Raw genomic sequence first — 144,179 nt, forward strand, 5'->3', positions numbered from 1 at the left:
TTAACTAAAAGATAATACTAATAGTACCTTCTTCAGAGAAGGAATGTTGAGCGGGGGAGGGGCAGAGAGAGTGGGAGACACAGAATCCGAATTAGGCGTCCTGGCTCTGAGCTGTTAACACAGAGCCTGTCGCAGGGACGGAACTCGCGATCTGCGAGATCATGACCTGAGCTGAAATCGGACGCTCAACCCACTGAGCCACCCAGGCACCCATCAGAGACCATTTTAGTAAAGAATGGTCATGTCTAAGACAGGTGTTGGCAAAGTATTTTCTGTAAAGGATAAGATAGTAAATATTTGGGCCCTTGCAGGCCACCTGGTCTCTTTCCCAACTACTCAGCTCTGCCATTGCAGTGAGAAAGTAGCCACCGACAATTCATAAACAGATAGGTGTGGCTGTGCTCCCATAAAACTTCACTTACCAAAAGAGGCAGCTGGCCAGACTTGTCCCACAGGTCATAATTTGCCAAACCCTGCTCTAACAGTTTTTGTGCTATTTAGTTACATATTAATAACCTATTAAATTTAGCTTTCCGAAGCGAGACTTTTAAATCCTGAATAATTTCTACGTTTCCAATACTGTTAGCAATTTTCCATTACTGTCTTTCAAAGCCTCTTTGTTTAACAAAAGTAAAGATCAGCTAAATTTGGCCCGAATACAATGTTGTTGGTAATGAACAAGAGAGTAGAGAACAATAGATAAGTTTAAAAGCATTTACCAGGGTGTAAGAATCTCAGCATGCATTCCCTTTCCCATTTCCAAGATTATTAGGAATTAATAAATCAACGTGACGGATGTGTTAGGTTTTATAGTCAGGCACTCCAGAGTGTAGTCAGGGTTCATCTTATCCCTGGAAAAATTGAATGCTTGTTTACAAGTTATAGAAATCGCTGGACCCTCGCCAGCCTCCTGGATCTTATGAGGTCCAGCCCCCCCCCCCATATCTGTCCTGTGCAGAAGATTCTCAGTACTGTTGGCAAGATTATAAATGACTTTTAAATTATGTCTTAGGTAATGGGACATAGACAATAATAAAGGCGAAAAGATATACAAAAATATTTTATGTATTATCTTAACTCTGATGCATAGCAACTACCAGCCTGATCATGTGTAAAATTTCTTACAGAAGGTTATTTTTCTAACACTTTTTTTAGGAGCCTTGATAAAAAGGGTTCCCACTAAAGATAACAAGGAGTCACTCATCAGATACTATATTCGAAGTTCAATAAATTCCAACATTATTTAACTTGGCATGTGCAAGCCAGCCTTACATCAATTAGTAAAATTCAGGATGGTTTACCAAAGGAGGGAAGATTGAGAAGGAAGAGGAAGAAGAGGAAAGTAGCCCGCCTTTTGTCAATGCTTTTGTAAAACACATCCAAATAGAATCCTTTGATTTGGTTTCATTGTTTCAATCTGCTCTGCCTCTTATGCCAAAAACACTTGACTCCTACCAGCTTGCTGACTGACAATTCAGCCATCTTGACTGTGTTGTTATTTTCTGTGGCTGTATAAATCTAGAATACTCATAGGCGAGAAACACTTTGAAGAGTTACGGAAAGGTCGATTTATAGAAGCAGAATTTTGGCTTCTTCCTCATTTAGTCTGTTGGAAGAGACCCGCGAGTGTCATGAAAGGAAAGGCTTTGTCATTTTGCTCTTAAGATCGTATTGCTGACATCTCTCCCGAACTCAGGTGCAGATTTCATCGACCTATCTGTTCAGAATAGAGCCACGTTGGCATGGCTGAGATGTCAACTCCTAGATGGAGATGATTCAAAATCCAGTAAAGCCTTGGATTGCAAGTAACTCGTTCCGCGAGTGTTGCGCAAGACGCGCAAACATTTCTAATAAATTTTAACTTGATAACCGAGTGAGGTCTTGCAATACGAGTAGTACATGACACCGGATGTCACATGATCACAACCGAGCCAATGGTCCCTGAAATTCGCTTTGATATACAAGTGCTTTGGATAACAAGCGTGTTTCCAGAACGAATTATGCTCACAAACCCATGCGGGATATTGGTATGCAGGGTAGCTTTGCCATATGATTTCGTAACTACCTGCTGAGGACCATCTGCTTTCTCCTGCACCTCTAAGGCTCTTCCCCTTCCATGTCTTTGAGAAATGTTCTGTTGCTTCTCCTTACTCATGATAACTTGAATTCCTTAGCCTCACTGCAAAATATTCGTTTTCAATAATACAATACCAGTTGTAGAGAAAGAATGGCTTAGAAAATGAAACATATATGACAGGAGCAATTTCTGGCAAGGCTATTCATCCATTGTATTTATATCCACATATCGTTGCTTCCCCCAACCCAGCGGATATTAAGGACATTGCATTTAGCAGACTCTGTACTGAAGTCCAAGAGGAGTCCAGTAAATTAGTTCCCAGCTCCAAAGTGCCAGCACGATCCAGCTGCACTGATAATCTGGTAAGTGGGACACATAAGAAATCTTATCATTACATGCGCATTGTAAATACTTGTGGCATGTAAATGGTTTGGCAAATTTGCTCATAGATTATTTTATTTAAATGGTTACATTTGTTTGGCATTGTTAATATATACCAAAGAAATATAAATGTTCAAAGGAATTGGACTGTTTGCCTCTCACTTCCAGCTCAAAGGCAGAAATACAACTTGGGTCAGTGGACATTTACAGGAAGGTGTCTCCACCCCAACTGGGCTGAGAGGGACGTGCTAGTATTGTTGCAAATGTTCAGCAATGTGGGTGGCAACTAATACAGGCCTAAAACTGAAAGAAATTTGACTGCGCCCAATGGAAATTAGACCCCAAGCCACTAAAAATCCTGCCAATTAGTACTGACGCTATACTTATTTGAAGCCATTACATTTAGTTGCTCTTACTAGGGTATTCATATAAGTAAGAAGCATCATTGCAAGTCAGTGTAATTATACAATGTGCCTAAGCCAATAAGGTCGTGTTGTTTTTATTATGAGCATACCAAAGCATGGTGATTGACATTCATATTGTTTTCTTTTCAAAACCCACCTTCTGTTCAATATCTTAGTTTGTCCAAACCTTGGCAGCCTGGTAGGTTGAATATTGGTATTTCTACTTCATCCATAAAAAAAAAAAAATTGCCCAAGATGGTTCATACCAACTTTGTTCAGAGAAGTGGATAATAGCAGAATTCATACTTGAAACACTAGATCTGCTAAATTTAATTTGGTATTTTCAATAGAAGAAAAAAACTGGCTTACCTTTTTTTAACAGAACCTAAAAGAGAGTGAGTCCTAGTATTTTCCTGCCTAGTCTCATCCCTCAAGTAATCTTTAATATTCAACTAATATTATCACCACACAGGCAAAGACAATATGCACAACCACACATTCCTTTTCAAAATTCAATCTTCAACGTGAGCAAAGTTATTTGTTCATATTTTGAATTTTTCTTTGTCACTTTTAAACTCTATGGCCACCATGAATTCTATGGAAACATACAAACAAGGGAAACCAAACAGGAAACCCTCTATTTTTTTTTTTATTATCAGCAGGAAATTTAGTTCAGGAAGTACAATAAAACCTTGGCCATTCAGAACCCTTGGGGATTGAATCTTTCCAGAAAGCCAAGCTTTGGAAATCCCTGAGGGCAAATTCCCTTAAGTTCTGGAACTAGGTTATTTAATTTCTCTGAATTGAAACATTCTGAAAATGTACTAGGCGTCCCCTGCATGTTACACTGAGTTGGTTATTTCTTAATTAGTCAAAAGCATTTTAACACAAATCATTTACTTTAATACTACTGAAATGTCCTTAGATTCAACCAAAGAGGGTAGAACACTTCAGCAATTAATTAAATCACTACACTGTGTGTGTGTGTGTGTGTGTGTGTGTGTGTGTTTTAAATTGTGTTTGCCTTGGGAAGATTTTCTGTCACCTTCTTTGCAATCGTCTCTTTTGAATTCTTTCATAAACTGTCTCTACCCTTTTAATTTGCAAAGTTGAGCATAGATAACCAAGCTTGTTAAAACTATAGTAAAGTAAGTATAAATAAGCAGAAGGTGGAAACCTGAGGAGTTCTTCTGTGGGTATCTAGAACATGGCTTTGCCTCGTGATATCTCAACAAAACAAAACAAAAGTCAAGTGAATGCACTTTTACAGTCTGGGTCTAATGAGTGTTCTTCACCATACAGACACAGTTTAAGAGAGAATGGTTTGGACAAATTTAAGTGCAAAAGTACCATGGGCATCCATCTGAATTCAATAATTTAGATCCTTGGAGTTTTGAAGGATATATGCCCATATACAAATTTCTCTGCATTTCATCAATTAAATCACTGATTCGAGAAATATCTACTACACGGTAGCCTGTGCAGGCACTGTCTCATGTTCAGTGTAAAACAAACTAGGCCACACGGACGTGCTTTCTTCTTATCAAATTTTAATTACTTCGCTGTTATTTATTTAGCTATTTATTCATGTCAGTATTTATTAGGTAAGTGCCGTTTATTTCCAGAGACTATGTTAGGTCTTGAGGAACTAATAGTGAACCAAAACAAACAAAATAGTGAACCCCAGATCTTATGCTGCCAGTGAACTCTTGGGGAGTCAGACAATCAGACAATCCACAATCCACAAATATGTAAATTCACATTGCGGTCAAAACAATGTGCAGAGAGTACAGGGCCCTGGGAGAGCTGGGAGGCCAGCAGAGCTTCTGCAAGGAAGTGAGGTCTGAAGTGAAAGTGAATGAGTTAACCAGGTAACGGAGAAGAGGTGCCAGCTTGGTTGCAGAGCACGCCAGGCTGATGGAACGGTCCATGCAAACAAAGGCCAGAGGTGGGGGCACATGGGAGGCACCTGCAGAAAGCCATATTGCTGAATCTATGGGACCTAACAAGAGACTGGAGCAATATGACCCACGAAGCTGGCCAGATGAAAGAGGGTCTTTAGAAACTTAGCAGAGACACTTGGAGATTCTGTTGTTAACCTAAGAGAATGGGGAGCCTATTGAGTAATAGCTTGTTTCCAAAGAGCAATGTCAATGTGCAATAGAATAGTTTCATGTAGAAATCTAAATGGATTTCACATTTTACATGAAATATGAAAGGATAGCAAAACTTCTTTAAATGCTTTCCATGGCCCCTGTAGCCATCCCTCTATGCTGCATGGATGTGCCCTGACATGAACTCTTAATGGCTATTTCAGCCCAAACCATGCAACTCCATTGCTGTTTTCATGTTTTCTGTGTTGTTTCCTATCTGGGACAGCCACACGTGATTTCCAAACAGCAGTCAGTTCCAGATCAAAAGAGGACCCCTCCAGATCAAAGCAGGAAGATAACAAAGATGTTCCAGTCCAGCTAGAGGAGAAAGATGCCAAAAGAGCATTTCACATTGGAGAAAGAAATGAAGGTCTCCACAAAGGAGGATCCCAGAAGAAAGCTGGACTGATGGATTATCAGGTGAATTAAATACTTGGAAAATATTAGAGACAAGCATGATAGATTTAATAGATTTGTTTTCAATAGACATGTCAGAGCCCTCGGGGAAAAATTGCAGTAGGTACACAGAGAACTAAACAAAAGTTGAAAAATGAGGTGTTTATTAGCTTTGGGAGAATTAAAGAATTGTATGAAAGGGGAAACATCTTCATAAGATGCTTCTTGGTTCAGCGGAGGCCACTTCATATAAATATGTATAATCAGATAAAAGGAGAGCAGGAAAGTAGGGAGATTGTGAGTATAAGATCATTAAATCTTGGCTTTTATCTTCATAAATAGCTTACGTGTACTCAAAAGCTTATATATAATGCTGATAAAATTCATTACAAGAATATTATTTAAGAAGAGGGATTTAAGGGGCAGCTGTGTGGCTCAGTCAGTTAAGCATCTGACTTCGGTTCAGGTCATGATCTCATGGCTGTGAGTTCAAGCCCCACATCGGGCTCTGTGCTGACATATCAGAGCCTGGAGCCTGCTTTGGACTCTGTGTCTCCCTCTCTTTCTGTCCCTTCCCTACCCATGCTCTGTCTGTCTGTCTCTCTCTCTCAAAAATAAACATTGGAAAACATTTTTAAGAAAAGACTAGGGATTTAATTTCCAGAAGAGACTAAAAGAGCTCAAAATGATCTCAAAAAAATGGGGCAATTATATTTAGAAGAGAGAACAAGGGAACTACTGTTTTTGTTTATAAACTTTATGGGAAACTCAGACATCTACACTAAAATTAACTCTAAAACAAGTATATACATATATTTCTCATATTATCTGAATTTATCTGATCAGTGTAAACCAAAATTTGGGCTACCATTCAGACAAAATTTAGAACAAGTTAATAGAAGTCAATATGGGAAGACTTTTCTAACATTTACTGATATTTTCACAGATCTTTTCCTTCCAAATCAAAAAGCAAATCTCTCTTTTTCTCTTTCCTTTTCTTTCTTTCTTTCTTTCTTTCTTTCTTTCTTTCTTCTTTCTTTCTGTCTTCTTTCTTCTTTCCTTCTTTCTCTTTCTTTCTTCTTTCTTTCTTTCTTTCTTTCTTTCTTTCTTTTTCCTAGAGCAGCTCAGGAATTGCCAATGCCACTCTCGTGGAGATTTTTTGAAGTGTGAACTTAAATGCAAAATATTTATCTTGAAATTCTGCCAAGAGATAACGAGTATGGAAAGAAATAACATGGGCCCCACTATTCTGAACCCAATACACAAAGGTACAATGTGGCTAGCTGCGTTCAGTTTTATGATTCAACCTAAAATAGTCACAAACTACCAACTCCTTTTTTGCTTAGGAAACATATTATTTTCAGCACCTGAATGATCTGACCTCCCTCACACTTCAGAGACTGTTAACAGGGGCGCCTGAGTGGCTTTGTCGGTTAAGCATCCAACTTCAGCTCAGGTCATGATCTCGTGGTTCGTGAGCTTGAGCCCCGCATCGGGCTCTGTGCTGACGGCTCAGAGCCTGGAGCCTGCTTCAGCTTCCGTGCTTCTGTCTCTCTCTGCCCCTCCCCTGCTCATTCTCTGTCTCTCTCTCTCTGTCAAAAATAGTAATAAATAAATAAATAAATAAATAAATAAAACCTTTAAAAAAAAAGAAGCTATTAGTGGCTCTGAGGAACCACGAACCCACGAAACTGGCTTTCAGGAGAAGCAGAGTGCAACAAAATACACGATAAGCAGTCACTTGTTTAATATATATATTTTTAAAAGTTTATTCATTTTTGGGGGGTGGAGGGAAGGGCAGAGAGAGGGGGAGAGAGAATCCGAAGCAGGCCCCACGCTGTCATCCCATAATGCTAAAATCATGACCTGAGCCACTATCAAAGTCCGACGCTTAACCAACTGAGGCACCCAGGTGCCCCAATAAGCAGTCACTTTAAATCCTTTTTTCCTAATCATTTTTTTTAGAAAACTCCATTCTCTTAACCAGGATAATTGGGAAATGCTGATAATAAAAATCAGGAAATTCCAAACATAAATTGTACTAAATACCATCAGCAACAAATTATGTACCTAATTTTTTTGTTGTTGTTCCCTATGTAAGGCCATGCATTGGCACTACTCAAAAATATTGTATGGGGCGGGGGGCGGGGCGCCTGGGTGTCTCAGTCGGTTAAGTGTCCGACTCTGGCTCAGGTCGTGATCTCACGGTTCGTGAGTTCGAGCTTTGCGTCCAGCTCTGTGCTGACAGCTCAGAGCCTGGAGCCTGCTTCGGATTCTGTGCCTCCCTTTCTCTCTCTCTCTCTGCCCCCTCCCCCCTCCCCCACCCTGCTCATGCTCTGCCTCTCTCTCTCTCTCTCTCTCATAATTAAATAAATATTAAATTTAAAAAAATACATATTGTAAAAGAAAAATATTCATCCTGGCATGACCACCTTCTCAGAGCTGGCTTAGTAAGGATGAGTGACATACTGGTAGGAACTCATTGTGTGAGTCAGCAATCTATAGATGCAGACAACAATATCCATTCTGCCTGGTTCAACCAAAAAACAAAAAACAAAAAAAAACAAAAAAACAGAATTCTTGCAATTTGTTATGTGCTTACAAAGTCTACTAGAAGCCAGGGAACCAGGTGTGGATAGTGTGCAGGAAAAAGTCGGCTGGAAGTTTGGGCGACATGAGCCAATACAGATTATGACTAGAAAAACCTCATCGCATTCTGGAGCTTTTCCAGAGAAAGCATTGTCATTTCCTCCTTCAAGCCCCTACCACAGTTTACACACAGACGCTGCGAAAGGGCTGGACGCCAGAAACTTGGCCAGTGCAGCCACCTAAAACTCAGACAACTCGACCACTCAACTCGTCAGAAGACAGAGTTCAGTTAACAAGCATTTCACATCACTGTGCTCATTTCTGAATTGAAGTCCCGTGTGGATCATTGGATGGGTGGAGCCCCAGCCTTGAAGGAGGCTAGGAAGTGAAACTCACTAGCACGGGGGGGGGGGGGGGGGATGGGCTTTATGACACAGGAAAATCTCCAGATTGGAGAAGAGAGAGAAACAGGTGACGGGCAGCCAGAAAACATGACAGGTGTCCACTATTCAAATGTCAGAATGAATATAATTAGTCCAATACCCCCCCCCCATTAGCGGCAATCAATGCCTAAGGAGTTACAAATAATTTGTACTACAAAAACTGGGGCTCCTGGGTGGCTCAGTCGGTTAAGCGTCGGACTTCTGCTCAGGTCATGATCTCGGGGTTTGTGGGTTCGAGCCCCACGTCGGGTTCTGTGCTAACAGGTCAGAGCTTGGAGACTGCTTCCGATTCTGTGTCTCCTCCTCTCTCCGCCCCTCCCATGCTCATGTCCTGTCTCTCTCTGTCTCTCGATAATAAATAAACGTTAAAAAAAATTTAAATTGTATTCCAAACAACTCTACAGCATGAAGTTCAGTCCTCTATTTACGTAAGACATGGTAATGATAGTGAGATGGCCCAGGGCAATAGCATGTCACAAGATACAGTACAGATTCTACAGTGAATGTTTTTCCAAAGAGTTACCATGGTATAATGATGGTGATGATAACAGGTGGCGTTTACCGAATGTTTTCTGTCTCTTGGGCACAGTGTTATGTGGTTTAAATAAATCAACAGCTCATTTATTGCATACAACAAACACACGAGGGTGGTATTAGAATTTTCCCATTTTACTGATGAGGAAACCAGGGCTTAAAGAAGTCAAAACATTTACCCAGAGGTGGGTGGATCCAAAATCTGGACACAGGCAATCCAAATAGTCCTGGAATTCTGGACTTAGAGCACCTGAGATCTCAGTCCCAGGTCTGTCACTAACATATAATTTCATCCTCTGGGACTTAGTTTCTTTGTCAGTAAAATGGGAATTAGAACTCCTGCCTTAACTTTCCTACATGGGTATTTTGGCAGTCAAAGATGCTGAAGTACTTCATGAACTGCAAGGTGCCATTAACATGTAAGGTGTTATTACAGCCACTAATTGATAAATACTTCTCAAGGTGTTGGGTACTGTTACTGATGTAATATTGAGTCATAAGCATTTATCACGTTTGTCCTCAAACTTCCATGTCCCCTCCGTCAGATAATGATTTCCCCCTGGAGACCATCATCCTATCCCATCCGCACCGTATAGTTTGGCTGGAAAGGTCCTCCCCCTCAGCTCCAGGAACAAGTTCTGATTGGCTTCAGTTAAAATTCATATCTGATTCCATTGAGCTCAGGGATTGGCTCAGAGAGGAGAGTGTTACCCAATCAGAGCTCACATGATGACAGATGTTTTCAGCTACTGGGTAGGAGAAGGGCCCTTTCCCTTTACAAAAGCTCCCAGAAGAAATCTCTTTTTCTAGATAGCATAGAATGAATCTCCGGGGCCTGAAATTTTCAGTTTCTATGAGAAGGGAGCTGGAGCTGGCAGGGAGCCATCTTGTAGAGCCCGAGGAAAGGGCCAATCCAAGGACAGCAGAGCAGGGATAGAGGAGGCCAGAACCCCAGTGACGTTGTCCAGGTCATGAACCCAGCCCAGCTGGAAGGCAGACCTTCCACTGAGCGTTTCAGTCACACGGACCAGTACATCTCTTTGTTGTTTTAACTAGCTTTAATTGGGTTCTATGTGGCTTACCACATCGTACTGCATGGCTTTTTAAAATGATTTTTGTCCTATAAAAAAAACTAATAACAATTATCCTTGAACTCGTTTTTACTTTCTCCCATTTAAAGGATCCCAAACACATCTCTAAACTACACAAGAGTAACAATAACAAGAAATGTTCAAGGTTCTCACCAATTTGAGTGATTCCACGTGCATAAACAATGCATTTCCCACATTTTTCTACTGGATTCAAATCAAAAGAGTAGAGCTGGAAGGAATCAGCTAGCCCAAATCCCTCATTATATGAATGGAGAAGTTAAGATTCATAGTAAAAGTGACTTGCCTCAGCCCAGCTAATTATTTGCAAAGCTAGGGCTAGAATCCAGGTATCCTGATTTTTTTTTCTTATTAATTCATAACAAAGAGAATGCCGGATCCTCTTTCTACTGCCTACAGATCAGAGCCCATGCATAATCTTTTGAATCCCTTCAATGTTAAGAAATCTCTATCCTTTGAAGATGGATTTGATTTTTGGAAATAATCAAAAGTCATTTAGAGCCAAGTGCAGTAAACAAGGTGGGTAATCAAACCAAGTAATTCATGTTTTGGTCCAAGAAGGGTGTAACACTGAAGTAATGAGGCTGATTCTTTTTTCATGCAATTCATAAGCCAGCTTTGATGTCATTATATGAAAATTGAAATTCCTTTGACATTCATTTTGGAATTATATTACTCACAATTTGATTCTGTCGTGTTCCCTGGATTTTAAAGGAGGCCCTGCTAGGATTTCTGTATAATTAAAGTAACAGGAATGATATAAAAATTTTTCACTTCAGTAGATAGAACCGAAAGAGAAAGTAAATAATGCAATTTAATTTAACATTAATTTGTTGAGTGCTTACTATATACCAAGCGCTACCGCAGGCCTTGATAAAAAAGAAAGGAATATATTGACTCTTAACTCCCTACTTTAATGATGGGAAATTGAGGCTCACAGAGATTAAGGGCATTTAGTAAAGATTCCTGATTCCCAGACTGGTGACCTTGGTAAAGAACCAACATGTATTAACATTCCACCCCTGATATAATTAAATGCAAAATAAAAGCAGTCTCTAGCCAAAATAGAGAGTGAATTGGCAGCAAGAAGTAACCATGCACACTTAGGAGCATGACCCAGAATGTGTAAAGTTATAGTTATTTGATTTCAGCGAATTAAATAGGAATGTTCATGCTGAACCTGAAAGATTGGGAATGTGACATAATCTAAAAATCAAGAAGCACAATGGAAATCGGAAAGGAATTGGCATCGTGGAAAGTTGAGTGGGAGGTCAGTATTAGAACAATATGGCACCGAAGGGGAAGATTGTTCATGAAGAGTACCAGCGTTTCTTTTCCTGGAGAACAGTGTACTCCAAAAAGTGAGAAAAGGTTTCTCAATAGCTCATGATTCTGAGCCCTTGTTTACGATTCCACGTTCACTATGCAATTCGGTCCTTCATTTGGTTTCGCGGATAGGTTTCCACTATAAATTTCTCCGAGGGTGGTCTCTGAAGCAAGGGCAACTCTGCTTCTTGTGCAATCTCTCTGGATCCCGTGAGAGCTCTGCTGCCTTAGGCACTGAAGACTGGTTTCCTAGGGAGAAGCCTTGCTGTCGATGGAAGAATTGGCATTCCGTCTCAGCTTAATCAAATCTGTTCATGTTGGGTTGTGGAGTACAATTGGACGTGTTCGGACCCAGGGACAGAAGGAAGTGCTCTGAAGCAGTAGATATGTTGAAGTTTCCTCAGTCATTGTAGACAAAATTATCATCAACCAAAATTATGATCTTTGTGTAGAGTGAGAACACAGTTTGTTTCCCCTAGCTTTGGAGATCTTGCAAGAAAGGTAGGAATGAGTAGCTCCAGTGAAGAGGAAGAGATGACTACTGTGTGTATGTACCATAGAAATGTGCATGGTTACTGATATTAACAAGTGCACATCTGGGGGATGACAGGTGTTTGATGGTCAGATGTCTGTGTCTCCCCCCTAACTTGCCTTTCTTCCTTCCTCTCGATATATGTCAGAATACTCTCAAATGTACCATGACCGGAAAAATCTCATGGACTATTAAATTAAATGATCTAGACTCTTAATACATACCGCACAAGAGAAAGGGATGAGTTTGAACACAAGATTGATATTCACTAGTTATACACTCTTTAACTATGGGTGTAGGGTAGTGAGGCAAAGAGGTATTTTCATACCACCCCTGGCCATCAGTATACTCTGAAAAATTCCCTCCTGTGACTCTGATGTGCTCCTTTACCTATGAGAGAATCCTAGAATACAGGCTTTCTATGCAAACAGCAAACTATGGTCAATAGGTAGTGTGGACCCTACTGGGTGGTACTCGATTGAAGTCAGGCAAGTTGGTTTTAAAATATGAACTGGACACTTACTGACTCTATGAATTTGGGGGCAACTTAATCATCATGAGCCTCAGTTTCCTCATCTGTTTAATAATGCATATCACGGGATTCTTTGAGTACTAGATGAGAAAGTATGTAGAAGAACTAAAATCGTGCTATACCTAATAAATATTAAGGCAAAACATCATCCTCAACCTCCCCAGTGATTAAAAAAATACATATAGGATCAACAGAAATGTTTGAAAGTCAAGATGGCAGAGAGTGGGAATAACATACAAATAATCCTTTACCTACTTACACATTGAACTATCAGTATCCAATTATTCCATCAGCAGGTTTTATTTCTCTTGTGTGGCACGCTTAGAATGACAAAGCTTAAAATGTCTCAGTGACTTCCTTTTCTGCAGTGTGGGAAGGGGGTGTTGGAATCCTGGGTGGAGTTATATAAAATCATCATCCACTGACTAAAAGAAAATTATTCTTCTAAAATAACAACAACAAAAATAATGACACCTTGCAGGTACTTGAGCATCTTTTATGTCAGAGTTCTACCTTTCAGGTACATGTAGCACAAAAGTCTTCTCCCTGACTTTAGCAGCAGTTTAGAAACAGGACTGAAATCAAATAAGATTGCCAGTCAAATTCAAATAAAGAATTTGCTGATGAGACTACGTGCTTCATGTGGAGAAACCCCCTCTTTAAGGACAATGGTTATAGGATTTTTAGAGACACATGGGAGTAAATCCAACCTCGGTTGTCTTTTAGAACATAATCTGAAAAAGCAAAATAATAAAATTTTTATTTGTCCTTAAGGCAGCTTAGTTTACCTGCCATCATAAAAGATTTTCAGTGGCAGTTTCTATCTTCTACAAAGTGCGCCCAAGAAAAGAAAGTGAGAATTCTGGTTTCGTTTTATGAGGATGTGCTGTGATATAAAATGGGAAGAGAAGGGTCCATAAACATAACTTTGTAGGATGTCCCCATCAGGATCTCATTAGGAAAATCCAAACAACTCCAGATGCTTTAAGCACAGAGAATTCAATACAGATCAGTGGTAACATAGGTGATGAAAACAAACAAACAAACAAACAAACACGTTTTGAAAAGACCAAAGAGGAGATGGTGAAGTCACTGAGAGACTGGCCATAGTGGGATGCCAATATCAGCTCTAGGGCACCCAAATTTCAAAGACAAAGGGGAGCCCAGAATTAAGGGCCACCCAGCAGAGGCAAGGAATGGGAAGAGAAGGTACCAGACAAGAGAAGCAGGCACCACCGGACCCTCTGGCCCGAAGTTGGAGTGCTAAGAGTCTTGCTGTCTCCCTTTGCCCAACCAGAACTTCTCATTCGCCAAATATGCTCAGTAGCCCGAGGTCATTGGAGAATGGGAAGTGTTTTCTCCAATACACAGAGCAGAAGCAGAAGGGACAGATCAAACAGCAAACACGTGCCAAACTGAAGTTCACTTATGAACACGGACACAAAAATCCCCCAAATAAAAAAGTATAATTAATCCAGCCGTATATTTTAAAACGTACTCAAGTGACTTGATTCAGGAATGCTACAGCTGTTTAATATCACAAAACCGATTTAAAACAAAATAAAAGTGAAAAACCACAAATGACAAAACTCATCTGATAAAAGCTAACAAACTAATAGGAAAGAATGTTCTTAATCTGAAAAAGAACACCAGCTAAACACCCACAACAAGCATAATAAATAATTAATGTTGTAATTTTCCAAAGAATTCCCATTAAGTCAGGAGTACAATGAAGATGTCCTCCGCCTGTCATTAACTCAGCATTATAACGGAGACTCTAAGAACTTTTTAAAAAATAAGGAAGTATGGGATTAGAAAGGAAGACAAAAGGCATTATTATTTACAGATAACTTGATTACTTCTACAGAAAAACCTGATCTACAAATAAACTATTAGAACTAGCAAGAAAGGTTAGCACATTTGCAAAATACAAGATAAATACCAAAATTCAATAGCAATCTTATGCATGAGAAATAACTAATTCACAAACAGAATTGCATAAGGAAATATTCATGATAACCATTAAAACTAATGAAATACTTAGGAATAAGTTAACAAAACGATACAAGAATTCAATATAGGAAATTTTAAAAGTTGTCATAAAATTAAGTCTTAATAAATGTCTGTGTACATCATTTTTAAGGAAGGAAAAACTCAAAGTGTTAACTTCCACCAAACTCAGTGTGATTTCAAAAAAAAATTCCAATATGATTCTTCATGGGATTAACAAAGTTTCTTTGAAGACATAAATGAACAAGAACACCCAAGACAATTTGAAAGAAGGTGGGAGGAATTTTCCCTATAAAATACCAAAGCTAACTATGTTGTACTAGTTAAGACTGCATGGCATTGGCATCAGTGGGACAGAATAGAAGGTTCTCAAATAAACACACATTATCATACATAATTGGGAAGAAATTACTAAATTAGGGGGAAAAAGGAATGGCCTCGTCAATAAATGTTGTTGGGACAACTGTCTTTCCATATGGAAGGAAATATAATTATATCCCTACTTCACACCATGCATGAAATTAAACTCCAGATGGATTTAGAAGCAAACAATGGAAAAGTAAACTTTAAATTGTTAAAAGAAACTACAGAATAATATCTTAAGTTTATTACATCTTGAACATAAAGGACTTCCCCGGTTCATTTCATTTAGATCCCCGTTCAAATGTTACCACCTCCTTGGTCAAGTTTTTCATGAGGAGTCCATAACATGCTGCTGTGCCCTCTCTATTGTCTGGTCTTCGTTCATTGTATTTTGTTTTATTTACCAAACACTTATATAGTGTTTAGTATATGCTAAGCACTTTATATACCATGTAGATAGGCTTATTCTTCAAAACAACCCTGTCTATTTGGGGTTACTATCGTTGCCATTATCTAAGTGGAGAATGCGAGGCACACAGAGGTTAGCAAGTGGCAGAACCCAAGATGCAAACCTGGTCAGTCTAGCTCCAAAGACCGTGCCCTTAACTAAGTCGCGATGATGTCTTTTGTACTGTTTTAGGTTTCTCTGTAGCAGCTATCATTACCTGGTATTTCATTTGCTATTAATCAGGTTATAAGCTTATTGCCTATCTTTCCTACTGCTTTTGTGACTACCGTCTTCTCCAGGGCTAGGAAGAGTACCTGGAATATAATAGGTGTTCAAAAAATACTTTTGAATGTATAATGTATAAAAAGAGATTTCTCAAAAAAGTCGTCAAAGCTAGAACTTATAAAATATGATAAACACCATCAAAATAAAAAACTTTTGTACAGAAAATACACCATGAATAAAGGTAAACAGCAGGCAGGAGACTGAGAGAAGATATGCAATACAAAAAATTAGAGATCAGGAAGTATATGAAGCATTCCTATAAATCAGTGAGAAGAAGACAAACACCTAATAGAAAAACAGTGGGAAAAATATGAACAGGCAATTCGCAAGAGAGGTAAAACAAATAGTCAATAAGTATGAAAACTTGCTCAAACTCACTAGGAATGAGGGAATTGCAAACAAAAAACAACAATCAGACAACACTGCCTATATGAGAATTCTAAAAATTAAAATGACTGAGGAGGTCAGATATCGGTTAGGATGTGGGAAAATGAGAAGCTGCAAAACTGCTGATAGAGATATATTTGCTGCAAGCATATTGATAAATAACTGCTTAATATCTAGTAAAGTTAAAGATGTGCATGCCAATAACCCCAAATTTCTACTTCTAGGTATACACTTTCCACTGCAAATGTATGAGGACACATATGTAATTAAAATTTACTGAATGTTATTTGTATAGTTAAAAACTGAAGAAAGAAAAAAAACCAAAGATGGGTCAATAGATGAGGAAGGAAGGAAGGAAGGAAGGAAGGAAGGAAGGAAGGAAGGAAGAAGGAAGGAGGCAGGAAGGAAATGAGAATGAAAGAAAGAAAGAAGAAAGAAAGAATAAAAGAAAGAAAGAAAGAAAGAAAGAAAGAAAGAAAGAAAGAATAAAAGAAAGAAAGAAAGAAAGAAAGAAAGAAAGAAAGAAAGAAAGAAACAGAGAAGGGAAGGGAAGGGAAAGGAAGAGAAAGGAAGGAAGGAAGGAAGGAAGGAAGGAAGGAAGGAAGGAAGGAAGGAAGGAAGAAGGAAGGAGGCAGGAAGGAAATGAGAAAGAAAGAAAGAAAGAAAGAAAGAAAGAAAGAAAAGAAAGAAAGAAAAAAAGAATAAAAGAAAGAAAGGAAGAAAGAAGGAAAGAAACAGAGAAGGGAAGGGAAAGGAAGAGGAAGGAAGGAAGGAAGGAAGGAAGGAAGGGAGGGAGGAAAACATGGTCAGTCAATAAAATACTGTACAGAAATCAAAATGAATGGGTGAGCCTATGAATGAGTAAGCAAACTGGTTTTCCCATAGATGACAGCTATAATTTCTGAAAGAAAAGAAAAAAAACACAAGAACAACTCCCTGAGCACTCTGGAGATTTAGCTAAAGCAGGAGAATCTGGAGGTGAGTCAGAACTTGGAGAAAATGACTACCACAGAATGAGTTCTTCTTTGTCTTTTGGGGGCTCTATCCTGAAATCGGCTGGTCGTGGTGGCAACCGCAGTGGTATGGGAAGCTAAAATTCTGGACGGAGCACGCATGAAAGGATCTCGTTAAAACCAGGGTTTCCAGAGACCAAGAAGAACCCCCAGAAATGAAAGTGCTCGGAAGGGGGGTCCCCTGACTGGATATAAGCTCAAGCCAATTTCTGGCTGACCCCTGGACTACACAGGCACAGGCAAAATGAAGGCACTAGAAATCAACCAAGTGCATTGCCTCCCCAAACAGAAGCATCAACGCTTCTTTTGGAGCAATATAACAGAACCCAGAGTTTGTAATAATTGTGAACAACGTAACATTTTCAATATCCCAGAAGTAGTCCAAAATATGCACATACCAAAAGCCAAGAAAATGTGAATTATTCTCCAGGGAAAAGACAATCGCCAGATGCAATACCATGATGACCCAGATACTGGAGTTACCAGACTTCAGTGCAGTGACTATAATGATGATAGGTAAAGGAAAGAAAACCTAAAATGGGTAAACACGTAGGAATTCTCAGCGGAGGAATAGAATATTTGGAAAAGTATCAAAACATAAAATATCAAAAGTTAAAAAAGATATTGAATGGGCATAATAAGAAAATGGAGACGACAGAAGAATGTGTCAGCCAATTTGAAACAGAGCAATAGAAAACACGCAGTCTGAAGAAGATAAAGAAAAATCGTTGAAAAGATGAACAGTCTTGGGGACCTGTGGGGCAACTTCAAGAAGTTTAATACATAAGTAAATAGAGTCACAGTAGGGAAGGAGAGAGAAGGGAGCAGAAAAAAAAAATAATTTGGCATTTTTATTTCAAGTTAAATGTACAGGGGCGCCTGGGTGGCTCAGACAGTTAAGCGTCTGGCTCTTGATTTTGGCACAGGTCATGATCTCACAGTTCATGAGTTCAAGCCCCACGTCAGGCTCCGTGCTGGTGGCATGGAGCCTGCTTAAAATTGCCTTTCTCTTCCCCTCTCTGCCCCTCCCCTGCTCATGTTATCTCTCTTAAAAAAAAAAAAACTTTAAAAAGCTAAACCTATATCTACCATATGACCATTGGCATTTCCTTAAGTGAAAATTTTTTAAAAATGTCCACACAATGGCATGTACATTCAGAGCAGCTTAGTTCACGATAACCAAAAAACTGGGGAAAAAACCTAGATGTCCATTAACAGGTGAATGGATAAATAAAACATGGTATGTCCATGTGATGCAATGCTACTCATCAATAAAAAGCGGGGAGAAAGCTACTCAAAAACACAATACGAAGGAGTCTCAATCAATTTGCTGAGGGGAAAAAAGCCAGACACTGAGAAATGCAAACTAATCTATAGTGACAAAAAGCAACTCAGTGGTTACCTTGGTCCAGGATCAAAGGAAAAGTAGAGGTGCCTGGGTGGCTCAGTCGGTAGGGCTTCCAACTTTGGCTCAGGTCATGATCTCAGTTTGTGAGTTCAAGCCCCGTGTCGGGCTCTGTGCCAACAGCTCGGAGCCTGCTTCGGATTCTGTGTCTCTCTTTCTCTGCCTCCCCACCCCACCCCCTCTCTCTCAAAAATAAATAAACATTAAAAATTTTTTTAAAAATTTTTTAAATAATAATTCTCAACCTGAAGCATTTTACAAAAGGTAAATATTTGTGCATTTTGAGTGGTAAATAGATGGGTGTTATAGTTGGTCCTTTGCTGTGTTCTATATTTTTAACATACAATCAAATGTGATGGAAATGCATTAAATCTAAGCAGCTGAGAAATTAAATTATGGATCTAGACTTAGCACTGGTTGATGGGTAAACAAAATTAAATACACACCTCCATTAAAGCTTCATTATTTCTTTGACTTTTTAGAGATAGAGATGGAAAGGCCAAATAATCAGAGAAATATTAGGAAAAATGCGTCTCTCGTTATTTGAAAAGGACATAAGCATCTGGGGAAAATCCAGAACAGATACCAAAATATTAAGAGGATATTTCTGTGTATTGGAATTTGTAGAATTCTTACTTTCCTTTTTACTAATTTGTTTATTTGGATTTTCTTAATTTTTAAAATCATGTAAATATCTATTATTTAAAAAATAAAACATTTAATGGGGCACCTGGGTGGCTCAGTTGGTTAAGCGTCTGACCTGATTTTGGCTCAGGTCATGATCTCAGGGTTCCTGAGTTCGAGCCCCATGTTGGGTTCCATGCTGACAGTGCAGAGCCTGCTCGGGGTTCTCTCTCTTTCTCAAAATAAAGAAGTTTAAAAAAGAAAAGGTTTTAAAAATACTGCCAGTGATATTGGTTAAGAATACTGTGATTAATTGCTACCTGAAGAGGCACAATATATTTACATATTGTGTATAAACAATCTTGCTTCTACTTAGATATAAAACTATAAAACAGTCATCAAACAATACAAGATAAATAATTATTGTCGATCTGAAAGTGTATACCAATGTGAGGAGTTATTTATTGTGTGTATCTATGCGTGTTTATGCCTACTGTTGCACCTATATTATTCAGATACGTAAATAACTAGCCAGAGAATTTTTAGCTCAAAGAGCTGTCAGGTCTTTACTATTCCATTGTTTGGTTTTGTGTGTATTATTTAGTTTAGATCACTTAAGGAAAATCACTGGGTCAAAAGACAGGATGTTTTCCCTATCTATCTATCTATCTATCTATCATCTATCTATCTATCATCTATCCGTCTATCATTTTCTTGATCCTATTGCCAAATTGTCTCTCATGAGTAGTATATGAAAGTGCCCATCTCATGAGGGCTTGGATAAATGAGAATGTTTTCAATCTTTTTAAATTTGATAAGACAAAAAAAACGTATCTTTTTTACTGAATGGTTGGGGTGAAGTCTATACCAGAGTCATGGAGAAGCTCACACACAATCACCCCCTAGAGCTGGCTCAGAGCTCTGAGCTCTGGCTCAGAGCTAACCCCCCTGCATACTCCCATCTTATTCATATTATCCATCTGAAGTCAGATGGCCCTAAAGGGGAGCTTCAAGGCCACCAGAGTTCAGGATTTGGAGAGCGGTCAATGCAGGGAGGGGCATTCTCGATACAGGTCCTTGGTGCCTTAGATTGCCTGGAGGCCTGTCACCCTGTGAAGTTCAGGGAAGCTTAGGAACAGGTGACCAGCACCCTCCTATTTATTCCTTCCAACGCCTACCTGGGTCATTGCTCAATGTTAGGTATAGGGTCTTCCAGACCAGGGAGTCCAAATTATCTATTTTACCCCAGTAATGGCTAAAACTATAGTGCCTTTATAACTTAATTCCTTTTCGCCCTTTGTAAAAAATGTTGTATTCTCTTTCCGTTGGTCTTTCTTACTTCTAGCCTCTTTTACTACTAAGACATACTGACCCATCTTTCTCTAAGTCATGTTCATTTAGACTCAGGAATGTGTTCCTCCTAGAATTGGGAAAAATCTACTGATCAATGTGAGAAAGAGGTCTTCACAGAAGAGTACCTATGGAATTGCATTTTCAACATTTAGTACTTATTACTGACATGCAATTAATATAGAATAAAAGGTTTATTAGATCGTGTCTTCTATCTCTTACATTTTTTAAAACTGTTCTAATAGTGGCTTTTGATTGATACAAGGCAGTGGTTCTTCATGGTTTTTATTACCCCCAGAGAGCAATTTAGACATTTGGAAGGGCAGCTTGGGGCTGACATAATAATTGGGGGACACTTCTGACGTTTATTGAGGCAAGTACCAATGTTACTTTGGGCAGCAATGAACAGGATAGTCTCAAATAAGTAATAATCTGTTTGCAGTTAATTAGGCCAAAATTCTCACGTTGACATACAGACACAGTATTACTTGTTCCAAACACACACTGAATTTTCCAATAATGAAATTTATTAGATAGAAGGAAGATTGGACCTCAGTGTATTCAGAATATTAGTATGTTGTTCACCATTTTGGAAAACCCCAACACTCGTGTTCACATCAAAAGAACCCATAGAGGGCCCCCCGGGTGGCTTAGTCGGTTAAGCGTCTGACTTCAGCTCAGGTCATGATCTCGCGGTTTGTGAGTTCGAGCCCCGTGTGGGGCTCTGTGCTGACAGTTCAGAGCCTGGAGCCTGCTTCGGATTCTGTGTCTCCCTCTCTCTCTGCCCCTCCCCTGCTCGTGCTCTGTCTCTCTCTGTCTCAAAGATAAATAAAAACATCAAAAGAACCCATAGATCTATGTGTAGACATCATCTCTTTTTTCTCTTCTATTGTGGCTATGCCCTACTAGGTACATACTGAAATATGTGTGGGATTTTGTTATAAAATACCTATCTCTCATTTCTTCATTTTATTGCAGTTAGACTCTTGTAGCGATTTTTTTAAATTTTTTTTAATGTTTATTTTTTGAGAGAGAGATAGAGTGCGAGTGGGGGAGGGGCAGAGAGAGAGGGAGACACAGAATCCGAAGCAGGCTCCAGGCTCCGAGCTGTCAGCACAGAGCCCGACACGGGGCTCGACCTCACAAGCCGTGAGATCGTGACCTGAGCCGAAGTCGGACGCTTAACCGACTGAGTCACCCAGGTGCCCTGATGATTTTTTTAATTGTATGTGTGGAGGGCAGTTTATAGAATCTATTTTATTTCAGGATAGCAAGACAGGGAACTCCAAACTATGTTATAACAGAGCACCTTTGGGTGAGACAAGGTTGAGAACCACTCGTCCACAGGATGGTGCTCAGCCAACTGACCAGCTCCCGTGACTAAGGTGAAGGCAAGTGTGCACCTTAACCCGCAACCCGGCTCTTCAGCCAGTAAACTAAGCTTAACATTTGTTCATCCTTTGGAAAGCAAACCAACGATTTGCCCAGCATCATAAAACCATCCCCGGCAAAGGGTGCTAAGAACATTGTCTCTGTTTCTCTGTGTCTCTGTCTCTGATAGGGAAACAAAAGACACCGATGAATAAAAACTGCCTGGTCTGAGAAAAGAGACCGGTGCTCCCAGGCCACGGTTCTCTCCCTGGTTTCCCTCTGCCTCGGATGCTGCTATTGTCTTCCTTGTTGTCAGGATTCCTACTTACTGTGCGTGATTGTGTTGAAGACCTGCTCACCACAAAGCCCTTCTTGGGAAGCCGGGGCCACTGCAAAATCCCTGGTTCCTTTGAACTCCGCTCCCCCTCTCCCTTCAAAGCTTCTCAGCTCACTCCTAAGTTGTTCCAAAGCAAGAAATGTGCCTCCTGTCCCCTTGTAGTTTTAAATATGTCTACCAAATGGTGGCCTTTAAGAATTATCTGCCGAGGAGGAAATGGCAGCTCTAATATTTCCCCCATCAATTCCTTCCTTATAAACAGATTCCTAATTCCTATTCCCAAATGCACCTGGCAGTGTTTCAGGTATCCTAACTCCTAGGAGCACAGAGCAGCTTCAGAGAAGGCAGCCGGCCCTCCTGAGGCCTGGGAGGAGCAGGGAAGGAGAGTAATTGCTAGAGGTGAGCTGTGTGGGAGCTGAGACAGAGCAGGAACACACAGGGGACCCCGTTGTGAAACGGCGTTCCCGTACTCAGATGTCTGTAGCATGAAAAGTAAGTTCCAGTTTGTCTGGAGCAGTCCTGGGTTTTGTCTCTCAGGTCAGCATGATAATTATTTGCAAAGACTTTCACCCCCAAAAGTCTCCAGGTGTGGGTGTGGCTGGCATGTCGTTCTCAGAGGAGGGCATCTAGGCAGGTGTCCTGCATGAGTGAGGCCAGCAGGTGAAGGCCAAGATGCTCGGGAGAGGACAGGACAGATCTAAAGGAATTCCACACGTGACCGTTGGTCCTCCCGTGGGGAGATCTCCGCATCTTCCAGGACAAGTCAAAAATTGCATTTTCAAACGCAGGGAACAAACTGTGTTTAAGGACTCTGGCTTAATTTTTGAAAAACACTGTGTGGGTCAGATTTGGTCTGAAGCTGCTGGTTTACAAGCTCTTATCTAAAAGGGACTAGCTAGATCAAATCTCCTAGCCCTGAAGGTGTCCCTCTTTGAAGTGCCCGCTTTATTGGGGAAAAAATAGAAGGAATTGGGGGAAGAGTGAGGGGAGGGTCTAATCTTGGCTTTCTCGTGTATTAGCCCTGCAAACTTGGGAAAATTCTCCCCAAGCTTATGTTGCCTCTTCTATAAAATAAGAACCATGGTTTAGGTGCCTCCTAGATGGCCCCTGAGATCTAAGCTTCTGCAATTCTCTAAATCTGTTGCTGGCCAGTGCTTTTGTTATTTCTAATGCCTTTGCTATCCATTTTGAGTATCCCAAAAGAGGGTCAGTTATTTACATTTTCCATTTCTTAAACATGAAATTCATTCGCCTATCTCTTTCTTAGATCTCTGGTGCCTAGTTAGATGTACTACTAAAATCACCAAGCGGTGCTTATCACTTCAAAACAGAATACACAGTCATATTAATTTTTGACCCAAGCATTGAATACCTCTCCCTTTTTAAAAAAAATTAATGTTTATTTATTTTTCAGAGAGAGAGAGAATGAGCGGGAGAGGGCAGAGAGTGAGGGAGACACAGAATCCCAAGCAGGCTCCAGACTCTGAGCTGTCAGCACAGAGCTGGATGCGAAGCTTGCACCTACAAACCGCGAGATCATGACCTGAGCTGAAGTCGGACGCTTAACCGAGTTTCCCAGGCTCCCCGATACCTCTCCTTTTCTATGTATTATTGTTTTTTTTAAATTATGCATAGACAAAAATTTGAAGACAAGTATAGCAAATTGTCTGCTGAATTTGCGTTGGGTCCTGAGATTATGGGTATATCTTTACTTCTGTGCATTGCTTCAATAGTAGAACATATAAAAATAATCGTATAGATAAGTGAATAGGAAAAGATCCAAAAAAGATACACAGGAAACCATGAGTGATGGCTACTTTTATTCAGGGAAATGAGATGTGGAGGAAGATGCATTTGATATTTTCCTTCTCTACACACTTTTGTGTTATTTGAAATTTTTATAGCGAACGTTTAGTCATGCATTATGTATGTACTTAAAATGAATTAATTAAATTTTAAAATGAATTATTTACTTTGTATTTAGGAAGACTCAGTCTTCCTTGATTGTAGAATGTTTTGTCAATTTCATGCCAAACAGAAGCCTTATGTACCTGCCCTAGTTTCTGCAATTTATTAAAGACAGGTCAGATAGAATCTGGGACTTGTCCACAGTAGCAACCAATGTTGGAGGCAAGGTTTGGGCGAAAGCTCAGTTCTGCCTAAGCCGAGCCTGGAACGTTTCTATTTGGCTTTTCAAGTTTTCTTGTGTGAATGACTATGCATTTGCACTTAAAAATCTTTGATTTCTTTCTGTCATGAAGCCCGCAAATATTCTTCTTCAGGTAGGAGTTTGAGGGTAGAGAGAAACGTCCATTTTATAACATCTTGGCTGAGAACATGTCTGGTTAAACAGATTTGGATTTTCTCCTTTTTGTGGGGAGGTGGCCTAGAGACGCCAGTTGGATTGTTCTTTGAATAGTTTTCTTAATTTTTCTCCTTTCAGGTAAACAGATTCACGTGAAGCCAAGACAAGAGGTTGATAGCTTGCCATTTGTGGCCCTTTGCATCCAAAAGGAGCATAGCAGGAACTGGGAGCCCAAGAGCCAACAGCATTGGTACTTTCTTGCATAGATCACCTCCCCAAAGGGTCTATTCTTTCTCCTTTTAAAAGTTACCCAAGCATCCTGTTTAATCTCCATATGTCTTATCATCAGTGTGAAGCCAAAGACATTGTCCTTGGGCTACTTTTTCTTGAAGAACATCCACTGGCCCTTTACTTTGGGTCATTTGGCAGTATCATAAGTGAAAAGATTAGGAGAGTAGCAGAGATCTCTACATCTGTTCCAGGAAGAAAGAAGGAAAGAAAGAAAGAAAGAAAGAAAGAAAGAAAGAAAGAAAGAAGGAAGGAAGGAAGGAAGGAAGGAAGGAAGGAAGGAAGGAAGGAAGGAAAGAAAGAAAGAAAGAAAGAAAGAAAGAAAGAAAGAAAGAAAACCAGGAAGGAAGGAAGGAAGGAAGGAAGGAAGGAAGGAAAGAAAGAAGGAAAGAAAGAAAGAAAGAAAGAAAGAAAGAAAGAAAGAAAGAAAGAAAAAACCAGGAAGGAAGGAAGGAAGGAAGGAAGGAAGGAAGGAAGGAAGGAAAGAAGGAAGGAAGGAAGGAAAGAAAGAAAGAAAGAAAGAAAGAAAGAAAGAAAGAAAGAAAAAACCAGGAAGGAAGGAAGGAAGGAAGGAAGGAAGGAAGGAAGGAAAGAAGGAAGGAAAGAAAGAAAGAAAGAAAGAAAGAAAGAAAGAAAGAAAGAAAGAAAACCAGGAAGGAAGGAAGGAAGGAAGGAAGGAAGGAAGGAAGGAAAGAAAGAAAGAAAGAAAGAAAGAAAGAAAGAAAGAAAGAACAAACCAGGAAGGAAGGAAGGAAGGAAGGAAGGAAAGAAAGAAAGAAAGAAAGAAAGAAAGAAAGAAAGAAAGAAAGAAAGAAATCAACTTTGCATTTCACTAACTTCCATCTCAGACATTGGGATTTTTGTATCCATTCTTTATGGTACTGGTTACTCTTCTGTGTATAAATACAGTTTGGGCTTTGGCTCTTGCTTGAGTCAAATGATTAATATTAAATTATATATGCATCATATGTAAATGTATTATTATACAAAAATAAATTACATATATACACACATTCATACCTGCTTATAGGACGTTCACAGTGTGTCTCCATTAATCTCCCTTAGAACACATCCCTCATCCTTCCCTTTTTTGCAATCGGCCTCTCCTAGCCCAATCCCACCTGCACCCACCCACGCGTCTGCCTGCTGAAGGGCTCCCCTGCCAACTTCCTGTGGCTACCTCTCTCCTTCCTCTCTTCGTTCCTTTCTTCTCTTCCTGGTTTCTCCTGCAGCTGCCACTTCTCCACCCTTCCCTTCTTTCCCCGGTCCTTTCATGAGCTGCTTCATTATCTGGTTCTCGTAGATTCTCTACCTGCTCTGTTTAAACTCGTTTTGGGTCTGGGACAGGTGAGTGCTCGCCTCCCCCTCCTTAGCCCTTTGTTGCTGTTTCCTGCTGCAGGGCAAATGCTTCTCTCCTTTGCAAAGGTCGCCATCCCCTTTCCCCACAATGGCGACCTTTGTGTTGGGAATCCCAGTACCAGAAACAGCCCAGCAAGCTGCATACCACACGAATTTTGCCTGCCTGCATTATAGTATTAGAATGAGCCCCCAGCCTTGCCCTGAGACCTCCACACTCAAGGCTCTGCTCTGAAGCCTAACATGCCCAGTATCAGGAAAGCTTTGCTCGGGAACAGGACACCAGAGGAATCTGTACCCTTTCTTTCGGGAGCTCTGCAATGTCTGATTCGCATCTGAACCCTTAGGGAGGACCACATAGCTACCCCTTAGGTGCCTACATAACCCAGAGTTTCTACTCCCTAATTCCAATGCAGGCTGGAGTCGGCTTATGCCAGAACCAGTGGGTCAATTTTCGGGAATTTTATGAATCAGTTGACATCAGATCGGTCGCTTGAAGTTGGTCACGGAGGTATTTACACCACCGAGAAACAGCCATCACCTCTGATCAGGGCTTCCCCGCCCCGCCGCCCCCCCCCCCCCCCCCCGGAGATCCAGTTGTTAAACCTGCAGCGTTGCCAAGGGCAGAGTCCTGAGAAAAACTTAAGTGGGGGAAAAATGGTATGAAATGCCACAGTTCAGTGGCATGAGAATTCTTTGAATCTTACCTCCAAAAATCCTCAAGTCCCCTTTTTTGGAAAGGTTTTTCCTTGGCTTCTCTTCAATATCTGGTCTCGTTTGCTTTTGACACTTTAGCAACGACAAGCATTCCCAGCAAAAATGCAATTACTAGTAACCGACACGGCATGCCTCTTTTTTTGTTTCCAGAGTTTATTTCCTGTTCTGCTTTTTCATTCCAGGCCTTCCACGACAGCCAGTGGCTGAGGTTAGCCGAGCTACTCTCTGGTATCATGGAAAATGATTCCATTGTCTGTAACTTGCTTATAACGCTCAGTCTGCAGTTTCTTTCTGCCCCATCACATCTCCTTTCTGCCATTCCAATATCAGTGGACTCTTTTCTCTCCTGGCCATCTTCCAAAATTTCCCCAGAAACCTCTTCACTGCTATTTCATTGATAATGGAAGGCATTTTGTGAGGCTGGGGGTGGATGAGAAAGAATTCAAGGCGTCATGACACCAAGAGATAATGTCCCCAGAGAACCTTAATCTGGGATACAATCAGGACTGGAATCCAGATCCCTGGACCCAGTATTCTCCCCTATAGACAGCCTTGTTTATTTTGATGCTGAAGCGCTTATAATGTATTCCACTTTAACTTTCTAGAACTTGGGACTGAGGAGGAGTACAATTAGAGTCCGAAAGTTCAAGCAAAAAGAGGAAGCACGAATTTGCTGGTTCACATCTGGAATTCAGGTTATCAAGGAACATCCTCGGGAAATCTTTCTCTCCATCTCCAGAATCTGTTTTCTTTCGTGTGTCCTGTCCTTCAGAGGCCAGCTCTTCCCTGTGTGATGGGAAAGCCAGTAGCACTCGTCTTACCTCCTACCAAGTGAGAAAGCCCAGTGGAAAGAAACAAAAGCCTCCGAAAAGTCCTACATGGTCCGGCACAGCCCAACCACCTCACTCTTAGAGCTGCAGTTTAGGGCTAACTCCTTCCCTGCCACCAAGGAAAATCTCGGTGCTCTTATGGAAGACTGGAGAAGGAATGGTGGAAAGGCCAACTGAACGGATTCCCAGTAGAACCCCTAACTGGAAAAGGCGACACCTGCCGATTGCACAGCTGCACCTGTGCCTAGAGACGATGCCAATACGAGAAGAGCTACCACGTCGTCCAGCTTCCGGCAGCTGGAGAAGCCAGAAGAGACGTTTCAGAGATAGGTCAACGAGCACGACGAGGGTGTGAGTATTGCCGGCAGACAGAAAACATACTCTCCCGCTTTCTCAGTGGCCAAGAAATCGACAAACAGTAGCTTTCTTAACTCTTGACAATTTGGCTGAAAAAATACCCTCTTCCAAGTATTCTCTTTCTCTGACTTTCTTGCTTCCTCATTTTTCACAATAAAGTAATTTCTGTGGAGAGGAACGAACCAGCAGAGAACACCTCTAGCCTGACAGGATAACGAAATGGAGGACAGTATGGGTTTTGCCCATTCCTAATTTCCATGGCTTTTTTTTTTTTAACGTTTATTTATTTTTGAGACAGAGAGAGACAGAGCATGAACAGGGGAGGGGCAGAGAGAGAGGGAGACACAGAATCGGAAGCGGGCTCCAGGCTCCGAGCCGTCAGCCCAGAGCCCGACGCGGGGCTCGAACTCACGGTCAGTGAGATCGTGACCTGAGCCGAACTCGGCTGCTCAACCGTCTGAGCCACCCAGGCGCCCCAATCCATGACTTTTAAGAGCAAAGACTGCAGGCACAAAATGAGACAAGTAGGGAAATTGTTTGGAATCCAGAAGCGACATGTGTCCAAATGCTGACAGCCTTCCCCCTCCCCCCCCCCCAGCCACCGCCACCATCAACCTGCCCCAATGGGGCACATTTTCTACAATCCGATCTTTCGTTGGGCCTCCCTTCCCGGGAAAGGGCTGCCCGACTCCTATGTAATTTACGCATCAAGTATGTGTCGTGACCCGCCCTGAAGCCCAGCGTTTTCACAGGGCAAAATAATATTTAAAAAAAAAAGTATTTTAAGGAAAATACGTTGTTAAATAATAGGATACCAAGGTGTGGCGTATATATGTGGAGAGGTAATGTCTTCCTCCAGGGTCAAACAGCAGCAGTATTTTCCCTAAAGTGCCTCAAAAATATACTGAAGCAGAAACTCTGGGGGTGGAGCCCAGCCCTGTGTTTTAACAAGCCCTCCAGGTGCTGCAAGCTAAACTTACGGAATTACTGGGCTTATCTTTTAATTTCACTAAGCCTCATCTCGTCCTCTGAAATGGGTGCATAGTGCCTACCTAGCCCTGCCTTCATGGGGACTAAATTTAACCACAATCATTATTGTTATTACTAATATTAATAATAAAAATAAGAATGTATGTGAAAGTTCATATATGAATACCTATAAATATACATTCGTGAACATGCATATATATATATATATATACACACACACACATATCTGGTGGTATAAAATAAAATGTCCTATTTTCATCAAACGGGCAGGTAGAGGGAATCAACATGGAATGACAGCATAAAATAATCTAATTCCCAATGAAATATGGCAATCGAGTGATTAGCTCAGTGCCTAACCCCTGGGCAATTGCTTAATAAATACTACCTACAACTCCTATTACTAAATTACTTAATCAAATTTACCTTTTAACAGAGTTAGATAAAATAAAATCCTATATTTCAGTCCCAGAGACCTTTTTGTCAGAATAAGACCGAGCTTGATTTAAGTATTATTGTGCTCAGAGGAATACAAATATTTCACGAATACCTTTTCCCAAGTAGACATAATCATAGTTCCTTTCAATCTTAGGATTCTTTTTCTGACTCTATGAATTAGTTTCCAATCCTCTGTTATCTCCCAATATAATCCTATAAAATAGATGGAAATCTTTTTGCCATGATTAACTTTCATTTCATCCCACAACCTAGTAAGGAAACTTCTTTCCTTCTAAATTCTGGCTAAATTTATTTTGAGTTTTATAGCTCCAGATAAAAGGATGTGAGAAGGAAGGCTCCAGATTGGGGACAAGATCCACATTAGGTTCCTATTAACTACCTGGAGATTTATCTTCCAGAGATTCAGCCTCCTTCCCACGCCAATCACTCACAAGGGAATCCCTCTCTCTCTCTTTTTTTTTTTTTTCTTTTTGTCCTCAGGGAAGAGAGAGAATTTTTACTTGCTCAGTGATTTGTAGACTCCTGGAAAATTGTAGTGAAAACTGAAGAGAATTCAGCTCAAGTGACCCCAGCTCAAGGAGCAATGAATTGGGGTTTATTTTTTCTATTCCTTTCATCTCAGACAACTGTGTTTACTTGAAGCACAAAATCTCTAAGTCACTGAAACAGATGATGTGGAGTGGAGGGCAATATACAAAAGAGGTTCAGAAAACCTGGGGACCTCGTGACCAACCCCCACCCCCAGTCATTCTCCTTCAGCTTTGCAAATCTCATTTTGAGACTCGATCGTAGAGGGAGAAAAGATAACAGTGTTTCGAAGGCAAAAAGTGCGGATTCAAAGTTCAGCTCTCCCATTTGCTAGCGGGTGCAACCTGGATAATTTGTTTACTTCTCTGAGGTTTAATTTCCGGGTCTATAAAACGGCATTGATAATGACACCTACTTCAGTCATTGTTCTGACAACTATAGGAGGCAATTAATATATGCCACATGCTTAGCCACATAACATGAGTTCAATCAACATGTGTCCCTTTTCAAGTGGTCACAGGAATACAACTTTAAGCTATCTTCACAGATGCAAGAATGCACCTACACACACACACACACACACACACACACACACACGCACACACATCACAAATCACCTTTCGGTGATTTTGTCAAGTCACAATGAAAATTGATATTCACAAATACACCACTCCTTACATTTACTTTGTGCCCTACTGTCTTGTACTGTTGTTTAAGGTTAACATGTGGATTCCTATATCTGTGAGCACAAGTGGTTCTTTTCTGGACAACCAGCTTACAATCTTTAGTGAGGCAAGGACTCTTCACTCCTGTACCAGAAATACCCAACACAGTTTCCATGACCGTGTTGTGCACATCAAAGTTGTTCAATCAATCAATATATGTATATTAATGTGTTTGTTGCAATAAACAGTTCCAAATCACCAAATCCGGCACCTCTCCTCCACTCTGACTAAAGAAAAACAAAGGGATCAAATAATCCTGCCCTGAGCCTTAGTGTCATATGAATTTAAACAACGTTACTGTGCTTTATATTTTTGAGAACATTCATAATAATAAAAAAGAATTAATCATACCTTGGGTTTCATATAGTTCTTAACAGTTTTCAGTTGCCTTTCACAAAACATATATTATGTTCACCATCTGAAGGGCTAGTTACCTGAGAAGTTGAGGAAATTCTAACATTAAAGTTGGGAGGTTATCAGTTCAGAACATTCTTTGGATAGCACAGGCACCTCCCAGTAATAGGGAAACACACCTTGTCATATTCCAAGCAAACTAAGCAAAAGGAAATGCATTTTTAAAACTGTAATTGTGCTACCTTTTTTTTTCTTGGCAGGTTATAATAAAGTGAACAAATATTACAAATTATCTATGGTAGCAACTTCATTCTCATTCTTTGCAACGTAGGCTCTTTATACATCTCCTGATAGTTCTGCTCTATCCTTAGCAAACAAATATCCAAAAGCTCATTCACCATCTCTATTCAGACCTCTGCGATTGTTCCGCCTGCCTGGGTCAGAAGTTGATATATATAAACAGTCTTTCTGCGCTTGAACTTGAAAGAAAAATCAGTCATCTGTACATGATCTGTGTTAGAGCAAAATGTAATTTTTCCCTCTGACAATGTGTTTATGGTTGTTAAGTTATCTTGATTGCCAAGAGAAATCTGTTTTGTGTGGCAGGCTTTTCTGACTTAAAATGTCAGATACCTCACCCCCGCCCCCACCCCCACCCCCCCCATCCAGCCATCCTTTCAACTAATTCACAAATTGACTTGACTCTCAGCTAGGTTAAAAAAATAATTTCCTGAAAATTAAAAGTCTGGCACGACACTGCACTAAAAGTCCATTTATCTTGTCTATTTTTATAAAGCTTCACTGCAGCATCTGGCAAAACGCCCACCTCCAGTAACAAAGGTCCCCAAGGACACTGGGCAAGAGAGACTTTTCTCCCAAGACGCTAAAAATGATCCTGAGCTTCCTAACGCATGATTTAAAGCTCACAATTAGGATTTGTAACACTATCTTATATGTTATTTTTTTGTAAGTTTGAAGCAAGTGAAAATACTGTAGAGGTGGGGTGACAGCCACCACGGTCTGTCTTTGAGCTCTACGTCTTTATTGGCTCGATCAGTCAGGGCTAACTGAAAGCTTGGGGTTTCTCTGTTATTATGAAAGATAATGGCCAAAGATTATCTAGATGGGGCAGCGCAATGATTCACTCTTGTTTAATCAACTACAACCTGAGTTAAGCTCTATTCTCATCTCAATATAAACCAGACTAATCTTCCCACTTTCCTGCAGGAAACTGCAATGGCACTTGTTTATTCGGCTCCCCTGGTCTTGAGTAAATCCTTCCCTTCTCTTCCCTCCTCCCCCCCACGAATCACTTGGGGAGAAAGTTTCCAGCACTTCCAATCTAGGACTGATTGGGCTTTCCTGTTGATGTCAAGTTGAAGCATTCCATTGAGAAAGCAACCTCATGATTGTTGACTTTTCTTGAGGCTCGGAGCTAACCAAATGATTATACCAAGCGTACCCCCTCTTTCATTCTAGGAAAGAGAAATAGTCTGGGTAGAATGTTGGCTTGGCATACTTTTTGAAGAACTGAACACTTGTGTCAAAGAAACTGCAGACAGGCTTCCCCAATAGGACGTGAGGTTTCCCCTTTTTCTGACCACAGTTCTGCTTCCCAGATCCTTCCTTTAGCGGGGGATATGCTAATGCAAAGCCATTTTGTCAGTTCAGTGACATTGAAATCAATAGCCATTTTGCCTCAGTGATTTACCCTCAATGTGCTCCTCGTAAACCCGAATGTGATTTCATCAGTGAATTCCTGACATTAAAACTATTGATACCAAATTCCAATGTGATTATAGAATTAGGCAGGGTTTTTTTTTTCCTTTATTGCATTTGGACTATTGAAAGTTTTTTTTTTCTTTATTAAATTAAGTGGTTTAGAAGAGTTTGAAAGTCTTCTGAGGCATGACTAAAGACACCATTCCATCTGTTTTGTTTTTCTTATTCATGACATAGATGATTTTATTTTAAACAGTGCGTGTATTTTACCTCACTTCTTCTCCATGTCTGTCAGAGCACATCATCTGTGATGTGTGGATAGTTAACCGTAGCACTTTGCAAGAAGATTTAGGCAGAAAGTGAAAACAGCTTTGCAAAAAATGTCAGCTAAAAGTGGAAGCTGAATGCTCGTGGGGCTGCTGTATGTTCCTTCTGTACTGAGCAAAAATTTAAGGACAACCTGTGGGTACCTGAAACTTTGTTGGACATCGTTCTCATCCACTGAGTGAAGGTTGGACCCCCTTCTCCTGGACAGGTGTCGAATGTCCCCATGGCTGCATTCCCTGTCTCCTGTGTTTTGTGGCTGATGGAAGCCAGCGAGCGAGTAGCCATATAAATGGAGTCCTTCTCTGGGCATGTTCGTTGGCCTCCCCTCATTAGAATTGAGTTGTACCAGTGCAGAAGTTTCTATCTCTGATTACCTTGGTCTGCCCTATTCACCACGCTTCTCAAACTGGGTATTCACACACCTTCCTCACCTCTGTTTCCACAAAGAGTGAGTGCTGGCTTCCATGGGATCAATGAGTTGTTTCTTCCTAGAACATCAATTCTGTTCAATGGTAAGAAATTTAGACTACATCTCATACAAAAACTAGCACAAAAATACCATAGAATGAAATATAAAATTCCCCAATTTTCAATAACAGGTTTCTGGGGTTTTTTTTTAAGTTTCTTTTGAGAGAGACAGACACAGAGTGAGCAGGGGAGGGGCAGAGAGAGTAGGAGAGAGAATCCCAAGCGGGCTCTGCTCTGCCAGCTCAGAGCCCGATGCGGGGCTCAAACTCACAAACTTGAGATCGTGACCTGAGCTGAAACCAAGAGTCAGATGCCCAACCGACTGAGCTACCCAGGCTCCCCACTAACAGAAGTTTTAAGAAAATCTCTCTGGTTGTCTGCTCCTTAGATGAACTATGCCGTTGGAGCAGGTATGGACTTCTCCCTACTCTATCTACTACAATAGAAAGATTCATGAAGTTCTGCTGAGTGCTCTAAATCATCTTTCAGAATAGCATCTGCTATTATGTTTGCAGACTCCCAGGTACTAACAAGAGTATGATCAGCATCACCAAGATGCTGCCTAGCTGAAACGCATATTCGGTTATTTTAGTTGAAACCTCCAGAACCTTCTAGCCCTTAAATCTCTTTCATGCATTCCTTAAACCTCCATCCCAATAAAAAGTGATCTTGTGGAACAGTTTCAAACCATTATGGGTTCAAGTTCACATGAGATGTGTCTACAGGTTATAATACTTACTCAATACTCAGAGAACACAATACTCAGAGAACTCAATACTCAAGAACACCTTAGAAATTTATGATTTATGATAGTTTTATGATGCTGTGACTAGTAAGATTCACTAACTTCAAATATTTTGAAAAATATGATTATGGAATTAGGGTTTGGGTTTTTTTTTTTTTTTGTCTTTTTGTTTTGTTTTGTTTTTTCTTTTCTGCATTCGGAATATTGAAGATTTTTTTTCTTTATTAGATTAAGCACCTTAGAAGAGTTTCAAACTCTTTTGAGGCATGACCAAAGCCATGACTCCACCTGTTTTGTTCATGTGAGGTATAGAGACAGGTTACGAAATGTATTCCGTACTCATAAAACACAAATTATGCATCCTGGAAATAGCCTGGGGTCAGTTTTATGATGTGGTACCCAGGAAGGGTTACTAACTCTCAAACATTTTGCAAAAACTTCCCAGTTGCTGATTATGTCACGATTAAACACTGCCATAAATGCTTTAAGATTGTTCCTATCCATACTCTCGCAACGTAATTGTGCTTTTTTTCCATTTCTGCTTCCAGAGGGCAATGCTCATGGGATTCAAAGGCTCCACTGCTCTTAGGGGCCTGGCAAAATGCACAAATGAACATAGTTGCTGGGTAAGATATTAGGTGCTAAGCTAGTTAATGTGGTGATCAACCATAATATCTCCCTAGTTACGTAAACTTTTCTGCAGGCCAAATCAAATACGCACAGTAGCCAAATTCTCCAGGTGTAGGCCTCCAGCACCTGGAATGCCTTCTTCTGGGTGTTTGTGAGGTGGCTTCCTCTTCTTCCAATGCTTTTTCTTTTTCCTTTTTTTCCCTCCCCCAAATTGGCAGCCTCCGTGAATGGCCCCCAGGTCACTTCCCCCAGTGCCTAGCACAGCATCCATGGTAGACTCCCATCCAGAGCACTGTCAAGAATAACTGGCAGGAGTATTGGCTTCCCTAACAGGGGATGCCACCGGTCAGGACAAGCCATGTGAGGCATTCCGTATAAATCCGCGGACCTGGTGTAACCATCCTGACTCCCGAATCACGATCGCGATGATCGCGGGGAGGCCTTGCGGCTCAAGTACGTTCTCTGATCATTCTTGTAGATACGCGCTGCGTCTTAGGTCACAGAGACAATAATAGGCATCACTGAGAATGAGAACCCACACTGTGGATGTGAACCGCAACCAGTTTGCTAAATAATTACCGGAAGCATAGTCATCAGTGTCTATCAAACGAGTCGCCGATGAAAAGCAGGTGTAGCCTCCAAATGTCTACTTGCCATTTCTCTTCGCCAGAGAATTCCTTGGGCCTTTACTGGGTGTGGTTAAAGGAAATGATGTGCTCTTAGCCCTACTTACGCTGCCTTTGGGGGTTTTTTGTTTGTTTGTTTGTTTGTTTGTTTTTTGGCCCTTTGATGTTTTTTGTGTCCTGTGCTATCAAGGCATCCTGGAATTTGAGATTTGCAGGTAATTCTTTGTCTCTCTGCTAATTAAGTATTTCAAGTTCACATCTTGGAGCGCCTGGATGGCTCAGTTGATTAAATGTCTGACTCTTGATTTCCGCTCAGGTCATGATCTCGTGGTTTGTGAGCTCGAGTCCCGCACTGGGCTCTGCACTGATAGCGTGGCGCTTGCTTGGGATTCTTTCTCTCCCTCTCTCTCTCTCTCTGTCCCTCCCTCCCTCTCTCCCTCTCTTAAATTAAATTAAATTAAATTAAATTAAATTATATAAAATAAAGTTCGCATCTTAAGGACAACATCCCACCGCAGGCACCCTGGCAGAGTAGGCAAAAGCCTACTAACCAGGCAGACACAGTACTGGAGGCCTTAAGGTTTGGTGAGAAAAACCCTGGCTGGCCTCATTTGGTCTGGAGTCCTTGTGCAGTATGCGAACTGCCCAACCACACACGCCAGTCCTGCCCATTGGATTTCGCTTTACCCGCTTCACAGTTGCTTTTGGACTTCGTATGTGCTATTCCTCTGTGTGCTTCTTTCTTTTCTGTTTTAGCTGTAATGCCTGATTGAGATCATATCACAACAGTATGCCTGGAGGGAATTTAGAATCTAATGAGGCAAATAGACTTGTCCATTAACAACAGATGAGAGTAAGGGTCTGTTAGGACAAGTAGAGTGGGGCTTGATGTAAACGAAGGCAATTTCATGGTACAGAAATGGCCCAGGCTTTACTTTCAGTTTGTGACCAGCAGTGAGATTGATGATCGCCTTGAGCATTGGTCCAATCCCAGGATTAGTCTGGAAGCTCCTTAGTGGCAGAGACCAAGGCCCCTTCCTCTGTCCTTGCCTGGTCCCAGCAGAGCCCTTGGCATACACTCGGTATGAAGGAGTCATCAGCCTGCTGGTCTTGCCCCACAACTAAAATATTCATGGAGAGTTTGTGTCTGTCTTGCATTCTGTGTTCTCACTTACGCTTCCATGACACCTTTTATTCGAATGAACATACATCCACTTAAAAATCTAGAAAGCTAGCCTATAGTTCTCCCCTTTAAAATTAGAAAACATTGGGGCACCTGGGTGGCTCAGTCGGTTGAGCATCCGACTTCGGTTCAGGTCATGATCTCACAGTCTGAGTTTGAGCCCCGCGTCGGGCTCTGTGCTGACAGCTCGGAGCCTGGAGCCTGCTTCCGATTCTGTGTCTCGCTCTCTCTCTCTGCCCCTCCCCTGCTCATGCTCTGTCTCTCTCTGTCTCAAAAATAAATAAAAAAAACATTAAAAAATAAAATAAAATAAACTAGGAAAACATACAATTTTCCCCTCTAAAGGGAAAGTTTTCATTAATTCACAGTCGGACATCTTGAAAAATACGTGGAAATTGTTATGCATCTCATCTATCCCATCTTTTTTATGTTCTCCTCCTTCCAGTTTGAAGTTTCAACATTCTCTTCTACCTTAGAATACTCTAAACAGTATCACATCTCATTAAGGAGATGGGAGCCTTTTGCCAACACGGCATTTTCATCTGTTCCCAACATGAGCGGGTCACGTCCACCACTGTTGCGTCAAAGTCTTTCCAAGTAATAAATTAATTGAATTACTGCTTTGTGGCGCATGAAGAACAAACAGCAGAAGCCTCACTGCCATGGCCGCTCCTTTCAAGTGAATACTTCAATTCCCTGGGCATGGAAAGGAATTCCCTATAAACTAGACAAATGATCCATCTCTGTGTGATACAACTATTTTTATTATACCTGCAGGTAGACGTTGATGTACCCATTCTTTTTACCTTAAAGCAGAGACATTAATGAACAAGATGAAGTTATAGCTCTCAAAATGGGGTGATTTCTTACCTGAGCGACTGTCAGATTGTTCGCCAAGTCCAGGAAAAGAGGAGAGGGAAACAAAGAGACAAGTGGCATAGACATGTTCCAGAAAGCTCTTTTGAAAGCCCCGAGTTTTTGTTTTGTTTTGTTCCTGGAAATCTTCTTCCCTGCACTCTATGGATTTTGGTGTAATGCACTAAAAAAAATGCTAATGGTTCTTTTCTTCCTGAAAAGTTAAAAGCTAGCCTGGATTTTGAACTGAGGTTATAGTCAGGCTCTGTATTGTAATTTCAGCAGGATTTTGATACTACAAACAATATATATATTGGAAAATCATTAACTAACATGAAATAGTAAACACTTGGATAAGAAAACCAGCGTGGCATTGACAACAATATGTCTAGCCTGACCAGGCTGATAATCCTTGTGGGAGTTCTGGTCGACCAAAGGAAGCCAGAGATACAATCAATCTTAAGTTTTAGCAGGGTCTTTGATTTTGCCCCACACAACACACACATCAATTAAGTGGAAAAACAAAGTCTGAACTACTCAGTTATGAGGTGAGTGGAAAAGCAGCTGGCAAGCCAGACCCAGAGAGAGGTTATCAATGGATCAGTGTCAACCTAGGGACACACAACAAATGGTGCTACGGTTCCTCCAGGGTCAGCTCAGAACCTGTGGTCATTTAACATTTCTATCAGTGACCTGAAGGACTTAACAGAGAGAAGGTTCTTGTTCAGCTCTGAAGGGGGAAGGCGGAAGGCCAGATTCCTGGCAAGGGGGCAGTGAAATCCCAAACAACGGAATAGATTGTCAAAACGATCAGCTACAACTAAAATAAAGTTTAATGGGGAGAACTGTGGGTTATGGAGGAACATATTTTGCTAATAAAGACAAGGAAAAGTTAGGTAGATGTAAGTCTGGTGGTAAAAGAGTTATTTGGAATTTTCATCACATTTTGTATTCTTCATCCTTCCTCAAAAATTGTATTGTGGAATCCAGTGAGTTTCTATTTCTTAAATCTCTGGGAAGAAGAGGTAGATGAGTATGGGGGCGGGGGAGATTAGTATCAGGCTGCTTTTTATTTTTTAAACCGTATTGCTGTTAAGTATCTCATAACAAAGAGTCCCATGTCACAGGATGAGGGTTAGTGTTACTCTGAAAGCTCGACATACGTATGTGAAGTATCCACACAACGTTTATTTGCTGGGCTCCACCCACACACGTGCACGGATATACACACGCACACCACGTCCATGCACATGTGTGCACGTATATACACACTCATGCCCCTTTCACTTAGCTTACAAAGCCCCCCCCCCGCCCCCCCCCCACACGTCCAACCAGGACCTTTCTCCTCAAGGAGGCCATGATGAATCACCTCTCCCCCTGACATTAACAACAACAACAACAACAACAAATCAAGTACAATATTAGGATGCAAAAACTAGAAGCCCTAAGGGCAGATCTCTCCTCCAGGACCAAACTGTTTGGGAAATCGGAGGAAAACTGATCTTGGAACCATGAAAATGAGAGAGTTAAAAAATGAAAAAGTAAAAGCTTCTGTGGTTAATCAACCTACGACAGAGCCTCGAGGAAGATTTAACCTTAAAATATGAGGAAACTGTAATGTAATTATCTGTTCTTTAAGCACACTTGAAAATGTAGATGGGGGAGGAGACAGCACCTCAACTATGAAATGAAAGAGTAAAGTTGAGTTTAAATAACAATTCCCAAAATATAGATATATATACATTCCAGGGTGAGGCAAGTTAGGTACTCGCCTTGGGCACAAAAGGTGAGGGGACACCAAAATCTCAGTAAACAGGATACATATTATTTTAATACAATATCTTAAAAAATCGACATCAATGCCAGAAGTCTATCACAAATGAAATATATCAAAAATTTTAAATAAAGAAAAGATCAGCATTACTAACTTCTTCCTTCCGCCTCGGTCTCCAAAATGGCTAGGCAACGTTATGCTTGTCCAACTGCCTTTGCCACCCCCTCCAAGTTAAAGAAAAATCTGGCCTTGGAAGACTTCATGAACAGTATGAATTTCCATCCAAGTAGCTGGATGCTGTAAATAGAGGCAGATTCTAAAGAGGCAGATTTATCTATTTTTTACTTTTTTAATGTTTATTTATTTAAAAAAAAAATTTTTAATGTTTATTTATTTTTGGGACAGAGAGAGACAGAGCATGAACGGGGGAGGGGCAGAGAGAGAGGGAGACACAGAATCGGAAGCAGGCTCCAGGCTCTGAGCCATCAGCCCAGAGCCTGACGTGGGGCTCGAACTCACGGACCGTGAGATCGTGACCTGAGCCGAAGTCGGACGCTCAACCGACTGAGCCACCCAGGCACCCCCTTTAATGTTTATTTATTTTTGAGAGACAGAGAAAAAGAGCATGAGCGGGGGAGGGGCAGAGAGAGAGAGAGAGAGAGAGAGAGAGGGAGACCCAGAATCTGAAACAGGATCCAGGTTCTGAGCTGTCAGCATGGAGCCTTCGTGGGGCTCGAACTCAGACCGTTAGAGATCATGACCTGAGCTGAAGTGGGACGCTTAACCGACTGAGCCACCCAGGCGTCCCTAAAGAGGTAGATTTATTAAAGCAGAGGGACATTATCGGTTTCCTGGATAGACTTTGCCTTTATCTCTTCTAGGAAATTTAGCTAAATGCCTGGTCTGTTGGTTAGAACATTCCTAAAGCAAGGATGACAAATCACGGATTATCATATGATCTCCTAATGTGCTGCTGAACAAAAAGAAAACAGAGAGAGAGAGAGAGAGAGAGAGAGAATGAGAGAGAGAGAGGGGGAAAAAAAATGCTGCCTCTATTCCCAAATCACTCTTTATACCCTAGTCCTTTTTTTTTAACCTTTTTTTCCCTTTTTATTTAATGTTAAATTCCATCTGTTTTGTTTGGATTATTTAATCTTATAAATGTCAACTTCTTCACATTACTGCCAGGAAGGACAGGTGAATTTCTTTACAGTTCCTGTTCCATTATTTCTTCCTGTAATGCTATAAATAAGTGAGTATTTCCCTGGAATCACTCTTGTCAAAAGCAGTAAGTAAAGTAAGATCTCAGATGAATATGAAAATCGAGTCTTCCATAAAATGTGATACTGTGCTGTAAGTATCTGTCTCTTAGACCTCTGATCATTCATAAAACATCAAACGATCTGCCTTAGATGTGAAATCTCAAGTGATTCGGGCATGTAAACTTGCTTAACTGCCATAAATTGAAGGATTTTAACAGGGTTTTCACAAGTGTTAATAAATTTCAGTTTCAGCCCACTGTATTTCTCTCTACTTCCTTTTCTCCCTTCCTCCTTTCTCTCTCCCTGCCTCTCCCTCCCACTCCTCTTTCTCCCTCTCCCTCCCCTCTCCCCCTCTCTCTCTCTTTCCCTCTCGTCCTCTCCCCCTCCCTCTCTCTCCCTAGCGCCTTGCTTGATTCAGACGTTCTTTAGCAGTGGAATAATTAGATATCATGTCTCTTTCATTCGGTTTTTTGATTATTAAGTAGCCCCAGGGGGCAATAAAAGCAGAGTGCAAGGGTAACACCAAGATGAGAATAGGTGAGGTATATTTCAGTGTGCTTGGAAGTAAATGCTTTGTCAAATATGCTTGATAGAATTTTCATGACTAGAGAAGGTGTTCAACTGTAAGTGGCCGAGGAAAATATTGAAGATACGATTAGGGGAAACAGCTAGAGCACAGTTTTTCCATCACACAAACTCATTTGTACATCCACGTACACATTTACACAAGAGAAGTTTTTGCACGGATAAATGTCTGTGTTCGTACCTACCTGCTGCAGAAGTAGAGTGGCCTGGGAAGAGCACAATTAATTACGAAGACAGTTTGCTTACTCACGATGTCAAATCAAACCATTCAGGCACTGGGATTTTATTTATTTGAGTTTTGCAGGGTGAATGTGCTAAATCATCAGGACTGACCAGGAGAACCACTTAGGTTCTCAGGATAATATACAACCATCATTTCTCGTGGGTGCTTGAAATAAAATCTAAACTCAAGTCTGAGTGCATTATCTTTTCTAGAATTCTAATTTAGGCAGAATCCAAGACGTATTGATTCAAATAGGTAGTGGGCAGAAGGAATGACCAAAGTGTCTGTAATTCTCATTCTTATCCTATCATCTGGGTTTCAAGTTCAAAAGAATTGAGTTGAAATCCTTCCTTCCTCTGTGGTCTAGAAGATTACCTTCCCCATTCTCAGAACTCCCAGGTGACAATAAAGTACACATCTCTTAGTAACAAAAAATCCAAAGGCTCTATGGGACAAGGGCTTAGGGCGGGGGGACTCCAGAAGTACAGATTAAAATGGTAGGAAGCTAACAAGATCATAATCAGGGAATGATGCGATATGTCTGCCTCAGAACTTAATGCTCTCTTGGGTTGAATTAATGGTGGTCTAGTTTCTAGATAAGGGAGGTGATGGTTCTTATCTATGCTGCTACTTTGTAACCACTCCTGATAAATTTGCCTCATTCAGTCCACAATGATTAACTTAAAAAAAAAAAAGCCATGGGAGCATTAGCAACCATGCTATATAAGACTTTATGTTAAGACTGAAGAAAAGACACGTATGTTTATGGCATTTAATTCTTGTAAGACTGCCATGGGAAAGAGAGAACAGATTTGTTCTTTTTAACTCCAGGAGTGATCAGTTGCACCCTGACACTAAGTTAACTTTCAGTGTTCTTTCCATGTCTGGGATTCTGAGACTATTTCTGGGATTATGGGACTTCAACTGATGAGGTCTTTTGCTTTCAAACTGATAATTAAGCCTCTCTCGGTATATGAGAATCCTCTTTAAAAGGTCTCCATAGAACAACATTTACTTATATACATTGATTACTTATTTATTTAAAAGTCTATATCCTTTGCTGAGTTGGAAAAAAGCTTTGGGCTACTCTTCAGGGAAAATCAGAATACACTGACATTCAGTATTAAACTTTAGGTAAGAGACACCATTAAAAAAAAAAGGGTTCATAAATAGAAAGAGCTAAGGACTTTTTAGAAAGCGTAGGAAAAACATAGGACAAATAATTTTAAGAAAGCCTGTTTCAGGAGCCTTAAAAAACTGGACTCTCCAAAGGGAAAATGACGAGAAAGAAGTCGAGAAAAACAGCCATTGTGGAAATTATATTTGCCGCACAAATGCAACGCTTTTGGACACATGTAGTCACACACATAGAGCAGGAGGCACAGAAAACCTTCGTTGGCTAAACAACAGAAGCTAAAGAACAAGTCTAAGTCTTGAAAGATCTTGAAAGATCCTGATCTTTGCCATGTATTGATTAAAAAGAAAATATAAGTTTTAAAAACCAGAAATAGAAATCTTAAAATGTAGTAGAAATAGAGTTAATATAAAGGAAAGTCTATCTTTATGTGAGAATGGAAACCTTTACTGAGGAACACTGACACAAGGTACAATAACACAAAAAATTCAATAGAATGGCTATGAAATTGGCATATTTTGCACCTCACGTGGGGTTGTACATGAATTGCTAAGTCACCGCGCAAAGTTAGGGTCAAAAATCATCTTTGGAAGCATGAGCTTTCACCTTGGATGGCCTCAAGGTTATTTCAAGGGATAGTTATTCATATACGTCTTAAGATTATATATAAAATATCTAGATAAATAGTATTTCATATCAATCCATATTTATGCACTATTTGTATATGTTATGTATAATTTCATATAAATACACATATATAGTTACATAAATATTTAGGTACCATAAATGTGTGTATATATACCCTATGTGTATATATTGTATTTATAACTCTTTATATCATACGTAAATATACAGGGGCATCTGGGTGGCTCAGTTGGTTAAGCATCCGACTTCGGCTCAGGTCATGATCTCATGGTTCGTGAGCTGAGCCCCACGTCAGGCTCTGTGCTGACAGCTCAGAGCCTGGAGCCTGCTTCAGATTCTGTGTCTCCCTCTCTCTCTGCCCCTCCCCTGCTTGTGCTTCGTCTCTCTCTGTCTCTCGAGAATGAATAAATGTAAAAAAAAAATTTTTAAATAAGAAAAGTTAACAACCTTTTAAAAATGTATATTATATATACATATACATATGTATATTTTTTAATTTGTATAGATGTTATTGTAATTATACAACATAAATTCATAGCTTTTTGCTATGCTATTTTATGACTCTGCCCATAATAAAATATGAATACTGAAGAGTCATCATTTTTTTTTTCCAGAAAAAGGCTCTTTGTACTTAAATATATTGGAAATGACACTCTCTGAAGTTTCCTCTCCTTCCTATAGAGGCCATTTCTAAGCTCTTGAAGACACATTGGAAGACACGTTCTTGGTACATGGTAAATTCCTGGTAAGTATTCGTTACAATTTCTTATTATTTACTTGAATGTACTTTTTCCCCTCCCGCTGCCACTCCCTGACTCTCAGGCCACTGATAATGCCACAAGGAGTGAGAACCATTCCACTGTTTGGTGAGGCAGATTCAAAGCCAACCTTACTTTTTAGTGATAAAAAAAAAAAAAAAATTTACCAATGGCAGTTAGGTCATACCTAACTCTCGTAGTTCAATCTATGAGAAGGAACTGTCATACCTCAATCTGCGAAGACATTTTAAAGCCCCCTTTGTTTCTTGGCTGAATGTGTATGGAACCTGTGTCTAATTAATTATGATGGGAGAGCACTTGAATTCTTGGTTTATAACCTAATGTATCCATGCCTAGGACCAAAGGAATGATATTTGTTTATTGAGGACTTATAATTAGGGATCATTCTGAGTGGAGGTCGCGCATAAAAAAACTGGCAAATGAGGATGCTTTCCCAAAGTGACCATAAGGCCATTTTATATCTTTTTCACTCAATTTCAATTCTTGATATACGTGTCTGTGTGTGTTTTTCTAAAAATAAGATATTTTTATAACTTAGAGATTTTTCAGGTCATACAGGAAAACACATTTTATTGACACTAATTTTTAATGCCTAGAGCATTCTTATGTAAACAGAATTAAATGAGAAGTTCAGCTCATACCTGCTGAGCTGTATGTAGTGTTCCAGTCATTACTGTTGATAAAAATGCTTTTCTCCTATATGAAACAGCTATACACGTGATTTAAAAAATATATCACATATAATCATTTTATTTGAAATATGACGTATAATGCCTTCCTCCAAATGTTTAATGTCCATTAAAATTCCCCTACCTATATAGTATTACAGACAGAGAATGACTTTGGAAAAGTAAATCCTTTTGAAACTAATATGTGTAACTAAATGATACGGTTCATTGAAAGGTCAAGGAGTCTAACTTATTTTATGTTGACTGAACATAAGTTGGCAAAGCAGACAACTTCGAAAAAAAACGTACATGTGGTCTATTTTAAAATAATTGCTAGTACAGCAGCCCGTGCCTTATACTTATTACATGGATCTGGATACATAGTAAGATAAATTGTGTACTCAGAAAAAAAGTCCCTGTTAAATATAACCAGAATATAGATGACAATTCTGCCCCAGAGTTCAAAGGTTCTTTATAAAGGCATGGTATTTTCACTGCTAATTTTAACAAGTAGATCTCAAATCTTTAATATTAAATATAATCTGTGGATATAGAAGGAGTTGTCTGTTGTTTGACCAGAACTTTCAAAGGCATTAGATCGAACTCAGTTCTTACCTGCACCAATAATACAGGGGCAAAAATATGCCACCTGCCTATATTTAATTTGCACATTACCTCGTTAGAGGCTATCACATTGGTGGGTTAATTTGAAAAGTAAAATATGTTAAGGCAATGTCCACATTTAAAATAATGTTGAGGGGCGCCTGGGTGGCGCAGTTGGTTGAGCGTTCAGTCGGTTAAGCGTCCGACTTCAGCCAGGTCACGATCTCGCGGTCCAGGAGTTCGAGCCCCGCGTCAGGCTCTGGGCTGATGGCTCGGAGCCTGGAGCCTGTTTCCGATTCTGTGTCTCCCTCTCTCTCTGCCCCTCCCCCGTTCATGCTCTGCCTCTCTCTGTCCCAAAAATAAATAAAAGCGTTGAAGAAAAAAAAAATTAAAAAAAAAAATAAAATAATGTTGAAAAACTAGGCATCAAAAGATATGACTTTGAATCTAAGCTCCACTTGTTCTGAAATAGACGTGGTGGTAAAGATTTCATCTTATCCTCACTATGTGTGTTTTTGAAACTCAACAGCTCAAATTTTTCTGAAGAACATTCTGTTCAGAGGTTAAATGCGGAAAATCATACTCATATTAAAGATAATGAAAAATAAATGAGATATATTTGAAAATACTTAGGAAAATATTTTTGAAAGTGTCCACCATTTGATAATTGCCCTTCTTCCCACTGACTGGTAGAATGATGATAAAAAAGTCACTTCACTGCAATGAGTCTCAATTTTCTTATCTGGAAAATAAAGCAATTGGACTCTGTGATGTCTAATAGTTTATGATGCTTCTGGGAGATAAAATTCTCCAAACACAAAGAATATAAATATGCACAGAATTTCTGTATAGCCAATTGAACTAGTATCTGTTATTTTTTAACACTGGAAGATGGTGACCTTCTTCTAATCTCTGTTCATCTGGAATCCTATTTATCTTCACCCTTTTAAGATTAATTTACAATTAAGACCAGATGGCTCGAGGCCACCCATTTTCATATCCAGAGCTGATTATCTATCAACATCTTCAACACAAATATCTTGGTTTGGTTTGCAGAAGCCATGATTATGCATGTGAAATATAAAGAACATACAAAAGAATATGTATGAGTTTAAGATATAAAGACGGAGCATTGCTATTTAAACATCACCTAGTATAACAAGACGCTGTATGGCATAATGGAAATGCATTAGGCTAATGCTAGTTTTGTCACTTAATCTCTTTGACCTTGGTCAAAGGACTTTACCTCTTGGAGTCTTCATTTCCTCATCTCTAAAATGGAGGTCTTGGATTAAATGAGTTCCAGGGACTCATTCAGCCACAATGCTGATGAACATGAAGGTGCAGACCATAAAATCATACTCAAATATGGAGAAAACTGCTTGTAATTTTCAGCTAAGGATCTTCATAGACTGTCCAGTTGTATGAAGTCCCCGAAGATATAACATCTACTTTCAAAGAAATTGAATTTTGGGGCGCCTGGGTGGCGCAGTTAAGCGTCCGACTTCAGCCAGGTCACGGTCTCGCGGTCCGTGAGTTCGAGCCCCGCATCAGGCTCTGGGCTGATGGCTCAGAGCCTGGAGCCTGTTTCCGATTCTGTGTCTCCCTCTCTCTCTGCCCCTCCCCCGTTCATGCTCTGTCTCTCTCTGTCCCAAAAATAAATAATCGTTGAAAAAAAAATTAAAAAAAAAAAAAGAAATTGAATTTTGTAGTTACATTCAAAGCATGGGTACTGGTCAGGAGATCCATAAGGTAAATTTCTAGAACTTGATGTCTGGTCTCTTCCTGCCAGACATGGTAACAAGGTCTCATCTTTTGTCCTGTACCTTCTTCCCCTTTCCCATTTCAAGAGTATGTGATAAAAGTTTAGCTTGCAATTAAGAGTAGTATTTGTATTGGAAAACACTCCTTGGTCTAAAGATGACAAAGAATGAGCATAAGCTAGCATTGGTGAGTTCTTGCTGGTCCCAGGCATCATTTGCAATACACGGCATTTAGTATGACATATTGTTTTTGCAAACTAATTATTAAACATTATTAATCATTACGACAACCCTATAGGGAAACCATTTACTAATCCCCCATTATCACAGGAGAGGAAATGACTACTGGAAGTTCAGAACTTGCACAAGGCCACATGACTAGTAAGTGTTAGAAACAGATCATGAATGCCACGCCACCATTCTGTCTCAGAAGTGAAGTTGCTAGAAACCTCATAAATTAAATTGGTGCTACAAAAATAAGAGTCATGGGCATTTTGTTAATCACATGGCATTAAATGAAATGCTTTCAATTTCAAGCCAAGTTAAAAAGATTACAGAATATGTGTAAAGCACACTGTTGGACATTATGATATATACGTAACCGTGGATCATTATATATCCACTACAGATCGTGTTTTCTAAGAGTACTTAGTGATATGAGCTGGTATTAAAGGCAAAACATGCAGTATGCACTAATAATAGAAGAACGCTGGAAAAACGCGCCCAAAAAGGCAAAAAATTAATCAGCGAACAAATATCAAATGCCCGTTTTGTTCCAGACACTGGGAATAAAGTGTGAAAGACAAACGTTGCTCCTACCCGCGTGGTATCTACAGTATACTAATTAGTCTGTCAATCTCTGGGTAATGGGATGATAAATGATTTTCTTTTGTCTTTTTCTCATTTTCTAAATAACATAATACAAATGTAGTATTGTAATCAGGAAAAATATCATAAAATAACCTTTTGTCTTTTTACAGTTTTGTATAGGACAATTGTTGGTTTCTTCCTACCTTCCCTGGGCTAGGCTATAGGCAGCAGAACCTCTGTGTTTTTTCTTTTTACTTATTTTAGAGACCATCTGTATTGCAATATTATATAGATCCATAGCTATTCCCTTGTGAACAAAAATTACAGAAAAACTATTAGAAATGATTAACATTAAAATATTTTTTTTAATTTTTTTTTAACGTTTATTTATTTTTGGGACAGAGAGAGACAGAGCATGAACGGGGGAGGGGCAGAGAGAGAGGGAGACACAGAATCAGAAACAGGCTCCAGGCTCTGAGCCATCAGCCCAGAGCCCGACGCGGGGCTCGAACTCACGGACCGCGAGATCGTGACCTGAGCTGAAGTCGGACGCTTAACCGACTGCGCCACCCAGGCGCCCCAACATTAAAATATTTTTAAATGAATGCTTCTAAAAAGAAAAATCCTCATTTTTATGCACCCTGTGTTTTATAGCTAAATCAACTTCATATCCGCTAAGTTCTCAACCTCATTATTTACCCCCAACTTTAACCTTCTATGTCCCTATTTCTCATATTGTTATACTTTTCCTTAATGGAAATTAAATTTATAGAGCTAGTCATTCTCAAACGTATCCCCAAATATTTCAAAATATTTTCTCAAAATATTTAATTATTCATTCAATCCATCAATTTGTTTATGTCCTACTGATCCATATTCTGTATGTACTTTCCTTTCATTCTTAACATAACGCATGTTAAAAATTTGACTCTTCTCGTATATTATGGGATTCCTAAAGTCAGAGTCAAGTCATTTTATTTTTATACAGTTGTTTCTAGAGAAACATGCTTTATTTTGTTTCTAAAAAGCTCAACTTAAAAAAACCATGCATGAACCAACTTATGTTTGTATTGGTAATTTCTTGTCAGTACGAAAATTAGCTGAGGGACACCTGGCTGGCTCAGTCAGTGGAGTACGTGACACTTGATCTCAGGATCATGAAGTTGAGCCCCACGTTGGGTGTAGAGGTTACTTTAAAAAAAAGAAGAAGAATTAGCTGAGATTTCAGCACCAAAATGCAATGGCATTACTGGGATTTTCTTTCTGGTAACTATCAATAAATATGTAAATGTAAATTTCTAATATTTTATCAGAAAGAAAAATATTTAAAGAAATTGGTAGAATAAATACCTTAATAAATGACCTCTTCAGTTAGTATTAGAATTTATATGATAATTGCTTTAAAAATTAAATGTATTTGCAAGTCACTTCTTAACTACATATTTCTTCTATTTTTTATCAAAAAATGCAAATGTTGTAAAAAGTCAAATAATACTCTCTGGATTACAATGCAAAACAACAGTCGTCAGCTCAAATCTCAAATCTTTCAACAGAGGCAACAAATTCAACTCTCCTAGATAATTTTATTTCTTATACTATTTTCATATTTCATTTTTAAATGTTTATTTATTTATTTTTGAGAGAGAGAGAGAGAGAACACGTGCACATGAGCAGGGGAGGGACAGAGAGAGAGGAGAGAGAGAGAATCCCAACCAGGCTTCATGCTGTCAGCACAGAGTTTGATGCGGGGCTTGATCTCATGAAATCAAGAGTCAGCTCAACCAGCTGAATCACACAGGCATCCGACTACTTTTATATCTCTTAACAATTCATTTCTATTGCCATTCTTTGATTTGTCAATTTTAGATATCATCCATTGACTTCCTATACTAGAAAACGCAGATTTAACATTCAGCACCCCTAACTCTTCTTTCCGTCTTCCTCATATTTTCTATCATGGCATTTTTGTGAAATCAAAATTATATTAATATTTTTACCACTTTGTAAATACCTGTTAATTGTTGAGTCAGATAGTATAACAGGATTATATTTTCTCTTTCTTCTTCTGGGAACTAATAACTAACTGGAATTTAAATAAAAATTTGGAGAAAAAAAGAAGAAAGTTTCTTAACTCTGAAATTCTAAAAGGAAAATACAGATATGAATCTTCATGACCTTGGATCAGGCAATGCTTTCTTAGCTGTCACACCAAAAGCATTGACAACAAAAGGAAAAGTAGATCAATTGAACATCAAAATTAAAAACTTTTGTGCTTCAAAAGGCACTATCAAGAAAGTGAAGACAGTCCAAGGAATGGTAGCATATATGCGCAAATCATATTTCTGATAAATGAATTGCTCTGAATCTATTAAAAAGCCTTACAACTCAACAATAAAACAAACAGCCCAATTTTTAAAATGGGTAAATGATTCAAATAGACATTTCTCCAAAGAATATATACAAGTGGCCAAAAAAATGCACAAAATATGCCCAACAGCTCAACATCGTTAATCATTAAAGAAATACAAACCGACCCCACAATTAAAAAGCGCTTCGCACCCATTAAGATGGTTACAATTTTTTAAATGGACAATAACAACTGCACATCTACATGCAGAAGAACATTGTGGAGATTGTTACAAAAATCCAGTACTGGCGAGGTTGTGGAGAAATTGGACTCCTCCCACATTGCTTGTGGAAATATAAAATGGTACAGTCATTTTAGAAAACAATTTAGCAATTCCTCACAGCATTAAAAAGTAAAGTTACCATGTGACCCCACAATTCTACTCCTATATATATAGCCAACAGAATGAAATCATATGTTTGCATACAGACTTGCCTGCGAATATTCACAATAACATTATTCATAGTAACTCAACGTGTGAAACAAAACCCAAATGTCCATCATTGGTGAATAAATACAAGTGGTATATCTATACAATGGAGTATTATTCGACAACAAAAAGGAATGAAGTGTTGACACCTGCTACAACATGGACGAACCTTGAGAACATGGCGCTAAGGGAAAGAAGTCAGACATAAAAGGCTTTTATGTCCCACATTGTAAGATTCTATGTACACGCAATGTCCAGAATAGGCAAATCCATGGGGACAGTTGTCAGGTTGTCATGGGGAAAGGGGATGAGAATGGATATAAAGTTTCTTTTTTTGGAGTGATGAGAACGTTCTGCAACTAGATAATGGCTGAGGTTGTGCAACTCTGTGAATATACTAAAAATCACTTAAGAGTACATTTAAAAACAAAAAAAAAAACATGTGTCTTTTAAAAAAATGTGTCTTTTAAAAAAAGTACCTATTACTAATGTTTCCCAAATTTTGTAATTGAATTTTGAAACCTCTCTTACTATCATTTCCCACATGGCCAAATACATCTAGGATTACACAAGTTTTGTTTTGTTCTGTTTTCTGGAGCTTTCCTTCCTGGAAGTCTCTGATATCTGTCTCCAATTTGGAATGATTCTTTTCAATGTTTATGCAAAACTATTAATCTGTATTTCACTGACTATATACATATGTATTCATTGGAACATATTCTTTAGTCACTATACAAAAACATTTGAGGGGCATCTGGATGGCTCAGGTGGTTAAGCGTCTGACTCTTGATTTCAGCTCAGGTCATGATCTCATGGTTTGTGAGTTCAAGCCCTGTGTCTGGCAATGGACTGACAGCATGGAGCCTGCTTGGAATTTTCTCTCTCCCTCTCTTCCTGCCCCTCCCTCACTCTTTCTCTCTGCCTCAAATAAATATTTAAGATAAACATTTGAAAAATATTTAAGAGAAAAGTTTTCAAGTATTTGTTTTTAAGGCCTTAAGTATCTTATTTATCTTCCCTAAAATTACCCTTATTTGGATATTGAAGCCCCTCAATAAAAATTCTAATTTTCTCACCTTTTCTCTTTTTACTTCACTTAAAGTGTTTTCTACTACTTTCTCTGAGAGACTTATTTAAGTTTGTCTTCCAAGTCTCCTACCATTTTTTCATCGTCTGCTGTCACTTTTTAATTCCTGAGAGTTCTTCCTTCTTTAAATGTTCACTTACCGTAGCATCTATTACTTATTTTATTCACACAGTATCTTCGATTAACTTTCTGACAGTTGTAAATATATTGGGCTTCCTTGTCATAGGAAGTTTCCTTTTGATTCTTGCACTGACTCTGATATGCTCTTTGGTCCTGTTGTCTGTTTTGATCTCTGCCTTTTGTATTGGAGGTTTCTTTCAAGTAGCAGTTGGGATACTGGAAAGTTGAGTACAAACTCTGAGAACATAAGGGTTTTCAAGTATCAGGGTCCTGGCTGTTTCATTGTGAGATCTCCAAGTGTTAGGAGAGCTATTTCTTTTTCTTCTAGAGCTATTGCAGTTTCTTCAGAGACATGTACCTGGCTTCTTGAAGCTGAGTGGCAGAAAAAGAGTATGGTCTCACTATTTCATGTGTTTTTCAGAACATTGTGCTGTGAGAATCTCTACAAAGCAAAACAATCCTGTTTATGGTCGGGTAAGTAGGAGACACAGAATTCCACACTCCCCCCCTCTTGGAGAACTTTTTCTTCCTTTTACTTGTTGAAGAGAAAGAAAAGGACATATGAGATTGTATACCTTGCAGATATTAAACCCAATATATTAAAAATATTACAATTTCAACATGGAATCTATAGGAAAATTAACAAGATAGTAAATTATTTTTGTACTAAGTATATTTCACACTCATAGCGTTTCTTAATTTGGACTAGCCATACTCCATTGTGCTCAATAGCTGCATGCAGCTAATGGGTACCGTATTGGATAGAAAATATCTAAATCAAAGACCTTGACCTTAATGGCTTAACATTGCAAGGTGCTATTTGCTTATTTGGGAGGACTAAATTTGCTTGGTTTTGTAGATAAAAATCTTAGAGTAGGAGAGTTCCGATGAACAATTCCAGATTTCTATATTTCTACATGTTCTTGAAAATTGGGAGGTTTTGCCAATTCTTGCCAGTATTCCCATTGGGCATTCCATGATTAATCTGACTTCTCCTGTCCTGTTGGTCACACTCACTTACAGGCCATTTCACACGTTGATGTTACCTGCCTGTCCCCATCTGCAACTCCTCATCTTTCTTTCTTTCTTTCTTTCTTTCTTTCTTTCTTTCTTTCTTTCTTTCTTTCTTTCTTTCTTTCTTCCTATATGGCATCTTCTTTTTTGAGAGAAAGAGAGAGCATGCACACACATGTGCACAAACAGGGGAGGGGCAAAGAGAGAGGGAGAGAATCCCAAGCAGGCTGTTAGCACAGAGCGTGACACAGAGCCAACCCCTTTTTCTTACAGATGTCAAACAAACCAGAGAAGTTAGGTCATTTGCCATTCAAGGTACAGATGATTACAGACCTAAAACTAAAACCTGAGTATGTGATAATACTTTCTTGGGATATCAAACTATATTTTTGGCCCAAACTTCTTTCTTTTCTACTTTACCTAGTCTATTCCCCCTTTATTCTTCCCTGGGCATATAGAACAACTGCCCCTAATCTTTCTTCTAAAAACAACTCACATAGGGGCACCTGGGTGGCTCAGTTGGTTAAGCTTCCAACTTTGGCTTAGGTCATGATCTCACAATTGGTTCGTGGGTTCGGTCCCCACATGGGGCACTGTGCTGACAGCTCAGAGCCTGGAGCCTGCTTTGGATTCTGTGCCTCCCTCTCTCTCTCTCTCTCTGCCCCTTCCCTACTCATGCTCTGTCTCTCTGTCTCTCAAAAATAAACGTTGAAAAAAATTTTTTAATAAAAATAAAAACTCACATACGTACAGATGCTCAGTCTGACTGATTTTATCTCTCTTCTCTCCTATAAAACCACTGTAATTTTAGAACCATGAATTGGTTTTGAACTTTTAAACATCTCTGTGGCTCCTTGCTAGCCTTGGTACGGTTTATTTAAAATAAAACCTTTTTTAAAAAACTAAATACTTATCGCATATCAGATTTCTTTAATAGCAGTACTACTAAGATGAAACAAAGGAAAACTACTCTGCTTGCCATTTTCATTAATTAATATTACACTGGCATTTAAAATATTAATAATTTATTGGGCCCCTGGGTGGCTCAATCAGTTAAGCATCTGACCCTTGGTTTTTGGCTCGGGTTGTGATCCCAGGGTTTCCTGGGTCCAAGCCCTGTGTGGGGCCCTGTACTGGAAGTGTGGAGCTTGCTTGGGACTCTCTCTCTCTGCCCCTCCCTCAAGCGCACTGTCTCTGTCTCTCTCAAATAAATAAATAAACTTAAAAAAAATTAAAATGTTAATCATTTGATACATGAATCCAGACACAAAAGAGAACATGGATAATTCCATTGATATAAATTTCAAGCACACACAGAGCTATCTGATTGCAATAAAAGGATGGCAGCTACCTCCAGGGATGAGAGAGGTATATTAATCTGGAAAGGGCACAAGGAACCTTCTGGAGTGTTGGGCATGATAGATACTCAATGTGAATGGTGATTACACGAATACATGCATGCAAAAATTTACCACTTGAAATCCCTGCAGTTTCACATGTATTGTACATATGTTACAGCTCAATTTTAAAAAAGGAGGGGCACCTAGGTCGCTGAGCAGGGGCGCCTGGATGACCCAGTCAGTGAAGCATCAGACTCTTGATTTTGGCTCAGGTCATGATCTCATGGTTCCGTGGGATCAAGCCCCACGTGAGGCTCTGTGCTGATGGGCACAGAGCCTGCTTGGGATTCTCTGTCTCTGTCTCTCTCCCCGCTCCTCCCCTGCTCACACACATTCACCCACTCTCTCTCTCAAAATAAATAAACTTGAAAAAAAAGTAATAATCAAAGAGGAGAAACACAGTTGCTTCTTTTATTGGTTCTTAGGTTTGTTTGTTTCAATTTGCAACTAAGACGTAGGTAGAGCTTTACATAGGAGAGTGGTGACAAGTAAGTGAAGTAACAGGAGTTCAGAGAGTCCGAAGACGGAAAGATAGAGAAGAAGCATATAGATAGACTCAGGGTTGCTCGCAAGCTAGTGTCAAACTCTTTGCAAAAGAGGAAACACAATAATCGGGTCTTCTATATGCTAACGGACGCAATCATCTAGCTTGGGAGATTTGTAACATCAGATTTTACATCTGCTTGCGCCCCGGGACGTTCAGACAGTGACTGACACCAGTGAACCTAATATGTGACGGTTATTGGCAACTGGCAGTTTTTCTGGTCCGTTTATTTTGTTTAAATTGTGTTAAGTTGTTAAGTAATTAGTGTCAACATACTCAGAGCCGAACAAAAGTAAAAGTATCACAAAAGAGAAAAAAATGTGTTTGCCTTTTTTCTTAAACCAGCCGTATACTGCATGGAATTTAGCATGAGTGACCATTGTAATTGCTTGCTCTGGAATGAGCGAGAACCACACTCCCATTCCTCTGCCACCACAAATACTAAGCAGTCACTGGCACGTCTCTTGTGGTATATTTGTGGGGTTATATCATGTCACTTCTACTAGAATTGTAATCATTAATTGCTTAAGAGTTCATTCAGTTTAAAATATTTTCCATCAAAATTCAGTCTCCAGTAAATACTTGGAGTAGAAGGTCCACCTTTAACTGTTTCATACCCTTACTTATAAACTGTGCTTATTTCAATGTTTATTTATTTATTTTGAGACACAGAGAGACAGACAGAGACAGAGAGAGAGAGAGAGAGAGAGGAAGAGAGAGAGAGAGCAAATGGGGGAGGGGCAGAGAGAGAGGGAGAGACAGAATCCCAAGCAGGTTCCACACTGTCAGCACAGAGCTCAGTGCCGGGCTCCATCCCATGAACCATGAGCTCATGACCTGAGCCGAAATCAAGAGTCAGACGCTTAACCCACCGAGCCCCCCAGATGCCCCAAATTGTGCTTATTTCAAATGCAACTCACACACTGGATTGTTTTTCATTTATGAGCACAAAATGATTTCCTGATCCCGTGCCATTTTATTCGTGTTGGTTTACAAGGACCTCAAATATTTTTTTAAAAAAAGACATTAAGACAGAAAGACCTCACAGTCTTTGGCAGCTAATCCAGAAGCTTCCTTAAAATAAATCTGTAGGGGATGGATTCTAGTAGGAAATTGCTTTCAAGCAATAATTTTCTTTCCGATGATGTTTCAACAGGGTAGAGTGAACCAATTTTTCAAGTTACACGCAGAGCAAAAAAGGACAACATTTTAGATAAATTTTCACTCTTTACATCCAAGCTTTAAATATTTTTTAAAAGTACCTCTTTACTCTTACCATCAGGTATTCAACTAGAACCCTCTGATGCGAGAAGAGAAATAATTGAGGAAAGCTAGTTTTCCATTCCCTCAGCAACAGATCTACGAGTATCCAGAAGCTGTTTATACAAATGGTGTATTTGCTTTCTTAAGCTTTATTTACAGATTTTGCCAGATGAGCACTATACCCGTGAACTATAATTATGGATTTCCAGCTGTTACCAGAAATTTTGGCATACACAGCCTTGGAAGCCTGTAGCATGTTTAAGAATCAGCTACTGGTAAGCCTAAAATAATATCAACTATTAAAAATCAGTAAACCCACTGAGAAACGGCTGATGATGCATGAAGACCATAGAATTACAGGGGTGAATGTGCTTGTAATAGGTCCTCCTGTTTTCTTCTCCACTTGAGACTTGAGTCAACTATACTTAAATGACCCTAAATAAAGGAGACATTCTGTATTTTAAAGACCAACCACTACAGTAATTCAACAACCCCCTCTAGGAACGTATTATGATGTTTTACCACCCTTCTTTTCAGAATACTTTTCCTTATTTGTAATCAAAAGCCCTCTGGTTGCAGTTGAAACCTAAGCTAAGGCTAGTGGAGCGAGAGATTTTTTTTAACTTTTTGAGGAAATGGAATATTTTCTGGCCTTGTTTTTCATGGCTTGGAACTCCAGCCTCTAAAACAGAGAAACCATTAGAGGGGCAGAAGGCACATTCCTGGTCCCTCCATCCACCACCACGACCATCCCTGTTCCCTGCAACTCACAAACAAGCATGGCTACCTTCTTCCTCACTCTCTTTCTGGGCACGACTATATGGTTTTATTCCCCCCCAAACCTAGTAAAATGATATCTTCCCGATTCCTGGCTTAGGAAGCAGAGGCTAAGACAAACTGAACCGAAATTATTGATGATGTTTTCTCTGACATTCTATCTCAGTTGATGGTTAGCTGATGAAGAGTCAGTTTCCGGGGCCATGACAGGAGCCCAACAGTAAGGACAGAGCCCCAGAAAGCACTGAGGCAGAGGCCAGTTCCCCAAGGTGGCCTGAGAGCAGAAAGGAGCAAGCCACCACCAAGGTGACTCTAGCCCTGTGCCTAAACACTGTCTCTGAAATATTGTCTCTTGCTTCGGGTCAGGGTTGGGGCTTACACCAAAAGGAAGAGTAAGCTTGTTGGAATGAATGCCATCACTGTCATATGAAAAGGGAGGGGAGGGCCAGTCTGGAAAACAAGCCAGACCTAAAAGATCGTCTCTGTTTGCAAAGTAACAAAAACATTAGATATCCAATGGGATTGCTGAACTAACTATGGCGACTCCACGGAATATTATGTATTCACTCAAAATCATGGCTGTCAACGTATGGCACCATGAAAACATGCTATGATATTAAGTGTATTTATTTGCTAGAGCTTCCATAACAAGATAACATAGACTGGGGGGAGGGGAGGGGTTGAAGGGTCAAAATTTATTTTCTTACAGTTCTGGAAGCTAGGTGTCCAAGATCGAGGTGTCAGCAAGACTGGTGTCTCCTGAGGCCTCTTTGTGTGGATGACTACCTTGCTGTGTCATCACGTGGTCTTTTCTGTACACATCCCGGGTGTCCCCTTGTATGTACAAATTCCCTCTTCCTATAAGGACACCGGCCAGACTGGATTAAAGCCACCCTAACAGCCTCATTTTAAACCAATAACCTCCTTGAAGGGCTTAACTCTAAATCTACTCACATTCTGAGGCACTGGGGGTTAGGGCTTCAGCGTAAAAATTTTGAGGGGACGCAGTTCAATTCATAGTTTAAGCAAAAAATAAAACCTGAAGAGGCGTTTGTTAAAAACAGGTAAAAATGACGTGGGCTTAAGGATCCCCCAGCTATAAAGTTTCTTACATATTAACTTCTTAAAATTTCTTGAGAACACTGACTGCCACGTAACAAGAAGAAAGCGAAGACTCAAACAATTTAAATGATTTGCCAAAGGACCGTCGGTTATTAGGTATAGAAACTGGAGTTTAAAACCAGGTATGTATAATTTGAAAATTCACATTTTTTTCCGTGATGTTAGATTGAATGTCATGTTGATGGGCTTGTGGATAGGTAGAGTTACCTGGTTTTTAAACATATACATCATTATAGAATTATTTTACAATGGACAAAAGAGAGAAATAAACGTATAGTTGAGAATTAAATATATGCCAAGACACTGTTAGGCGTCATGGGGTCACAGTGGATGGATAAAAAGGATAAGACATAGTCTTTGTTCTTAATGAGAAGGTAAATTTGCATACGTAAATGCATAAACAGTTAAGAAAAGTTATGCTAACCACTGAGGGTTCTGAGAACATGGAAGTTAATTTGCTTATTCATATTATACTTACAACTAAATTTTTGTAAAGCCATCCAAAATTTCTCTATATTGTGTATAAGTATGCATTTGTTAATTCAATTATTGTTCTTTTGAATCAACAATATTTCAGACATGCATGGGTTTTCGCCATGAGCAAGACATGTATGCTTGCTTGTGCCTTCCAAACAAGAGAGTGTTTTCAAAAATGTAGTCCTGAGCATAATGCTTAGCAATTATCTACAATGCTTGTTTAAAAACACAGATTTGGGGGCCTTATTTCAGACCTATTGAATCTGATTATCCAAAGGCTAGGCTTGGAAATCTCAATTTTTAAGAGCTCACCATCGAAAGCTTGTGATCCATTGGCCTACAAGGAGATTCAACAAATATCACGGGCCCTGTAATGTTTTTCTACTGCTGTGTGCCAAATTACCCCTGTCAAATTTCCAGCTTAAAACAACAACAATTTTCTGTGGGTCAGGAATCTGAGAGCAGCTCATCTGGATGCTTCTTCCTCGAGGTCATTCATAAAGTCACTGGGTTGCTGGCTCATCCACAGGCTCAGCAGAAAGAGGACCAGCTTCTAAGTGCATTCGCATGTGTTTTTTTTTGGAGGATTCAGTGCCACATGAGTTGTGGGGCTGAGGACCTCGGTTCCTTCCTGACTGCTGGCCACAGCCCTTAGTTTCTTGCCTCCAGGAGGTAGCTCCCGCCATGGCACTCTGAGCAAGCAAGAGAAGACAAGATAACGAACCAGAGTCTTTGTGTAACCTAACGTTAGAAATGTCATGCTGACACTTTGTCACATGACATTCATTGAAAGCAAACCACTAGGTCACGCTTGAGCGGCCAGACTTCACAAGGGCAAGAATAGCAAAATGTGGGGAGATCAAGAACCTTCTTGGAGGGTGCCCATCTCAAGTCACTTACTCAGGTATGGCGGGTCACCAAATAACATCTAAGCTCAAACCTGAAGGATGAGGAGCTGGAGAAACTGAGAGAAGAGGAGAGGCAAACGATGATTCCAGAGGATGAGGAAAGCACTATGAAAGGGGAGAGTTCAGCGCATTCAGGGAACCTGTTCATCTTTTAGGCATCTCAGTGGTGCTCACGGGCACATCGTACGTGCTTGGTTCTGGGGATTCAAGAATAAAATCCCATTTCTGCAAGATCAAGGTCTAGGGGAGTGTTTTTAAATACAGAAGTATCCAAATCCACCAAAATCTTTCATGAAACCAAAATCTGCTCAGTTTTTGTTATTCATTAAAAAAAAAAAACAACTAAAACTCAAGCGTGAAAATAATAAACGTATTCGTAGAAACGAGCAGAGTTGTTTTCTTTTGGTCTGTGTTGTGTCGTGACAGAAGCCTTTCACTCACGATGAGTCTTGCCTTCTTTTCCCCCTTTCTAGCCTTTAATTCTCTGTCATGCAAACATGCCCCAGGTGTAGGCCACAAACTAAACTAAACTAGAATAAAATAAAATAAAATAAAATAAAATAAAATAAAATAAAATAAAATAAAATAAAATAAAACAAAACAAAATAAAACAAAACAAAACAAAACAAAATAAAATAAAATAAAAGTTACTGGGTATTTGGAATCTTTGTTGCTGGCTAAAAATCTTTGTTGCTAAAATTTCTCTCTACAGAAGTCTAAAAACTTCTTGCTTTCCTTTTATTCTAATCTGGGAGGCAGTGTGGATTGGAATAAACTCACTTGGATTTTTCAGTCTGTATCATGTAACCCAAATTCGAAGTGAGGAATTGTGGTGTCCTAGAAAAGTCCCTGACCTCAGCATCTGGGAGGCTAGGGTTTTGCTGGCCTTGGTTCAGTCACTAAGTTGATGAGTAAGCATGGGTAATTCAATGAACTTTGCAAGGTCCTGTTTTCCAATCTGGTAAACACAGAGATTGAGTGAGACCAGTGGTTCTCAAACCTCGGTCCCTGGACCAGTGTGTTAACATTACCTATGAACTTATTAGAAATGCAAGTTTGGAATCCTACTCAGGACCTATTGGATCGGAAACTTTGGGGGTGGGAGACACAGGACTCAATTGTTTTAACGAGTGATCTCAGTGCTGTCTGATAACATGCTTAAATCTGAGAATCACTGAGCATGATAATCTCAGATCTTCTCCAACCGAAAATCTATAGGATTCAGAAACTTCTAGGGGTAGCAAAAAAAATAATAGAAATGGTGAGGTTATCCAATAAAAAAAAATTAAAGTTATTTTGGGGCTACCCAAATAAAACAGAAGCTATCACAGAATGTCCTATTGTATAATCATTGGGAGAGATCTGTGCCGACTGTTTTCATTTAAGCCCTTGTCCTGTGTAGACAAATATAGCCTGTCCTAGGGAGATTCAGCACTTTGACCCAAGGCCACAAAGCAAATGAATGGCCAAATCAGAACTCATGCCCAGGAATTCTGATTTCTGGCTTAATGTGTTTTCCTCTCTTCAAGGCTACCCCTATTCCGATATACTTGGATTTGGTTACATTTTGCCTATGTGTGTCCCCTCAGAAGCAGAACCCAACCAATATCTCTATGAATATTTTGACTCTAATATCAGTGGTTGTTTAAAAGGACACATCGGGGCCCCTGGATGGCTCAGTCAGTTGAAGATATGACTGCAGCTCAGGTCACGATTCTTGCAATTCATGGGTTTGAGTCCCATGTAGGGCTCTGTGCTGACAGCTCAGAGACTGGAGCCTGTTTCAGATTCTGTGTCTCCCTCTCTCTCTCTGCCCCTCCCCTGCTCTCTCTCTCTCTCTCTCTCTCTCTCTCTCTCTCTCAAAAAAAAATAAACATTAAAAAAAATAAAATAAAGGACAGATCAATAGAGAACACAACTATGAATATCTCAGGAAAAAAGAGATAGATGAGTTCCTCAATGATTTTCTTTGACTCTCCTAAGCATGGTAAGTAATTTCACTTTGGCTGAATGCCCACAACTAAAGTTTCCTAAAGTTTTCATTCAAATTTTCATCTACAAAATTGATAGTGCCATTAACGTAAGAAGACACAGGCATCGAGTGTTCAGTAATTACTATTAGATCTTTGATGGTACTTGAAAAACATCTTCCTCTTGAAAGATATAGCAGGTAGTAAAGGCTAATGGTCTAATCTACTTCTAAGTTTTATCAATGGACAGTGATAATATTATTAGAAGCGTAATAAACAGAAATCTATTTTGCGAGGCTGAGGAAGTCTCAGGCCAAAATAGATTTTCTAACCTCTTCCATAAATTGAAAAGGATATTAATTAGATGCTCATGGCCACTTGTCCTCATTTGACATCCTATAACCTTTGTCATAAGGCTCAAGCTGTTACCCTCAGTGCCCTGCCAAATTCCTTCTTCAGTAATTCAATTCTCTCTACCTAAACCTCCTTATAATTTAAAGTAAGTAAATGATTCTCCACTTCCTCTTCTAAATTAATTTTATGGCCTTGTACTTCATTCCATCAGCTCTTTCCTTCTCTCTCTCTCTCTCTCTCGTTCTCTTTCTCTCTGAGTTCATGACTGCTGCTCTGTACCAACTCCCTTAAGCTGAAATTAGGAAAAAAAAATTATAAACAGAAATGCATACAGCCTATGATAGCCCTGGGTACATGAAATCCTACATCATTTGTAGGAGAGAAATACTTGATAGTTGATGTCATCAGTTTATTTGAAAACTTGCCTTTAAAATTTACATCCTGTGGCCCATCTTTTATCTTTTTCTGTTTTGAAATGTGGCTATTTCTTCCCATCAGCGTCTTTCTTCTTGTCTCTCTCTTCCTAAGTCGCTGGTGAGAAATCTATTTAGGAACCTGATGGAGAGTGTGTCCTATGAAGATATGGCTGCTCTTGATGTTACCATGCCACCAAGTGAGACGAGTCCCTTCATCATCCTCTGCAGGAAAGGACAGAGGCAGTGTGGGTTGCAAATCAGGTCACTTGGTTCGGGTCTTGGCTCTTGGTTCTACCAATAACTGGCGTAGGCCCCAGCCTAAACCACCGAAAAGCCCTGGGCTCTGATTTCTTCATCTGTAAACAGAAAACATTTGCTACAATTCCTTTTAGCCCTGACATCTCATTCATTCACCCATTTAGCCCAGAAGCAGTGCTGGAGTCCACAAGCTTCTTCAGGAGACATCATGGGCTTTGTTGAAGAAAGGGGGACCTATAAAACAGTGTAACTGTCAGAGTCCAAGGTCCTGTCCCCATCTGAAACATCACAGCTTCCGTTATCTTCATCTTTGTTTTATATACAGAGATTCCAGGTAAGATTTATTTGGAGGGAGATGGGGAGGGTTCTAATGTTACAATTCTTCTTGAAAACCTTGTGCTATGGAATAGAATAAAATGGAATAGAATGGGATAGTGTATATGGTGTATATATACATGTATATATACAGACACATATACACATATATGTATTTTTTTTTAAGTAGGCATGGAGCCCAATGCGGGCTTGAACTCACTAGCCTGAGATCAGGATCTGAGCCGAGATGAAGAGTGAGACGCTTAACCGACGGAGCCACCCAAGAGCGTCTGGAATAGTACATTTTCATATAGCATAGGAATTCTTCATATCATGATTGTCTAGTGCAAGGTCTTGCTTATCTTTACCATAAAAAGTTTAAAACCATCATAGATTCTAGATCAGGGGTTGGCAACATTTTTCTGTAAAGGGTCAGATGGTCAACAATTTTTAGCTCTGCAGGTGTATAGCCTCAGCCTTTGTCACAGGCAGTTGTTGCATGAAGGCAGTGTAGACAACACTTGAAAGGATGGGTGTGGCAGGAAGGGCTTGACCCAGTTTGCTGACCCCTGACAGAGATGAAAGATTCCACCTTTTTATATGTGATGGTATGTTTTCCTGTTAGCGAAAGCTACTTAGAACCATAATAAAGATTTTAGAATTTTTGAAAAAGGACTGTAGACAAGATTGCTTTATTATAATTGTATTATTTTATTTTCTTCTTAAAAGCCGACAAGTAAATACAAACGATTCATTTATCCTCTATGTTCATTCTCACTTTCATTTCCCATAAAATGCATTTTTTTAAAACTCTGGAATGGAGTAGAATAATGTTGATTTACATGTATATGTATATATACATACACATATACATATACGTATACATATTACATATATACATATATATTTAAATTTATGATTGTTTCACCTTTCAATAATAACCTGCCATTAGGGGCACCTGGTAGCCTGACTTCTACTCAGGTCACGATCTCATAGTTCTTGAGATCAAGACCTGCAATGGGCTCTGTGCTGGCAGCTCAAAGCCCACAACCTGCTTTGGATTCTGTCTCCTTCTCTCTCTGATCCTCCCCCACTCATGCTCACTCTCTCTCTCTCTCTCTCTCTTTCTGTCTCTCTTTGTCTCTCAAAAATAAATAATTTTTAAATTAAAAAAAGTTAATAATAACCTGCCATTATATATTTCACATTAAAGTATTGTATCAAAAGATCGACACTACAAGCATTTGCCACCAGGGTATTATAGTTCATAAATAATTTGAGTATGTTTAAACATGTCCCTTGACGATATTTTGTCTTCTGTATTTTCTTTAGTCTCTAGGAAAAATCTATGGCCTCCCATGGGATAAAATTGTATTTTAACTTTGGAGAAGACACAAAGACAACATTTGTATTTGCCATAGAGTATATTATTTCTGTTGATCCACTTTTCAGCAACTAGTTCAAGTTTTTCCAACATTTGTTTTTCTGTCTATTTTGATGATTACGTGGGATCATCCTACATCCTACATGAGTTAGTGTCAAAAAGTCCTGTCCAAAAGATACAACTTCTTGATAGAACACTTGTGCCTCTGAAACAAATACACTAGAGAGCACGTGGTAGATACTCAGTGAGCATGAACTGATTTCATGGAAGAGATATTTCCCAAAAGCGTTAAAAAAATTAAACTTGAGTAGGACACAGCTCAAGCAAAGGCCTAATAACGTCATCTTAAAATCATTTATTATTATTAAGTTGTTTATTATCAAGTTGAATGATATTCAACTTAAGATAGGAGTATATAAGAAATAAGATAAAGACTAAAGATGTAAGTAAACCAAAGGCCAACATGACCTGAGTCCATGGTCTCTGAAATGTGAGGAAGCATTCAAGTTACGTTTAAGTGTTAACCTATAAAGAAAGGCACCTAATTTCACTTCTTAGCTCAAACCTTACACTAAGGGCTTTGTGACGACCAGTGAGTTAAACTGAAACTACAACTCTACCTCACACACGAAGATACTACTTATTTGGAAACTGAAGCAGAGTTCAGATTGTTACCCTCCCTTTTGACCGGAGGTGCTTTCAAGACTGACATAAACCATCTACAAAATGGCTGCCGCCAATTCCAATGGAGCCTGTACCCGCTGGCCGCTCTTCCTCTCAAGGGACGGTCTATCTTTCCCTTACTCTCCAGTCTGGGCTGGCCTCGTCGTGGCTTGTCTTCATCAGTACAATGGGGAGGAAGTAACACAGTGCCAGACCCAGCCTGGCCTGTATGAGGGCTAGTGGCTCCTGTTTTTACTGTCATCTCTGAGACACTGTGTAAAGGGGTGCAGTCTGACCCTGCCAGAGAGACCACCTAGAGAGGAAGAGGTCCCCCACCAGAGCCCCATCCAGTCCAGTGAGGCTAACTTGAACTTTGTAGCCCCACATGTGCTCCCAGCTCAATGCAGCCAAGCCAGTGACCTCAGCTAATGACATGAGCTACAGCAGGGCTCCCTGATGGAGTCCAGTCAACACAGAGAATCGTGGGGAATAACAAAAAGTAAATCAGGAAGTTGTGGCCCGGTCTGTTACACTGTAATGGACAACAGAAAAAACACCGCCCTATTTCAACTTTGCAGCTTACATTTGGGGGGCTGTTTCTGTATTATTCCTAACACCAGTCCCTTGCATTACCTCAAATGCATTTTGTTAAAGCATCATTTATTTGTCTGCCTCATGACTGATTTCTCAATTCACACACACACACACACACACACGTAATGTTTAGAATTGGCCAGGAGCCATATGTATGCCCCAACGCCGTTTTTATTCTCTTACTTGCTCTGTTCCCCCGTGTCAGGCTAGTGTCAAAGTGAACTTCTCCTTTGATTATTTTCAACTTATTTACAGCATGTGCCAGTGAGTTCTGCTATTGCTTCAACAAATCTTTCCCCCTAAGCAATTAGCAGTCACACGTATTCACCAGAAAAACAAAACAAAAAACAGAGCTGCTGTGTTTGTGTGCATGTGTGTGCACACTGGGTGTAAACGTGTGTGATTTTTAACCTTCCCTCTCCTATAATTAAACTTGCCCGTGCTTGTTGTAATCTTGTGATTTGGAAGGCTTAAAATAAAATTTAGCTGGCTCCATCCCCAGAATGTCTAAACTTTTCCCAGCTCCAAGAATGACTTTTACACTCTCTGTACACATCTGTCCCCCATACTCTCGCAGTTAGTCCCCCCCCCCCCACCGCCCCACCATTAATCCCTTAGGTTTCTTCTTGCCAAAGATGTTCTGCTGTTTGATAGAGCACTAATCTCCAAGAATCTCAAAGTATCAGCTTACCTGTGAACGCCCAGAAACTGTCTCCATCCTTAGCCTCACCCCCTTTTATGTTTTCTTCGTCTTTGAACAAATGCATTGCTTTCTGTCTGAGAATGAGGCTTACATTCTGTTGTGGTTAAGAGTGATACTGACCTGAAGGCACACTGTTCCCTCTTTAAAAGAAGCAAGATCAACCTTCAGAATCACTCAGTGACAAATATCAATGGGTAGAATAACAGGTCACCCATGGGCAGGAAACCCGGGTAAGCTCAGAGAGGAATCCTTTGTGAAATTAACCTGGAGACTTCTGCCAAATGAAAATAAGTCTCGGAGAAAGAAAGAAAAGGCAGGAGTGGGCAGGTAAGATGTAACAGGGGGAACAGTTCTCTTTCAATATTAATCTCCTGTCATGGCTCGACACATTCGTAGCAGGAGAGAAGAGAGGACAGGAAAGGAAAGTGCAAACTGACAGTCTTAGGACTCGGATTCAGGGCAATTTACTACCAAGAAAGAGGCTGAACTGGGAAAATGAAAAACTCAGCGGCTTGGGGAATGAAGGGTGTGAAGCTACAAGACTCCTTCACTGGGAAAGCAACGTGGACTTCATGGAATCCCACACTATTCAGCAGAGGGACCTTCTCCCTCCCGGATGGACAGCAACCTCAATTTTCAATCCTCAGGAGCCACAAGGTTCTCATGCTCCAACTGAAAGGACCATCGTATGACACGTTGTCTTTTGCTGAAATGACTTTTTTTTTTTTATGTTTTCCTAACCCTATGTATAACTCAGGGCCACTGTGATGTGGGGATCAAAGGTGACTCGAGAGGGTCCAGCTTCCCTGTCCACCCAACGGCAGCAATGCCCATAGCTCCTTCCACATCTGTGCCGCTGAGCTCAGCTGAAAGCCCCGGGGTTTATTTACTTCAATCCGGGACTGAGACTGTATTTGGAATGTTTGCTAATGCATTTCAGAAAACCCCATGACCTGACAACGATGTTCAACAGCCTTTTGGTGTTTGCCAGAAAGCTGGCGATCCGTCCAGCTCGCGTCTCCTTCCAGGTTCTGCAGGCTGCTGGGGCGTTGGGGGGAAAATAAAGTGCAATGTATCTGCACGTTCAGAGTCCGAACATGCTGGTGGTTTATATGCGTGCGTAAGCAACTTCACAGAATGACAACCTCGCTTGGAGTCCCAGGATGCCACCCGTTTTGTAAGGTGCCAGTGAGCTGTCTGAGATGTGACACGTGGTCACATGGAAGGAGAAAATCCCGGGAAGAAAAAAAAAGAGACAGGCCACACTAACAGAGGGGGGAAAGTGGAACTGTTTTTGAAATGGAAATTAGAACAAGTATAAGATGTATGCAGAGATTCACTGGCTGTCTCTCCCCTCCCCTCGGTCCCCAGTGACTGTGGCGAGACCACACCCGGAACGCGGCCTTGCGTCTTGGGTACCTGGGTACCCGCAAACTTGGACTGAGTTCAAAGGAGATGATTAAAGGAATGGGGGGAGGGAGATTGCAGGTGATTGACTGATGAGAAGAGATGAAAGGAGTCAAATCAAGGAAACTGGGCAATAGCTAAGGGGCAAAATGATAAAAGCTACGAATACCCCGGAATGTGCACCCACCAAATAAGGAAAACACTCCTTGATATACATTAACAGGGAAAAGCCATGGCTGAGAATTTAAAAACTCTTCTGAGACAAAGTGTTCAATTTAGCCAACGGATCACTAAGTCAGGGAAGTGGAGGCTGGTCCAGGAGGGATTTTACAAGCAGGGCGGATATGTTTCCAGAAGGCATCTGGTAATAACTGCCTGGGCACTTGGAAGGCACCGCGGCCCGGACAACCCATCAGGACAAAACCCCAATCATCGAGACTAGGTAAATTACAAATTACATTAATTACATTAATTTGTTCCGTCCTCAAAGAGGTAACTGGCGAGTCTAGGGGAAGGGCAGGGAAAACCTTCAGAAATCACGGGGCTCAAAAAGCTAGGTTTCGTGTCAAACAATTTGCTACAAATTATAACAGGGAAATTAAACGCATAGCATCTCAGTGAATTTAATGAGGTTAGCAACAACTGCAAAGACTTCTAATGAAAAGTGAAAATAATTGAAAAAAGGCATTTCTTGTAAAGGCAGGCTCCAGTAATGAGAACCGAGGCCGCTTTGAAGCTTTCAAACAATTCATTCTGATGACCTGAAAGGATCCCTTTTGCTTGAGGAAGTCATTTTTTACTTGTCCTCCTAAAATTCCTAGTGTGACCTTGCTGATAAAAGTGTGCTAGTCTTCCAAAGGAAGTCTCCCTTATTTAGCATCTTAGAACAAAGGTTACAGAAATCTTAGTTACAATTTGCATAATCATCGGTGGAGTAACATGGCAACATTAAAACCTTCTCTTAATTTAAGTGTTGGATCAAACTGCCCTTTGCGATGATTTCCTCCCTCCGCTTTTAGGAAAGGCTGAGTTTGAAAAGAGTTTTACAATATCTTGTGAACTAAAATAAACTATTTCAGGGCGCAAGGCCCAGGGCTTACCTGCATACTTAGAATGTATTCTCTGTGATTGTGTAAGATTACAGACAAATTAGAGCTTTTTTTTTGACAGACTATTTATTTATTAGTTTTTATCCTGCCCGAGCCCCATTTTTCTGATAAGCGGAACAATTCTCCCTGTGATAAGTTTTGCCCTTTGACCCCAGTTAACTGTGCACACCCCAATTTGCTCAGTGGTAAATTTTACAAGGGTGCTTTACCAGAATTAATAATCATGAGCCAGCCTTAATTTGAAATTGCAAAGTCCCGGGCTGCAATAAACACCCCCAAGATTTCTTCCAGAAGCATTTAATAATCTGTTTAATCAGGCTGGCAGACACAGGTATGGTTAATTTGGAGTCTGGCCCATTCCCTCCTGTTACCAACCCCTTCCTCCTCGATAACTGAGATACAAGCAAACAAACAAAAATGCCTGGACATAAATGCATTCTTCTGTTGCAGGTGCAATTTTTTTTGTTTGTTTTTAGTTCTCTAATTATTACTTTGGACATTGTCCTCCCCTTCTCCTTCTTTACCTTTCCCTAAAGAAACATACAAACCCTGCAGACCTGCACACACTTAACCATAGCGCCTAGCACAAAGAGGTGTGTATTTCCAATTCACTAGCACACTCAGCTTTCCTCCTGCGGGCCACAGCTCCGTTTGGCATGAATAGCGATTCCACGCAGAGAACACAGTATAAAAATGCAGAGGAGAATAAGACACCATCCCCCAAATCGCTGTCATATCACTTGAAGTGCAAGAGAGCCCAAAGATCAGGAAAGAGGCCACAGGATCTGAAAGCCAAGTGGGATCAGATATATTGGAGAAAGTTTTCCAAGATCACGTTCCCGAAATGGCCATCATTCATCCCATGGTGAGAAAGAGAAAGCACACGTGTGCCCACGGGGGCCTGGTAAAGGGTCTAGAGTTACACAGAAACATCTACTTGTACTTTTTTGTGCTTCTCCGGGGAATATATTTTTATACAGCCGTCTTTTCTTATTACACAAAAACCCAGTAACTTATCAATATATTAATTGCCATCTGTGACCTGCCTAGAAGTAGTGAGGATTTTTTTTTTTCTTTTTAATTTCAAAGTTAGATGCCGAACACCTTAACTTGTTTTTATTACCTTTAATTAGCTTAATAATCTTCACATTTCCTTGTTGAATAACTGCTAACCTAATGTGTTGCCATAATGCATTTTTAAATTACTGCTTTAAAAAATTCAGTGCTGATTTCCAGTTTCCGCTCAGTATATTAATTATCTATAAATATGTGTGAGATTTCCTTCAGCAGATTTTCACAATCTCCTTATTATCCCTGTATAGATACTTTAAAGTGCTACAGTAATTCAAAGTTCAACATCCCTGTAATTTACTCAGCCTTATAATTGATATTTATAAGCTCAGCAAACCTGGAAGGGAGAAGAAATATTAGCCAGCCCCACTCAAGTTCAGAGACCTTTAATTTGGATGTAAGTGTCGAGATCTTCTTTTCAGAGACAAACAGGCCCGCCCCCCTCGATGCTCAGATGCTCAGATATTCGCCTCTTGGGGCACAGTTTCTCTTTTCGGGCAAGAGATGATTTCCCTCAAGCTCACTCACTCCTGTAACAAACTTGAGCTGAAAAGAAGAGTGAACAGACCAGTTCGTGAGCTGTAGGCTGGGGATGGACAATTGCTGGACTCGTTAGAGCATAAATAGGGTAGACTGAACAACAGAATACCTAAGTTCCAGCTTTTGCCACTGGCGTGCTAAACAATGTGGAACTTACTGTCCAGTTACTGTCACTGAACCTTAATTTTCTCATCCATGCAGTGGAACTAACATTTGCCCGAGATAAAGCCCAGCACTGCGCTAAGGACCAAGACGCTATTGACCCAAGGCTTGGGAAGCAGCAACGTGCGGGGAAAATGCAAAGTTATCATTATGAATGCTACTAACCCATGGGGGTCTACGAGGAGGACCTCACCCAGGGTTCTCATAGTGCACACCCCAGTTCAGGAGCATTGGCGTCAGCTGCACCATTGTTAGGGTGGCCCTGAACTCTGAGTTTTCACAAAGCCTGTGGGCCATTCTGATGCATACTGGTTAGAAAGCCAGGGCCAGTACCAGGACCGGTATCTGTGAGCTATCAAAGAGGTTTTGGGTTTGAGCCCCCGTTGAGAGTCACCGAGGGGAAGAAGAAAAAAATGGAAAATCTCTGTTCTCCTTTATCTTCCATAGGCAATAGTGGTGGGTATTGGTTAAAAGTTTGCGTTTTACAATCAGACTGCCTTGGGTCAAGTTCTGACTCTACTAGTTGGGTGGTTTTCGACAAGCGACCTGACCTCTATGTCTCTGGGGCTCACCTAGGAGGTTATGAAATAAAAGTGCTAATTCCTATGAAACTGGAACATAGCAGGTGCTCACGACCTGTTAACTATGACTGTTTTCTAGGCTTTGCTTTCTAGCCAGCCCACAATAGTGTAGTTGACCCTACTGGTCTCCTGTGTAAAATTGGAATACAGAAAATTGTGCTCACTAGTTTGGGTGTATATATATATATATATGTACTTCCTTCTTCCATCTTCCATGCAGACCCAGCAAACCCCAAAGGCAAATTCACAAAATAATCTGAAATAGCCTTCTCAGTGTACAGGTACCCCAAACCCCACCTCCCTTTCATTTGTCAACTCTGATGCTACAGATTTCTGACACCCCATCGTGCCTCTCTGTAGGCGCAAAACTATTTATCCATCCATCCGACCTCCACGGAGTGCAAGGCAGAGTTGAAAGAAAGAAAAAGAAAGTCAGCCTAGCCAATTACTTTTATGAACATGTACAGTCAATTTCAAACAGACGGTGGAGCATTCCTTACAGAGAAAAGGAACTTTAAGAATTCACCATTTAATGGAGAGCAGGTAGTCATTAATTTCATAAAAACATACAACGTATATTCATTAATCTATTTGTGAGGTGGCTCAGAATTTTCCAGGTGCAATGCTCATTACTGGCATTAAATGCACTGCCATTGCCAGAAGCAGACAGTGAAATAATACAAATAAATCCAAGTGCATGGAAAGAAAGCCTTGGGAAATCTCTGAGACACTACAATTAAGGTGAGATAGACAGCAGCTCTTCTGAAGGCAGAGAATAAGGAGAATCAAGGGCTTTCAATATGGCTTCACGAAGGATTATTCAAAGATCTAAGGGCAAAAAGAGAAGCCCTGCGGGGGAAGTGGAAAATACAGGTTGGAACCAAAAAGACTAGAGAAAGGATAAGGCCAGAAAAAGAATGTCAGAGTGGTGGAGGCTCAGTCAATAGCATTCTATCCGAGCCGAAAGAGGGAGATGGGGTAGAATTGCCCCTTAATTAACACAGCCAGCTCTCGGCTTACTAACCAGTTCTGTTCCTAAGTTCATTTGTAAGTCAGTGGGTTGAAACTCAGAAAACATTTTCCCATGGAAACATTATTCATGGTGGTTTGGCATTCTGGACAGCCCACAATAGGGTATTTAGCCCACAGTGAAATTGAATATAGAACCTAATCCTTAAAAATATGATTTCGACTGTGTCTAACCAGCATTTTTAATATTGTGCCTTTGTAAAAACAGAGTTCAAGTTCAAGAGTGGGATTCGGCAGATGAGTCCTGAACGTTGGCCAGCAGCTCAGTCTGTGTCCCCTCTGCCTAGAACGTTCTTCTTCCAGATGACCTTGGGACTATACGGAGAGCACATTCTCAGGGAGGTCATTCTGCCCATCTTATTTAAAATTTTGACACATTCCCCCCAAGCACTCCCTAATTCTCTTCTCTGTTTTTTCTCCACAGCTTACCATCCGACATATTATATATATTTACTTATTGATTTACTTATTGACTGCCTCTCCTGGGAGAATGTAAACTTAGTGAGGGCAGGAATTCTTGTCTATTTGTTCAGCAATGTATCACCAGTGCAGCCAATACATATATATTGAACTTAATTATTTACTGGTTTATTTATTGATTAACTCTAGGTTGGAAAGCTGGAACAGGGGCCAGGCAGATTTCTTCCGGAGTTATGGTGATGCACACAAGAAATGAAACCTCTAAATCGGTCTTTCCCCAAAATGCTCTGAACTGGGGAGAGAGAGAAATGTGTGTGCATTGGGGGAGCAGGGTGGAGAGAAGGGCAGAGGCTGAGAAGGAGAAAAGTTTGTTACTGCCTACTCTGCATGAAAGATTCCTGGCTTAAGAGCAAAAAAACTCCTAGGTTCTTGACTTCTCTCCAGTACTCACTAGCCCATAGGAACTTGAACAAAACACTGACCCTCTAGAACTATGATTTCTCACTGTTTGAAACAGAGACGATGCTCTCTGTATCCTGCAGGGCTGTTGGTGAAGATCAATGGAGTAATATACCTAAAAGTGCTTGCAAACGATAAAGTATATCCCCAAATAAGAAGGTAATGGTGACAAAAGGGTGATTTATAAAAGAAAAAAATAGGGGGATTAAATCTACAATGATCTTCTGTGGGATGCTGGGGCTGTATTTTTTAAATATATTTATATATAATTAGATTAGATTTATATTATATTATAATATATTAATATGGATTATTAATATAATAATCTATCACCCTTAGCTCAAAAATCTACAGATGAAAAGTAGGAAAACACAAAGAAATGTATGTACAATTGGCATTCTTTTTTTTTAATGTTTTATTTATTTTTGATAGAGCACAAGCGGGGGAGGGGCAGAAAGAGGGGGACAGAGGATAGGAAGCAGGCTCTGCATTGACAGCACTGACCCCGATGTGGGGCTCGAACTCACGAACCACGAGATCATGACCTGAGCCGAAGTTGGACGCTCAACCGACTGAGCTACCCAGGTGCCCCCCATTCTTGATAAAACAGATAAAAGAATTTAGAAAAATACTCAATGACAATATGATGCAAAGACAAAAAAATTAATTGCGAAATTATAGCTTAGCTCAAATACAGCTTTCTCAGAGAAGACTTCCCAGACACAGCCCTACCTGTTACCCCTCTATCCATCAAAAATTTAATCTCTTCTTGCTCATAACACCCATTTTCTTTTTTTTTTAATAGCCTCTATCGCAGTAGATAATTATATGGGTAAAACGTATAATTTGTTTGTTTACTGGTGAGCTCTCTCCCCTCCCCCCCCCATCCTACAAGTTCCATGGCCATAGGACCATTTTTGTCTTGTTTAGGAAGGATCACCCAGAACCTAGCACAGTACCTTGTCACACAGCAAGCGCTCAAAAAATATGGGTTGTGTGATCAAATTAATAAGCAGGGAAATTGATTTAAAAAAATGAGCAATGCATGAATGAAGACAAATGCATACACACGTGCACACATACAGGCGTGCAGGTTGAGGGTTTGAACAGGCAATCTGGATAAATCTGGCAGGTCCTTCCATGCACGGCCCAGTAATGAAATATGACAGTCTCGCATTCTGTTTTAGGAAAGAGGGCTTCCCTGGTAAAATAGTTAACTGGTCCCTAATGGGAAGGGCTGAAATGATCTGCGGGTGCCTGATTTTGCTCCTACTTTTTATTCACGCTTTGTCATTGGCACAGATGCAATCAAGTCCTGCTTAACTGGCTGAACCTGTCAGGCAAAACCCTATTTAATTAGAGCCCAAGAACCCTGGCGCACCGTTCACAAGTCTGTCTTCAGACAGGTTCATCCAACAAAGCCCAAACAAGGGTGTCTGCTCCTCTCCCCTCTCTGACTCGTCCTCAGAGGGGACAGAGCACCCATGGGGAATTAAAAATGTCGGAGCAAAGGCCAGCCAGAGCTTGCTCCCTACAAGTTCCCAAGACACAGACCTGAATGACCACCAGGCATGGATGAAAATAAGGCCCGAGGAAAGGACACTGAGTGTGGTCTCCAAAAGAACAGATTCCGCCTTCCTCCACGATATGACTTACTGTAAAGGGCTCTGGCTTGGGAGTCAAGCATCCAGTTGCTTTTGGACTCATTTACTCACGGCATGATTTATAATTTTCTGTTTCCTCATTGTAAAATGTGAATAAAAACACTCCTCCGTGTTGTAAGGGTTGGAAGTATATATATGTAACAGACATATGGTAAAAATTATAAAATCGTGGTTATTATTATTTCCTGGATTATATGGTTATCTCATAAGTCTTGCCATATAAATCATTTGCACAGAGGTATAGTCCTCTTAGCTCAATGGTTGTCAACCTTGGCTGCCCAAGGTGGATAACCTGGAAAACTTTTAAAAAATCTTGTTCCTGGGTAGTATCCCTAAAGATTCTGAAGAAATTGGTGTAAGTTGTGCCCTGGACTTGTAGGTTTTAATCACCTAGAGCCCCAGGTGATTCTACTGGGCCGCTGCTTTGATTGGAAAACTCCCCACCCCAAACCTAGCACCAGACAACACTCTCTCTCTACCCATGAAGCACTAACACCAGAAGTCCTTTCTAACACAAGGTAAGTCCTGTGTTTACAATGAGTTTAAGTGGAAATACTCTTGAAGGAAGTTACTAACTTAAGTTGATATTAGGATAGGCGTGTTTCTGGAGCAAGGCTCAACAGGAGAACATATATAAATGGGGCGTCAGGAGGGCAAAGCGGTAGAGAGAAGGGTGGTTGGGGGACAGCAAATGTGTGTTGAAACCACTTTCCAATTTCCCACCATTCCTTTTCCACAGAGCTGTTAGCAGACTCAGAACTTAACTTTCTACTCAGCTGCCATATGTAGAACTCTGTTTTCTCTTTGTCTCTTATGGAACTTCTTGGCGATTGTCTTTTTTCTTTTGGCGATTATCTTTGAGTTTGCGTACCTGTTCTTTTATTGTTAGATCTGTATGATTTGGGGGGGAATAGAGTTGTGAATAAAGAAATGACTAAAATATTTCACCAGTTTCCTGAAGGCTTGCCTTGCGTTTTTCCATAAAAATGAAAAGATCCTACTAGACGCCAGTAACTCAGACTGACTCTCAGATATAGTGATAAGAGCCGTAGAAAGCGAAAGTAGTCATTTTTGAGCACCTGCTCTGTGCCAGGTACTATTTATTGCTAATGATTTGCATGTGCTATCTCATTCAGTTCTCACAACAACGGTATGACTTGGATCATTTCCATTCCACAGATGAGGAAAGCCAGGTACGAAATAACTTTCCCAAGTTCCTCTAGCTAGAAAGTATAAGTTAGGAGTAGGTTGCCAGACAAAATACATGACACCCAGTTAAATCAGAATTTCAGATAAACAATGACCAATTTTTTTTTTAGTGTAAGTATGTCCCAAATATTACACGGGATACACTTACACTATATATATATATATGGTCCCATGTAATATTTGCGACATACTTCTACTAAAGAAAATCATCATTGTTTATCCCAAATTCTAATGTAACTGGGCGCCTTGTACTTTTATTTTACTAAATCTGGCATTCCTGGTTAGGAGTCAAAGCCAAACCTTCTCACTCCAGAGCACGTGCTCTCGGCATCACCATTTGCTGTCTCTGCCTTCAAGCATGATGGCCAATTCCACGGTTCTGGACATTTGGGGACAGGAGTCAAAGCAGATTTGGCTGCCACATCCCAGGCCCATGCTGGCTGCCAGACTCTCTCCCAGTGGGATCACGTGGTCTCTACAGGCTCAGCCCCGCTCCCAGTTCCTGTCTTACAGCAATCGTTTTGGCCCTGCGGGAACCACGCTGTTTGGGGCCCAGTACGCCATCTTGCAGTCAATTCAGCCATGACACAGCGTCCCAGCTCTGACCGGCGCCCCTCATTTTCTCCCTCTTCATCCGACCATGTGGGCCCCAGTATCTCAATAGCTGGGCTTCTGCCTAGACTCCTAGGCAGAAGTTGTCAGTGACCACTTAGGAAAAATAATTTAGGGCAGCCTGCCCCTTCCAAGGCTGAGTGATTCCTACTCATTAGAACAGCCCCTTTCTTTCAGCTTGAATTTTTGTCTATGGTTGATCGCTTCTGAAGCCTCTGTCCCCAAGATACCAGACTTGGCCTGCTGGACAGACGTCCTCTGTGTAAGCCTGCCCTTATTATTTTCCTGCCAGCGACTAGCCTATGCCAATGGATGCCTTTAGCTCTAGATCTTAGTCCTTCCCACCTGCCTTATCCAGCTGCAAGCAGCCAGCCCGTCAGCCCTGGCTGAATCCCAAGATAGGACAACACGAGCAGTCTCTTCTTCCTGGCACCTTCCTAACACCATGCTTTATCCTCTCTTAGTGATTTCGATTCACTATTCTGCAGACTCGGACCTCTGTCGAAGGTTTAGAGTGCTTGGGGGGGGGGGGGGGAGGGGGGGAGGGTCCATAGGAGCAATGAGAAGATGCACAAAAGCTTTGTTTATCTCCCAAAGCAAAAGAACTAAATGGTACCCAACAAACCCTGAAGCAAGTATTCGAGAGGGAAAACTATTCAGATTCAAGAACTATGGGAAACTTGGATTGATTTTGTTTTAATAACAAAGCATGCCAGACAATCTAATTAGCGTTTTGATGGTGTTGTGACATGACTAGTTAATGTAGCAGTTGGTGGTAATATCCTGGATCTATCTGTTGATGAATCATTCGATAGCATCTCATGAAATTTTTACTCCCTGTTATCACTGGGTACTTCGTCACAATTTGCCCAATGCCTCTTAATAAACATACAGACAAACAAGTTTCCTGCCCAAGGGAGCCTACAATCAACAGGAAAAGTCAAGCAGAGAAGGGGTTCCCACAGGAAGGGAAATAAAACTTCTTACTACCAACACAGCCTGCCTTAAATTACCGAGTGCACCGCCATATTATCAGTCATCTTCCCAAACACTTATTAAATGCTAATCTGCACACGGCGATATGTAAGGATCTAGCTCAAGGGAGTGAAACAGGCCTGGTCCGTGCCCTGCAGGAATTGACAATCCAGAGAGGCACGGTTGTAAATCGAGAGAAAAGACGGTGCCTCACTGCTATTCTCCACTCCTGCCCCGTAGCACAATGAATCCGTGTCGCTCTTGCCCGGGAAACACTGTCCTTATATTTGCCCAGCCTGTTTTCTTCCCTCTGCTTGGCAGTTCAGGAGTTGATTGCTTCAGCTTCTGGATAATTTTTCCCCTGAAATAAATTAGATTTACCTTTTGGTTGTCTGTCAAAACCCGAGTCCCTCCGTATATGACTTATGCCTCCTTGCAAGCATCTTGCGTTTGGATTCCAACTTAATTTTTAACACATGTTCAAGGGTACGCTGCTCATCTTTCAAGAGCGAATTTCAAAAGAAACTTTATAGGCGAGTATCCCCTTTCTGATGGTGCATTAAGCCTTAATGTAATTTACCTGCGTTTCTGTGTACGTATGTACGGAAACCGGTGTGCGAGCCCCTCCCTCCGTAATTACACATGGTTGTACTATGTGTATGTAAAATAATAATCAGAATGTGCTGGGCACTCCCAAAGTTTTATGCATTTTGCTGACATTCTCATCTTCTCCTGTAATCTCACAAGACCTGATGGCAAAGGTAAGATGGTTGCCTATATTTTATAGACCAGAGAACAAGAGTCGAGAGTAATCACCCAGTAAGCTCTCAAACTGAAATTTGGACCAATAGTCTGATTTCAGACCGAGGCTCCTAGCTACACCTACATCGCTGGGACTGAGATTTTATTTTCGAAGGCTGTGTTTCTAAAAATCCACCCAGGAGCTTTTGAGGGTCAACCAGTTTAAGACGCTCCGATGCACAGAACGGTGTCACCCCACGGCAGCTTCCGGACGGAAACTGGTTAAATCACCTCTGTGGGACCGTCAGCCCCAGCTGTCCCATCCACATGCCCTTGCTCCACGCAGAAAAGACAGCTGCTCAAAGGTTCCTCGGCTGGGTTTTGCCTTCACTGCCATCCCTTAGCACCCCTGTGCTTGGACTGGCGCCTTTCACCTTGAGAATGCACCTTCTCCTTTACCTTGGATCCCTGTCACTACCCAACAGCAATACATTTCCAAAGAATTCTCAAACACAACACAATTTACTTTTCTGTGCTAGTGAAGATTTATGAGGGTACAAAGTGTATACCGGCAGGCAATTACAGCCACTTGAAAATGCCTTCACAGAAGGCTGAAATCTGATAAGGAAGCAGAGTGAGATTCTCAGAGGGAGCCAGCCTCACATTCTGTTTTTCCAATGTTCAAATCACCCCAATTTGGGAACACAGTATTTTTTAACTTGCAGAACTCAGCTTTTGTACTGCAATATATGATACGGTTAAATATTTTTCCAGGAGCTTAGCATGGGACCTTATGCACATTGGATTGGACAGAGCAGGTCCAATGTCTTCCAGTTGTCCTGCCCACCGAAAAGCTTCCCATTGCTGCCAAGTCCACGGCTCTAAGTGAAGGAGTTAGAAGCAAATAAGTCATCGAGTTTTTGCTATGACACCGCAACCCTTGCCACAAGTTGATTAGACCAAGATTGTTACCTGACCCAAAGCAGCTATTTATAGGCTGCCTAGTGGTCCATGAAACACCTGCACATGAGAATTCCACCCAATACGGTGCTTCATTCTGGATAACTATGAATTAACCTAACCACTTCTCTCTCTCTCGCGCTCTCTCTTTCTCTCTCTCAGAGAATTTGAATGTGAGAAACAGTAGGAGACAGAAGTATAAAAGCATGTAAAAGCAGGAGGTAAAAGTCAGGGAAAAAGAGCAGAGCTGAATCCATTTGTTGGTAGAAGCAAGAGCCATAAAGCTGTCGCCAAAATGGCTGCTGTTGGGAGTGAACCTCAGATCCTTGTTGCTGAGGTAGGCACCAGAGAAGCAGACAAGCAGTGTAACCATGCACCACTCTCCTGTCAGGGCCAGCTTCATGGGTGTGGGACCTTTGTAGGCTCATGTACTGGGCAAGGAGGGACACAGCATATGGTTTAATGCTGCTGCCGCCATCTTGAAATTCTTCATGAACTCTGAACAAGGAGCCCTGTGTTTGCATTTTGCCCTGGGCTCAAGAAATTATGCAACTTCTCCTGTTTCCTTATTGTCTTTTAAATCAGAGCCCTTTGGCCGATGAGATTATTTTCTGCTTCTCCCAATGGAATATCCAAAATCCGTGAGTCCTGAAGCTTATGTGGTCACAAGAGCCCTCTTTAAGAAAAAGGATACAAACTTATGAACATAACAGTAGGTTGGAAGTGATATTTATCTGAATTGAAGATATAAATCACCACCAACACTACAAACATTGGAAAATCCAGAAACACAACTGGCTGATGTACCTAGATAATACGCTTCCTACATCGACGGTGCTTTCTCTTTGGTTGCTTTTTATATGGCAATTATTTTGTAACAGTGTTTTTTTTTATAGAGGGAATAAAAAGATAAATCAGTCTTTCCTCTAACATGGTTAATAAAAAAAATTAAATTGATAGGCTAGAGAGTTTTAATTCAACTTCACAACTTAATATTGGTAATAACATGTGAGATTTTAGAATTGTTGTCAAATTTGAGAGAATAGTTTCATTTTTAGGTGAGTTGTAACACTCGAGCACACTTAAGGATTCTCTGTTCTAGGATGTGCCCTTAAACACTCTGGATAACTATCCCATATGACTCTCCATGCTGGATCCGTACTGACGAAGGTGAGGAATTGCAAGACCATGAGAATACATTGCTAGGGCTCCTCATGCAAGAGAAGGACCCAAGTACTCAACTGTTTGAGCGTTGGAACCCTTAGAAAATGCCTTTTACTGGTGGTGTCTTTGTTCCTTGGCAACCTGAAAGAGCCCCACAGACACCCATTCGATGCTAATCTGATGACTTCTCAGAAAAATATTCAAACACACCTCAGGCTGATCTTACATGGTCCCCTGGCTACCAGGAGTGGTTGACAGTGTAAGCTCTGAGGAAGAAGGAGTCATTAAAACTTCCTGTTCTAGACATTTCTTTCCATTTGCCAGCAGAACCTTCTATGCCAGTTTCCTTCTGTGTATTTGTTTGTTTTTTCTTTCTTATTTCAGTTCATTTTCAACCCTTCCAGCAGCCAAACCACTCTTAACACCACACACACACACACACACACACACACACACACACACACACATATGCTTCTTGGTTGTACAAAATGCTGGAATTCCCTGTCCTTCAGTTTTTACTGAGTAAAAACATTTTTCTTTCCTTATTCCCTTTTCAGTGTCTGGAGACCAACACATTTTGTTTGCCATGATATTGTTTTTTACATTTAACAGCTTAAGCTATTGCTTTTTAACACATATACACAAGACACCTGCATTGTTTTCTAGTCCAGAGCATTGATGAAGGGATTTATCCACCTCCCAAGCTCCACCACACCTTCCTACTCATAGAACCTGGTGCGGATGTTGTTTTTTTGTTAAGACCGTAGGTCTCGAGCAGGAGAACATAGCAAGCCTATTTCAACTTCATCCAGATCGTGGTTCAATGAGCCCATAGAGTGAAAGTATTTAGTACAATGTACTGTTCAAAGTAGGAATTCAATAAATGCTTACGCTTTTTCTTGTTCCTCTGGTTCAAAGGTACAATATATATGAGAGATTGACATTTTAAATGTCTACTGAAGTTTCTTTTCTTGGAGGAAAATGCGACCCAACTTTCACCTGCAAGACTGATGAAGTTCAAAAATACTCATTGTCTCATTTTCATTTATCTCTAAGTCATTCCAGAGCATACTTCTTAATTCCAAAATGTGCCGAGTAGCTTTAAATGAAGTTAATTGCTGGAATCGGTCGAAATATTTCACTAACTCGTCCCACCGTATTATGGCACGCTGGTTTTAAAGCAGTTAATAGTTCTCGAAAATAATGTATTAGCGGTTGAAAATATGAATCAATGATATTACTTTAATCCTATTTCAGAAGCAACCAGAATGGTTGAATTAATAGCGTCCTATTATTTTATTATTGCATAAGAATTTATAGCTGTGCTGACACCACACTAGGACTAATTCTCCCTTTTACGGGACTTTATTAGACAATGTAAGGCAGGGCCTTCTCCGGTGTCCCCGGGGAACCCACAGTGGCCCAGGCAAGGTCACTTCCCTTAACCCTCACCCACTAGTAGATCACTCTTTCGCCTCTCCAAGTTCACACAAAGTTCATGCATAAAAACACCTGCCTAAACCAGAGGACAGCCAATCAACAAGGTGGCATTTGGACACTTAAACTTCAGATCCGACGTGTACCTGATGAGACATATATTATGGGCTTTCTGTTAGCAACCAGCTTCAACAGGGTGATCTATCTTTAGATTTATACTTTTGAGCATTGACCAAGGCTGCTTTTCTCTGGCTGTACTGAACCTGAATTTGCCAACCTATCAGCCAAAGGTATGTGGGAAGAAGACTCCAATGGATTATAAACCGAACAAAAAATTCCCTTCAATGCCTCTTATTCAGCAAGGGAGTTTGGGGAAATTTGGGGTCTCCATACATTGGAAAGCTCACCCCAGTTGCCTTATCCTGTGAGGTAAAGTTTAGGTTGGGAATTGTTACTGCCTTCTGGACCTATAGGACCTGCTTGTGGTCCAAGCAGTTGATCACAGAAACAGATCATCCCAGCTACCTACTCATTTAAGTGATTTTTACTGAGCACCCAACATGTACTAAACATCGTTCTAGTTATCAGGGATATAACATGAACAAGGCATTATTATCCTGGAGATTATATTCCAGCCTCCCTAACTAGCCCACTGATACAATTTACAAGACCCTGTCTTAGTCAGAGGTAGAATGAGCCGTTACAACCCAGAAACTTCCAGTGCCCCTTGTTTCTAACTTTAGAGGAGTCTTTTTTTCTTAAATTAAGTTTATAGACCCTTCATACTGCACAATGTTCACAGTCCACCCCCCATGCCCAAAATACAGCAATAGACACTTCAAACCCATTGTAACGCTTTACATAGTTGATAAAGTTGTATTCATAGAAGAGAATGAAATTGTGGATGTGTCCGTTGACTCGCGTAAAACCTGAGAGCCAAAACAAGAGATGCCGAAATGGCTGTGGACAGCTCTACCGACACAGACTCTTTCTTTCTACTCTTTCTTTCTATTCTTGGTTTTGATAGCTCTCAGGAAAATACATACTCATGCATTTTCCAAAGAAACAAGACAAGCAAATACCGAATGACACGCTGAATCTAAGAGAGGTCTGTGAATCGCCAATCTAAAACTTCCAACTTACATAGGAGAAAATGTTTTTTTCATGCCATTTCCTCTCCTAGGATGGCCCCCCTCCCCTTTTCACCTAGTGAGGCAGTCCTCACCTTCAGCATTATCTCCTCCAACTCCAAGACCAATTCCAGGGCTATGTTCTTTGCTATGTTCCCAATTCTTTTCTATGTTCCCATTGGTCCTGTGTGAACTTCCATCAACACGTAGACAATACTGATCCGGAATAATTTGTTCAGATAGCTCTTCTTTCTGAGAACACTGAAGTTTTTCAATGGCAGAAACGATAGTTCTTTGCTCATCTCTGTGTTTCAGGCTGCAGCAGAGACTGATCCATGGTGGGCACCTATGGGGCCTCTAAACTGATGTGAACTACTCAGCTGTATACGAGCCCTTAGCTGATGGAGGGCTAAGACACAGTTCTCCTAATCCATGGTCATGGGTTCTTTCTACAACACCACACAAAGGAGTATGTGAGAGGAGAAATGCTCATTCATTGAAAAGGGAAGTTTGGGACAGTGCTCTTGAGGCCAAATCAATGAAAATGAATAGATTCTTTTGCCTCAACTCCTATGCCACCCACATGATCCCATGACTAGTCCTCAGCTGCTTAAGATGAGCAGCCTCAGCTCCAAGGGAAGAAAAACCACAGAAATCAATACTTGTTGAGCACCTGCTATGTGTCAGGAACTTATCACATACTATCTCATGTAAAGCCAAGTTGCTGTGGAATTCAATGTTTTGATTTGCTTTTCTTGTATCTTTCCCAGTGAAACTCTTTTTAAATAGTGACAAAGGGGAAAAAAGAAATGATACCAAAAAGGTGTGGAAGACCCAAGGTTTCCAGGTAGCCAGTAGAAATGATAATCATATAGCCTGCTAGAGGATTACGTCAAAGTTAGAATGGAATAGAACTGGAATGGTTAGAACTGGAATAGAAGGAAAGGAAAAACCCATGAAAATGTCAAGTACAGCCAGATCAATGATGAGATAGAGTTCGTCAAACTGCACCTGGCTTAGAGGGCCTTAAATAAATAACACACAGTCTCAAAAGGGTGGGTAATAGTGTTAGTTGAGACAGAACCTGTTACTCTCTTGACTTTTCCTTCCGGATTATCAATTCACGATCTCAAGATGGCACCAGGTGTCCCCACTTGTTCAAGACAGAAAGACAGCGTGAGAAGTGCCAGCCACTTTCCTGTCTTCTATCAGGAAGTACCGATGCTAGGACCCCCTCCCCTTCATCAGGTTCTTCTGATACCTCATTGGTCAGAACAGTGACACAATCACCCCTGATTGTGTGGGAAGATGTAGGGGGAGAAGGACATTGAAAACAGCTGTTGGGTTAGCAGATAGGGAGTTTGTGCCTTAGGCTCCTCATAGTGAATTGAGCCTGGAGATTCTTAAGAAGCCTGTAAGTTTCCGAAGGCGAGTATTTATAATTTCCTTTTCCTTTCCTTGTGCCCTCAGCACACAGCAGGACTTTAATAAATGATGCACCCGTGATTCGATGGATGAATAGAGCTGGGAACCAGAGAAAGTACAACATAGACGCTCGAGAGAAATGGAGTATGCAATAGGAAGGAAACCAGGTTGAGGGCCGAAACTGCCAACGGGAGGTACTCGGAGTTGATGGGAAAGTTCACAGCTCATCTATCAAATCCCACCATGACACAGCGTTGCTATGCCATCAGTTTCCTGTGCAATCAGAAACCATCACTGGCCTACACCCAAAGCAACAAAAAGAAGGCAGATATTAACATCTGAAACAGAAATTAACATCAGCACAATTTGAATCATTCTTACTAGGTGAACTGGTGAACCAGTTAGCAGTTTCCAGAAAGCCCAAAGACACTTTTTGCTCACGTTTTTTTTTTTTTTCCTTCCCTTCTCTCTCTCCAACCCAACACATACTAGAAATTACGAGTATGCAATTATTTTTTTTTTTAATTTCAGTTCTTTTTATTCTGACTATATAGAAATGTGCTTAATTGGGCTTTTGTAATTCAGAGAGAGTGAACAGATGGAGGAAGGAAAATTATTAACTAAATTTCCCCACCTCATTGATTGAGCCCATCACAATGAAGATTAGAAAACTTGAGATGCCTTATCATACTTTAGAATATAACCATGTAAGCCACCCAGCAGTTTTAGGAATTCCTGAAACAAAGGTATTTAATTGTCATTATAACCAGCCTGAGCCACCTCCCCAGCTTGAGGATCAAAGACAATGTGGTTTTTTGCTTTTTTTTTTTTTTTTTCCTGTCAAATGTACTTACTCAACTCTCATTTTCCCACTCATTCCCCCAGAAGGCCAGTATCTCTGCACGGGTCTCCACTTGCTACTAAAATAAGCAAAATCAGAAGGTTACTTACTCAGTCCAATATAGAGTCCTACCTCTAAATACCTTCTAGAGAGGGGACTGGATTTTCCCCTAAATCTACACATCAGAGATTCTCAACATTTTTTTTTCAAGGCCATTCGTTTTACTTGTACTTTGCTATTTCCTACTACATCATATTTTTATTCGAAAAATATACTGATTTTTGCTCACTAAAATGATTTTATTGGACCACCATTTCATTTCGCGGGGAGGGACACAACTTTCAGCTCTTGGTGTCACATGACGTTGCTACTGAGAGTAAACCCAATGGTGCAAGGTCACCATCCGCCATTTTGCAGATGTCACAGACCATAGTGCTTCTTCACTCCTGGACTCCCATGGTTAGAACCCTTGAGTGCATTATCTCTGAAGCATAAACACCATGCTGGGGTAGGGTGGGGGTGCGGGGTTGGGTCACTGGAGTAAGAGCCTGGCTTGAGTCATGCACTGGCCAAAACACGAGCCGTTCCCTCACAATCCTCTAGATCTGGGGTTGATCTAAACAGCATGCTGTCATGGTCAGTTCCCTCTTGGGGGCCCACAGGAGCTTTTCCATGATGAGTGTAAATCCAGAATAATATTAAAACTTCCAAGGTACCTAATATTTACATAGCAACAAGGAGATGGGTCAAAATCACAAAACGGTAGCCTGCCAACGGGAAGCAGGGAAGGCACATTTTATTTTGCAACTTCACTTGATTAAAATAATAATAGTAATGATATTTCACTCAACCAGGCTTCCTGATCTTTTTTTTTTTTTTAAGATTTTATTCTTGAGTAATCTCTACACCCAACTTGGGGTTCGAATTCACAACCTTGAGATCAAGAATTGTATGCTCCACCAACTGAGCCAGCCAGGTGACCCTCCAGGCCTCCTGCTTTGCCACAGAAAGCCAAGCAGGGAAGGAGCAAGATTCCATTCAGTCAGACTCTATTCAATAAGATAATTACCCGATTGTCTTCAATAATTCACATTGGTCAAGTCACTTCAGCTTTTCATGTTGCGCTTTCCCCACATCTCAGACGGAGATCATATCTTTGCTGCCTAACTTCAAGGTTATTATAAAACCGGTGAGCTATCAGTGGTCATAGTGATGGAAAAAGCTTTAAAAATTATCCCGATACAAATACAATCATCAGTGTGACCTTTCAACTCTAAGGAAACTCTTCTACAAAAACATTGAAATGGGTATGGAAGAGGCCTTGTTTCTAAGAATTTACTTGGCTTAACTTTGGAAACCACCTTCCTAGCTGTGAGAATTCTAAGGATTTCATCATTATGACTTTTTTTTTTTTTTTTTCCGGAATCAAAACTGCCTTCCCTACTCACCCTTGAAGCCACTTCAATAAAAGCTCTTCCTAGTGGGCACTCAGAGGAAGTCATTTGTTTGATGTATATAGTTAATATTGTGTACATTTTTGTGCCTCATCTGCAAATCCCACTTTCTATATTTATCCTGAGGTCCTCTAAGGACCTGCTGATTCCTTCCAAGCAAAAAGAATTCCATGGACCCAAAGGGAGGTTTAAAAAAAAGGGGGAGGGGGTAAATAGCAGATAGAAATTAAGGTCAAGGACAAGGTTTAATATCATCTTATTGCCTTTAAAGCTGAACTTTATAGTCAAGGCAAAATACTGGACTGATTTTCTTTCCCCCTTGATGACTTCATTGCTGGATTGAATATATAACATCTTTGCTTTGAAAGAACCAACGCTTTAGAGCAAATTTTCTCTAAATCATTTTTCAAGATTTCCTGTTACTTCATCTAAAGCTGCTTTCCATTAATAATTCCTCAGTACAAAGCATCTAGACACACAGACACCATAATTAGGGGGATTTCAATTACCTATGTGAGGAGGCAGGTAATTGACAATCTAATTAGTCTCATTTCAATTACCATTTTTCTCTTCATTAGAGCAGTTAGTTAGAGAGTGGTGAAGGTTTGTAAAACATTCCAAGACCACAGAATTTTCAAGCTAAATTTACTAAAGATTAAGGCTGGACCTTTCCAAGACCAAGGAAGCATAAGCTCTAGGAAGGCGGTGTCCAAGCAGCTGCCGTGTGCAAGAACCAGACAGGCGTATTGGAAGTTCGTCAAGCAAGAATGTGATTCAAAGCCCTGGGGTAGAAGCTGGCAAGCGATTCAGATAGGACTCGTTCATTGTTCAAAAGAGAGGTTCTTTGAAACGGGCGTTATTTAGCGAATTCATAATCATTGTCATTTAGGGAGTGCTTGCTCTGGATCAAACATGCAGCGGTCCGTCATTTTCATGCAAACGTCAACTCTCTGAGGTTAATAGTATCATTCCCATTTTGCAGATGAGGAAACTGAATGGCAGAGATTGTGCAATTTTCTGCATCCAGACAAATATATTGACCCTGGATCTCACGCTCTGAAATTTTTCATTCATTTCCTGACCCGTGGAGGAGACCTTGGCTCTGGATTTCAACAAATCTGGGGGCCAACTCCATATATATATGTATATATATGTATATGTATGTATATATATGTATATATGTATATATATGTATATATATATGTGTATATGTATATATATGTATACACATATATGTATATATATGTGTATGTATATATATGTGTATATGTATATATATGTATATATGTATATATATGCATACATATATACATATATATGCATATGCATATACATATATAATCACAAATACATACAGAAAATTAAAAGTATCTAAAGGACAAAAAACCCCATGGAACTTCTATGGACTTTAGGTAATAATGACGCATCTCTGCATATTTATGGACTGAAACAAGTATGCCCCTCTGGCACTGGATGCTAATAGTGTGGCAAGTTGTATATATGTGGGGACGGGGGTTATCTAGGAAACTATGCTTTCAACTTAATTTTGCTGTGAAACTAAACCTTTTCTAAAAAAAAAAAAAACAGCTGATTGCAAAAAATATGAAAACTTCAAGGTTAATGGTGACAGGAGACCTCTTAGAAGAAAACCCAAGATTAATCTAAGCCTGTAGCATCTCTTTTCTGAACACTACTCCTCAGTTGGGTACATCTTGCTCCCACTCACCCAGCGCCCCCCGCGTCCCCTGTCATGGCCGGCATGCCGGCTAGCCTCTTTGTGCTTCGTAGCTCTTCTTCCCCTTCCCATCAGGACATTCCTGCCATCTTCAAGACACCTTCAAACTCCATGTTATCGTTTTAACTTTAAAGAACAGTTGACACTTAACAAAGCTAATCACTTCTGATGCAGTGTATATAGCGGTCGGGAACATACTAGTTTGTTTCTGGGAACTGCTAATCCCAAGGGCACCGGGACTCTCGACCATAGATCGAGATGTGTGTATTTCATCTAAAAAGACACTCTTTAAAAGAGGGAAACCAAGTCACAAAGTTGCGGGGCCACTGCTGTGCAACAGAAATATAATGCAAGCCATACATGCACACCCTGTACCTAAATTTATATTTTCTAAAAGCTGTGTGAAAAAAAAATAAAGAGAAAAAGGGGAAATTAATTTAAAAACATTTTTATGTAACCCAGGATATTCAAAACATTATCAGTTTAATACATGACCAGTAGAAACACTATTATTGAGGTATTTTCCATTCTTTTTCTTTGGACCATATCTTTGAAATTTGGTGTGTTCTTTACAATTTCAGCATGTCTCAGTTTGGACCAGCCGTATTTCAAGTGCTCAATGGCCAGCTACGCCTGGCACCTACATAGCGGACAACACAGGTCTAGACTTCTCATAATTCTTTTTTTTTAAGTAGGTTTCAAGCCCAACATGGGGCTTGAACTCAGAACCCTGAGATCAAGAGTCCCATGCTCTACAGACTGAGCCAGCCAGGCGCCCCCCACCCCCGACCGTCGCATGATATATTATGGATTCCCCAGTTAGCCATAGCCCGCAGGGGCAGGGAGGGGGGCAGTTATTCACCATCCCCTGCATGGGACAAGCTCCTCTGACACAGGGCCGAGTTCCAGCTCCGGCTGGAGCGCAGGGGAGGCAGGCTTGAAAGGAGGTGAACATCTACACCGAGCTGGGATGCTCTTACAATGCTTCGTCATGCGGTGTTTCCCTCCATCATCAGAGCCACCTCCCATTTTACAGCTCCCATTTCACAATTTAAGTTTCCACTGATTACTGATGCGTTCAAATACCACGTTCTCGCGTTGTGATTTTGGAAAAATTACTGAACCTCTCTGAGGCTCAGCGTTTGCACCTGTGAGATACAGATACTAACCCCGGCACAGAAGCAAACAGTGAAGGGTAAGGAGATTGCATATAAAGTACCACCGAATAAATGCTCCAGAAGGGTAGTCAGTATCCAAATTGGGCAGACTCCTAGTCACATACTCTTTGCCCTAGATCATGCTATCTGTGGGAGCAGACAGGTCTGGAAGATTTCACCAAAAAAAAAGACAAAAGAAGCCCAGAATCCGGCAGAGCAATTTTGCAGCCAGATGATTCTTTGATGCTGTAACCATTGTTTTCTAAAAGTCCTTAGGGCTCAACCTTTCTACCTGGTTTATGACCTAACTTTTTAAATGCTCTGGCTTGGGAGGCTTGGACGGTGAACTATGCTCATGTTGGAGGACTCTCATTCTGATATTACCCTTGATGGGTCCGGATAGCTCAACTCTGTAAGTGTTCAATTCTCTTCCATTGCCTGGACCACTAGATACCTTTCACCGAACACCAAGAGTCTGACATTTCTTGACACGGCATCTGCCCTATCCCACTGAAACTGCCTCTAGGAATCAGAACTCTCTGTGGCATTGATCAGCTCAGAATAAAGAGCTCAGAAATCAGGGTGACACTGGCCGGCGGCTAAAATGCTCTGTGGACTCGAAATACTACTTCTACACCCAATATTACCTCAGGTGGGCGCCTGCTTATTTTAACGACACAGGAATCTTGTTCTAAGGTAATAAAAACCCTGGCCCTGGGCTTGACCTTCTTGGGGTTCATCAGAAATTTAAAATAAAACAAACCGTACCCTGAGTGTTTGTCTGTGCGCTTAGTCTATACACGTCAACTTCTGAATGTTTGACAGTGTTTTTGTTGCTTGAACGAGGGGGAAAAGAGGCTGGAATAAAGTGGATTTTGAACCTTCTTGTTTGTAAATCCAAAATGCCCTCCTTTCTGTCACAACAGACTCATCTTGGATGGCAGTGGAATCTGAGGTACCAGGGGTAGCTGGGAGGAGAACAGCGTTTCAATACTGGGGGAGCCGTAAGAAGAGGTAAGGGCATAATAAAGTCAAGCTTGAAAGTAGGCAAGATTAGGGTTAAGAAACACATAGTACATACAGGAAGTCAGAAATCTAGGTATTCAAGATGAGGGTTAAATAATAATTAGCCTCTCAGATGATGTCTTTTTTTCTTTTTCATGCTACTGTTGCCTTTTTAGATGCTCTAAATTCTTCTCCATAGACTCTATCTGTAAGAAGCATCATCATTCTTTAGCAGGTGGTTCTTTGAACGGCAGTGCAAATCAGAGGTTGTTCACCTTACCTAAGCACCCCTGAGGACCGATATTTCTATTAATGTATTTTCGAGGCCCCGATGATTCTGAATAATAATCCCAGGGTTCAGATGACTGGAGATTTCTGACCACCTTCTTGACTGAGACAGAAGCTCCTTGCTGTCTCCATGCAGAGGCTTGAAGTTGGCTAAGATCAAGCTGTGACCTTGGCTATAGATTTCCCGAACTTTCAAAGGATCAGCATGGATCTTCCACTATTGACCATGGCTCACACTAAGACTATCTACTGCTCAACTAGTATAGTTCCCCTTCTCAAGTACAGTCCTGGAACTCTTACCTAGTGGGTGTGAGGTTTCCAATGTGCTCTTTAGAATATGCTGTATATTATTTTAAAAAATGTGATTGAGCGGGAGACTTTCTTCCCTTTAGAAATACTTCAAAAGGGGAAGAACAAAAAGAACAAATCCATACCCAACAAAAAGACAATGTTCAGTTAACCTTTTTTTCCTTCAAATGCCCATGGCTTCTTTGGTTCATCAACTGTCATAAATTTGCTCCCTCCAAGCACAAAAGCCTTCTTTGAGGTTCAGAGGTTGAGTTTTATCTGCCCCCAGGGATACAGGGTTGCTCTCCTCTGCCTCGGAGAGCTCTGAGTACTGTTGTTGGTCTCTTTTGAGATGGGTTTGGTTTTCTAATGGATGACTTGTGAAATGAGTCCTGAGGCTCCCCAGGAAACGGACGGGGCTGCCTTGTCTTACCAACTTCGTCGACAGCATCTGTCTATTGCACATCAAAGCGAAACCAACACCTAAGCAAATCAATCCACCCCTAGAAAACTTCTGTAAAACATTAACTCCCCAAAGCAAGGCAAAGAACAGGACGGTGGAGTGACTCACACTTTAGGTAAAGAAAAACAGTGCTCAGTTTGCATCCTGTTGAAATTATTTTCAGGTGGTGAATCCTTTCTCTTGTTTGTTGTAACCAGACTATTAACTAGGATGAACTTTTGGTGAAGTTAAGGATTCAACATTTCAAAGGCATTCTCAGAATTAGAAAAATCAAGTGAAAATATGTAGGTTTCTATGGAGAATTCTGTACCACCAGATGTCTTCTTGCCAGAGGATTTATATACCCTAGTATTTTTTTTCCTAAATTCAAGGGTAAGCAATAGAAATAAGGATGGGGAAAATCATATCAGGGATAAGAATAGAAGAAAACCTGTGATGCTCCTTGAGGTTCAAGTTCACTTTGCAGAGATTTCTGTTCTTAAAAGTCATGGCAGGAAGGCACTGGGTGGCTCAGTCGGTTGAGAACCGACTTCGGCTCAGGTCATGATCTCATGGTTCGTGAGTTCGAGCCCCGCATCGGGCTCTGTGCTGACAGCTCAGAGCCTGGAGCCTGCTTCGGATTCTGTGTCTCCCTCTCTCTCTGCACCCCCCTCCCCACTTGCACTCAGTCTCTCTCTCTCTCTCTCTCTCTCTCTCTCAAAAATAAAATAAACATTAAAAATTTAAAAATAATTTTTAAAAAAGTCATGGGGGTAACTGGGTGGCCCAGTTGGTTAAGCGACCAACCTCAGCTCAGGTCATGTTCTTGCATATTCGTGAGTTCAAGCCCCATATCAGGCTCTGTGCAGACAGCTCAAAGCCTGGAGCCTGCTTCAGATTCTGTGTCTCCTTCTCTCTCTGCCCCTACCCCACTCACACTCTACCTCTCTCTCTCTCTCTCTCCTTCTCTCTCAAAAGTAAATAAACATCAAAAAAAATTTTTTTTAAGGCATGGAAATTAGACGCCCTGGCTGGCTCAGTCAAGTAGAGCATGCAACTCTTGATCTCAGGGTTATAATTTCCAGCCCCACCTTGGGTGCAGAGATTACTTAAAAGTCATGGAAAGGGGCACCTGGGTGGCTCAGTCGGTTAAGCCGCCTGACTTCGGCTCAGGTCATGATCTTACGGTCCGTGGGTTCGAGCCCCGCGTCGGGCTCTGTGCTGACAGCTCAGAGCCTGGAGCCTGTTTCAGATTCTGTGTCTCCCTCTCTCTGACCCTCCCCCGTTCATGCTCTATCTCTCTCTCTGTCTCAAAAATAAATAAACATTAAAAAAATTTTTTTTTAAGTCATGGAAAATAGAAAGAAAAACAGGCAAACTGTGAAGAAAAGATAAGGGCTATTCACCTGTCATTCCCAATGGGGACTAGAAGATACTTGAAAATTGCAAAGTTGGGATGCTTTAAGCTGGGCTGCAATCTCCCATTGCAAGCTGCCATTAACAGACTAGATTCACTGAGCTCAACACTTAACCTGTGTTTAATACTTCCCAATCAAATACATTTGGGCTGTAGTCATTGCCATCAACTACGAAATAGATTAGATTCTGTTTTGATAGCTTAAATAACAGAAACCAAACAGGAACAATCAATACAGTGATTTTGGTCATTTCATTAGCCATGTGACTTCTCGATTGTTCAGCGATTGCCAATTATCACAGCTGAAGGAAGACTGAAATCCTCAGAGAATGGTTGCTTCCAAATTCTCATGCAGGGCAAATTCAATTTCTCTGTACCTGCTTCTGGAAAATGTGAGGCATATGGCACCATTTGCCATTTCTGGAAGCACATGGAGGATGTCCTTTCATTAAGCTTTCTAACAACACTTTTCAGAGCTTTCCCAGGGTTTTACCTGTTTCTTTGTCGTTATATAGAAAAATTTCTATTAGTGGGACAAAGATGATTAAATACCTTCTGGTTTTCCCTATTTTTTTTTAATAATAAGCATCCGCGTTATTATTTTTCTGTTGTCCGTGTTTCTAGTAAGTCTCTTGCTTCAAGGCCCCTTTGGAAACTAGGGGTGTGGCTGACTCTTCAGCTAGATTATAGGTGTTGGGGGAGCCAGGCCATTTCTCACTTGTCTTCTATTGATCATAGAACCTGATACAGCACCTTGAACTCAGAGGGCAGTCCAATTTTTGTCGGATGATTGGATGGGTTTTCAACCTGGACTGATTTTCACCAGAGAATTCCAACTAATTTAAAAAGTAAGAATGATGGTGTTTGGCTAATTGAATAACTGTAGGATTATGTGGGATGAATAGCTCTCCCCAAATGAAATGACACCAGGGACCTCTCATTTCCCACTGGAATAGAGAAGAGGATGTTAAAGTACTCCAAACCACCGTGGCTTATTACATTTTATATATTAGGATAACTTGGGTACTTTTCCTCAGTGATTGGCTTCATAAACTAGGCTCTACTTTGGGAGGCCTTTTAATCAGGGATAAGAATAATTCTTAGAAGACCGACTCGGTCTCATTTTAAACAATGTAAAAATATTCAGGTGACTGCAGCAATAACAAACCTCCATGATTATATTATGCACAATCAATTGTATGAACTACAGGGATATCAATGAAGAGAATACCAAGTCCTGTCAATATACAGCTGCCTCTGTTGATTAGGAATTCACAGGCTCCATTTTCTTATAAACTTTCATCTATGATTTTGCCTTATAGCATCTGCATCTGATACAAGTGGTTAGAAATATTTTGGAATCTTGACATTATAATACATATAACATTTACCTATCAAGCTAGAACTTTAGCATATTAAGGACTTTGATAATTCCTGCAGTTGAAAGGAACTGTCCCCGAGCACATTCAACCTACAAACTTGTTTATTTTCTTGCATTTTTGTAAAAACAGCAGTTACGAAGCATCATTCGAGATACATTCTGTGTGATGCCTACTCTATACCAAGCCCTGTGCTCTGTGCTGGGATGTGGGATTGCATGAAATAGACAAGGTTCCTATACTCATGGATCTTACATTCCAGCAGGGAGAGGTGGGCCATAAAAAAGCAAGAAGTCATTTTAAGGAGAATGAGACAGGCTTTGGGATGGGTTGCCCTACAATCTAACTAAAAAAAAAAAAAAAAAGGCATCCATAGCATGAAATATTATTCAGCACTAAAAAGAAACAAGGGGTGCCTGGGGGTGCTAATCTGGTTAAGCGTCTGACTCTTGATTTTGGCTCAGGTCATGATCTCATGGTTTGTGAGTGTGAGCCCCACATCAGGCTCTGTGCTGACGGGCACAGAGCCTGCTTGGGATTCTCTGTCTTCCTCTCTCTCTGCCCCTCCCCGCTCACTCTCTCTCTCTTAAAATAAATAAATAATAAAAGAACGAAAGAACGAAAGAAAAAGAAAGAAAGAAAGAAAGAAAGAAAGAAAGAAAGAAAGAAAGAAAGAAGCTATCATGCCACATCAGGATATGTAGGAACGTTTAAAACATATTGCTCAGTGAAAGAAGCCAGTGCGTAAGGCAACATACTGTATAATTCCAGCGAGATTACATTCTGTAAAAGGTAAAACTATGAAGACGGTGACATGATCAGTCATTGCCAGTGGGGAAGGGAGAGAAGAACGAATAGGGGGAGCCCAGATGATTGTTAGGGTAGCGAACTATTCTGTATGACACCGGAATGGTAGTTCCACATCATTATACATTTGTCAAAACCACCAAACTTTCTGTACAAGTAGAGGGAACCCTAATGTAAACTATGGAGTCTACTTAATAACAAGTTATCGATAATGATTCATTGATGCTAACATATGCCATGTTAATGCAAGATGTTAACAACCCCAGAAACTGTGAGCATGGGAGAAAGGAGGTATATGGGAACTCTCTGTACTATTTCCCCAATTTTCTGGACACTTAAAACTTCTCATTAAAAAAACTCTCCTTGGGGGTGCTCCTGGGTGGCTCAGTTGGTTGAGTGTCCGACTTCAGCTCAGGTCATGATCTCACAGGTCATGACCTCACAGTTCCTGAGTTCGAGCCCCACCATGGGCTCACTGCTGTCAGTGCAGAACCTGCTTTGGATCCCCTGTCCCCCTCTCTCTCTGCCCCTCCCCTGCTCACACTCTCTCAAAGATTGAATAAACGTTTATTTAAAAATGTTCCTGGGGCACCTGGCTTGCTCAGTCAGTAAAGCATGCAACTCCTGATGTCAGAAACATTTGTTTCAAGCCCCAGCATGGGCACAGAATTTACCTTAATTAATTAATTAATTTAAAAATGAAAACTAGGGGTGCCTGGCTGGCTCAGTCGGAAGAGCGTGTGACTCTTGATCTCAGGGTTGCAAGTTCGAGCCCCACCCAGGGTGTAGAGATTTCTTCAATAAATAATATTTTTTTTAAAAATAAAAAATACTCCTGATACATCTTTTAAAATAAAGTATAACCGTGGCTGCAAAGCCCTGTGATTCTGTATGTGTATTCTGTATAAAGGAGCCCAACAATGTTATGAACACTGTGTTCTAAGTTCAAGGGGAGTGTTTGAAGTTGAGTTTCCTGACGTCTGACTGACCCCTTCCAGGAGGCGTTAGGCAAAATGGCTTTTCTCTTCCTTTTACCTATCCAAATGCTTAAAGGTTGAGGTGAGTTCTAACTCCCTCCTGTGTTACGTCATTTAAGGATCTTATAGTCCTACACTGTAGCTGTTTTGTTTGCTGCTCTGGTTTTTAAGACCAGCTTACAAACTCTTCTATAGATGTTCCTGCTGCATTTTCCAGCAGGGTCAGCAAAATAGTCTGTAAAGGACTACATGCTTCATGTTACAGGTAAAGGTCTACATGTGGTCTCAGCCACATACTTTTCGTTTTCTTAACAACCCTTTAAAGATGTAAAAACTCAGGGCACCTGGGTGGCTCAGTCGGTTAAGCATCCGACTTCAGCTCAGGTCACGATCTCACGGTCTGGTCCGTGAGTTCGAGCCCCGCGTCGGGCTCTGGGCTGAGGGCTCAGAACCTGGAGCCTGCTTCCGATTCTGTGTCTACCTCTCTCTCTGACCCTCCCCCGTTCATGCTCTCTCTCTCTGTCTCAAAAATAAATAAACGTTAAAAAAAAGTTAAAAAAAAAAAAAAGACGTAAAAACTCATTCTTAGTCCAAAGATAGCATCTGGACTAGATGTGACCCACGGACACAGTTTGCTGACCACTGTCTAGATTGTTCTAGAACCGTCTCTGTGACAGGTCTCTGTGACAGGCAGTTTTCTAAGAATGAGTGTAATTAGACTCAGGGCTTGTGCACGCTAACACAGGGTTGTTGACACACACAGATACACACACTCACACACCTGCCATGGGAAGAATTTCATGTAAAGAAAACAGATGTCACAGCAGTTCTCAGCCCTGGCTACACATTCAAATCATCTGAGAAGCTCCTTAAAAATATCCATGGGCAGGCCCCACTACATACTAATTGAATCAGAATGTCTGGACAGGAGCCCGGGCATCTGTGTTTTTTAAAGCTCTCCAGGTGATTTTATTTTGCAGCTTAGTTAAGAACGAATGTTTTAGGGCTGTGGTTGTCAAACATGACCTTGCATCAGAATCACCTGGGGCTTGTTAAAACTCAGCTCGATGCCCCGCCCCTACAGTTTCTGACTCAGTAGGTCTGGGGTGGGTCCTAGAGTTTGTATTTTCCAACAAGTTTTCCAAGTGATGCTGACGTGGCTGGTCTGGGGACCACACTTTCGGAACCGTTGTCACAGACAATGGAAAAGTGATCTAGGTAAGAGCTTTCCTCTTTTCTCTAGGTGGATTTTTTTTTTTTTTTTTTTGGTTAGTTGTGTTGGTTGGTAAGTTAGTTGGTATTTTGTTTTGCTTCTTCTTTTTCCTTAACTTAGAAGTTTCTGGGACTCAAATAAAAAGAAGTTAAGAGAGCAACCAAAAGGCAGGGACCGTGTGAAGGCATAGAATAAATACTTAACGAATATTTGTTTAATTTAGGACAAGGCAAGGGCTGACAGGAACGGGGGGGGAGTTAAATGGCTTTTGCTTTCTCGGTGGAGAAAGAAGAAATCCTGAGTAAATAGCAAAGATATTTCAAAGACTGCCTTGAACATATTTCCCAATCACATTGAGAATGCCCATGTCGAAGGAAACCTACCAAAGCCAACAATAGCAGTCGAAAGATTTAGTTGATTATATACTCTGGGCCCAAAGTTTTGAGGAGTCCATTCAAGGAAGAAAATACACTGAGAGTCAAGAAAGTCAATGCCATGAAAACTGGGGAAAGTGCCTTCTCTATTAAAAGGTTCAAGTGGGAGAATCTTACCTGTGCATGTAGACTTTATTTAATAAGTAGAGAATCCCAGAAATGCTACATGGCTTTAGATATTCTTCTCATCATCCCCTATAAGAAAGAGAACCTGATAAAAGCTTGCTACTCAAAGTGTGGTCCCTGGGCCAGCTGCATTGCTATCACCTAGAAGTTAGAAACAGCGTTTCCTCATGACTTCACTGGGCCATCGGTGCGTCTGTCTTCATGGGTCCCTCTCAAGAAGAAAATTGAGAAGTATATTTTTACGATTATGCTAATATAAAGACAGATACATTAATGTTATATGGAAAATCTTTTCCTTCAACTAAAAGTTAAACTGTTTTCCTTCAGATTTTAAAAGAAATTAAAACATTGTCTGAGGCCCCTTCGAGAGTATCCAATGGCCAATTTGGCCCTGGTGAGAAGCCCAGACTCTTAGGCTCCACCCCAGAATTACCAAATCAGAATCCACACTTTAATAACAAAATCTCCAAGTGACTTAAATGCACAATGGAGTTTGGGAAGCACTGTGTAGAAAGTTCTGGCTTTCTCATGCTTTCTGAATCCTGAAAATAGGCTACCATATCCCCTGGTATATGGGCTACATATCAGCTGTGCACCTCCAAAGCCCCCAGTGGCCTGGGGTCTGTGCTGTCTAAATTAACCCAGGGCTCTACATCAGGGTAGACACAGAGAGTGTAAGGGGAATCACATCACAGTTCTCATCTTTTAACGTCACTACGTGGTTGCAGAGGCATGAGATTCTAGCACTCAGTATTCTAACTGCCTAGAACAGTTTCACAGAAACTAAGTGGAATCCTGATCCTCATTTTCTGATAATCCTGGGAATTATAGACATTATTACAGGTAATGCTGGTAGTTATAGGTGAGTCTGAGTTGAGGTACCCGTTCCTCACTGACCATAAAATGGACTGGAATTACGTAACAGATCTCAACATTTTCACTGTATTTTTCCGATAACATTTGCGACCATAATGAAAATACTGCACATTTGTGTTGAAATATAGCTTCACGGAGAAGAGAAAAAAAAAAGTAGCAACTCAAAGTATGGAACTTACTACCCATATCTAAGACCACTGTTCTCAAGCTCCTCTATCTCAATGATTCTCAAACCCTCTCAGTAGTAAACATTACTTTAAATTTTTAAATATCGGGGCACCTAGGTGTCTCCGTTGGTTAAGCATCTAACTCCTGAGTTTGGCTCAGGTCATGATCCCAGGGCTGTAGGATTGAGCCCTGCATCGGGCTCTGCGCTGAGCCTGCCTGAGAGATTCTCTCTCTCTCCCTCTGCCCTTCTCCCCTGCTTATGTTCTCTCTCTCTCTCTCTCTCTCTCTCTCTCTCTCTCTCTCTCTCAAAATAAAAAAAAAAAAATTAAGAATGTAAAACTAAGCAGAAATTAACTCCCAATGGGTCACAGACCTAAACGTAAAACACAAAACTATAAAATGTGTAGAAAATAGAACAGGAGTAAATCTAGGTGACTCTGGATATGATGGCGATTTTTTTAGATATAACACCAAAAAAGTGTGTGCCGCGAAAGAGAAAATTGATAAATTGGACTTCATTAAAATGTAAAACCTCTGCTTTGCAGGAGACACTTAAAAGAATGAAAAGGCAAGTCACAGACTGGGAGGAGACGTTTGAAAAGCACTTATCTGATAAAGAACTGCTTTCGGAAATATACAAAGAAGTCCTGAAACTCAACAACAACCAGAAAATAAACAACCTAATTTAAAAGTGAGCAAAAGAGCTGGACAGACAGCTCATGAAGAAGATACACGGATAGCAAATAAGTCTATGAGAAAGATATTCAATATCACATGTCATTAAGAAAATGCAAATTGGGGGCGCCTGGGGGGCTGAGTCTTGACGGAGGAATCTTAGATACATTTCGCTAAGTGAACTAAACCGATCTGAAAAGACTACTTACCGTATGATTCCAACTATATGACATTCCAGAAAAGGCAAAACTATGGTGACAGTAGAGGATTGATCAGTGGTTTCCAGGCACTTAAAGGGAGGATGGGAAGGATGAAGAGATGGAACCCAGGGAACTTTTCAAGCAGCAAAACTATTCTGTATGATCCTGTTGTGGTGGCCGTATCCACCATGACAACTGACATTATTCAGTTGTCAAAATCCTTTGAACTCTACAACACAAAGAGTGAACCCTAACGTAAACTATGGACTTTAATTAATAACAATGTGTTAGTATCCTTTCTTCCACTGTAACAAATATACCACACTAAGATGATAACAAAAGGAGACGTTAATAATAGGGGAAACTGGGGGCGCTTGGGTGGCTCAGTTTGGCTTTCAACTTCGGCTCAGGTCATGATCTCATGGTTCCTGAGTTCGAGCCCCGCGTTGGCTCTGTGCTGACAGCTCAGAGCCTGGAGCCTGCTTAGGTTAATGTGTCTCCCTCTCTCTGCCTTGCTCAGCTAGAACCCTGTCTCTGTCTCAAAAATAAATAAACATTAGCATGAAAAAAATAATAATAGACAAAACCGTGTAGGAGGAGAGAGATATGGTAACTCTACTCCCTGCTCGCTTTTTCTAGAAACCTAAGACAGCTCTAAAAAATAAAGTCTACTCATTAAAAAAATAAAACAGCCTTGCACTACATGACAGAACAGAAGGTGCAGAATCTTCCGCCACTAACTCCTCCCGGAAGCCGTTACTCCATGTAGGCTGTTGAACTCCTCAAACTCTTTATAGCAAAACAAAGTGAAAATGACCTTCACTGAGTCCCAGATTTCATTCTTGACAATCCCTGGACCTGGCCCATGTACACAACTATTGTGCAACAAAACCCGTGTGAACGCAGCAAGTGCAATCACAGCCAGCACCTACGACGCAATAGAGCAACTATTTTGCATTATTTTACTTAATCTACACAATAATCTGTGACACGGATTGTAATATAATCCTTTTATAGGAAAAATAAAATAAAATAAAACAACCTCAGAGAGAGAATGTGATTTCCTCAGAGTTACAGAGCCGACTCTTGAGAATCCCGTTTCAAACTCACCTGCTGTATATCCATACGCCCTTGTATACCCATGCTCTCTTCCCATCATGCAAACTTTTTTTCCTCGAAATTCTGTGGAATTCCCCGTAGCTCTAACCCCAAGGTTTTTTGTGCAGGTTATTTTACATTGGCACAATCTACTTAAAACATTCTTCCAGCAAAACAGTAACATGTCTCCTCCAAAAATTTTGTGTTTGGTTGGTTGTGTTTCACGTGGGGGTGGGGGGGGGGGGGGAGAGGGTTCTTTACTTTTTAAAATTTCCTCCAAAAATTAACGTTTGCATCCTACCTGACCTGTCTGTTGGTAATACAGGTGAAGGCTAACTTGTCAACTTTCAAACGTGCCCCTGCTCCAATCAAACATAACCTGGTATCTTGATCTTTTCGGGCAGGGGCAGCCACAAGCCACAGCAGAACAGAACAAGCCCAAGTTCTCTGTTGGAGATCCAAAATGGTAGCATACTTTCAAAGAAAGAGGTGAGTAAAGGAATCAGTCAGTAATATCCAGAAGATAAGCCAAAAAAAAAAAAAAAATCAGGAATCCAGAGATCCACCCTCCGTAGGAGATGAACAACCCAGGAATATGCAGAAATAGAGCAAGATAAAGACAGAACTCAAGCCAGCTGGGAGGTACCCCGAGCGGATGTGAGGTACCGAGCTATACTTCCTCGCGCCTGGAGCTTTTATGCCCTTCTGGGGAAGAGCTAATTCACAGACTGAAATATATGAGACGCACCTGGCTGGAGTGAACACATGGAGAAGAGGTGAGTTCCTACGATATTCTTTTCTTTTCTTAATAACGAGACCAATGATGGTTCTAAGATTTAACGATATGCTAAGCGCGATGCCAAATGATAGTCCCTTATGTCGTCCGGCGGTCATAGGAACCCAATGAAGGCGACAGCGTTATCTCCACTCTATCGACGGGAAAGTATGTCTCCAAAAGCTTGAACAACTTCCGAAGAGTATGACCAGAGATGCAGACGCAAATCCTGTTCATCCTGAAAGGGGTCACGCTGTCTTGCTCACTGAATACTAGGCGGTTTAAAGATGTATTTCATTTATTTCAACAATAGTCATAGCTCTAGTTAAAACGGGATAGGCCTTCTGGGGGATGAAGCTTTAAGCCCTTAGAAAGCATTGCAGAATTACAGCCAAGCTACAAGCCTCTATATGATGCCACAGAGACCCTGTGTGGCCTGCCAGGCACTCTGGTAGGTGCCAGAAACCTCATCTTGTTCCCCTTCTGTGCCTCCAGCACAAGTACTTGCCCAGAACTTAAGTGTTTAAAAGATGTTTGATAAAAGGGTGGTAAACGTATACTATTCTCATTATAGTCAAGAGAGTGAACTCAAGGTCCAACATACTTGTGTTCAAATCCTAGTCCTCCTTCCACTTATTCAGTGCACGACCTTGGTCAAGTTACAGTCTCAGTGAGCCTTGAATTCCTTGTATGTAACACAGGCCATCATAATACCTACCTCATACTATACTTTACTAGACATGTAAAGCATTAAATACAGTGCCAGCTATATAGAGAGCAATAAATAGTAACTCCTTCTTCGTCGTCTTTTCTACACAACCTGTTGTTTGAAAGATTCAAAAAAAAAAACCCCACAAATAAACAAGCAAACATTCCCATGAAATAGAGAGCACAATAGCTTTAACATTAAACCATATACTCCTATGGTTGCTATGAGCCTAGTTTACTGAAGGTACGAATTTGGGGATACATTCGATGATTTCCTCCATGAATGTTAAATTACTGAAGTAACAGAGTCATCTTTGCAAATTAGAATCCCTGTCTCACAAATCTGTTATCTGTTCATCCTCTGAATCATCAAGCCTCAGTTCTTCAGGTTGTGGCCATTTTATAAAAGTCACAACAGAACAGAGCTCTGACTTGTCGGTGACACTTCACAGATAGGAGGGCACACAGATAAAATCTATTAAGCCAGCAGGGCACCCATTAATGTTCCAGTGGCAGTAATTAATTCCGGATGGAAAAATAACTACAAATATTTCCCCCAAACGGAACCAGATGTTTTGGCAACTGGAGGAAGGCACAAACCTGAAAAACTCCACATGCCACGGACAAAGGATCTTCAGAAGCGGACCTGATGTGAACCGTAGGCTGCACGCTGTCTCAGCCTGCCGGCAACAGTAAATAACAGCAAAAAAAAAAAAAAAAAAAAGAGTCCCCCTCCTGTGTAACTGCAGTCCCTCCCAGCAGACAAAGAAAGAACTGGAAGACCTGTCAGTTTATTAAAAGCTCCTCTAATAGTGAAGCAAAATGACTAACACATTTATATTTCCACGTGTAAGGCACCATCAATTCACAGTGGGGAACTTAGTCATGCCTCGTAGATCATCTTTCTAGGTAGCTTACGCAGGCTACAGGTTCCTAATTAATAAGCAGTAAAAATATTAATTATCACCATATTCATTTAGTGTTCAATTAACAAGTGAAAACTTAAAATGCATTTCCACGGCTGGCCAAAGGTGACCCGGGGGACCCCTGAATAACTAGCGTCCTTTTATGTCCTTATTTCTTTTACGTTGTTGCTTTTGCTTATCTTTCCTTTCCTTTCCTTTCCTTTTCTTTTTTTTTTTCTTTTCTTTCTCCCCTCCTAGCTTGCTTCTCCGAAAACACCCACTGTGGCCCATTTCCCCTCGCAGCACATTATTTCAATATTTTGACAAAATGCTTTCCAGAAAGGCAGAGCTCACTCTGGTCATGGCATGTATATCTACCGTGAAGCTGTCATGATATCCTGTCATGAAATGAGATGGGAAAAGTTATTTGATCCACGGAGACTCAAATTAATAACGGTGGCGCTGGTTTCCATCAGCAGGGGCGGCAGAGGAGGGTGAGACCAACCTTGGGTCAGCTGGACTTTTCTTCAAGGCAGCGTCCTGAACATCAGGAAGGCAGGAATGAGCCGCTCGCCAGCCATGGCGTCCACACAGCACGGGGGAGTCCAGCAGAATGACACCGGCTACCGCCTCCTTAGGCTGGTGAATTTCATTCTGTCAAGTCAATTGCTACCCTGGTACCTATCTTATTAGTGTTAATTTATCTCCAGTGCTAAGGAGGTTAACGACACTGTTATTTTCTCTGCTACTGAGCTTTACTGCATGTCTTGTTGGCAGGATCATATTCCGAGTAACCTCATCAGAAGAAGGAATCATAGAGAGGACCTACCTGAGCAATAAATAACCTTGAAAAAAGAATGTGTCCTTCCAAGAGAGGAAATAAGCAATATCATGTTAATTGTAGACACTGTGGAGGAAACATTTTTCATCCACCAAAAGAGACAGCATAATGGTTGCATTCCTTAAAACACAATATCGCACAAAATTCCACGTAAAGAACCGAAGCTACGCTTTCAAGCAGCTCCTATCCGTTCAAACTGAAATTCACTAAGGTAAGAGTTACAGACGTTTTCTGATTAGCCTTCATAGGTCTTCTTGCTTTATTTTCCTGTCTACCCCTGCTTTATAGACCTGAGGCTTGCCGAATGGAGAAGCACAGGCAAGGGACACATTACATTACCTCCCTCAGTCCCAAGAAGCCATGTTTTCCAAATCAAAGACTTCCCTCAAGCGGAGATCAACTAAGTAACCTCACCTCACCTCTGCCCACCCCAGATCCCTTACCTCCAGCTCATGGGTTGTTTGTTGATCCGATAATAGCTAGCTTCCTAAAATTCACGTGTATACGTATTGACAGAATTATAAACACAACTTAAAATCTTCAGGTAAAATTATCATCTGATATAACTAGAGAAGACAGGTCGGGGTGCTCCATGGCTTTGTGATTTGATGATTCTCTTTGAAAACACTGTTCTTGAAATCCTTGAGGAACCAATCCAGTTCATTATTATTCCCACTTTTGTTTCCCTTGTAAAACCCTGACCCCTTAACATCATACTAAATTCTACCCACGGAAAGAAAAAAATACATATATCCATCGTTCATGAACTTTTGCCAACCAACAATTTCCCTCGTACTATGACAGCAAACGATCCCAAACACAAACTGCAATGAAATGTGAATATAAATGTTAACTGACCTCTCTTTCAACATTCTCTCACCTGAGGAACAGGGTTGAGCTGGCTGAAGCAATTGCTAAAATGTTTTCATGTAGCCCTCCTTCTATGGAGGATAACCGTGGAACTTCACCAACTCCCAGCCAAGCCGTCGTGAGGTCCGATTCAACTCTAAGGCATCTGTTCTTTGGAAAACTCAGGCGGCTGTTGTTTTATTGGCTTTTGGGTTTTGTTTTGTTTTTTCTTGCACTTCTGCACTCTCTCTTGCCTTGTATTACCTGTATCTCTTCTCTTCTGGAGGTCTTTTCCCAGAAAGAAACTGTAATTCGATCACCTCCTAAGAATTGCAATATACCGGAGAAGTTACTAGAAAACAAGAGAGATGGGCTGAATTGCTGATGCTGGGAAGTCAGCTGGGTTTGTTCACTAGCTAAGTGATTTGCTCTCCCTCACCACCTTGGCAGGATACAGTTCGAACATTTGTATACTTTATTAAAACTACGAAGCACCTCATGTCATGGACCTCTGGGATCACACTTAAATAATCAAAATTATAAATACTGGTTACGTGCATCCCAGTAGGCGCACGCAGACACACATATGTGTGTGGAATGTTTCCCCGGGTGTTCTGACGGGCAGCTCGTTGAGTGATCTTTCCCTCCATTTTCCCTACCATCCAGACGGTGGTTTCCACCACACGCAGAAATTAACAGAAGTCGTAACAGAAGGGGAGATGACTTGGCCAACGTTTCTTCGGTCTCTACCAGGTGCTTTAACCTCATGAACTCTTATTACAACGAAGAGTATACGGGCTTCTCCCGGTGACACACGAGGACAGTAAAACTTCGAGAAGCTGGATGATGGCAGGGATCGCACAGCTGTTGGTGCGGATGGAAACGACTGCGAAGCTTATACACTTCTTAGAGCGTCTCCCTGCCTCCCAATTTTATGCACCCTGTGCTGATGTGCCCCGCCCCCCCCCTGCCCCCCCAGGAAAACAGCCAACATCTCCAGGCCGAACAGTTAGCCCAGACGGCAAGTATTCATTCCATCCATTTTGACAATGGTCATTAACACTGAGCTCCTAGAAGAATCCGTTTGGGCTGTGAATCACCGTGTTTTGAAAACCATCCACATGTCCCCGGTAAGAATCGGAGACGTGAAGATGAACTTCGTCATTTCCCTTAGTACTATGGTGTGTAGGGCGGAATGTACCATCACATCCGTATGTTACCGGTCGCGAGACTCCCACTTAAGTTAATTGAAGCTCTACTGATTTCGAGGAGGAACTGCTAAGGGAATCAACAGCGGAGGCTACAGGATCAGGATCAGAAAACGGGATGGAGGTCACGGAGGGTAAGGATGGAAAATGGCCTGGGATGAGCATTGTCACGCGTGCCACTGCACAGTTCTGCCACCACTGAATACAGACTCCGACGTGTCCACCGCTTCTGCTGGGCTGGACCATCTTTGAGGTGATCCACCCGCTCGACCTTCAAAATCCTGGGTGAGGGGGTCAGACCAGCTGAGCCTAGGTCACCTGCCTTTCCTCCGTCTGGCCTCCGGGGGATGGGGAGGAATTGGGTACATTGAGTAGTAAAGGAGTGACCCAGCTTCCCAGCAAGAGCTATAGAGCAGAGACGGCAAAACCAGAAAGAGGGTTCTTTCGCCGAGCAACCCTCCAGCCAAACAAAAAAGGCAGGTATCCACTGGAAATAGCCTTGAAATATTCGCCCAAATGGTTCTATTCCCCATAAATAATATTCGCATGTATTTGTTTATTTGGCTGAGTAAGAACATAGACGAGTCACGCTATCTTTAATTCTTGAACTGGCGACGTGTCTTTGTTTTAAACGCATCAGTAGTTAGCTTTCGATATTTGTTTCGGGTCAGCAGTGCAACTCATGATCGGTGTGTATGAGAAAGAAGGTCTTAGAGGTAAACTGATACCTCTTTTTTATTGTTGCGACTTGAAAACGTGGAAAAAATATTTCTCTTGGAAAAATCAGCACCCCAGGTGGAACTGTCACCTGATGCAGCTGAAGTCAAGAGACCTGCTTTTCCAATGCAGGTTCTTCAACCTACCGTCTCTGGACTGCGCTCAGAGCCCGTCTTCCTCATTTGTTTTAATGTTTATTCACTTTTGAGAAACAGAGACAGAGCAAAAGTGAGGGAGGGGAAGAGAGAGAGGGAGACACAGGATCTGACGCAAGACTCCAGGCTCTGAGCTGTGAGCACAGAGCCCAACGCCACGAACCACAAGATCATGACCTGAGCTGAAGTTGGACACTTAATAGACTGAGCCACCCAGGCTCCCCTTCCTCATCTGTGAACTAAGGTTAATGATGTCCTGGCAGGATGTCTCTGAGAACGAAATGTGGCAGTGCCTGGCAGATAGTAAGCACTCAATGTTTATTCAATCTAAAGGTTTGTCCTTCTGCAGGATTGCATCCTGTGATTGTAAGCTATTAATCATCACTATTTCCTCCCGTAACTACTGTGTGCTCATAAAGGCGACTCTATATTCTCAGTATTTCCAAACCAGCAGCTCAGAATAGGGTTGTGTTTATTGCACTCTAAAACTTAAACTACAACTATAAATCACGTTCATTTCAAACATATTCTCCTCCAACCTTACCGTCATTGAGATTCTCTCTGAACGGACTCACTTTGCCAGGGGGAGCTCCATCAATGCATAAGCCGTCATAGTCATGGTGCCTGCTGTGTTTGAAGCTTTAAACAGGATGATGGTGTAGAAGGCAAGCACCAAAAATATAAAACATACTTCCTGCCCTCTTGGGAGCTTACAGTTCAGCTTAGCGAGGACCAAAAGCAGACACGTATGCATCCATACCAAGAGGAAGTTAGTTACGCATTTAAGTACATTAAGTCAACAAAGCCATTTTAGCTCAAGGATCATGAGAATCTAGAACAAGCAGAAAAGAGGGAGGTTGGAATTCATGGAAAATGTTTGCTCTTGAGAAAGAGGTTAATATTCGAATATACTTTAAGGAGGAGAGGAGAAAGAGAAGGTTAGCCCAGTAATCCAGGTTAAGATAAAGCAGGATGGGATAGGAATGTTTTAGAGGGTGGCAGAGAAAACCTTTTTTTCAATATCCAGAGCTTTTAGTCAACCAGAGAAATCCACGGATTTCCCCCTTTTCTCCCCTGTAGGGTGAATTTCCCAACTCCTTCTTCACTAGGCCACCTCAGGATTAGTATTGATGTGTCATTTGGTCCCACAATCCTTTTGGTAACCTCTCTCATCCTGAATCTACGCACTGATCAGAACCGTGAAACCATTTTTGAATCCTACTACTATACTTTATATAAATTATCTTACCCAGTTTCACGAAGGCATGTCTCAAACTGTTCAGTTTTCTAAAAACCATTTTCCCCCAAACGGTTCTAGAATCACTGGAACCGTTCCATGCATATTCCCCCAGGGCTTTTCTAAGTCGTTGAGTTTCCTCATCCATACAGGGCAGAAAGGGAATATACCAAAAGGACACTTACATTTACAAAATAGAAGGTAGCTCAGGGACTTTAATTGAGAAACCAAGAGGATACCTAATAAAAAACATTTCGTGAGCCTCTGTTTGAAATGTTATTGTTATGATGCCAGCTAGGGTAATTGTGCTGTCCCTGAAGTAATAGGTGTAGGTGGTTAATTTTCACTGTGATTCAGGCCATCATTGTTAGACTAGGTGTTCCTTGTCCTGACCTCATCAGATGACTGCTGATTATTTTTCTCAGTAGAATCATAAATGTTTTTCTTCCTCTTGGTACATTTTATTTTCCTTGCTTGGAACGTCTACTTATCTTTGATCCCATGGGACTTAAAGCCTACCTTTATCCTAAGTCCTGGTTATGGTCACGTTGAATGGGTTTGGGACGCCTGTGACCATTCACTTGCCAAATGTTGATTCCAACCCTCTCAACATTTCAGTCTTTAGCTTCTAGACTCATTTTTCACACTGTCTACCTCTTTTTTCTTTAAAAAAAAAAATTGGTCGTGTGGAGTAATTTTGCCAATAACACCCCTCAGGTTAATGCAATTATGCGTCTATTCTAATGGATTTCATCAAGACCTTCTGGGCTTTTGCTACTATGGCAAAGGGGTATTTAAGACAGCACAGACTTACTCTCATCGTGGTAGAGATGACACATGTACCACCATTGTTGGAGATGCTCTCTGTTGAACTAGAATTCCATCAAGATTTACTGAGTGAATATGGGTGATGAATGCTCTGAGACGCAAACTGATAGCTCTGTTCAGTCACACTCTCATTTCATGAACACTAAAGAACCGGAGTAAAAGGCCTGTGCTCACAATTCAATATGCCCACGGCCACCGATATACACAGAACCGCGGTGAGTGAAGGAAGAGCAGAATCGATGTCGGAGAGAGAAGAAAAGAAACAACACAAGAAAATAACTTGCTTTCAGTTTAAACACCTCTCCAGAGAGTTCTCTGGACTTTTCTGTTTATGCTGAGGAGGTATTCTTCACTCAAGTCTAGCCATCTGCTGCAGGTGGGTGGAAGGAGGAAAACTTTGCCTGCCTTATATTACTTTTTACTCTTTTTTTTTTTTTTTTGGTCAGCAAACGTACGTTGAAGGTTTAGCGTCATTCAATCAAGCTACATGCTGGCCTTCCTATACTGTAGAAGAAAAAAGACAAAAGAGAAAGAAGAATTGAGTCTGGGGAAGATGGGCAGTGAGGTAAAATGCTTGCATACCAACACCTACGTCCTTAACATTTTGTTAAAATGACCCCTTGAGTAGTCCAGATATATTAGTCGTCTATTGCCGTGTAACAAATTCCCCCAAAATGTAGTAATGTGAAACAGCAAACATTCATTACCTCCTAGCTCCTGAATGTCAGGAATCCAGGGGTGGTTTATCTAGGTTCCTCTGGCTCAAAATCTCTCCAGAGGTTGCAAACCATTGTCTGTTGGATCAGTCTTATCTAAGACTTGACTGGGGGAGAGTTTTCTACCACACTATTCACACAATTGTTGACAGTCCCCAGTTCCTTGTGAATTGTTGGACTGAGGGCCTCAGTTCCTTGGCCAGAGATCTACCTCAGTCCATTGTCCTATGGGTCTCTCCATGAGCTATATCACAACATGGCAGCTGGCTTCTTTCAGAGCAAGCCAGCAAGCAAGCAAGAACGTGTAAGATGAGAGTTATGGTCTCTGTGTAACCTAATCTAGGAAATGACATCCTATCACTTCTGCCATATTCTATTTGTTAGAAGCAAGTCAATAGGCCCAGCCCACACTCAAGGTGTAATAATTACACAAGGGCATGAATATCAGAAAATGAGACTCATCAGAGGAACTTAGAGGCCATCCATACACCTACCTAAAGGCTTCAGATGTTGAGACCGTTTGCTTTACTCATGTCTTGTGAAACAAAGTTCCTAACATGGTCAATCTACCTGAGGTGTCCATATGTCCTGGTTTTCCCAAGACTGTCATGATTCAAGCCTGTTGTCCTGGTAGGATTATGAATCACTCACTTTCAAAATGCCCAAATGGGAGTGATAAATTACACCAGTGCTGTTCAGTAACACTTCCTGTTCTCGTGGAAATGTTCTATATCTGTGCTCTTCAATATGGTACCTATTGGAAATGTATGGCTCTTGAACACATGAAATACAGCTAGTGCAATTAAACAACTAAACTGTAATATTTTATTTCATTTTAATTAATTTAAATAGATGCATGTGGCTAGTGACTACTGTATTGGACAGTGTGATATTCTTTGGTCAAGCCAAGGATAGCCCTCTTCAATGGGCTAGAGACTCTGAGATTGGAAGATGTCCACTTTGGTCTCCTTTTGCTCAATGTGGTGATCTGGAACACATCACTTTAACCCTCTAGACAGCAAATGATGAACTCGTATCTATAAAGGGAACTTGGCATAAGCTCTTACCTCTGATCTTCACTTTCTCTCTTGCCATTTCCATTACTCCGGTTAAACAGCTGTCCTCTACCATGACCTCCTGCACAAACCTGCTCTTTTGAAGGCCACAGATGGTCTCTAATTCTAAACATCCCAAAGAGGTTTTTAAATATCATCTTTCTGGAGCACGTTGGTGTCTCAATTGGTTGAGTGTCCCACTCTTGATTTCGGCTTGGGTCATGATCCCAGGGTTGTGGGATCGAGCCCCACATCGGCCTCTGCACTGAGGATGGAGCTTGCTTAAGATTCTATCTATCTATCTATCTATCTATCTCTATCTCTATCTCTATGTCTATCTCTCTCTCCTTCTACCCCTCTCTCCCATTCACACGTTCTCTCTCTCTCTCAAAAATAAATAAATAAATAAATAAATAAATAAATAAATAATTACAATTTTTAAAGAATATCATCTTTCTACATTTCTTCTTCACCGCCCCCCCCCCCGGATTTCTGATCATTCCTTATTCTTGAAACATTTTCTTATAGTATCTACTACACCCCTCTCTTGACTTTCCTCCTATGTCTCTGACTGGTATTCCTGTCTCCTTCATTATCTCTTCCTTTTCTCCTTGTCCTCTAAATTCAGCCATCTGGGTGGATCATGTAGATTCTAACTGAAAGATGTATCTCAAGTCAAGTCAATTCTTTCCATCTCTACGGCACTCAGAGCAGTGCAAGCTGCCGTCATCTCTGGCATCATAATAGTTTCGTAATTGGTCTGATGGCTCCTGTTCTTTTTTTTCTCCATTCAACAGTGACCTTTGTGAAATGCAAGTAAAATCACTCCCCTTCTTAAAACCATTCCAAGTGGACGTACAAGCCCCACATGATCTTGCTCCAGGGATTTCTAGAACTTCATCTCATGCCATTTTCCTGACCTCCAGCCAAAGAGGACTCCTTTGAGCTTCTCAGACACACCATGTATTTTCCTGTCCCAGGATCTTTGCCTGGTCTGTTTTCTCTGGTGGGACTATCTTTTCTTGACCTGGGTAACTCCTCTTTCTCCCTCCCTGTCAGGTTCAAGCTTCACTTGTAAAAATACTCCTTGTAAGATCACTTCAAACAAATTTATGTCCCGATTATTCTCTCAGAACAGCCTGGTCTTTTCTTTCCTAACATTTATTACAACTTAATAGCTTTATTCATTTCGTGTGTGAAATTTTCCTCTAGATTATAAGCTCTAATTAGTAGGATTTTGTCTGTTTTGTTCCTTAGTGTACAAAATGTTGATTGGGGCGCCTGGGTGGCGCAGTCGGTTAAGCGCCCGACTTCAGCCAGGTCACGATCTCGCGGTCCGTGAGTTCGAGCCCCGCGTCAGGCTCTGGGCTGATGGCTCGGAGCCTGGAGCCTGTTTCCGATTCTGTGTCTCCCTCTCTCTCTGCCCCTCCCCCGTTCATGCTCTGTCTCTCTCTGTCCCAAAATAAATAAATTAAAAAAAAAGGTTGAAAAAAAATTTAAAAAATGCTGAGCACAGTGCCTGGCACATACTAGATGCTCAATAAATATATTTCAATTGAATAAACTTTCCTCCACAGTGTAGTGCACCATTTGGCTCAGCAACTGCTAGAAATTTTTCTGAGGACAGTTAAAGGTTGAATGCTCTTTGATGTTCCATCAGTATACTTTTCTGATTCTTATTACATCTCTGGCCATTCTCTTCTAGGCTGGACTTCTGTCCAGTTGACTTTCTGAACAGTTAGATCGATTCACTTGGATATAGACCTTGCTCATTTATATTTCAGATGTGACTACTTTAAACCTAAAAAAAGGATATACAGTCTACTTTGGTACATCCCCAAGACCTCCCACATCTCCGCCTCTCTCTCCACTCTTCCCTACCCTCCTCCCAACACACTCCCAGTGTGTTGACTTTGCAGGCAGCTTCGGCTTGTTTTGGTATGGCCAAGCCCTGCCTCCCATCACCTAATCTCAAAAGGTGACTTAAGCATTGTCTGCAGAATTCCCCCTCAACTTACATAAGGTTTTGGTTTCATTGGTTCCCAGAGAAAAACTAAAATTCTGCTGTAAAAGCTAAGTATTAACCCATCAATAATTAGGAGATTGGGAAGGAGACTATTATTTCTAGCAGGAGTTTCTGCTATAGTTCATGTCACACAGACTGAATGTTTCACTATCCAGAAAGCCTCTGAGATCCTTCTCCTTAATCTTTCTGCCTGCAAAGGCTGACTCAAAGGACTCTAGAAAATTCCACTGGTTTCTTGTAATTTCTCATTGTTTTTACTAGAAAGAGCAAGATCTTGTTTAAAGAATGTTTCCAAAACAAATCCTCCCTTCGTTTTTTTGTATTCTACTACTGCAAAACATATTTCTATAAAAACATATCCATATGAATATTCATTACATATTCCATTAATACAAAAGTATCTAACCAGCATGCATTCTCTATTACTCCATAAGGTTTATATGCTCTACAATTCCCGGCACTGCTGAGCCCTCTATCCCTTAGCTAATGCCACTGTATTGAGATGTCGAATTATCAGTGTGTAACTTTGAACAACTTACATAAGCTTCCTGAATCTCAGTTTCCACATCCGTGAGATGGACATAAATGGCACCAGCTGCCTCTCTGGGTTATGTGTACAAGATGCGGATACCAAGAGAGATACCGGAAATTCTGCAAGCCCCTCTTATGTCTAGAGATACAGACCAAATCACTTTGGAGCAAACCTTCTGTATTCAAGGAAAAATCTCTTAAATGTCTGACTTGAAGACATATTGGACTGAATATCCAACTATGAAGTTGGATAAACATAGGGTGAATAGATTCCCATTGTCTGGGATAAAAGGTGTAACAAAATCTTGCATGATTCAGTGAAGACTGCCCTTCCTTGAGAACTGTGATATGAAAAGCTGGTCACTGTGGAGGTACAGAGCAATTTGCATAAAAATTCCAGGGTCTTTGGGAGAGGAAAACCCAAGACTATGTCTCAGTAATACCATGTCGCAGAGATACTGTTGGGATGGGCTGAAGAAACATTCAGGAGTCAGCATCAGGGAAGCGTGGGAATGTCAAGCTAGTTTAATGGTAGGCTTTGGGCACAGCGATAAAGCAAGGAAGTATGAGTGAAGGAGCTCCCAACCTGCACCAAAAGAGGGTCACCACTGTGTCTGGGAAAGGACAAAGGGAGCAAGGGTTTTGCAGCAGCAACAGCAGCAAGAAAGCCTTATCTTTGGATGTGCATGACTGGTCTTGAAGGGAAGTTCTGACATTGCAACAAACAATAATAGTGGTTGACCTGATCCTATTCTCAACCCCTCTTCCCCTCCTCTTATTATTTCTCCTCTTCCTCCTCCTCTGCTTCCTACCATCTTTAGTACCGTAAAAAGTGCCAGATCTCTTTTGACTAAATATACCCTAGTGTTCTTGGACGATTTTCAGGTAGAAGATCCCATAAGGAACATACTACATTTCATGCGATTAATTTGAATAAGTAATTATTTGAAAACACATAGAGGTGCCTATATTTATACCTTGAGCTGGGACAGAAGCCCACACTGTTTATAAGAGTAAATGAGTTTTGGGGCGCCTGGGTGGCGCAGTCGGTTAAGCGTCCGATTTCAGCCAGGTCATGATCTCGCGGTCCGGGAGTTCGAGCCCCGCGTCAGGCTCTGGGCTGATGGCTCAGAGCCTGGAGCCTGTTTCCGATTCTGTGTCTCCCTCTCTCTCTGCCCCTCCCCCGTTCATGCTCTGTCTCTCTCTGTCCCAAAAATAAATAAACGTTGAAAAAAAAAATTTTTTTTTTAAATAAAATAAAAAAAAATAAAAAAAAAGAGTAAATGAGTTTTAAGAGACTCTTGGATACGGAGAACAAACTGAGGGTTGATGGGAGGTGGGAGGGAGGGGAAAGTGGGTAATGGGCTTTGAGGAGGGCACTCGTTGGGATGAGCAGTGGGTGTTGTATGGAAACCAATTTGACAACCAATTACATTAAAAAAAAAGAGTAAATGAGTTTTGTAAATAATAACATTCTCTATAAAACATGAGGATTTTTCCCAGCTTCTCCTGTGATCTTTTCCTGAGACCCAGTGTACTCCTAAATTGTCCCAGGTCATCAGCAAAGCTTTCAGAGATCAACCAAGATCTAGAATAAAAGTAAATCTTCTCAGAAGTATGTAGAAGATGTTTGAGACGACAACTTTAGGCTAAGAAACACCATAAACCACTCAGCTTGGAGTTTGCATGGTAAAAGCTATATCAAGGCCTTTGTGATAGTTCTCCAGCTCCCATGTAAGTGCTGAAAAAGTAGTAGAGAAAACTCCGGATATCACTACCTCTTGGGTCTTGCACATCACTTCTGCTCTAAAGTGGCTGCCATGTCCTACGTGTCCATGAAAAGGGATCCAACATTGGGATCGGCAGATATCCATTCTTAGCCAAGATTCTGGCCTTCAGCTAGCTTCCCAGATCCCTCCCCAAGATTGCATCACAGAGATCACCATCTTTAGCCGAGCAACTCTGGCCACATTGCAGACACAGCCTATGGCTTAATCATTCATTACTCAGTCCAGCCCAGCACTATGCCTCTGCCATGCAGCAACACAACTTCCGTCTTTTTTTTTTTCAATTTGTGTTTTCATTATTCCCTTTCCCTTACAAAACAACATAACAGTCCAACAGCACCTCTCTCTCAGTCTCCATATCCGTGACCCTCTGTCATACCTACTCTCAAATTCCAATTTCTGAAACCAATTTCCTGTACTCTGCCAGGTATTCTGAAATTATCACCATGGTCTTATCACGATGGCAATAGCCCTGTCTGGCACATATCACGTCTCCGGAAATATTTTTTGAATTAACTACTTTTGTTGATGAACCCATTATACGAAATGAATTGTTTGTATCCATTTTAGAATATTCAGCCTTGCTGTGATATCAGTCATCTTCTTCCAAAATATTTACTGCCTTTGTCCTTCTCTCTTTCTAGCTGCACCTCATATTTCTACTATTATTATCAATAGTAATGATTGCTATATAGTATTTGTTTGTTAATTTATGTATATGCCACCCTGGTTATCCGTTCTGCCGAAGAACTTAAGATGAGTTATAAGAACACCCGAAACACAACAATATGACATCAATTTATAATAAGTGAAAAAAGGTGTGCCTGGGTGGCTCAGTCAGTTAGGCATCCAATTCGATCTCGGCTCAGATCATGATCTCGTAGTTCGTGGGACGGAGCCCCACGATGGGCACTGCACTGACAGTGCAGAGCCTGCTTGGGATTCTCACTCCCTGCCCTTCCCCCGCTCACTTTTGTTCTCTCCATCTCTTTCAAAAAATAAATAAATAAACTTAAAAAGATCAAAATGAAATGAGTGAAAAAAAAAAGTCAGAAAAACAAGGGTACAGAAATAAAATGGGTTTGGAATAAAGTAAATGCAAAGCTTCATACCATAAGGACCCACATGGCTGCTCTGGGTAGATTACAGATTCGGCTTGCAATTTCCTAGGCACCAGCCCCAAAAGGTAAACTCAATCATTTTAACAATGCATCGTATTTTAAGAAAAAAAAAAGAAAAGAAGTTACTCTGAAGAAACTATTATTTGAAATGTTAACATCAGGTAGGAAAGTCTCTCATGGGAGCTACTGCAGAGTCTTGAGTCATGGAGTGAACCACATCCAACAAAGCACCCTTACAGAGCGTGTATGGAAGTTTTGTAGAAGTGTTTGAACAGTGTTCTCCACAGAAAGCCCATGACATCTTTCCCAAAGACAATGAAGGGTAAATATCCTGGTGGGCCCCCGATAGGAGCGATACAGTTCAGACAAACGGATCTTTAGTGATCTGACTTAATCCAGAAGTCAATATAAAATCCGGAAGAACAGATGCAGTGCGTAAGTTCTAAGAAGTTTCCCCTGGAGATTGTTTCTCTCAGCTGAGTTTTGGTTTAAAATTGGATGCTAACCACTACCAGTAGAAAAACCAACCACGTGTCAGGCACCGTCTACATTATCTGGGATCCTCAGATCAACCCACATGGTGGGTATTTCTATCCATATAGTGATAATGAAGGAGCTGAGGAGCTGAGAAGTTAAATAACTACTCAAACTTCAGAAGAGCTAGAAAATAAGGTGGTGGGGATTTGAAACACAAGGCCTAATTCCAAACACATACACATTTTATTTAATTTTGAAAATTCTCAGACATTCAGAAAGACATAGAGATCAAAATAACAAACAGCCATATACCCACCAGCCAGATTTGACAGATGTTAACATTTTCCCCTGTTCTAGCCAGTATATCAAGTTTCTTCCTCTTAGTGTGTCTTTGGTGGCTAAGAGTTGGAAATTGACTTAAAAAAATTGGCAAGTGGCTTCTTTCCAACCATACCAACAGAGAAATTTTCCAGCTTTCTCTGTTACAAATCTCTAACTGCCCCAAATGGCTTGGGCTGCATTATTAAAACGCATTGTGCCTTCCCACCCCCTGCACCCCATTCCTTGGCTTGCATGCAGGTACAATTGCAAATAAAACTTTAATGCTTTTCTGGAGAAGAAAAGGCTCAGCTGTTGGTTCATCTGCCAACTTCTGATGCAAGTAAGTGCCATCTGCTCCACCTTCACCCCCAAAGCATCCTTTGTAACTCAAAGCGCAATGTGTGATTGGCCCATTTCTTTTTTCTTCAGCTTGGCTGAATGTGAAAAAGACATGTTGTGAGAATATTCTTTTCAGAGGTGCCATTTTCTAGGGAAGTGAATTTTTTCATCTAAGTTCCATAGTGAAAGTTTTAATTTAGAAGTTAAAGTGGATTTGGGGTCTCATAATCATGGGTATGTGTTGGTTTGAAATACCTTTTCTGGGCAGCCATGAAAAGTGGTTTGGAATTTGTCTAAACCAAAGATGGCCTAAATTTCAGAAATAAGAATGAAAAAAATATTCTAGTTGTTTAACCCCTTAACTCACTCCTTAACTAACACCACTGGGAGAGGCTGAAGATCTAGGGAAGAACCTTGGCAGATAATAGATAGATAGATAGATAGATAGATAGATAGATGATACATAGATGATAGATAGATAGATAGATAGATAGATAATAGATAGATAGATGATAGAGAGAGAGAGAGAGAGAGAGAAATTGAAATAGGTAGATAGGTAGGTAGATAGATTCTCTTCAAGTAACTGATATGAAACTGCACAAGGTGACCTACTTCTTGTTAATACATTTAAATTTTTTAAATGGTACAGCTTAATTCTCGTAACTTTCATTGTGACTATTGTGTCTAAATCACCATAAATTAAGGAACTGTGGTAGATACAATTAACATTTGGGTTGGCAGTCCTGACTTCCAAATTCCTCACTATCGGCACCCAGAAAACTAACAAGAAATATCAACAACAGTCCTCAAAGAAGTCAATGTGCTTATCAATGTCGTATGCTCCAACTTGTCTCCACAAATATTTGAAGTCCTTTGCCTACTTCAGCCAAACTTTAAAGATTTGCATTCAATTCAATTTTTTAAATGTATTTTTAAAGCTTTCCCACAGTTTGCTTGCCTGACCTTAAATAATTTTCTTTTAGACCCTTTTTCCTTCCCAGGCAAGCAATAAATGCTTCGACTTAGCACCTAGAAATGACATATAGTGGCAGCTAGACATAGCATGCCTGTGTCTACTGAACTAGAACCGAAAAAAAAAAATTATATGGATCATGGGGACAAAAAAAAGTCCTCATTTTGTGTGTATGCGTGATTGTGTGTTTCCTGAAAATGTCAATTTGGAATTATAAATATTTGCAATTAGGAAGCCTTAGGAAGCCTTAGTGAGCGTAACGATTTTCCTTCATTTTTTAGAATTGTACACGGAGGCCAGAAGGTTTAAGTGGTTTGTCCCAAATCACATGACATGTCCGTGGCAGTCAGCGCATGAAGCGATCTTTGGATTCCACTCATCTCATCACAAAGCCTGCACTGGGTATTTCCATTTCCTGGGCATATTTCATTCTGTTTCCTCCTCCTCCTCCTTCTCTCCCTCCTCCGCCCTCCCCCTCCTCCTCCTCGTCCTCCTCCTCCTTCCTTTTTTTTTTTTTTTTTTCAATTTTCCACTTTGCCCTGTGTATGAAGACAAAGATGTGGCTCTGGTTTAACTCAAATTGCAATGACTTTTTGTAGCTGTTTAAAAAGAATAAATCTTCTATTGGTTTCTACTGTCAGGTTTATTCCTCCAACCCTCGCAGAAGCAGCCACTGACCTCCTCTTTTCTTGAACCCAATAAAAAAGATGGTTAAGCCAGACGAAATATTTTTAATACCTTCCCCACCCCACCTCCCCCCAAAATAAAAGAGTATATGCAGACACCCATGCACGCAAACATCAACACCCACACTGGGACAACAAAGAAGAATCACAAGAAACACACAAGACAATCACAAGAAACAATGCAGTCAAACACACAGAGAATCTTCTGACAAGGCCAGCAAAAGTCTTATTTCATCCCTAACTTCACACTCCTGAACTCTGGTTGATCCTGGCCTCATGGCCTCCCGTTGCCATTTCTTAGTGTCTTTGCTCCAGCCGGACACTGGATATGGAGCATGAATCTGTCCATTAAGGACACCGTGCCTGTAATCAAATACTAAGACAATATTATCTCAGAGTGTACATAGGGTATCACTTTCTTGCTCTTCTCAAGTATTCATAGCTAAATGATTTATGGGCACACAAATGGATATAATGTCCCATAATACATAACAGGACTAATATTTAATGTGTTTCTTTTTTACTTTGTTTGAATAAAATTCCCCAAAATACTTTTAGCAAATGATCATTAATTATGTGCATTGTCAAATGCTCTCGGGTTCTAATAAGCAGACCTCAGAATTTACGGTCCCCGGCACTCTGCCAGTGCCCATAAATCCAGTGTGGGTGATGGTACTCAATAAAAGAGCCCCATCACCGGAACAGAAACCTCAAATGGTTCACTTTTGGATATGACACAGATTTTTTTTTTTTTTTTGTTCCAATGCCTATAACACAAGCAGAAAATACCCTTTCCGGATGTTATTCCAAAGAAACTCCCAGATTATCTGAAGTTGTTTTTTCATAGCACTCGATGACCCACAGGGGCTAAGTTTGGCCTTCAGCCTGTAGATTTTATCAAGCGCATCGTTTGGACAGATGGGTTACCTGGGACAGAGATGAAAACCACAGAGGCTTCTTAGGGAATATTTATCAGCAAATATATTTTCGCCAAAAATAAAGATGTTAAAGGAAAAATGTTAAAATAGAGTTGTGACATCATGGTCAATTTACTTAATCTTCGATGTCTCTGCAAATCCATTATGCACTTGGGATGTCAGAGGGGTCTACAAATTACCAAGTTGTTTGAAGTTTGCTGCTTTCTGAAGTGGCTTTGGTCATTTATTTTCATAGAAATGTTATTTCTTCAACTTACAAGGTATGTAACAGCAAAGTCTTTGGAGACGGCTGTCTGAATAGAAAATGATCGTCCATGTTTCTAAAGAAAGATGATTTGTTCTTTAGATGAAGTCCTCCAAGGGGCATTTAACATTTTAAGAATATGAAAAGACCAAACTTCAATTTTTGAAGTCTGTAAGAAGCGTCCATGCGAAAAGAGAGAAAAAACAATGGAAGCATATGCTGCTTTGATCTGAGATAAGGGAGGAACATGTAGTGTATTTAGTCTCGAATTACTTTTGTCTGAAGATCTCCAAGTACTATAGATCAATGTAAGAGGGTACCTTCTTACACGAATACCAGACTGGGGACTGAAGAAATATTCGGTCCTCCAATTTAAGCTAAAATTAATGATTGAGTAGAATCAACTAGGTATTAGGCTAAGTGATTAATCCTATCGACATGTATTTTTTTCTTTCTGGGAGATCTACCCTGGAGAGGTTTAAAGTATCCCAAGTACAGGAAAATTCACATACTGCCCTGCTTTTTATATGCCAGGAAACTGCATGATGCAACGTAGCAAGGAGCATTGCCACTAGAGATTTCATCTGAAAGATACATTTCTAATCAACCTCCAACCCAAACCAGCACAAGAAGCAACAACACAGCAAAAGAGGAAAGCACATAAAGGTGGGAAGGTAAAGGAAAGGGCAAAGAAACACCACCTGTCAAAAAAGCTTAAAGAAAATGCATGGAATAAAGAGTAAGAGAAATGAATTTAAGACCCCCCAACTCCAAATATAAGAATTTTCTGGGGGAATCCCGCATCCAAGGGTGCAGAACACAGGTTTGCTGACTCTCTGGCAGGGGTTTTCTGCATTACAAGAGACTCAACCTTTGTAGAGCTCTGTTGCACGGCAAACCACAAATCATCTGGGCCCTTAGGTCAAGACGGCCCAGCTTCGGCTGGGACACAACCTTCCAGCTTCTCTTTCCTGAATAACAGGCCTTTCCTGGTTTCATTCCAGTGTTGCTTAATGTACTGATACCAACTTCATCCGAAGAGCGACTCCTATCCCTGAAACTGCAGGAGCTCATCTAACCGACTGGGCATATTTGCGTCAAAGCCATGGCAAACCTCCCGCCTTTTGTGACCAAGAAGGGACACGCCTCCCACCCCAGGAAAGTGGTTCACTCTGGTTTCCAGGACACACAAACCTCTCTTAGGGCAGACAGGGTCATCGTCTATCATTATCCGCTACACCCTTTCTTTTTTCTTACTGGACCTGAAAATCAAGAATTGTCCTGGTTCCCTGAAAGAGCATCGGTTGTTCAGCCTTCTCTGTGTCCATTCAGACAGTTTTAGATCTTTTAAGGAACCTGCTTTTAGAGTCCAGTGCTGCCAATCTGTCTGCATCACCGTCTTCGCATCTTGCTCGGCTTTAAAGGGACCGTGTTGAATTTATCCGGGACAGTCGGTCTGAAGGCACTGTGTCCATTGTTTCCCCCCAGAGCATTTTGTTTCCGAACTCTTTGATGGGAGAAGTTATTTATTTGGGTTTGAGGTTGTACTTTCAGAACGGGAAGAGGGGTTATGGGGGTCAGATGTCCCCATTAAGGAAGGACTTGTATCATTGAACAAGGGCACCAGAGTAGGATTCATTATTTTCCGAGTGATTCACCCTTCAGGAAGGAAATATTTGCCTCCGCTTAGCAGAAAGGGATCGTTTCATAATGATCACTGTCGAAACGAAGGTAAAGAAGCAAGATTAAAACTCGACAGCTCTGAATTGAGATATCGCAAGGAGATTTTACTTTTGATTCACACAGTAATGATCAAGAGGTGCATTGGGGCTCAGAGTGGGTTGGAAATGGCATAATAATTTCTGTAGAATAACAGGAGGTAATTGATCCTGAAGGCAAAAAAGTGCTTTGAAGTCAGGGTTTTATCTCCCCTATCCATGACGCAGAGAACCCCTTTTGGGTGTAAATTGTTCGAATAGTATCATCTGCCTGCAAAGCTTGAAAATGTTAATTTGTTTAGAAGGATAAGATCAGAATGATAATTCAATTCCTATCATGTCCACCCCTAAAGTAGGGACTCACGAACAAAAGCGTCTCAATATTTTGTCAAGTAGTCACATCTGGCAATTTCATTAGCCCGCAAGTTTTTCATCTAGAAATGGATCCAGATGTTTCGGGAGAATTTGTATTGGATCTGAAAGAATCTGGATCCTTTTGGCAAAGTGCTATTTTGTAGACTGATATCAGACCCTTCAGCCCCATCTACATGAAAGGATCCAGATTTTGTTTGTATATGATTTAAACCCATTGGAAAAGGAAAATGCTTTTTGCAACGTGTGTGCTCCATTCTGATGATTCTGATGTTTTCCTGGCTCCTATAGACCACCCATAAAAGAAAAGAGAGAGACAGAGAGAGACAGAGAGAGAGAGAGAGAGACCATCCCTAGAGTTTAATGCAGAGTATAAACTTTTACTACTTTATTAGCTATGCCCTCCCCAAAATTGAATATTCTCCACTGAGCTAAACGAAAAGAACTTCAGTGACTCGGAAGGACCCAAGGACATGATCTATCACATCTCTCTCCTCACCTTTGGAACAGATTATATTTATAACTCTAACCAACAAAACCTTTTAAAACCTAGAGAGGCAGTTCTGAAATTATCATCGTTGTCCGATATAGTTCTTACAAACCCTCAATGAGAAGGAAATTCTCTCTACTGTGGTTTCTGAGGTATTCCAGAAAGCAAGAGAAGTATTTATATGGCTCACTTCCCCTCTTTCCTGACCTTTAAGGCTATCCGATCCCACAGCTCAAGACATTGGCTACAAGAGCAGCTACTGGGTTAATCTAAGCCCATTGGCTAAGCTAAGCACTCCCCTGCGACTTTGGATGGTTGAAGCTCTGGGGTCAAACCAGACTCCCATTTGCAAGCCACGTGACTTTGGGCAAGTCACACAGTCGATGGTTCCATTTCTTCATCAGAAAATGGTGGTTAGAGTTGTATGTACATGTCCGATCAAACATGTTTTAGGGAACAAATGAGATTATTTATGTAAAGTGCTTCCTGTGATAAGGGATCAAAATGTGTTAGCTCTAATTACGTGTGTGTGTTTATAAAACTACCATCACTCATTGTGTCTCCCTTTACCCCCCGGTTCAGATGCCTCTCACTCAGATCTTAGATCCTTGACCACAAAATAGAGTTACCCTATAAAACCCATTTTGGGGAGCCTGGGTGGCTCAGTTGGTTGAGTGTCCAACTCTTGATCTCAGCCCAGGTCTTGATCTCAGGGTCATGAGTTCAAGCCCTGCATTGGGCTCCATGCTGGGTGTGGCACCTACTTAACACAAAAGAAAGCGAACAAGCAAACAAACCGCAACAACAAAAACAAGGAACATTTCAGAGCAAGTGACAGTCCCAGAGCTCAGTCACGGGAAACTTGACATGACCCTGTACCCCACACCTTGGGGCTAACTTTTTACACCCTATGTCTCCCTAGTTCTCAGAACAACTCTATGATATATAAAGAACCAAAATAATCATCTCCATATTGCCAGCGAGGCAACTGAAGTTCACAAGAAATCGATAATTTATCCAATGCCACACAAAATAATGGGATCTTCCATGCGGTTTCACGTCTCTCAGACCAAGGCTTTTTCCATCCCTTTCCACAACCTCGCAATCATATCTGAAACTTCCAGTCTTCACGGTAACTTGGAGCCCTGGCACACCTGAGGGAAGGAGGTGTCTCAGGGGCACAAGGAAGAGGAGGAGGTGCCTCCCTCGTACTTCAGAGGACCTTGGTGTCTCTCATGCCTTCCTCTCTACCACAAAGTAAAATATGTTCTGGTTTAACTCAGCACATGCTGAAAGTTCCCCATTTCTTGGATTGTCCTCACTTGGGATATACAGCCCATAGCAATAATTCCCGAGATAAAGTGTGAATGAGAATCACTTACATTCAACTCAGTGGGTCAAGGACTGGGGTCCAGATATTTGAATATTCAGTTGACCCTCCAGGACATGTCGCTGCATGGACTCTCATTCCCCCATTGGAACAGAGGCTGCTCGAGCCCTAGGACATTATAAATTCTCTATTCTTAGTTTCCCTTGGTGGTAGATACACTGTAATTCCCTTCTGCTGATTCTGCACCCACTCGCGATATTATTTTTTCACATTAAACTTGCTGATTATGTAATACGTGTAGGCATCGAGCATGTATATTATGTAGATCACTTTCCTCCAATATAGCAAGTCTGACATCGTCATAAAAGAAAATTAGAGTGGTCTGACGGGATTTAAGCAGTCACCAGCTATTTCTTAAGGTGATTTTACACCAGATGCATTATCTACAGGGAACATTGGACGGGTCCTAAATTATTGCTCTTGGTAATGGATAGTTTTATTTTATTATTTCTAAGATATATGGATCTGATAATATAGTGCAGGAGACAGTCAACAAAATTTGTTCCTTTATAGTACTACAGAAGTAAAAGGAACACTAATTCGGTTTACATCCAAAACCAGTGGTGTTCCAAACGCGTCTGGTCACAGCCTTCACCACTGTGCCCATCTTTGTAGAGCTGGTTCTCCTGACCCTTCCTTTGAGTTTTCCCAAGTGACCCCCAGGCTCAGAAGTTTGTGCAATCTGAAGGCTAATCTAAAATACAAGTCCCAGAGGGTGCCTGGGTGGCTCAGCCGGTTAAGTGTCCCACTCTTGATTTTGGCTCGGGTCATGATCTCACAGTTCATGAGATCCAGCCCCATGTAATTGCATATCACTGGATATGTGTGTGTGTGTGTGTGTGTGTGTGTGTGTGTGTATGCATGCACATGAATGTGTATGTATATGTGTCACACATATATATGTTATAACCCCATAACCCCCATGGGATTCTCTCCCCCTCTGCCTTTCCCCCATATGTGCTTTTCCTCTCCCTCTTTCCAAATAAATAAATGAACTTTTAAAAAATACAATTAAAATAAAATAAAGTAAAAGTCCCTGCAGGTCTGTGTGATTACCTGTTGTGGGTCTCTGTGTTTGTGTTTGTTAATGTATTATAAAGGAAGGGAAAAAAACGTAATCACAAAAATACCCGGAAACGTTTTATGAGACTACTTCTGATGAAAAATAGCGATGGAATGCCTACATAATATAGCACATAATAACATATATATGTGTGACACATATACATACACATTCATGTACATGTATACACACACACACACACACACACACACACACATCCAGTGATATGCAATTACATGTTTAAGTACTTCTTTGTGGGGGAAAAGCTCTGGTTTATAACGTTTGCCAATTTCCATGGTGTAAATGCCCCCACGACAGCTGAATGAAAACTAGCCACTGTGACTGAACACAATCTGTTTCCCCCAGCTGAGGGGCTCCTACCACGCCACTGCTGTTTACCTTTCTCAATTTCTCTCTGTCAAAGAGGAGGATTTAACTAGCTGACCTCATTTCAACATTTAACATTATACTTTCTCTGTTTACGTATATGCGCTATAATTAATTGCCAAGGCTTAAGTAGGAAAGTAGGTGGTCCACCGTGCTTTTAATCCCACCGAAGGTAAAAAAAAAAAAAAAAAAAAAAAGTTTATCACAGCAGAGATTTAAAAGCCACCACACAAATTTAGGGCTCTGAAATCCACTGAGATCCATTGCTTCTCCCAGCATTTTTAATCCCGTGTTGGCAGAAAGGGATTTTCACCTGGTCTATTTATCACGGCAATCATTTCCTCCCATATGATCTACGTATTTTGACGTGTGTCTTTTCCTTCAGGATGATTTCCTTTGTTTCGGAGGTGAAGTAAGAAATGCTATTCCACGCCCCACCAGAAAGAAAAGAGGAGACCGAGTTAATTGTATATGAACTGAAGTGTAACTATGGCCCTATTAAAGAGGTATAGTGATAGGCTATTGATCGCAGCGCACAGGAAAAGCTTGTCATGTAAAGTCAAGAGGTTAATGTAATTACAAGAACAGGCAGCAGGATCAGCTGTAGCCCAGAAGTGGCGAATAACTAAAAGCTGCTTTAGAGACACATAATGTTGTCAAAGCATAAATAATTCATCCTAGCATTCGAGAAGAAATTACTCCTCTGTTCCAGCATATTATTCCACCATTAAAATCTTGCCTTCTAAAGACTTTTGATGTAGTCCTATTTTCAGTTCTAAGTCACTGTGAGGCATGCCACCTTCATTAAGCCTCGTATTGCGTAGTTTTCAACGTATTAGGGAGGATGTGGAATAGACCCACCATTTGTTTAATAAACCACAGTACAGTTCAGATAAGAGGGAAGGGGCTGGGAGGGTTTAGGCTGCATCCAGTAGCTACGTGGAGACGATGAAGCCACACGGGGAAATTCCTAATTCTTGACCTGGGCCAAGTTCCATTTATTCCAGGTCCTGGCCAGCACCAGGTCCTTGCTCATCCAATCCCAGACACGTTTCTCTAGAGCCAAAGAATAAGCATGAGAAATAGTGGCCGGTCCCACACCTTCCCTGTATGTATCATCAACATCAACTGCCCATTAGCTTTGCTCAACATCTTCTGGCAATGTGGTTTGGAATGGAATCTGCTTTGTTGTTGTTGTTGTTGTTACCGTTTTTCTTTCCATCTGTGCATTTAGAAGCAAAGTGTTGTGCTTTTATGGCAAATGGATAGCTCCAAGCCCCTCGGAATCATCAGTCAACTACTATCTCTATAGTGATTACAACTATTCGTCCAGGTGTGCTCAGGGCGGAAAAGGCAGGACATAAAACAATAGACAAAGAGTGAATATTGAACGTGAGATCATAGCACCAAAAGTGACTTTAGAAGAACAAACGTGGCTTCAACCCCAAATCTATTCTGTACCCTTCTCTGCCCTGCCCTCTGCCCCAAGAGAGTGAACCTGGATCCTTGATCCTCTGACTTACTTCTTTTTGGGGATCAGCCAGTGAAACACTCCAGCAGACCATCAGAGCGCAGGAGGAAAAAGGTGGGAACATTTCTTATCTGTTCCCTCCCTGCTGAAGTTCAGTTCTGGAGTGGCCGTGGCCTCTATAGGTTCTATTGAATGGCACTTCTTTAACATTTCTGTTCTCATTCAAGCTTGGCAGTAGTTTTTGCCATCCCTTGCTCCGTAGACTCAGAAGATCTTACCACCATTGCAGGACTCTGAGTGGTTCAGCGTCACCGGTTGGTTCTTCTGTCAACCATCCCTTTATTGAAAGTCTTCAAAACTCCCAGCTCAGTGTGCTGAGCATTTTCCCCAAGGATTCTGACCGATATGTACAACAAGACAGGGAGTCTGAGGACTGCTTCTCCTTAATACATTCCCTGGAAGAAATTCCTCCTCTTCAATTCTTAAGGCATCATGACACTTGCCAACCCATGATGAGAAAGCCTCAAAGTCATGTCAAAACAAGAGTCTGAAACCCTCAAGGTCAGACGCTCACTGAAAGGTTGTGTCTTTCTAATATTCTAAGTCATACCACCGACCAGTTGGTTATCCTCTAACCACTCATAGAGGAGGCCCTGACATCAGACCAGCTCCCTCCCCAATCATGTTAGAACTGGACTATCCCTCTGTTTCAGTGCAAGAAGCTTAACCTCCCCACCAGGGGAATCGACTGCATATCCTGCCCCTGGGTGACCTCCACTAGTGACAGGCAACTTCATTGTGTATTTTGGTGCATTGTGTAGGACTCATTCTATACGTTGAATATCGTTTATTTCAATCATTAACAGGTTCCTCTGCTTACTTTTAAAGTTTATCCATTCTGAGAGAGAGAGAACGTGCCTAGGACAGAGGCAGAGAAGAGGGAGAGAAAGAGAATCCCAAGCAGGGTCCCTCCACCCTGTCAGCACAGATCCCCACACAGGGCTCAAACTCACGAACTGTGAGATCATGACCTGAGCGGAAACCAAGAACCAGACGCTCAACAACTGAGCCACCCCGGCGCCCCTCATAATCTTAGTTGAAAAGTAGAAGAATCTAGGGCGACTCTTGGTTTTGGCTTACAGCTTCATGGGTTGGAGCCCCATCTTGGGCTCTGTGCTGAAAGTGAAGAGCCTGCTTGAGATTCTCTCTCTCTTTCTCTCTCCCTCTCTCTCTGACCCTCCCCGACTCACGCTGTCTCTGTCTCTCTCAAAGTAAATAAACTTAAAAAAGTTAAACAAAAATCGTGTTCGCCTAGATTTCTCCTGGTTTAAATTTGCAAGAAAATAACATAATCCTCATCACAAGGAAGACATATAAAGTATGTATTCGAAATGTCCGAGGCATTCCCACGTGTGGAATTTATCAGCAGGAATATCCCGGGCGGTACACGCGACAGCCATGACCCCAGTCGGTGATCGCTTCAAACTCTGCCTAGCTACTCTCCACAGGACTAGTAAATATCTCTAGCATCAGCAACTAGAAGTCATCTTGTATTCCGTGTTTTTGTCGCCTCCTTGGCAAAGCCATCAGCCTATCAGATCATTTTCATTTCTAAAATATAATCTACCTCTCTCTATATTTCTACTACCTTTAATACCTGGCACAATCTACCATCAGCTGTCACCCGGATTAACATAAATGGCATAACCTCACTGCTTCCATGACTGCTTACCAATAATCCCCTTCGTACACAGAGGGACTAGTGCGATGTTTCTAAAATGTAGATCGCATTGCCTCATCCCTCCTGGTGAAAACTTCCAATGGCTCCCTTGATCTACAAGGCCCTGACGTAAACTTGTAGTTCCCTGTCCTTGTTTCCCTCACTTGTGAGGGAAAGGCTAGCCTCACTGGCCTTCTTTCTAAACCCCAAGCATGGCTTCCTCCCCCTCCACCCCGCCCCTGACCCGGCCCCCAGGTCTCCTTGTTCTTCCAACCGGGACAATCAGCTTCCAGTCTTTATGTGGCAGACTGTCTTAATATTCAAATCTCAACTCAAGGGCCACCCCTCGGGGAGACCTTTGTTACCACACTCTCTAGCGCCCTGTCCTCAAGCTTCGTCCCATCACATCTTACTGGGTGGCTTTCTTCTAATATTTATTACTATCTGAAATATATCATCTGTTTATTTATTTGTCCTGCCTGTCCACTGTCACAGAGTGAGGCAAGGTGGAGTGGCTTCATGCTTATTGTTTTTTTTTTTTTTTTTTACCAAACATTATCAATCAGCTTCACTTTATGCTCTATTTTGCCTCCCTCCTAGTAGACATCAGCTAAACCTTAACCGGCTCTGCTCAGTGATAGAAAATGCTAGAATGTGTGCAATGTGATATTGTTCTCACTTTCAATGACTGTGATTTCTAAAACTTTGATTCTTATACAACAATAGTAACCTACTTCTCAAGCGAAGAAGCGTTGGATTTAAAAAGACACAAACGTGACAAAAGGAAAGAGGGATGACACGAACAAAAAGACCCGAAAGACGAGTACTTTCCGGGATGAGCAAATCCTCCTCACCCAGATCACCAAAGAGGACCTGGAAAGGATGCCTCTGTCTGTGAATTTCAAAATCGAAAGGTTATTGCGTAAGATTGGGGATTTTTTTTATCTTGCTCTCTGCTCATACAGTCTTTAACTTAGCAGCCAGTGGGAAAGTCTGAAGGCGAATATGCCTGAATCAGAACCCTCTATGGCATTGTTTATTAGGCCTTGAGCATGTCACGAAACCTGGCTGAGACTCGTTGTCCTCATCTGAAAATGGGGCGGTGCTGATACTTGCCTGCTGCTGGACAAGCGTCACGAGTGTATATGAAGTGCTTTGTGACATGTCAGTCATTACCGCTGTGAAAGAGACATAAAGATGGGGACCAGTGGTAGAAACCTACGCTGGGCATTACAAAGGATACTCCCCAAGTGCTAACCATTCACAGAGAAAACAGGGAAGACGGCACACCTTTGAGGAGGGGTAGGAGCTGGAAGCACTTGGTCTAGAAGCTTCTCAGAGAGAAAATGACACTCGAACAAAGACCTGAAGAAGGAGAGAGCCGCCATTTTGCGGACAGAAACAGGAAACGATGATTTGAAAGAAGTGCCCAGAACGGCCCAGAGGTCAGGAATCTGAAAAAGCAAAGCAGAAGCAGGTGTAGGGAAATGCACCGCAGGTTTGTCAGATGGGAAGACAAAAGCCTGAGTGGAACCAGAGATGAGATGAATTAACCTAGAGAGGAACTGAATGGTGGGAGGGCTTAAAATCCCAGACAGAAGGGTTGTGACCAGCTCTGGAGACAGGCAAGGGCTTGATCAAACGAATACCCAGGACCGCTGAGAATCCTAACACCCTTCTTCTGCTGCAAGAGAAGACGTGTGCCTGGATAAAGGGGGCAAGAGAGCCCCACTGCACTTTGTCAAATCAGCCTGCATCTGAAGAACTGGGTTTTGTCTCAGGTGCCACATTTTTCAAAGGACATGTCTTGAAAGCACCCAGAGGAGGGTGACTCGAGTGGAGAAGTTAACGGAAAGCATACCAGACAAGAAAGGGGGAATTGAAGAGTCTGGTTATATGCAACCCAGAAAAGTCAAGAAATGCGACAGAACCATCTTTTCTGGGTGGGTTGCTCTCAGGGGACTTCAAGACATTACAGAAAATCTAGGACCCAGGAGATCCTGCTCTTCTGAGGAGTCAGAGAGCTGTACAGAGAAGTCCACTGACCGGGAAGCCAGGAGACCCGGATTTAGTTAGAACTTCACTCCTGGCTTGTGTAGACGCTGCTTACTTTCCAAGTCTTTAGTTAGTTCATGTATTTAAAAAAAAAAAAAAATCTGGTTACACTAGAAAATCTCTAAAATGTTCACATAACTCGTGGCCGAGGCACAAGAAAATACCTCGATAGTTCGGTCTTGTACTTACCAAGTTAACCGGAAATATTAATTTTCCTGTTCCTCATTTGAACGGACTGAAAAGGATACAAAACAGAACAGCAGTTGATTTTTTTACTTTGAAATTTTGAAAACTAGCCAAAAGAATAAATACTTGGGAGTGTATCAGAATCCCTGTACCCGAGAGATCGTACCAGAGTCAGAGACGAAAATAAGGCACCACCAGTGTGTCTCAGAGGGAGCGTATCTGGGAAGCCAGGTAGGAAGAAGTCACTCTCAAACTGTGTTCAACAGACATTTTGTGCTGCAGACGGAATGTCTGTGCCCCCCACAAATTCACATGTGGAAGCCCTAACCCTTCGGGTGATGGTATTTGGAGGAGGGGCCTCTGGGCAGTGATTAGGTTTCGGTGAGGTCATGAGGGTGGAATTCGTGTCTTAAAAGGAAGAGGAAGAAAGGCCAGGGCTGTCCTTCTGTCTCTGTGCCATGTGAGGACATAATGAGAAGTTGGCTGTGTACACGCCAGGAAGAGGACCCTCACCCCAAGCCCAACCATGTTGGTGCACCAATCTCAGGCTTGCAGACTCCAGAGTTGTGAGAAATAAATGTTGTTTGAGCCACCTGGTCTATACCTTGTTACAGAAGCCAGAGCTGACTAAGACATCAAGCGTGTCTGGATGCTAAATGTTATTACTTCTAAGGGAAAGAAAGAGAGAAAGAAAGAAAGAAAGAAAGAAAGAAAGAAAGAAAGAAAGAAAGAAAGAAAGAATAAAGAAAGAAGAAAAAGGGAGAAAGAGAGGGAGAGGGAAGGAGAGAGAGAGAGGGAGAGAGAGAGAGGAAGGAAGGAAAGGAGGGAAGGAGGGAGGAAGGAAGGGAGAGAAAGATGGAGGGAGAGAGAGAAAAGGAAAGGAAAGGAAGGAAGGAGGAGAGAGAAAGGAAGGAAGGGAGGGAGAAGGAAAAGGAAGAAGAGAGAGAGAAAGGAAGGAAGAGAGAGAGAGGGAAGGAAGGAAGGAAGGAAGGAAGGAAAGAAGGAAGGAAGGAAGGAACGGGGGAAGGAGGGAAGAAGGAGAAAAGGAGGAAGAACAAAAGAGTTTTATGGTAAAATAAATTTAGTAAATGGTAAGTTCAACAAAACAAAAGTTTTCTTTATTGTAGGATTTTTCAACACGTTTCTTTCATATGTTCAAGGGTCTTGTGACTCAGGAGGGACATTGTACAAAGCAACTTCTTTTTTTTTCAAACCACAAAGGTGACCTTCCTCTTCACAATACCCACTACCTCCCCCTGCAAGCATTTTAGCAAAATGTTTATCAAACAATACTTTACAGAAACCCTAGAGAACTCTGCCTCTGGGTTGGATGGTCCCAGTAGAGGTGGTAAGAATGGTGAACTCACCCCGTGGGACTAGAGCAGGGATCCCTAAATCAATCATTAAACACGAACAAAGTCCCTGCTAGGTGTCCATGGTGGTAGCAGATACAGAGACTGAAAGCTCCTCTCACTATTCTCACTTTTCAAGATACGAAGAAAATAAAAATTTGCTCACATAAAAAGATAAATAACGGGGGGCGCCTGGGTGGCGCAGTCGGTTAAGCGCCCGACTTCAGCCAGGTCACGATCTCGCGGTCCGTGATTTCGAGCCCCGCGTCAGGCTCTGGGCTGATGGCTCAGAGCCTGGAGCCTGTTACCGATTCTGTGTCTCCCTCTCTCTCTGGCCCTCCCCCGTTCATGCTCTGTCTCTCTCTGTCCCAAAAATAAATAAATGTTGAAATAAATAAATAAATAAATAAATAAAGATAAATAACGGTGTGAGACTCTCTTACTTGCCAAGTGTCCAAAAGAGCTGCGTGGACTGAGAGCATTGCAGGAGCATGGAAAGGTAGTGGGAGCCTCAGCAGTGAGGGCAGGGGAGGGGAGTGTGGTGGCGGGCTCTTGGATGATGAGCAAGACCAGACTGGTCTACGGCAAGAGTCAGACATTTTAGCAGAAAGAGGAATATGATCAAAACGATAGACAAACACCAGGGATGCTATGGGGCACTGAAGAGATGAGTCTGGGGCTGAAAGTTCTGGAACAGTGGCACATGATGCCACCGGAGGGGCAGGGAGGGGAGCTTATTAAGAAGAAACTCAAATACCAAATGTGGGACGTTCCAGCCACGCCATACAAGCGATGGTAAGATGCTAAAATTTTCGAGCAATTGTGTGACCTGATGGGAACGTTCATGCCAACTTCAGCTGCACAGAGACGACTGAAGTTGCCAACTACTCACTGGCCCCCCCATTTAGAGGCAAAGAATTCTTATTTCCGAAGCAAAGCGTTCACTCAGTTCCAGAAGGAATCCAGGGTGAAGGGGGGAGTTTCTGTTTTCTCTCTTCTTCTGGCAAATAAATGATCCCTCTGGTGGAGGAAAGGGCTGGGTGGGCTATTTTTAGCCTCCTGCCAGTGGACCCCAGTGATAGAAGACATAGATATGTTCTAATAAAAGATTCAGCTAGCTTCCTAGGCCGGCTCTGCACACTGTTTAAGCAAACATTCTAAAAATAATACAATAAACTTATATAACCAGGAGAGACAAGCTGTGGGTTGCAAAGTGATTTAAAGTGCTTCCTACTTCAGTTTGGAGATTTCTTTGAATTTCAGCCAAGACAAAGCCACGATGGTGTCTAAAGGAAGGAGCCTCCAAAGAAGTCTGGAGAGCCCTTCTTCCTCATGATTTCTAGATGAGCTGGATTGCAACACTCAGAGCCTTCTCTTGCCCAGCAGAAGCCACCCCTTCGTGAAGGGCAGAGCAGGGGGGCCCTGGGCCCTCTTCATTTCCGTCATTCATGTCACTGCTCTGCCTGAGCCCAAAGAGAATTCCAGGGGGTGACTCAAGTCAAGGAACGGGGATGGAAATGGAGGAGAGAAAGAAAGGTGTGGAGCGTCTGATCCTGTGTCATCCTTTTCCTCCTGCCCCATCCGACTTGGCCTCCCCCACCACCTGGTCACAGATGCCATAGGGCCGTGAAGCCAGTAGCCGTGCTCCGGGGAGCTCTTTCTGCCACAAAGGCTTTCCCAGGTGAGGGGGTGAGGGAAAGAGGTGGTCTAGGGAGCCAAGGCCTTACGCAGGGGGGCTAGACCCCTCAGTTCCTAGTTCTACCATATTGTCAAGGGTTACTTCAGGAATCGAAGTCTTTTCTACGAATGGCCCTGGAGAGTAACACATCGCTTCCACTTAAAATACCATGCATCCACATTGCAGAGGTCTCTTCTTTTCAAATTGATTTATGAAGGTCTGGGCTTCTCTTATACTTTAGTTAACCTAAGACTTAGGAGATCATTCCACTGGCACGTCCGGTCAGCGATAAAAGAAACAACAACAAACAAGAGACTGGCGCGGCTAGAAAAGTGAAACATCAGACATTCCGAAATTCTTTTTCGGGCTGCTCTGCTGACCTCCCAGAAAACTTCCAGTTTCTTCTGAGTGCCAGTTCAAAACCACCCCTGCCCGCCGGGCCTGGGACTGCTCCCTCTCACCCCTCTGGCCAGCCCCCCAACCACAGAAGGCAGCCATCTTGGCAAGTGCCCGCGTTTAGCATCGTGGATGGAGGCTGCTGGATGGAACCTTAAGCAAAAGGAAGTCCACCTAGCACAGACTGTGAGCTGAATATGCAGGTCTCACTCCCCCCCTTTGGAAAGGGGGACTGCCTTCAGCTCCCCTCTTTTGAAGGATAAGCCTGAAAGTCAAGCACTGCACTGTTTCTGGGTTGCACTTGCTCTAAATAATGCATTCAGTCCAGGGCTGTCCGGAGAAGAGAGCACGGGGGGTGACAATATCCAGCCCCGTCACTAGTCCAGACTCTCTATCCCAACGGAGCCCGAGGCTCCCCTGAAAGCTCATTTATGAGAAAAAAAAAAAAAAAACACAATCAAGCGGGGCTGCGAGGGGCTGCCCCTAGGGACCTTTCGTGTCATTGCCTTGAGGAGAAAGAAATTCACCTTGAGCTGCTCCGCACTGATGTTCTCTACATGCTGTTCTGTGCCTGATTGAATGCAGCGAATAATAAATCCAGGCTGCCCAGCTTCTATCCGCTGATGGTTATGTTGGAGCAAGGAGGCAGGCGAGATGATGTTGTATCCTAAGGACACCCAGCATTCATCTTTCTAAGATGATGAATCAGGAGACCCACTATTCACCCCGTTAGAAACAAGAATCTACAAACCCGGGAAGAAAACCAACAGCTCATTATCATTTCAAAACCACAAACTGAGCAGGGGCTGGTGAGGGGTGGTGAGGGGTGGGGAGGGGTTGGGGAGTGGGGTGGGGGGGCAGGGAAGGCAGGAAGCCGAGGGGCAGCTCAAGGACACGTGTCCTTCCTGTAAGGGCTTGACAGAGTGAAATAAATCAGCCCCACTGAAGACACACAGCAGCTCCCACGGGCAAGGGAGTGGGGAGGGCATTTGCTCAGCCTGAGGTTTCAGAAGCATCTCCGAGGCTAGTCAACTGTGGAAGAGCCCAGAGGAAAGAGAATCAGGATCGGAGCGGCTGCCGGAAAGGGTGATGAGCCCTCCTCTCCGTGAGCGCAGGGGCCAAGAGGCGGCTGTGTCCAAGTAACGCAGGGCCATGGATACTGAGCCCTGAGTCCTGGCACCCCACAGTTCTCTCCTACCGCGGCTGGGCTCTAACCCGGCTCAAAAGTGGATTCACCGGAGCAGATGATTGGGGAACCGGCGGGAGTCAGCTACCTTACGGGAGAACCTATGTATTAGAGCGCAGAGAGCGAGTCGCTGACACTAAATGAGGAGGAAAGGGGGGGAGTGGAGGCCAGCAAACCGCTACCAGCCAGGCAGGACAGATGTGAGCGACCACGTGATCTGTCATCCGCACAGGGACACGTGCTATTAATAATTTTACCACCGGGAGTACCGGGGTGGCTCAGTCGGCTAGGCGTCCAAACCTCCGCTCAGGCCGTGATCGCACTGTTCGTGGGTTCGAGCCCCACCGTCCGTCGGGCTCTGTGCTGACAGCTCAGAGTCTGGAGCCTGCTTGGGATTCTGCATCTCTCTCTGCGCCTCCCCTGCTCGCACGCTCTGTCTCTCGAAAAAAAATAAGCATTTCAAAAGTATATTAAAAACTAATTCTACAACCGGAGGAAAAGTAAAACGATGCCAGCAAACTGGATAGCTTGTATGATTTGGGTCCTTCTTTCTTTTTTTTTTTTTTATTCTATTTTTAAATTTGATTTTAAATCCAGTATAGTTACCACAGTGTTATGTGAGTTCCAGGCGTGCAATATAGTGATTCAACACTCCTATATGATACTCAGTGCTCGTGGGGATAAGTGTACTCTTTTTTTTTTTTTAATGTTTATTTATTTTTGAGACAGAGAGAGACAGAGCATGAATGGGGGAGGGTCAGAGAGAGAGGGAGACACAGAATCCGAAGCAGGCTCCAGGCTCTGAGCTGTCAGCACAGAGCCTGACGTGGGGCTGGAACTCACTGACCGTGAGGTCATGACCTGAGCCGAAGTTGGACGCATAACCGACTGAGCCACCCAGGCGCCCCAGGGATAAGTGTACTCTTAATCCCTTTCACCTATTTCACCCCTGCCCCCCAACCCCCCTCCCCTCCGGTGACCACCAGTTAAGAGTCTCCACGGTTAAGAGTCTATTTTTTGGTTTATCTCTATTCTTTTCTTTGTTCATTTGTTTTATATCTTAAATTCCACATATGAGTAGAATCATATGGTATTTGTCTTTCTCTGACTTAGTTTACTTAGCATTATACTCTCTAACTCCACCCATGTGGTTACAAATGACAAGATTTCATTCTTTTTTATGGCCAATTAATATTCGGTCACACACACGTACACACTTCCTTATCATTCATCTCTCAGTGGACAGTTGGGTGCTTCGATATTTTGGCTTTTGTAAGTAATGTTGCAATAAACATAGGAGTGCATATATCTATTTGAATTAGTGTTTTCATATTCTTCGGATAAATACCTAGTAGTGCAATTGCTGGGTCGTAGGGTAGTTCTATTTTTAATTTTTTGACGAACCTCCATACTGTTTTCCAGAGTGGCTGCACCAGTTTGCATTCCCACCAACAGTGCTTTTTTCCTCCACATCCTCATCAACACTTGTTGTTTCTTTCCCGTGTTTTTATTTTAGCCATTCTGACAGGTGTGAACTAATATCTCATTGTGGTTTTTATTTGCCTTTTCCTGATGATAAGTAATGTTGAGCAATTTTTCATGTGTCTGTGGACCATCTGTAGGTCTTTGGAGAAATGCCTATTCATGTCTTCTACACATTTTTAATTGCATTATTTGTTTTTTGGTTTTTTTTCATGTTGAGTTGTATAAGTTTTTTTTTTTTTTTTTTTTTTTTTTAATTTTAGAGACAGACAGAGAGAGAGCACATGAGTTGGGGAAAGGGACAGAGAGAGAGAGAGAGAGAGAGAAAAAAAAATCCTAAGCAGCACAGAGGCCAGTGCAAGGCTCAATCCCATGACCCTAGGATCATGACCTGAGCCAAAATCAACAGTTGGACGCTCAACCAACTGAGCCACCTAGGTGCCCCTGTAAGTTCTTTATATATTCTGAATACTGGCCCTTTATCGGCTCTATCATTTTCAAATATCTTCTCCCATTCAATAAAATTATCTCTCAGTTTTGTTGATTGTTACCTTTGCGTGCAGCACCCCTTTTTTTTTTTTTTTTTTGAGTGTAGTCTTAATAGTTTGTTTTTTCTTTTGTCTCCCTTTTCTAGGACTTTTATGGTTTCGGGTCTCATATTTATGTCTTTAATCCATTTTGAGTTTCTTTTTCTGTATGGTGTAAGACAGTGGTCCAATTTCATTCTTCTGCATGTAGTTGCCCAGTTTTCCCAGCACCATTTGTTGAAGAGACTGTCTTTCTCCCACTGCATATTCTTGCCTCCTTTGTCAAAGATTGATTGACCATATAATCATGGGTTTGTCTCTGGGCTCTGTATTCTGTTCTGTTGATGTAGGTGTCTAGTTTTGTGCCAGTACCATACTATTTTGACAACTACAACTTTGTAATAGAACTTGAAATCTGGGATTGTGATACCTCCAGTTTTGTTTTTCTTTTTCAAGATTGCTCTGGCTATTGGGGGTCTTTTATGGTTCCATACGGATTTTAAGGGGTTTTTTTTGTTTGTTTGTTTGTTTGTTTGTTCTAGTTCTGTAAAATATGCTGTTGGTACTTTGATAAGGATTGAATTAAATCTGTAGATTCAGTGCTTTGGGTAGCATGGGCATTTTAACAATATTGCTTCTTCCAGTCCATGAGCATGGAGTCTCTTGCCATTTGTTTGTATCATCTTTACTTTCTCTCATCACTGTTTTATAGTTTTCAGCCTTCAGATCTTTCACCTCCTTGGTTAAGTTTATTCCGAGGCATTTTATTATTTTTGGTGCAATTCTATATGGGACTGTTTTCTTAATTTCTCTTTCTGCTGCTCCACTATTAGTATATAGAAATGCAATGGATTTCTTATATTGATTGTGTATTCTGCGATCTTACTGAATTCATTTGTCAGTTATAGTAGCCTTTTGGTGGAGTCTTTAGGGTTTTCTGTATACAATAGCATGTCTTCTCCAAATAGTGGGAGTTTTGCTTTTTCCTACCAATTTGGATGCCTTTTATTTCTTTTTCTTGTCTGGTTACTAAGGCCAGGACTTCTAGTACTATGTTGAATAAAAGTGGTTACAGTGGACATCCCTGTCTTGTTCCTGACCTTAGGAGAAAAGCTCTCAGTTTTTTACCATTGAGGATGATGTTAGCTGTAGGTTTTTCATAAATGGACTTTATTATATTAAGATATGCCCCCTCTAAACCTACTTTGTTGAGGTTTTTTTTTTTCAACGTTTATTTATTTTTGGGACAGAGAGAGACAGAGCATGAACGGGTGAGGGGCAGAGAGAGAGGGAGACACAGAATCGGAAACAGGCTCCAGGCTCTGAGCCATCAGCGCAGAGCCCGACGCGGGGCTCGAACTCACGGACCGCGAGATCGTGACCTGGCTGAAGTCGGACGCTTAACCGGCTGCGCCACCCAGGCGCCCCTGAGGGTTTTTTTTTTTTTTTTATCATGAATGGATGTTGTACTTTGTCAAATGCTTTTTCTGCATTTATTGAAATGATCATGTAGTTTTTATCCTTCCTCTTGTTGATGTGATGTGTCACATGAATTATTTGTGAATATTGAACCACTCTTGGATCCCCAAAATAAATTACACTTGATTGTGCCAAGTGATTTCTTTAATGTATTATTGATTCTGTTTGCTAGTCTTTTATTGAGGATTTTCGCAACTATGTTTATCAGGGATATTCACCTGTAGTTCTTTTTTTTTTTTTTTTTTTTTTTTTTTTTGTAGTGTCTATATCTTGTTTGGGTATAAAGATAATTCTGGCCTCATAGAATGAATTTGGAAGCTTTCTTTCCTCTTTTATTTTTTTGGAATAGTTTGAAAAGAATAGGTATCAACTCTTCTTTAAATGTTAGGTAGAATTCACCTGTGAAGCCATCTGTTCTTGGACTTTTGTTTGTTGGGAGTTTTTTGATTACTGATTCAATTTCATTGCTGCTCCTCTGTCTGTTTAAATTTGCAATTTCTTCCTGATTCAGTTTTGGGAAGTTATATGTTTCCAGGAATTTATCCATTTCTTCTAGGTTATCCAATTAGTTGGCATATAATTTTTCACAATATTCTCTTACAATCCTTTGTATTTCTGTGGTAGCAGCTGTTATTTCTCCTCTTTCATTTCTGACTTTGTTTATTCAAGTTCTCTCTCTCTCTCTCTCTCTCTCTCTCTCTCATGAATCTGGCTAAAGGCTTATCAATTTTGTCAATCTTTTCAAAGAACTAGCTCCTGGTTTCATTGATCTATTGGGGTTTTTTGTTTGTTTGTTTGTTTCTGTTCTGTTTATTTCTGCTCTAAACTTTTATTATTTCCTTTCTTCTCCTGGACTTGGGTTTGGTTTGTTTTTCTTTTTCTAGATCCTTTACATGGAAAGTTAGGTTGTTTACTTGAGATTTTTCTTGACTTTTTATGTAGGCTTGTATTGCTATATACTTCCCTCTTTGAACCACTCTTGCTACATCCTAAAGATGCTGCACCATTGTGTTATCATTTTCATTTGTCTCCATGCATTTTTTATTTCCTCTTTGATTTCTTGGTGGATCCATTCCATGCCATTTAGTAACATGTGATTTCACCTCCATGTATGTGTGCTCTTTTCAGATTTTTTTCTTGTGGTTGATTTTTAGTTTCACCGTATTGTGGTCAGAAAAGATATATGGTATGACCTCAATCTTTTTGAGTTTAGTAAGACTTGTTTTGTGGCCCAATATGTGATCTATTCTGGAGAATGTTCCATGTGCACATGAAAAGAATATGTATTCTGATGTCGTAGGATGGAACGTTCTGAGTGTATCTGTTAGATTTATCAGGTGCGATGTCTCATTCAAAGTGACTGTTTCCTTATTGATTTCCCACTTGGACGATTTATCCAGTAATGTAAGTGGGGTATTCAAGTCCCCTACTATCATTGCACTACTATTGATTACTTCCTTTATGTGTGTTATTAGCTGCTTCATGTAGTTGGGTGTCTCCACATTAGGTGCACAAATATTTGTAATTGTTACATCTTCTTGCTGGATTGCCCCCTTTATCACTGTATAGTGTCCTTCTTTGTCTCTTGCTGTAGCCTTTTTTTTTTTTAAGTCTATTTTGTCTGATATTAAGTATTGTTGCCTTGGTTGTCTTTTGACATCTCTCTGCATGATAAATGTTTCTCTCCTCTCCCTTTCAATCTACAGGTGTCTTTAGGCCTGAAATGAGTTTCTTGTAGACAGCACATAGATGGGCCTTCTCTTTTATCCCCTCCATCACCCTATGTCTTTTGATTGCAGAATTTAGTCTGTATACATTCAAAGTAGATATATATTATTGCCATTTTGTTACTTGTTTTGTGGTTGTTTTGTAGTTTCACTCTGATCCTTTCTTCTCTTGCTCTCTTTCATGGATTGTTTGGGTGTCTTAGTGATATATTTAGATTGCCTACTCTTTATGTTTTGCATACCTGTTACTGGTTTTTGATTTGTGATTAGCATTCAGCTTGTATATAGCATCTTCTGTATATATCAGTCTATATTAGTTTGATGATTGCTTAAGTTTGAACCCATTCTTTCGTCCTCTTCCCCCTCCATGTTTTAGATATAGGATGTTATGCTTTACATCCTTTCATTTTATGAGTCTCTTGACTGATTTTTATATGTACACTTATTTTCACTGTTTTTATGCTCCATATTTTTCTTACTCCTACTCATAGGCTTTCCTTTCCACTCAAAGAGTCCTTTAACATTTCTTGTAGGGCTGGTGTAGTGACCACGGATTCCTTTAACTTTTATCTGTCTAGGAAATTCTTTATCTCTCCTTCTATTCTAAATGATACCCTTGCTGAATATTCTTTGCTGCAGGTTTTTTCCTTTCAGTACTTTGAATATATTATGCCCCTCCCTTCTGGCTTGCAAAGATTCTGCTGATAAAGCAGCTGATTGCTTTATGGGATTTTCCTTGCGTGAAACTGGTTTCTTTTCTCTTGTTGCTTTTGAAATTCTCTATCTCTACTTTTTGCCGTGTTAATTACTACGTGCCTTGGTGTGGATCTCCTTGGGTTAATTTTTCAGGAGGGCTCTCTGTGCCTCCTGTTTGTAGATTTCTGTCTTCTTCCCTAGATTTGGGAAGTTTTCAGCTATTATTTCTTCACATAAATATTCTGCCCCCTTTTCCCTCTCTTCTCCTCTCTGGGATCCCTGTAATGCAAATGGTATTATGTTTAACAGTGTCACTCAGTTCCCCAAGTCTGTGTTTCATTTTGCATTATTTTTTCTCTCACCTGTTCAGCTTGATTGCTTTCCATTACTGTGTCCTCCAGATTAATGATCTTTTCTTCCACTTCTTCTGGTCTGCTATTCATTTTATCCGGTGTATTTTTAATTTGATTTGTTACATTCTTTATCTCTGACTGTTTTTTGTTTTTTGTTTTTTTTTAATGTCTTCTCTCTCTTTGGAAAGGGTCTCACTGAGGTCCTCCACCCTTTTGTCAAGTCTTGTGACTATCTTTATAATCACTGCCTTAAATTCTCCCGCAGGCCTATTACTTGTCTCCATTTCACTTAGGTTTCTTGCTGTGATTTCGTCCTGTTCTTTCATTTGAGACGGATCCTTCCCTCTCCTCCTTGTGCCTCACACTCTGTGCCTGTTTCTGCGTTAGGAAAGTCAGTTGTGTCTCCTGCTCTTGAAAGTAGTGGCCTTATGAAGGAGAGGCCCTGTAACGCCCTGCCGCGCAGGGTCCCCTGCTCGCCAGAAGCTGGCCCTACCAGCGTGTTGTGTGCGGCCTACTGTGGTTGGCCGAGCTACTGTTTTCCTTTCTGCCTGCGGTGGGCGGGGTTTGGCCCCTGTGTCGTTAGTGGGCCAGTCGGGGGGCCACCTTGGGCTTGACTCGTGCCAGACCAGCCATTTGCCAGAGATGAAGCAGCACCAAACTGCAAAGCGTGTCCCTGAGAAGGTTTGGTTGATGGGTGGGGCCTGCGGTCAGACCAGCTGTCTGTCCCCAGCCCACTGCTGAGCTTGCAGTCAGACTGGTGTGTGTGGTTACCTTCCCCTCTCCCCGGGGCAGGAGTCACTTTGGAGAAAGACTCCCCTTAGGGGTGGGGCTGGCAGTGTCTATGTAGGGTTTGTGACCATCGGCTGTGGGAGGGGACCTGGAAGAGGGCCTGGCTGGAGGGGGTGTGTCTGAAGGGGCGCTCCGAGGGCGGGGCATATTGTTAGGAAGTTAGGCAGGGAGTGTGAGCACTGCCTTGGTTCTATGTGTTTAGACTGGCAGGGTGGAAGAGGAAAATGCCAGCTGCCTCGTTTCTGGAGAAGTCTCCCAAGGATCCCTGCCCCTCCAGTACATGCTCTGAGATGAGTAGACCAATCTCCCTCCCCTATGCCCCCCCAAGTGTTCTGCAAACTGCTGCTTGTATGCTGTGTATCTGAGGGGATGTTTGTTGTGCTGTCTCTTTAAGTGGGGGTGGGAGGTGCTCAGTTTCCTCCTGCCCTCCCAGCTCCCTCAGAGCCAAGGTGAGTGATTTTCAAAGTTCCAGATTGTAAGTCCTACTTGTTGTAAGAACTCACGACATTTAGAGCTCCGGCTTTCAAACCCAAATACTATGGAGATTTGTCTTTCCTGGGCAGGTCCCCTGGTGTCATAGCCTGTTTCTCTCCCTTCTGCCCCTGTGGCTCCCTCCCTCCAGCAGCCAACCCCAAGGGGTTTGGTTTTCTACTGCATCTCTGCCCTTCCTACCCTCTTCCATGTGGCCTCTCTTCTACATTTCGTTGTGGACAGTCTGCCCTGCCAGTCTTTGGGCCATTTCCGCGTTATTTACCACCGATGGGAACGTTGTCTAGTTGTATCCGTGAGGCAAGGTACACTTAGGGTCCTCCTACTCTGCCCTCTTCCCCCAAAGTCTGTCCCTCCTTCTTTCTGGGCTCATAATCTGAACTGTTACGGAAGCATGAAAAATGCAGTCGTGAACGAAATACGGTAGTGATCACTGCCTGAAGGCCTCGTGATCAAATCACGTCACAATTAGACACAAAAATACCAACTCTGAGAGGTCACGTGGAGGAAAACAATGCGGGGCAGGATGAGAGAGAACCACGGGGTGAGTCTACTTTAGACAAGGTATTCAGGAAAAGACTCACAAGGAGGTAGTGCCCATAGCCTGTGTCCTAAATGACAAGGAGGAGGCGGCGCTGGGAAAGTGGGGCAAGAGCATTCCAGGAAGAGGGGAACTGTAGGTCCCATGTTCCTGACCCGGGCAAGAACTTGGCACATTCGAGGACCCTGAGGGAAGGTGGAAGGGGAGAGAGGCAGAAGGCAAAAGATTGCCCCCAAAGTAAGTTTCCAGCAATGGGTAGTGGTCACACCACAGAGGACCTTACTAATCATTCCATATATCTGTATGTATGTGCACAATGTGTGCCTACTGTGTGCGCTTCTGGGCACCGTGCGTTTGCACTTCATAGAAAAGTCATGAAAAGCCATTCAAGAGTTTCCAGCTCGGAAGAAGAGTGATCTATTTACATTTGAAAAGTATCTATTACCATTTGAAAAGTGGAAAATCAGTGGGGAGGGGGAGAAAAAGTTGAAAGGAGCAATTAGGAAACTCCTGCTGTCATTCAGGAAGGAGTGGAT

This window comes from Acinonyx jubatus, chromosome C1, assembly GCF_027475565.1.
Source record: "Acinonyx jubatus isolate Ajub_Pintada_27869175 chromosome C1, VMU_Ajub_asm_v1.0, whole genome shotgun sequence".
Classification (NCBI taxonomy): Eukaryota; Metazoa; Chordata; class Mammalia; order Carnivora; family Felidae; genus Acinonyx; species Acinonyx jubatus.